The sequence below is a fragment of the Elgaria multicarinata genome, chromosome 12 (genome assembly GCF_023053635.1).
Source record: "Elgaria multicarinata webbii isolate HBS135686 ecotype San Diego chromosome 12, rElgMul1.1.pri, whole genome shotgun sequence".
In the NCBI taxonomy this organism is placed as follows: Eukaryota; Metazoa; Chordata; class Lepidosauria; order Squamata; family Anguidae; genus Elgaria; species Elgaria multicarinata.
The window spans coordinates 17589438-17733616 of record NC_086182.1 but is presented as its reverse complement, the minus strand read 5'-3'; the positions used below and the strand labels follow the sequence as shown (position 1 = coordinate 17733616).

General features: G+C 43.0%; 1 protein-coding gene across 1 annotated transcript; it reads left to right on the top strand.

Annotated features, from left to right (window-relative positions):
* Window positions 1-45155: 45155 nt before the first annotated feature.
* On the top strand, window positions 45156-120646 carry KCNU1 (potassium calcium-activated channel subfamily U member 1). The gene is given in 27 exon segments (XM_063139490.1): window positions 45156-45353; window positions 48394-48495; window positions 49668-49729; window positions 50746-50836; window positions 52441-52552; window positions 53437-53512; window positions 55331-55406; window positions 56672-56842; window positions 57699-57790; window positions 59474-59584; window positions 62171-62276; window positions 63667-63749; window positions 65347-65416; window positions 65949-66100; window positions 69418-69537; window positions 69980-70048; window positions 71822-71908; window positions 73134-73237; window positions 79343-79451; window positions 95957-96056; window positions 99841-100065; window positions 101339-101513; window positions 109189-109266; window positions 112251-112384; window positions 115246-115446; window positions 118595-118704; window positions 120475-120646. Coding segments are annotated over 27 exon segments (3186 nt in total).
* The last annotated feature ends 23533 nt before the right edge of the window (window positions 120647-144179 follow it).

Sequence of the window (144179 nt, the reverse complement as noted above, 5' to 3'; positions counted from 1 at the left end):
CAATAAATTAAAAAAAAAATCCCTCCCCCCCCCCCCTACTCGGCAGATGTGTCATCTCTTTCTCAACCTGCCTGACAAGTGAATTATACAGCAGGGCTCTTTAAAGTTCAAACCATATTGCATGGCAGATGCTCTGATACTATTAATTCAGGAGCTTCAACCAGACTCCCCATTGTCATCTCTTTCCCTTGAGGCAATTTATGTCCAACTCCTGCTTCACAGCATCAGATTATGGCCACATTAATCCTAAAGATGCATTAACCTCGCCTATAGCTTCCTTGGTCTCCCCCTCCACTAGAAATTCTACATTTTTACCTGTCTCCCCTCCAGTTTAGTGTGTTCTGCTATACATTGTCATGCTACCTTTAAAGCGATCATTTTAATATATTCCCAGTTTTTATTCTAATTATTTTTCCCAAACATTTTCAAGTACATCTCATCAGGTGTGATGAGGCCCTGGAACTGCAGGTCTGTGTCCTGTGAGCTGAGCTACTGGGCCATTCCCAAAGTGATCTTTGACTAGCCTCACCTTAGAGGACTATAAAAGCTTTTGGATTAGGCAGGGACTTCGCCTTCGCAACATCAAGTGTGCACTCTTTTATAATATTTTATAATATTTTGTATTTTATGTTGTTCCCCGCCTCGATCCAGAAGGAGAGGCGGGTTTATTTTTATTTATTTTATTTTACTTTATTTATTACATTTTTATACCGCCCAATAGCTGAAGCTCTCTGGGCGGTTCACAAAAATTAAAACCATAATAAAACAACCAACAGGTTAAAAACACAAATACAAAATACAGTATAAAAAGCACAACCAGGATATTGATTGCGTTTAAATCCACAGATTAGCAATTTTATTATCTATATATCCCTCCCTTTTTCACTATGCTAGGCCCCAATAACCCAATTCTGTTCCCTTTTCAGAAACCAACAAATAACAATCTAGTATCTTTAGTGATTTTGTAACACTCCTTCTTTTTTATCCCTACTCTGTATTGTTTTATATAATGGTGTATCTTCTTGTTTTATATTGGTCTGTCGACTTTAAATAAAGAAATACAATACAGGATAAAACCACACAGCAAAATTGATATAAGATTAAAATACAGAGTTATGTAATAAACCTATCCTGGGGGACGTCTACATGGGCGCTTTACCCTGGGGTAGCTTCGGAGTGGTGGCAGGTGAGTTACATTATTATTATTATTATTATTATTATTATTATTATTTCTCTGTGGTCCCTGGCTCTTACTCAACAGCTTCCTATAATCCAGTTCAGACCATTACTGTGCTGCCTCTGGGTCATGGCTACACATTTCCTGGAGAACTACTGAACATGAACTTGGTCTTCATATGTGACAGGATGAACCATATCACTTTAGATTAGAGGTGGGTGGATGCTGTTTTGAATGCTTCTTCATGTGAAGTGTAGATTGCCATTGTCTGTCACAGGGAAATCCAGGCTTTTGGGGGCGTGATGGATCCCCGCAACAGACCCAGCTCACCATGTTCATGCTGATCAGAGTTAGAGAACAGGGAAAACAAGAAGTTCCCCTGTACTTGGCCAGGGCTCACAGGATGGCAAACCCAGGCCAAGTCCTTTCCTGTCCTGGAAACTGTGGCCAAGTCCTTTCCCATTGCACTCATACCCCAAGTTGGAAGGAGGCACCTGACTCATCCAGGATTTTCTGGACACAATCCTGCTATGGTTCTGAAGCCCTCTCAGTGTGCTTTTGTTTGTTTGTCTGTGGAATGTGGTGGTATGGCACAGAAAGAAAGTGGTAACTAAAACCACATCCTAGAATTCATTTACAGGGCAGAGTGGTCTTACCATTTGCTGTCATGTTTCAAGACTCAAAATCGTTTTCATAAGCCTTCATCAAAAGAAGGAACTGTGTGGTGAATCTCAGCTGCTTTCTAGAATTCTTCCTGAGTTGAACTGTAGGTCTTGCAAGAAGAGGAAAATCGAATGTCTTTCAACAAAACCAATTTGGCTTAAAGCCATAAACCAGCAGTAAGGTTATGCCAATATGAGGAAACCTCTGAGAATTTTGGATTCAGGCCTACATGGATTTTGCCCAGAAACTCTTCACTGAATTTGAACATTACTATCCAACCTCATCTGTCTCTAATTGTATAGCTCTGAGTAACAGCCATTGAACCAGGCATGAAACAGGTTGCCCTGGTTGATTTCAGGAATGATGTTATCCCCTCAATTTTCTAAAAAAAATTATTATAGTGCTTTGCAAAAACACATTAAACTATCAGGACTTTCTCATTATAGATTTCTCACAAGACCTTTCATTCCAAATAAGCTTTGAGCCCACCTAAATCTCTGATGAAGCTGCCTCCTTTCTCCTCTGCATGAAATGAGAAGTGCAACTTCCATGCCGTAATAATTTGGAGCTGAGCCACTTGAGTGAAGTTTGGTGATGCAGAGTGCATCTTGGAAATCAGAGAAGAAACGTTTAGCGTTGCAAGGCACTGCATTGGCTAGGAATAATGAGACCTGCAGATACTGTAGAGTTATTGAATGACTCTGAGCTTTATATTCTGGTTCTCACCCACCACCTATGGATATTATACTCATTTCAGCCAGTCAGGATCTGTGGCCAAATGACTTCAGATAACCTAATACAGGCAAGATGTGGATGAAAAGACAAATCCCTTAAATGTACAGGAGCTCTTAAAATGCAAGAAGCCCTAAATGGACAAAGTGGGTTGATGTAGTATCTCTTTTAAATACTGCTCTTGCTAGGGGTGTTAGCTTTATTGCAGAAAAGTGACAACTATTTCTGAATTTGCATTTATGGAGCCATTGTAATTTTGCAAGGAAGAAAAAATGTCTATGCATGGTTCCCACCGGTCCTCACAAATTACAGGATGAACACATGGTGGTATTTTATCTTCTCTGGCAGCTCATGGCATGAGCAGAGTATATTCCTGGGAGCAGTGAAAACAGAAAAAGGGACAAAGAGATAGAGGGTGAATGTTGCATTTACTCTCCAAACGATGTGGGAAGTTGCGACTCTGCTCCTAAGAGAACTGAAGATCAAACTAGCATGAGGATGAGAAGGCACTTAGCACTTGGTACGATATCACAAAGTGTCACTTATAGTAAGACTGGAACTTCTTCTGAGCTGCCATTTTGTTCTATTACCTGGGCCACTGGATAGCACAGCATTCAGCACTTTCTTCTTCAGCTCTTACATGCCTCATGGCAGCCACTGAGTAAGAGCAAACAATCAATCAATAAATACAAGTGTTATGTCATTTTCCCTGAGATTACATAAAGATTCTATCTCTGTGTTTTCTTTTTTTCTGATGTGCACCAGTTTGCGCTGATAAAACATGATATAACATGCATTTGCACTTGTAATCCTATTTTATTATTGCATTTATATCCCACCTTTTTTTCCTCCAAGGAACCCAAGGCGGCCTACATAATCCTCCTTCTCCATTTTATCCTCACAACAACAACCCTGTGAGGTAGGTTGGGGTGAGAGTCTGTGACTGGCCCAAAGTCACCCAGTGGGTTTCCATGGCTGAGTGAGGACTAGAACTTGGATCTCCTGACTCCCAGTCCAACACTTTAGCCACTACACCACGCTGGCTCTCAAGTCTTTAATCCTATCAAGATTATTTTGGAGAAGTGTTTTATCAATGTATGCAGCTGCATCAGTAACATAGAGTGGGTGGAGGGGACTGAAAGCTGTGGCAAATTTGCACACTTTCATAGAGATCTGCACATGGGAACATAAGCTTATATACAGTCAGAACAAGGGCAGGAGAGTGCTGTTTCACCCATGTCATGCTTGTGGGTTTTTATTATTTATTTATTACATTTGTATCCTGCCTTTTTTCCTCCAAGGAACCCAAGGCGGCCTACATAATCCTCCTCTCCATTTTATCCTCACAACAACAATCCTGTGAGGGAGGTTGGGCTGAGAGTCTGTGACTGGCCCAAAGTCACCCAGTGGGTTTCCATGGCCTAGTGGGGACTAGAACCTGGATCTCCCGACTCCCAGTCTGACACTTTAACCACTACACCACACTATATTTTTAAAAAAACAGGTGCAGATTAAAGCGAGCTAATATGAATATAGCTAATGCCATATTCTTTTCACTTTCAGGCTAAGACGATTCAATTTTTATTTTATTTTTTGCATTTTCTGTGTATTTTATTATACCACTGAAGAAGACCTTGCATGGTCGAAACGTGTTTGGTTTTATTGCCTTTATTGATGGTTTTATGTAACACTATATAGTTCAGATTCATTTGAACTATACAGAATAGCTCTCATGCTCAGTATATTAAAGATATCTTAAGCATTGCACTTATCTTTATGTGACTATTGACAGAGATACGGTCACCAGTATTTCCACTCCTTTTCCCATTTCACCGCTTTAAATGCAAGGGGTCAGGACAAGTTTTTTTTTGCTTACCTCCCAACTCCCAGTCCAACACCTCAGCCATATGATCGACAGCTGTTCAGCCACTGTGTGAACAGAATGCTGGACTAGGTGGAACCTTGGTCTGTACTGGCATAACTCTTCTTATGTTCTTAGTAACGTTCTGGGATTTCTGAGAAGCTCCAGCTCTACCTGGAGATGCGGGGATTGGAAATTACATACAAAGCAGAGTTTGTACACCACTGAATTATGGCTCTTCCACAAAAGCTTTTGAGGCAGGGGATTTGTTTATCTCGATACAGTTATGGGAGATCTACAGGAAGTGGTGTATTGTCATGGTGCACCCATGCATATTTACAGGAATCTGCAATGTACACTAGAGTCAAGGTACAGCTTCTAGTTCATGGGTGAGCAAATTTCTAGGGACCAGGAGACAAATCCCTCCATGCAAAGCCACTCTGGTCTGGACCCTAGACATTCCTGCTGTTGACGAAATTGCCACAGATTTTGCTTCTTCAAAACACACCACAATTAACACCATATGCAGGGTGCATGCAACTTGCTTTCTTGCAAATTCATCATGTTTTTTTGCTGCCACAAAAGTAAGTTCAGTAGCAGGGGCATGGAGCTAAATAATAATCATCATCATCATCATCATCATCATCATCATCATCAGTCATGAGGGGCTGATACCTGATGCCCCTGGGCAATGTGCTACCCACCCCTGGTTTTGGTGACAGGCTGAAATCAGAATACTTTAGTCAATGTTTGCACACTAACAATAAAAAAGACACCCTCAACTTCTCCCCAAAAAGCAAAATCAGTATGATGGGTTACCTGGGACAAAGTTCCAGAAACTAGAGATCCTTCCTGGTAAATTGGAACAGATGAAGTCTATATCTTCTGTTTATGGACAGAGTGGATTTTGCAGGGAGGGATGAGCAGGACTCACTGCTCAGACTGGAGTCTTTCAAACCAACAGTACCTTTTATTTATTTATTTTCCCCTTCAAGAAATGTTCACAAATTCCAGAATTTGTGGGGGTTGTTTTGAAAAACGTGCTCTTTGAAATGTATTTTCTAGGGATGTGCTCCGCTTCTAATCAGACTGGCGAATTAGAAGCGGAGCGGGGGGCTTCGCCTGCCCTTAAGGCGGAGGCGAAGAGGATTGGGGGGGCAGTGGAGCGTGGCGAAGAGGATCGAGGTGAAGGCGGATCCTTCGCCTCGATCCGGAGCTCCGCCGGAAAGGTAAGCGGGGTTTACCCCTGCCGCTGTCGCCCATGTGGCGACAGCGGCAGGGCCCGGTAACCCCCTCCCCGCCCTCCTCTCCTGGCCTTACCTGGCGCCACTCCTTTCCACTGCGGAGCTCCGATTCGGAGCCGGAGCTCCGCAGCGAAGAGGAGCGGAGTACGGGCGGAGCGGCGCGGAGCTGGCCAATCCAAAATTTTCGGATCGGCCCGCTGGGCGGAGCGGGGGGTCCGTGCACACCCCTAATATTTTCACACTTTAGTGAACAGGAGAACAGTACACAATTTTGGAAAAATCCACATAGAAATATGCCCTTTTCCCATTCAAAATGCACCTTTCTCCAATTTGAACAAGCTAAACACACACACCACAAATGAAAACCAATTAGCTTTGATGTGAATTTGGGCGAGACCTCAAATTGCTGCTTCTCTCATCCCTAAATTACAGTGCAAAGCTATACCTGTCTACTCAGGAGTAACCCTCACTCAACTCAACGGGTCTTGCTTCTAGGTAAGTGCATATAACAAGGGAGGGCAACTTGAGTTCCTACAGATGTTTTGGCCTACAACTCCCAAAACACCTGGATGACTTGGGTAAAGTATGTTTAGGAAGGTGGGATTATGCATATATGATGGCTATTATGCAAAATCTCCAACAGCTGTTGGAGAATATGCTTATCTCAATGTATTTTCCATTTTACTGTGTGTGGATTTAAAACGCAGCCCTCAGACCACCTTGTAAAATTGCAAGATGTTGATGACTGATTTATAGCATTCCATGCAGATTCCTTTTTTTAAAAAAAAAAAAAAAATCCAAACCAGACAAAATAACTTTCTAGCAGTCACATGCAATGACATGGACCAGATCCTTCCATCCCTAGGATAAAGCATGGACAGAGCAGGAAGTGTTGCTTATAGGCATGATCAAGTCGTGGGCTCAGAAATTGATTCAGAGTAGGGCATGCATGGCGGTGAATCCCACACCGTCCCACTTTTGCTTGAAGAAGCAACAGAGAGGTGCTTTGCCTTTTCTGTGCGGTCCGACTGCCTGCCCAAATCTGCACTCTGCACAACCCAAGAGGCCCAGTCCTTTCTTGGGCATGCGAGATAAGATGTTTCCATAAAGTTAAGACGGGGAAGCAGATAAGGTATCTGCCTGTATGGTAATTAGTGGTCCAATTTAATTATAAAAATAAATAAATAAATAATAGCTGTGTTTGAAATTATCCAAGGTCTCTTTGCTTTCTAAATGCCTCTCCGGGCTGCCTGTTTCCCACCCCCCTTTCTCGGATTTGCATTCATGAGGGAGGCCTGCTTTCAGCATGTCAAGCAGTCCCCACATCAACCTGCAAGTCCGGATTGCACCGTGAAAGGATAATGAGGCAACAGATAGTCTTTGGCAAAGTAGCAAGCCTGCACCTGACAGGAGCTACACATATCCGTTCCTGAGCATACAATCGTGAGAGCGATGCATTTTAAACACACTCCCAACTGGCTAGTCAGTAACAAATTAGACTTGTCACATTCTCCAAACAGATTTAGCGAGAGCATTAACAATGTTAATGATCTGTGATCTCAGCAGGAGAAGAGAGGTTGAAACCCGTTCTGGAGGTACTGCCAAGCAGTTCGCCTTTTTTCTCCCTCGGAGACTGGAAGTCATTCCTCAAACTGCATGTGTGGATTGATAAGCAACAAAAACCACCCAACCATTCCATTTAGCACCAGTGCAAACATGCTCACTGCAGTTGGTGTTTCAGAACACATTTCTGCAGTGTAGGCTGGGCACCACCGTCTGGAAACGCTGGGCAGTTAGTGAGGCCTAAATCCTGGCTGGGGGACAGTGAGAACTATCAGAGCCCGCTGAACCCCTGATCCCTCCATTTTCTTGCTGTTGGCCATCTTCAAGTGACTGCAGCAAGGAGAATGACCAGGAGCTTCCACTTGCCCTGGGTAGGGGTGGGGGAGAAATTAGTGTTATGTCTAACCGTACTGCCCCTGTTTTGGGAGAAGATGTTTCAGGTAATCAATCAGTTTCAGAACTAGAAGACACAGTGCCAGACACCAACCATCCTGTACCAGTGGGGAAGGAAGCTCTCACGGGCGATTCCCCATCTGGGAGCCAGCCCTCTTCAAAGCTTATCTCCTCAAGGCCAAATCCTACCCACACAGTGGGAAGTGAGTTTTCTTCCGGGGGTGAGTGTTCCGAGAACCTTGCTGATGCTACGGTCCACCGGAAGCTGAAACGCACGGTACGAAAGGAAGGCGTGAGAAGGTCCGAGAGATAACGCCAGAACCTGCCACTGCATCAGGCGCTCTGAAGTTACGGGAGTTTGAGAAGTAGCTTCTTATTCTTCTTGAATGGACAATTGTCTTGCTTAGTTTGCATAGTTTTGCCTAGGGGGATGCTTCCAAGAGGCTAGACTCTATTCAGGTAGAAGAGATGTTTATTGCTTAATAAAAGCTTTTTGGATTACTTAGCAAGCCTCGTCATTGCCTCCATCACAGTAAGAGCATTCTGGGAAACACGGCAATTGGCTCCGTTTGCATTTTAATGCAAACATCACTAATTTCACTATGAATCATGATGCAAAAACAAAACTCTTATCCCTCAAAATGTTCACTTCTCTGAATTTGGCAATGGGGTTCTCCAATCAAATAACACATCACATGTGTATATTAGGGAGAATACCATGCATTAGATTAGGAACATTGCATGGACAATAGGCAAAAAAATGCATACAAGCATGTACTTATACAGAGGAATGAATAGGCACCAAAATGCTTAGAATTTTTATTTTGCAAATTTAAAGAACTGCAAATTTAGAAAGATAATGATGTTTTGGTTTGCTTATCAGTTCCAAAGGGCAAAATTAAGTGAACTAATATGCAAAATGAACAAGTTTCTCCTCCATCCATAGCCAGAATGGCTGCTGGTATTATTTATTGATTCATTCATTTATTTATGGCATTTCTATCCCGCCCAATAGCCAAAGCTGTCTGGGCAGTTCACAAAAATTAAAACCATAAAGTACAATTTAAAGTATAAAACTGAAACCACAGTACCTGTGCATGCCAGCCAGAGCAGGTGATTTGGGACATGTTTTGCTAGAGTGATCTCCAGCCTTTCTTTTCTGTCCAATCACTCTCTTTGGTTCCAGTTGCAGGAAATCTTACGTCACTCCAGGCTAGCATAGGCATTGGAGCATATCTGGGGCCTCTTTATGCAACATAAAAGTTTGGGATCCAGTGGACCTATGACCACTTCTGTCTGCACCTGAAATGTCCTGCTGGTTGAAACACCTTCGCTGGTAGGTCTGCACTAAGGAATGGACAGGCTCAGACACCATCACCACCACCACCCCCGTTTTTGGGAGCTTCTCAATGAGCCACCACTGGCACATGCTCCAACTTCTGGCACTGCATGCGCTTCTCACAGCCTTTTTGAGCACCCAGTGAGGCTGCACCTATCTGCCTGTGGCTCCCTTATGAGTTGCCATTTTTGCTCAAAATGGTGGCTCAAGGATATCCAGGAAGATCATGTTGCATAAATGGTAGCCATAAAGCAGTATTACTCTTGTATTAACGTTGTTCCCTGTCTCGATCCAAAGGGAGATGCGGGTAAGTAATAATATCATTTATTATTATTATTATTATTATTTACACAATGGCCTGGTTCAGAAACAAAATGGTTAAGGGAATGTGTTAACCTTAATGCATTCCCTTAACCATTTTGTGGTTAAGCAGCATGGTTTAGCGTGTTGTCTGAACCGGGCCAATGAGCTTCCTGGATATTCCCAATCTGCCATATTGGGCAAAATGGTGGCTCAGAAACAAGGTGGGTGCTCACTGAGCTGTAAGATGCTCAGTGAGCCTGGCTGTGAGTGTGCTGCACCTCAGTGAGCATGGTCTTTGGGGGTCCAGATGCGGGGAGTCTACCTGACTCCCGGACCCTCTCAGATGCTCATAACACCCCTAGTCTGCACCTACAGAGTGTTCCACTGCGACAGTTGTCCTCTGTGCCTGCAGAGTTCTTCTCTATCAGTGGAGTTGCACCTCCTCCACCTCCTCCTAACCACCTACAACCAATGAATCTCGGTGCTAGCATTGCCCTCTCAATATTCTTCTTCAAAGTGGAAATCCCAGCTTTGCAAAAAGGTCCTGTGAACTCCAGAAACCAACCCACCTATACCTTTTAACCATCAATGATTATGGCACCGATCCATACTCGGAGTTCTTAGAAGAGAAGGAAGAAAACGTTAGATTGGAGGGATGAGTCATTCAGGCTGAAGACAGTTGGTAATTCAACAAAACAAACACAGTAATTACTAAAAGTAATAAAACTTTACATTACATTAAAGGATCTAATAGGTTTTCTAAGAGGATTCTATTACACTTAGCGCAATGGAAATGCGCTATTTATAAAAGCGAGCTTTGCAAAATGTCAATAGCTTGGTATTTACCTTAGAAAATTAGACAGCCATAAGAAAAAAAAATAATTATCTTTTTAAAAGCACATTTGGAGGTTCTTTCATTAGTGAAATTAATTGCATGATCTTAATTGCATCGGCAGCATGTTAATGGCTCCTGTTCATGGCACGTTGTACAAAAACCACGATCAAGAAATATAAAGCATTGATATATCCTCATTCCATACAGTAATATATAAATATATTTCATCTGGGAAATAGAAGTCAGTTGAAAGAGTTCACTGAGGAGGCAAGGGCATTTTGTGCAAGCACTTTACCCTACACTATATGCCTTTTTGTAAGCTGGGTGAACTCACCATAGCTTGCCCTCCATGCTGCTCACTGGGCCCACACTGGCCGCCCAACTCTGCTTGTTGCACGTGGCAAACCGTCAGGCAGTCCGCAGGCACCGGTTGAGCAATCACCAGCTGCCCGCTCTTTCACCAAGTGCCATCTTGCGTAAAAGTGATGGCTCAGCATTTATCGTAAAGGGCCATTTATGCAAATAGTGGCCATAAAGGGGCCATTTGCGCAGTATTAAAGGGAAAACTGGTACATTTACAACTGGCATTTGCATAAATGGCCCTTTATGACAAAAGCCGAGCTGCCATTTTTACACAAAATGGCAGCCCAGTGAGGGAACAGGTGGCCACACACTTGCTTGGCTCAGTGTGCACTGAGTCGGGCAACTGTAGGGATCCACAGACTGGCATCCAAGGGTGTGAGCCGGCAAGAAATCACCAAACTTCGAGCTCCAGCCAGACACCTGCACCACCCCTTCATTTTATACACAGTGTTGTTTTTAAATTGGAGACCTGCATCATACAATTCAGAGCCGCAAAAACTGAAGGGTGATTGTGTCCCAGCTCCTGTATTTATTTTGGGAAATGTGAACTAGGTCAGTTTATATTAAAATGCAAGTCAAATACATTTTGCCTCCACCCTTGCTGTAGAGTTGTAGCTCATGGAACAACACCAATTCAGCAGAGAGGGGATTATTTATTTTATTTGTTTGTGATATTTATATGCCACTAAATGTATTAAAATCCCTAAATGGTTTTCATATAAATCTCAGGGATGCTTCTGTCCTCCACCCTAACCTGCACTGGATGTTGAGGTTTTCCTTTACTTGACATATTTACTGGTGAGGAATTAAATTATCGGCATTTGTTATGTACTCAGAAATTCGCAAGTTGGGTGAGAAAGAATCCTTCTACCTTCTGCCTCCCACTCTCCCCCACCCCAGTCAAATTCACATCAAAAGCGCAAAGAAAATACCCTTCCAATTGTGTGTGTGTGTTTAAATCAAAGAAGGTCCATTATTATTATTATTATTATTATTATTATTATTATTATTATTATTATTATCCCTTCCAATTTTCACTAGGAACACATATTGCAGAGGATTTTGCGAAATCTGACATCAGGCCTGTTCAAGGGTTTGCCTGAATATGTGAGATCTTAAAGGGGTAGAAAACCATGCCCTGTGTCCTTGGGGGTGCTGCCTCTCCACCTCCTTCAGTTCAGACTTTGCTATGTCAAATTGGAAAGGGCTGGAAGGTCAGTTCCTGCCATGTTGAGTCCTACTGGCTTTCATTTGAAAATGAGTAAAACTCTCTGCAGTGCTAGTGGTGGGTGAGGATTTCACTTGGCTCATTTTTGTATTAGAACTTAGCAAAATTTGCAGATTTTTCCATCCAGGTGGGAGACATTCAGTGCTCATCTACACCAAGCAGGATATTCCACTATGAAAGTGGTATATAAAACACAGGATCTACACTACTGCTTTATAGTGGTACTGAAGTGCACTAACAACTGTTGGGGCCCATGACACATCTACACCAAGCAGGATGTAACATTCTGAAAGTGGTATGAAAGCTGTATATGGTATATGTCATGGGCCCCAACAGTTGTCAGTGCACTTCAATATCTCTATACAGCAGTAGTGTAGCTCCTGCCTTTCATATACTGCTTTCAAGGTGGAATATCCTGCTTGGTGTAGATGAGCCTTCAATTGTTACCTCTTAAAAACCTGCAGTGGAATCCCCACATATTTACCCATGTTCATGGTGCAGAATTGATATCACCACCCTATCTTTAATAGCTACATGGGAGGCAATTAAAACATTGTCCGCTCCAAGCTCGGAATGACTGGACCTACTGAATTTGGCGGGTGCAGATAGGGATGTCGTGGGTGCTAGGAGTCCAACAGATTCAGTTGGGTCTAGGAGTCCAACAGATTCTCTTTTGTCTACACACACACACACACACCCCTGGACCCAGCTCGCTGGACACAGGATGTTTGCAGACCCACATTTTGAGCGAGTGCACGTGATGTTATTGGATGCTCGATGAGCCACAAAGAAGGTGGCAGGTGGCAGTAGGGCCAGCATCCAACAAGTAGAACACAGGTGAGCCCATCCACCCCTAGGCGCAAGTGAATGAGAATTTTATTCAGTTCATTGATAAGGATTTGTCCACATTTGCAAAGGTCTTCATAAACAAGATCGAAAGAGCTTGAGCTTTATTTGTTTTTGAATAAAATAATGGACATGGGAGAAAGCAAAACTGGTGGATACATCCACCCCTTGTCAGTGCTAGTCAGAGATGCCAGTACTCTGCTACATGTGGCATTGATGGAGGCCTTCCACAAGATGCCATTTTATGTTTCTCACAATGCTCCAGAGCAGCACTATTTAGGACGTTTGGGGGCAGGGTGGGAAAATTACACAGCCATATGCAAGGCAAAGCAAAAGTCACCACCACTGCCAAGCTATCTGAGAGTGTAAGGTACTGAGCATTGGAGACTGGTGCTCTGGTTTTGGTGGGACTCTGAATCCATTCTGGGTTTCAGTAAGAACCAGCCAGAACACTAAAGGAGCTATCTAAGATGCTGAATCTATAGGGCTCAGCTCCTTGGATAGCTCTTTTAGAGTTCTGGCTGCTTCTGACCAAAACCCAGAATGGATTTACAGCCCCACTGGAACTGGAACCACCACCCTCCACTGTGTCTAGGCTACCTTTATGAAGCAATGACCTGTGTCCATCTATGATCTATCTCACTGCAAGGCAACCTCATGTTCACAAAAGTCAGCCTTTCCCAACCTGACATTTTCCAGATGCATTGGACTACAACTCCCATAATTCCCAGCCAGCATGGCCATTAGTAGCTTCTGTGCAAAACTGGACAATACCAAGCTGGGAGAGGCTGATATATAAGTCATATTATCTGATCTGTCTGCTCAATTCCTTATTACAAGACATGTAGTAAAGCTGGTGATGGTGAAACACGTGGCACTCCTTCCCAGAGGACTCTCCTTCCCAGAGGCCTGAGCCTCTTCTTGCAAACAGGTTCCAGCACTAATCTATCATGAACTTCAGCTCAAATTTTGCCATGTCTGTTTTCAAAGGAGGAGGAAATGGCAGCAAAGCAGTATTGGTTGCAGGATTGAGGAGGGGGGGAAACTAACACGTGTTTGTTTTGGAGTGGGTTTGTAAGACGAAGGCAAACCAGGATGATTTATTGATGCTGTTATTAAGCCTGAGGATAATGAAAAAGAGAGTAGAGAATGTTTGCAATATTCAGAAGAAATACAGTGTGAGAAGGCATGGAAAGAGCATAAGAGAAGTTAACTATAACCTCCCAAACACACACACACACACACTTACAGTCCGATCAAACACTTCATCCGAGTGGAATACCTTGTAGCTCTTGCGCACCGACAATAAATGTTACAGGTTTACAGTGAGGAGAAATGAGAGCTGCCATTCCCAAGGGACCCTGAATACATCTTTTCCGATGACAAGCAGTTAACATTATGGATAGCATCTGCCCAGGCTTTTATCATGATTTAAATTTGTTTTCCATTCACCAAGCAGGATTGCAGGAGAATAATATTGAAATGTGTGTGAATCACCAGATAGAATTTTTTTTATTAGCATCTCTGTGGTGATCCTAGTGCAGAGCGAGGAAGTTTATGAGTGAACAGGAGTGCAAGGTACTTCGTCGTCTCCAATATTTCCTGCACCAAATGGAAGGTGTAATTGATTTTCTAATAATAGAGAGAATTCTCCATTGGAAGCATAATGCCGCAGTGTTAGTCCATATCTGGGTTTTGTAATCCACACTATATGGAGCCATTCAAATGCTTTATGGATAATGCCTTGCAGGCTTATTTGTTCTTGGCATCTGGAGGGATACACAACACTAAGGTGTTTCCTAACCACGAAGGCAATTGAATCATCCAAGGCATAGTGCTACCCCCACCCCAGAAATATGAAGTCCAACATGATGTGTTTGTGTTGGTGGGAAGGAAGGAGTTATTATTCCCTTCCAGACTCCTTTTACTTTGTGTCCTTGGAACCTGGAAAGTAAGGGACAGTTGGAGAGCTAGCACCAGAGCTCCAGCTATTGGGCGGTATAGAAATGTAATTAATAAATTAATACATAATATAATATCCCAAGTGCTGGCGAGATGAGTTACAGCCTTCCTCTGGTTGGCTAGTGAATCCATGGGGTGACTGTGATAAAATAGCCCCAACACAGATCCAGTGCTGGAACCTGAGCACTGTCCATTGATGCTAAGGATGTGAAACAGCTGATAACATGTGGTAGACAAGGAAACCAAATCTAATGTGAAACCAACTGTTGAGAAAGCTCTGGATTTCTTGCATCAAGAATGGGGATGAACTTCATATTATTCAAGGACCCTTCCAACTCTATGATGCTATGCTTTTCAAGTATGTATTTTAACCAATCCTCTCCCCCAACACCCTGTACTATTTCAGGCCCTTGTTTCAGAAGAGGCTCTGTGATATAGCCTGGGTTGGTCTGATATTTAGCAGATTAGGTCAGGATCCTCAGTGAAGCAAGACAGAAAGAGATGAGCACCACAGAAAGCTCCAAGTGGGACTGAAAGCCAGATAGGGTTGTCTGCATGTTGCTCCAACAAGGGCTATGCAGATCAAGACTAAGCCTTAAGTAGGATGTGACATGCATTTATGCTGTAAGTTTTGCCTCTATACTGACTGAAGCTTTGTCTCTAAAGGGTCTGTCCTGCTTTAGCATCCTCAAGCTGGAATTATATGGAAGTTGCTGGGGTATGAGAAGGCTGGAATCCTTAGAGTCCAAAGATGGCAAGGAAACCTCCTCTGGGTGCTTTGGAGCTGACTTGTGAAATCCTAAAGTGGTGGGAATCTCATGTGACTGACTCCTCTTCCTGTGCTCTTTACTCTGGTGACACCTTGGAGGACAAGAGGCCAGGATCCTAGAAGGATGAGAGTTCAGTGTCCTGGTCCATGACACACCCACATTTAAAACCAGGGGTTTTTTTTTATGATATTACTGGGTAAACAAAGGCAACATCTATTGATGGCAGAATATGACCTTTTACAGTGGCCTTAGCTAGACCTAAGATTTATCCCAGGATCGTCCCGGGGTCATCCCTGTTCATGTAAATAACGCACAGGGGATCCCGGGAGCAGGCAGGGATGACCCCAGGACGATTCCAGGATAAACCTTAGGTCTAGCTAAGGTCTATGTGTAATATTGGGAATGCAAGGAGTGGCTCAGATCCTGATCCTGGAATCAGCATTGTGGTGTTATAGCATAGCCCTATTTTCAACTGGAGTGTATAAACAGATCCAGTCTCACTGGTTTGGATGCTTTCAAAGCTCTGTGTTCGTAGTCAAAATATTCCTTCTTGGAAACAGACAGGAAGTTGCCAAGGGACTATTTCCCCTTAAGTAAAATGGAAATGGAAATGAGCAACTCTGATATGAGAGCAAGAGCAGAGAGGTATAAACTATTCACATGTGTTAACGCAAATCAATAGCATTGGAGTTAAAGTTTAACATGAGGGGCAGCTGTCACTGAGATAAGGCTAACAAGAGCAGAATATCTTTAGAGGAGATTAACGTACGGTCCACTTTCTGAGTAGGCTGAATGGGAAGGAGGGAGAAAAAGGCACCTTGCAAGATAGATGCCTGATCAATGTGTTGTCATATTCACAAGATTGTCCCCCAATATTCTCTTGGGGGATTGCAGAGAAATCCCATGATATTCTCCCCTCTGGCAATAGCTGAATAGCTGTTCAGAAAAACACACAATGACAACTGGAAATCAATTTCATGGGGTAATTATGAGTTTTAATATTATAGGACTGGAATTCTCTCTTTACATTTTCCCCACACGATGTATAATTTTGTAAACCTCTACTTATGTGGAAATACTAGAGGAATATAGCATTATGTGCAGCATGGAGAATGAAGATAGAGAGCACTTTTCCTGTCCTTCTTCTATAGTCCTGGACCTTATGATCACCCCAGGTTTGGGGAGGCTGGAGTGGACAATACTGGACAAGATGGACATATAGGCCATGACTAGACTAGGCCTGTATCCCAGGATTGTCCCAGGATCATTCCTGTGCATCCAAATGACACACTGGGTTTCCTGGGAGCAGGCAGGGATGACCCCTCCATTTGCCTGGGATAATCCTTAGGTCTAGCTAAGGCCCAAGTCTCACCTGGTATAAGACAATTTCCTGAGATACCCAACTGAGCTAAAATATTATCTATTCTAGTGAAAGGCTGCCTCTGTCAATCTGGGCAAATCTCACACAAATCCATCTTCCTGATGTGTGCAGGGAGTAGGTTAAGGAAGCCTTTCTGGCATGAAGGAAATGTTCACTGATCGATACAGGCAGACCACATAACTAGTATATGGGCCTAATTCTAGAGAGGTTGATGCCAACACAATCACTCATAAGAACATTAGGAGAGCCCTGCTGTATCAAACCAAGGGTCCATCTAGTCCAGCATTCTGTACACAGTGACCAACCAGCAGCCCATGGGAAACTAATGAGCAGGATATGAGTGCAAGAGCATCCTCCAGCCCATGCTCCCCAGCAACTGGTATACTTAGGGATTTTCTCTCTGATAATGGAGATAGCATACAGCCATCAGGGCTAGTAGCCATTGATAGTCTTCTCCTCCAGGAATTTGTCTAACCCACTTTTAAAAACCAGTCATATTGGTGGCCCATCACTACATCTTGTGGTAGCAAATTCCATAGCTCCTGTTAAGCCATAGAATAACTGACTATAGCTTAGTGAGAAGGCCCTGGGCACAGAGAGAGAGAGAGAGAGAGAGAGAGAGAGAGAGAGAGAGAGAGAGAGAGAGAGAGAGTCAACAGAATGAACATCAGCCCTATGGTTCTGGGGTGTGGGTTAGATTTCTGTCTCCTCATCCCAAGCCCACTGGGGTCTACACCATCATCTGACAGCAAGAACAACAATCATAGAACCCATCATGACTAATGAGTCGCACCTCATTCCATCTGCTTCATTCGTTCTTGAAATTGCACTGAGCACCTGCTAAGTTGTGATGGGAATAAAATTCAATGTAATTCAAATTTAAGGAAAATCAAATCATAGCCAACTCATGGCCATATGTGAATTATTTTTCATCCAATCTGAGGTTTTAATTGAAAGAGCAGTTCAGGGCCCAATTAAGAAACATATTTGCAATTATTAAACAATTTGTCATTTGTCATTGAGAAAGAGCACCGGGGAGTGGGGGAGTCAGGAAGACACATGGAGCTTCTAGCCTCAGTACAAAAAGAAAGGAAATGCCTAATGTTACTTTATTCAAGGTCTGATTAAATGGTTTGCTAAGCTCCAGCAATATAGGTCATCAGCCACGAGTCTTGGTAGTGTGCTGACAGACACGTTCACATTACCGATGCATGAGGGGTGGGGACCCACTGGAATTCCATTTCTCAGCATTGTTTTCTAAGTTTGATACTTTAGGAGGTCCGTAGCTCATATGGATTTGTTCGAGATTATCAGCTGCACAAGTCAGGTGAATTAACAAAATGTTTGCATGTAAACATCTTCTTGTTGTCATTATTCTCATGCGAGTGAAGTCAGATACCTTCTCCTGTGCCTGGCTCACCTAGGCGCAGGTAGGGCATTGCATGTGTTGGGTGGAAGATAAGCCTGCTGACTCCTGCATGCATGCATGAGCATGCAGGTGACATCAGCTCGAGGGGCAGGCTTATGAGGCAATATTAGAAACAACAACACCTTCCTTTTAGCCTCTTTCAATTCTGTCTCCCTCCCAGGAATCAGTGCAGACTTTGCTGGTCTCTTTTTGGGGGTCAAGTAGGACTTATTTGAGGCACATTGCCTGGTTGGACATTGGCAACATTTCTGTTTGCCTCCTCTAGACTGCAGACAGGGGGTGGTTCATGATTATGGTTCATAGGTTAATTTGTTACAATCTGTTTATTAGGTTGATTCAGTCGCATTTCATTTGGCAGGTACGTGTGTGAGCACCTTTAGTTTGGGTTAAGGTTGGTGAGCATCCTCAGACACCTTTACAGTGATGGGTGATGCCTGAGGGCTGTGATACCCAGTGGGAAGAAATCAATCAATCAATGTACCTTTATTGGCATAAACCAACCACAAACCATTCAAAAACATCATGACATCCATCCTCCAGACAAACTAGTACTCTTACATTGTGCAATTCAGCCTGCTGGTATAGTAGACAGTACTAATCTCCCTGCTGACTATTCCACCATGCCTCTGGGTGTAGCTCCCAGTCTTTGATAGGTCATTACATAATGGGCAAATAATGCAACATTTTCAAGCATTCCCCCCCCCCCCGCCCTCCACAGATAATAGGGTCCGTAGAGTGTCAGACCCCGCAGATCCTTGACAATTTAATAAGATCTTTTCCAGATATCTCTGCTGTTGGGATACGTGGAGAGGGCAGTGTAAAAATTTATGTTCATGAGTCTCAATGCAACCCCAGTGGGAAGATAACAATTGCCTTTTGGGTTAACTCACCTCACCTGCTCAGAGTTTTGTGATTCGAAGGAAGTGGTAACCCAGGAAGTATTATTATTATTATTATTATTATTATTATTATTATTATTATTATTATTTATTTATTTATTTATTTATTTATTTATATAGCACCAACAATTACATGGAAGTGCTCCCAACACTCTAATGGGGTAGTCCTGAGGGGTGGCAAGCTCACCGTCTCTGCTTGACAGGGCTTGGATGGCACACTCAACACACTGACAGGCTATTGCTTGTATACTGTAGATCACAAGCCCACACAGACCCTCCTTCAGATACTTTCCCCTGCTCCTGATTCCCCTTCATGTGTGTGATTGCTGCTTGCTCTGCGTGAATGGGGAAATTTCTGAATTTGCACAACTTTCCTCCTGAGACTAAAACAGAGCTTTCAGTCTGCAGAAGGGGATACGTGCAAATTCAGAAATGTGAGCAAAATTGAACTGGGAAAGTTGTGCAATTCGAATGCAAGCACCTGTCTGGCAATTTATGAACAGATTCGGTGGATGTGCGCTAGTGCCAGCACTTGGGCCTCAAACTTAGCATGTTCACATGATTTGAGAGGGAAACAAAATTCTCATGCATCCCTGTACTTAACTGCCTGTTCAAAACCAACTATGAAAACAAAAACACAGAGAGAGGACTTGGTGTCTGACTATGGAAGGCAAACCTGTCATTTTCCTTTCCCCCACATTTGAATATTTTTAATCTCAGTATTTTCCCTTTTAAAAAAAATAAAATAAAAATAAAAACATTGCTAACTTCAGTAATTTCTTATTAAAATTTAACTTTAATGAAATTTTCACCCATCTGCAGATCTAAATTCAATCTAACTATTCACAGAATGGAGAAGATCACAATGTTCCTGCCTGCCATATAGCTGTTAAAGATGAAAGGTTCATCTACACCAAGTGGAATATGCTTTCATGTTCCACTATGTTTCATATTCCACTATGAAAGTGGTATGAAAGCAGTATTCAATGAACAAAAAACCTACGGTATATAAAACAACGTTAAGGACGTACACTTTTCCACCAAGAACCAAAAAGTGGGGAAATTGGGAGTTAAGGCTCGCCTGCCTTAACGCCACATCCTCCCTAAGGAGGCAGAAAGTACCAGTGAAATTCTCATTTTGCCAAAGCAGATAAACCCTGAGGACAGGATGGAGAATAGGATATGCAGAGGTGACTGTGGGGTTGTGGAAAACTGATGATGAACAAATTAGAGCCACCTACTTCTTTTTTAGTTTAAAGCAGCCCTTCCCCAACCTGGTGCCCGCAGCTCCCTCACCTGCCGCGCGGTCACTTACCTGCCGCTGCTCATCGCCCACTCCAGGTTTCCAAGCGAGGACACTGGGGTTAGAGGTGGAGGCTTTAGAGTGGCGCGCCAAGAAGTTCCTGGCGCACCGCCCTAAAGCCTCCGCCTTCATCCACACCATCCTGGCTTCGAAGCCAGGAATGGGCGGTGAGCGGCAGCAGGTAAGTACCACGTGGAACCCACCCCCCACCCACCCGGGCCTACCTCTGCTCCCACCGTAGTTGCTACGGCAGCAGCGGGGGGCAGGGAACCCACCCCCCACCCACCAGTGCTGCCCGGTCCCGCACACCCCGGCCTACCGGCAGCGCTGCCATAGTTCCTACAGCGGCGGCGGAGGCCAGGGAATCCCACACACACACCCCAGCGGCACAGTCCGGCCCACCCTGGCCTGCCGCCGCTTCCGCTCAAACTGCGGCGGCAGCAGGGCCAGGGAACCACCACCCCACCCCGCCCAGCATCACTTACCTTCCTCTCCGCCGTCCATCGCGGGATTAAATTTAGTGCCTGGCTTTAACTGGAAGTTAAATGTTCGTTTTACTGACAGTCCTTAACTACACTGCGCACGACTGTGCGCAGTGTAATATAAAAGGCAGAAGCCACACTACTGCTTTATAGCGGTATTGAAGCACACTGACAACTATTGCCCAATTACACCTACCATATACCTCTTTCATAGTGCTATATTCTGCTTGGTGTGGCTCCTGCCTTTTATATACAGCTTTCATACAACTTCAATAATGGAATATCCTGCTTGGTGTGGAAAAGCCCCATGATCCTGTCAGAATGAAAGGAAGAAAGGAGGGAAGGAAGGAAGAATCCCTACTTAAGCATAACATGGTTGAATACACAGGGATTGAAACCCAGACTTTTAAGAGCTAAGCACTGAAAGCCCTGGGCCTGGATGGAGGAATCTATCAGTTTCAGTTTCTCCCACATCCAGGCCATAGCTAGACCTAAGGTTTATCCCTGGATCGTCCAGGGATCGTCAGGTCAAACCTGTTCATCTAGGTGACACACAGGGGATCCAGTGTTCAGGCAGGGGTGAACCCTGGATGATCCCAGGATAAACCTTAGGTCTAGCTGTGTCCCCAGCTTTGATTTGTTTTAAACTCCCAGGTTTTGTTTTTTTTGTCCTGAAGAACTTTGCAATTTTTATTAGATGATTATCAAAATGAAAATGAAACAAATTCCTCTACCCATCTGTGTGTCTGACTAATCCCTAAAAATTGAGCTGTGGATCTGAAAAGAGATATTAGTTGTAGCTATATTTGTGATTAATTGAACTATCCTTCAACAGCAAAACATTTTCAATTCAGTTTCTGACATACCATTTGGCAGATTATGCTATATACCTAGATGCTATTTCCTTGTCCCAGCCCTGTCTTCTGATTTCATCAATATGGATGCAGTAAGAGTTGGTATCAATATGATCCTCTTTGAGCTCCATAAATTCTTGGATTGTGCTGCTGACTGCTTTATGATTGGAATCTCTTCCCACCCCCAAACACACACACACACACACACACACACACACACTTACACACAAATCATACTTACAAGAGTGAATTCTTCTCTGGAGTCAAAAAAGATGGAGCACATGCTATTCCAAGCCAAATTTATGGATACCTTGGAAACACGTAACACCAACTATTGGGTCTGGGAAGAGTAAGATGTTACTCCAAATGTTCTATTAATGCATCTGTGTATATTCTGCATGTCTTTGTTTCTTATATACAACTTACATTGAACTAACACTAGCAATATATAAGACGAAGACACAAAATAAATCAAATCTCAGGGGAAGTATATCCACACTAGTCTATATTCATTGGTAGAGACGTCATGGGAGTCCAGTTGGGGCTCGAGGCTCAGTGATTTCTTGCCCACTTGGCCTCCCAGATTCTAGACTGTGGATCGCCATGCTCAGCATGAGCTGAGTAGGGCAAGCATGGGGAACCTTGCTTGTCTGCGACCCACCATTTATGCCTGCAATTTTGCATAAACAGTGCTATTTCTGGCTGCTATTTTACACAAATTATGATTTTACGTAAATAGCTGAGCCAATATTACTATGCAAAATGGTGGCTCGTGGGATGGGAGGGACGCTGTGTGGTACTCACCAGACACCCGTGGACCATCCGGCAACTTGCCCAGCATGCCAAACATGGATGGGTAAGTGGCAGGGGTCCGGTGAGCAGCACACAGGGTGGGTGCAAGGTGGTTTGCCCATCTCGTTCTGCCTAGTTTGCCGTTTTGAAACCCAATACTCACATGATGTTGTGCCTGTCCTGCAATCACTTCGCCTCTTCCCCTCCATCTTTTTCTAGGGCAGGGAAAGTGTGATATATTTTCTCTGTGCAAAATAAAAGCACCCTTCCATCCCTGTGTATTGCTGTCCTCACTCTATGTTGCTTTTGTTGATGAAAAAGGAGGGCAGAGCAGTTCTCCTCCAGCTTGCTGAGTCCGTCAGTCAAACGAACAGACTTGTGCTGAGCCGGTCGAATGGACTTTTGCTGCTCCAACCCCACCCTCATTGCCCACAGAAATGGTGCCCAGCCAAGTAAATTGTGAATCGGTAAAATGCTAGACAACAAAACCAGAGCAAGTGGGGGGGGGGAAAGGTGCCCATGTCCACCACCCAAAAAGAACCAATGAACTGGAGGGGGAAGGAGAAGGGGGTGGGGTGAGGTGTGTGCAATAGCAGGAAAGCAAACAAGTGAAAAGAGAGTTCAACAGTACAGTGGCAATCGTGAAAGGGACCAGCGCTTACCGTGCTAATGAAATGGAGGTCAAAATTGCAGGTGCATACGAGGAAAAAAAGCAGGCGTGATGGAGCTCTGTATCAGTTTCACATGTAGTTCATTCATAAACCTCTGTTCCGCCTGTTTCCACATTACACTGCTAATCTTCTTCCTCTTGCATCTAGCAAAAGTGGCTGTGGCTTGTCAAACAGTGTAAGTGCAAGAGTGAGAGACCGTGTCTGGGGTGTGGGATGTTTGTCAGGCATAGGAGGAGAGAAGTCTGCAATTCTTCTCTGACTCAGATTGTAATCCAAGCTTTTCAGGGCTTGGGAAGCTGGCAAGTCGTTTGAGACAGGCTTTCCAAATCCTAAGAAGTCGTCCTTGTGTTCAGAGGTGTTCACTGCCCCACCCCCCAGTGTAAATGCCTCAACACAACTCACCTACTTGCCATGGGCAATGATTTTCAAGTTTGTATCATCTGCCTGATTTCTTCTGAAAGCACAATTGAGTTTTCCCTTCAAGAATTGTTGGTTGTTATTTTTTTAATGGCATATAAAATATTCCGCTTGGTTTCCGTGAAAAATCAATGGTAAGAATAATCCCCCTTCTGGTGGAATATTATTATTATTATTATTATTATTATTATTATTATTATTATTATTATTATTGGCAGCCTTTAAGGCTCTGTCCCCAAAACACACATTATTTGGCACACTGTATTTAACCAGTGGAGTCATTTTCACTACTGTTGCTGTCTGTAGCATTTGGCAGTGAGGTGGGGGGGGGGATGAGGCAAATGAATAAATTAAGCTCAACAAAGCAGAAAGAGAAAAGTTTCTCTCCCTCCACCCTCACAGAACACTGTTAATCAGAAAAGGCTGAAATATAGAATATCATTTCTCTTGAATAAAAGTGACAGAATATAAATCACTCTTAATACCTCCAGCCCTTCACAAGAATACAGAAGGAATCAGGGCTGTCGCTGTTCTGCACACACTTTGTATGCTTTGGAGGCTTCCGCTTTGTCTGGAAATTCTGAATAATAGAGGATCCTGAGCCATGTATATGAAAGTTGGATTAATGTGCAAGATTTAATCTATCGTTTGCAAGGGCCAGGCAAATTCCAGGGGAAATCAAGAGTTGAAGAAGTCTCTCGCCCAAACAGGAAACAGGTCTCCAGTCCAACTTGTAACATATTGCTTATGACACATTTCTTGTACCAGGCCAATTCTGCCTTCCCCTCCCCAACTGAATTTAGGGTAAAGTGAAAAGGGCCTGAGTGATAACATAAGAATCCTGAGCAGTCATTTGCGCTCTCTCTCTCTCTCTCTCTCTCTCTGGCCTTAGCTAGACCTAAGTTTTATCCCAGGATTGTCCCTGCCTGCTCCCGGGATCCCCTGTGTGTCATTTACATAAACAGGGATGACCCTGGGATGTTCCCAGGATAAACCTTAGGTGTAGCTAAGCCGCCCCCCCCCTCTCTCTCTCTCTCTCTCTGTGTGTGTGTGTGTAATTGAGGCTCCAGATTTAGCTGAGGCTGCAGGGGATGGATGCAGTCATAGGACAGTCTCCCCCAATGTGGTGCTTGTGACGTCCGCAATGGCACTGGACCCTTCTGGATCCCACCTGCTGCCACTACCTGTGACATCCACCCTCCACTGGGTTTACTTCCAGATCAATTTACTTCTTTATTGACTTCAAAGGACCCAGCTCAAGTGCACATGTCAGGGCTAGAGATGCCAACTCTGTCCCTGTGGCATGCCTACTTCTGCTTAGGCCCCACAGCAGCACCTTTTGACCCAACCTTCTCCCTTCCACTGCCATCATATGATCACCTGTACCCTTCCCCAGGTACTCTAATGTCCACAGCAGGATAAAGTAAACATTATTTATTTAACAAGATGATTATGCAGGTTCAAAGTTTATTGGTTTCTCTTAGGCCATAGCTAGACCTAAGTTTTATCACTGGATCATCCAGAGGTCAAACCTGTTCATCTAGGTGACACACAGGGGATCCAGTGCTCAGGCAGGGGCGAACCCTGGATGATCCCAGGATAAACCTTAGGTCTAGCTGTGGCCTTAGTTACAAGTGTATGGTTTAATAGGTAAATTCACTTTAATGTTACACAATATTTAACTTCTAGTACTCCTGCCTACTCTACCCCACTCTAAACTACTCTGTTCTCATTCCCTCCCTCTAATCCACCAAAGCAACAAACACGCAGACCCTTCCTATCTCTAACCCAAACCACTCAGTACCTTTTCTCCTCAGAGGCAGACTATTTATTCTCTACAGCCTTCCAACTCCTCCCCTTCTCACCCAGCCAATCCAGGCACTCTACACAAACATCCAATCAGTACTCTCCTTCATCAAGCACTCCTCAACTCTTTTATGACCCATACTTGCCAATCTGCAACAAACACACAGTGAGTACTTCTTTTAAACTCTGCAAATCTTAATACTTTATACTTAACAACTTAACAACACAGGCATAATCAGTAAAACATCACAGTGCTCTCCTGATATCTCCTCAAGACGGCACGGCCAATGAGAAGGAAGGTTGCAAATTGTGATCCAAAAGAACAAGAGGCAGGTCCGGCCCTACCATAAGGGAAATGAGGTGGTTGCCTCAGGTGGAAGATGTTGGGAAGTGGCAGAAAGGTGTTAGAGGAGAGCTGTGTACCACTTGAACTGCCCTGTGCCCCATGGTTTATTGTGTTGTCTTCTGGTGTGGTGGAGAATGCTGTTACATCATCAGTGTTGGAGAAAGATTCAACTGCCAGTCCAGTTGGATTTTGTACATGGAATGGGAAGGGGTGTTGTTATATTACTTTTTCACCTCAGACTTGAGGTTGGGGGAGGTTGTCATAGGACATAAGAAATCTGCCTCCTACGAGGTCAGTCTATTCCTATGCCTAAACCAGTATTGTCTACTCCAAGATTGGGAGAAAGAAGATTTCCAGAAGTTCTGAACTTTGCCTCCCAGCATTCCTGACCATTGCCTGTGTTAGGAGGGGCTTCTGAGAGCTGAAGTCCAAATCATTTTGGAGATCTACTTTCTGCACAGCCCTGGTCTACTCTAACAGGAACATACTAAAGTCTCAGACAGAGATCTTCCCATCACCTACTAACTAAACCTTTAATGGAGATCCCAGGGACTAGTTCTGGGACCTTCTGCAAGATGTGTCCTTTACAACTAAACTATGTCCCTTCCCTTCATTTTAAACCATTTTGTCCAAAGAACCAGGCATATTTGGACTGTATACACAGAAATTGCCCGTTTTCAGAGATGGTTGGGTATTTCGTTACAGTACATCTCCCTGGTACATCCATACATGGTTACTAGGGATGTCAGAGGAATCCAACTGAGAGGAGGATGGAACTCACCTTTCATTGGCTCCCCCCACACCAAACTTTGTCTTGCTTTCTCATGAGCTGGCCTAGTTCATCTGCATTTAGTTGGGCTAGTTTGGAGATTGTGATGATGTTTTGTTTTGTTTTGCTTGATCTCACTAAAAAGCAATTTGTGCAACTTATGCTAATTAGAGCTTCAAATCTGGCAAGCCCTGAAAGCATTGGATTTTCCAGAGATGGACATCCCTAGTGGTGGTCCATATGCTAAGATCATTTTCATAGGCCTTGCTGCATGTCAGGGAAGGTCTCAGCAAGCCAATTGTTGCTGCAACTATTTGCCTGCTTCCCTTGTATTCTCTGTCCTCCCCTCCCAAGTGCTTCATGTATCCCCAATGCCCTCTGCTATCCCCATCCATGTAAATGTAGGAACACCAGAATCTGAGTCAGACTGCAGGTCCATCTAAGCCAACATTGCCACACTGTCTAGCAGCAACCCCATGTTTTGGGGCAGGAATTCTTCCAACCCTACCCCGAGATGCCAGGCCTTGAACCTGGAACCTTCTGCATACAAAGCAAGTACTCTACTGAAGGATCTATGAGAATTCTGTTTTTGCTAACAAAACGTTCTGGCATGCCCCAACCAAAGTGCCAAACACGAGCGTGTGACCACCCCAAAATATTCATAAATTGTCGCACTTCCGATTCCCAGTTTCCTAATTTGCAAAAACTTTCTCTGTATACTGAATCAGCCCCGCTTCAGGAAAGTTGTGCAAATTCGAAAATGTTTGCGAATTTGTGCCACCTCGCTCAAATCTCCCATTTGATCGCAGCTCAAATTTGGGCAAATTTGCTGTTCATGCAGAATGAGCAACGATCTGAAATGCGAACTGGAATCAGTTATGAGACAAGAGCCGAGATGATGTTTGGAGAATTCTTGTAGTCCCAAACATCACTCCTTTGCACAGGCCAACCTCTACCACTAAACTACAGTCCCGCAGTGGTAGAGGAGATCCTGGTGCTTTCTTTGCTGTTGCCATTCACATCTGCCATAAGGTGACCTCAACGCTGTACACTGTAGATTGGTAGAGGGAGCAGCGATGCTGTGAAATTCCATCAGATCCACACTTAACCAAGTTCTTCCTCAAGGTCCTAGCCTCCATTTTGAGAAACTCTGATCTATATACTGTTCGAGGAACATGACACACAATGTTTTTGGGAACCAAAATAGTTGCCAGGAGCTGGACCGCATGCTGGCTTAGCTTCCCCTCTCCAATTTTCTGGCCAGTTTGATGAAATCAATTGAATTGCAGGATAAATTGTTTGATGCAAGCAGCCACAGATGAAAGGCATTCCACAGAGAGATATTTTTTTTGAGGGGGGGGGGAACACAAAACCCCTTACATGGCCCAAAAGTAATTATTCTTCAAAGTTCCTTGAAAGAAAGAGTTTAAGGTATTTAATGATTAAAAACTTGATGTCCTTGAGTATAAGTCAGATAAAGGAATTACCATGGACCTTAAGGCTGCTGAAGTGACAAACATAAAGGCAGCAATAATGAGTCTGCCTGAGGTGATTACATTTTCTAATTAGAAGAACACATGTCTCATTTAGGCGTGGTAATCTCTGTCTGATTTGGACGTCAGTTGCCTCCCCACCCCAATCTCCCAGCTTCAGCTCTTCTGATTCGAAAACACAGCACACATATAGGCGGAACCCCATCCATCCCACTTCTTTAAGAACAGCACCACTGCACCACTTTTCCACTGGCTGGTTGAGCATGTCGACGAAAGGTCCGCCTACTGAACCACATGCAGCGGTTAATGACACAGAAATCCTGCCAGCAAAATGGCTTGTGACTCTAGTGGAAAAGAGGGAAGCACAGAGCTTGGGAGGGCCACCAGACCTGCTAGGTGACAGCTACCCCCATCCCAAAATTAGGGGCAAGTTTCCCTTGGAATCCCAATTCCTTCCCTTTGCTAGCAAAAGGAAAGGAAAGGAAAAGGAACTTAGCTATCCAAAGGGGGAGAAGGTAACTGGCCATATATACCTGACGGAACCACAATACCTGATGGAACGCCTCTCCCGACGTGAATATACCCGGTCACTACGTTCAACATCTAAGGTCCTCCTCCGGGTGCCTACTCTGAGAGAGGCTCGGAGTGTGGCAACAAGGGATAGGGCCTTTTTGGTGGTGGCCCCCAGACTGTGGAATGATCTCCCTGATGAGGCTCGCCTGGCGCCAACGCTGCTATCTTTCCGGCACCAGGTTAAGACTTTCCTCTTTGCCCAGGCATATGGCGGCACATCCTAATTACCCACATGTTTAGTTTTTAATCAGTTTTTAATGCTTTATGTGTGTATGTTCTGTGTTTTAGAGTTTTGAATTTTGTATACTTGTTTTTACCTCAATTTTAGAATTTCTGTAAACCTCCTAGAGAGCCCTGGCTATGGGAGAGGTATATAAGTTTAATAAATAAATAAATAAATAAATAAATAAATAAATAAATAAATAAATATAGACCTCACTGGGCACACCTATCCAACTCTATTATGCTGTCATCATAACTAGTGAAAGTATGATCATGTGCTTGAGCATTATGAACATAAGAACATTAAGAAGGGCCCTGCTGGATCAGACCAAGGGTCCATCTAGTCCAGCACTCTGTTAACACCAAGGCCAACCAGCTGTTGACCAGGGACCCATAAGGACGACACAGTGCAACCACTATCTATCTATCTATCTATCTATCTATCTATCTATCTATCTATCTATCCATCTATCCATCTATCCATCTATCAAATCATCTCATTATTCTGAAGGCGCTCCTCCACTGCTCTTCCTTGACATTGTTAATTACTCAGGTGAAGCTAATTTCTGTATGGCAGGTTATACTTAAAAGCACCAGAGCAGGGCCACCAACAAATTTGACAGCCTTACTGATCAGTGAAGGCAGAGTTACATGGCAGCCATTGTCCTCAGCTCATTCCCATAGGAACTGTTGCAACTTGAATTCCTGGTACAACAATCCAGATACACTTTGAACACTTTAAATAATTGATCTGGAAGTGTGATCGCGGTTAGCATGAGGGGTTTAATATTGCAGCCACAGGTGTGTAAAAACTTGACCTCTCCTACCTGACCCCCAATTCCCAGTGCAGGCAAATGCAGACAATATAGGATTAGGTAATGCATTAGTCATGCCTTGTACTAAATCATCTCATCAGAAGCCCAAAGTTTTGATTGTCCTCACAATGCACACTGCAGGAAAGCTGTATTCCCTAGCAAACCACTTGCTTGGTGGCCCTGGTGAGATCAGAGACTGTGGGGAAGTAGTGGAGATCCCACTAGCAACATTCATCTCACATCAAGGGCTTCATGATGCTCATGTAGATGCCAGGGAAGGGTGCCGCTGAGCAGCACTGCCTCAATATTGCTCACTTTCTCACTTGCCCTCTTCAGCTTTGCTCGTTTCCTTTTCATTTTGAATATATTTAAGTGGGCTTGGATTCAATCACCTGTTCAAACTCTCAAGCATTCAGAATGGCATTAATTTGCCATGATGTCTGAATGCCTTCTATTCTCTGATGATTTTGCAGGGATGTCCATCGCTGTGGATACCAGCCCTTTTGGGGATTGTAGGACACCTGGAGAACACCTGACTTGGCAAGCGTTTGCGGGCTGAGTCACATGGCTTTTTGCAAAATCCAGGAACTTTTCTTGAATCATCATCATCATCATCATCGTTTCTTTACTTACAGAAATAGAAATGTATGCAAATTGCAGGATGCAGTTTACACAAATATCAGCAACGTATTGCATACTTTATGCAAATTGGAGCCACAATTTGCACAAATTATTAGGGATGTGCTCCGCTTCTAATCGGACCGGAGAAGCAGTAGCGGAGCAGGGGGCTTCGCCTGCCCTTAAGGCGGAGGCGAAGAGGATTGGGGGGCCGGCGGAGCGTGGCGAAGAGGATCGAGGTGAAGGCAGATCCTTCGCCTCGATCCGGAGCTCCGCCGGAAAGGTAAGTGGGGTTTACCGGGCCCTGCCGCTGTCGCTGTCACCCATGCGGCGACAGCAGCAGGGCCTGGTAACGCCCCCCGCCCTCCTCTCCCTTACCTGCCTCCGTCTGCGGTCCGTCAGCGTCTCCAATTGAGCCCGTGGTTCCAGCAGGAAGTCTGGGCTGCACTTGCGGCCCAGACTTCCTGGTGGAACCACGGGCTCAATTGAAGACAGTGACGGACCGCGGACGGAGGCAGGTAAGGCCCCCCTCCCCCTTGGTCCCTTACCGGGCTCTGCCGCCATCGCCGCATGGGCGGCGATGGCGGCAGGGCCCGGTAACCCCCCCCTATGGGGGGGGACCGGAGCTCCGATCCGGATCTGGAGCTCCGAGCGGAGCGGAGTGGGCACAGGCGGAGTGGGGGCGGGGTGGAGCGGGCCGATCCGAAAATGGCAGATCTTAAAGTGAAGCGGAGTGGGGGGTCCGTGCACACCCCTACAAATTATGCCCTAAAATGTGCATGAATCATGAAAATTATGCCCTGCAATTCATGCACATTTCTATTTATGTAGATTTAAAAACAAACAAAACACAGCACAATCCATGAGCCCAACTCAAGGCAGGCTTAGGCTTAGTTTCTGACAGCCAGAACTTTAAGCTAAAATGTGCAGGTATTCCCTCCCTCCCCCCCTCCCCCGGTGCCTTCATCCCCATGCAACACTGGAATATGGTCTCCAAAGACTTCTCTGGAACTGAATTCAACATGAGCTAAAAGAGATTCCACACCCCTGAAATGAATGTGTGCTTCCCCCATCCACCAGCTCAGGCCTTGAGACCATGGACTGATGCCCTTCTTCAATTGGACATGAACCAAGTGGCGATGAGTGGAAATAGGACATTTTCATTTGTGGTACTTTAGCTGTAGAACTCTTGCCTTACACCTTTGCTGCTACCTTGTTTTGTCTCCGATGAAAACCCGCGCCATTTTCTCCACCCCGACGTTGTTAATTGCATGTTTTGAGATCTTTATTCTAAAGGGACAATATAAATGTGAGATTTTCTGGGGATAGAAACACTAATGATAATAAATGGATCCATCCCACTAATTATTATTTCTTCCTTGTAACTCCTGGCCTTGTGTGTGTACTGGACCCCAATGGAGACTTGAAAAGATGGCAACAAGGAATAGACAAGCAATGAGAGTGAAAGGAGGAGAGAACACATTTCCTGGGGTGAGAAGAAGGCTCACAGGGCGTAATTTGTGGGCTTCAACATCTCAGAAATTAGTCTCTAAGGGCTTTGCTAGACCTGCCGGGATAAGCTGGCAGGGAGGCGGGGCGACGGCGCGTTGATGTTAGCGTGCGCCGCCCCAGCTTCCAGACGCGGGACGCGCAGGGACTTCGGGATCCCTGCAGTGTCCACCATTTTTTTTTTAAGTTTAAATGGGCCACGTGCGGCCCGAAGACTCCGGAACAGGTAAGTCCATTTTTTTAAAAAAAACACCGAAGCCCCCCCTCCCTGTCCCCGGCCTTGCCCTGGCAGCGCCGCTCGCCTGCCTGTTTGGGCGGCAGCGCCTGGCGCTTGCCCGGCCGATGCCACCCCCCCCCCCATGCCAGGCCTTGCCCTGGCAGCGATGCTCGCCTGCCTGCTTGGGCGGCGGTGCCCGGCGCGCTCTCTCTCACCCGCCCTCCCCCCCTTGCCATCCCCGATGCCTGCTCTCCCCCCCCGTCCTGCTGGGTCCAGCCTTCCCCCTACCCCTCTCTTTCCCCCCCCCCCCGGGCTGATGGGCACAGCGCTCGTATGAGCGCTGTGCCGGGTCCGTGGCTTTTCGCGGCTACTCGTTCTTGAACCCATTGCACCTAACACATGCAAATTCCTGTGCATTTTTGCCTAATATTCAAGCAATTTCCCTAATACAATGCATGTTTGAACATTATTTCCCCTTATATATGTATTTTTGTGTGCATGTTTTGATTGGAGAACTATATTGAAACGTTTGAGAAGTATACATTTCAACAAATAACTGAGTTTCTCAAAGTACTAATTCAGAAGTGTGAAATTAGGTACATTTGCAATAAGATGCAAACCAAACATATTTTCCTCGTCGTCTGGATTGTGGCATATCAAGCAGATTTTTTTTGTATTTGCATGATCTTACCCCTGCTGTCCAACTAGGAAATTCTATAAACAAATGCCTCCAAGAGAATTCTGGAAGGAGATTCCAGTGGCTAATGCAACACAGGCCAAATCTACACCTTTAAAAACGGTTTGAAAATGTTATATGGAATGTGTGCTGTTGACCATACTGTTATAAACCATTATAAAGTAGTAGCATAGATCCTGACCTAGCTTGGCCTAGTGACCCGTGGGTAATAAAGGACTGGCCGACGAGACCACATTACGCCAGTCCTTTTCCAGCTTCATTGGCTGTCAGTCCAGGTCTGGGCCCAATTCAAAGTGCAGCTATTAAAGCCCTAAACGGCTTGGGGCCAGGCTATCTGAAGGAACGCCTCCTCCTGTATGTATCTGCCCGGACCCTAAGGTCATCCTCAGGGGTCCTTCTCCATGAGCCGCTGCCAAAGGAAGTGAGGCAGGTGGCTACCAGGAGGAGGGCCTTCTCTGCTGTGGCACCCCGGCTGTGGATTGAGCTCCCTAAGGAGGTTCGCTTGGCACCTACATTATATGCTTTTAGACGCCAGGTGAAGACCTTTTTATTCTCCCAGCATTTTAACAGTCTATCAATAAATTTTAACTTGGTGTTTTAAATTTGTAATTTTGCATTGTTGCTTTTTTTAATCTGGTTGAGCTTTTATATTGTATTTTATATTATGGTTTTATACTGCTGTTTTATACTTTGAATGGTCTTAATTTTTGTGAACTGCCCAGAGAGCTCCGGCTATTGGGTGGTATAGAAATAAAATAAATAAATAAATAAATAAATAAATTCTCGTCTCTGAGATTTGCCAGATGAGAATCAGCAATGCCAGGTCATCAGAGATTGATCATTAGCACCCTTTGCAGATAAGAATCCAGAGCAGTTTAAATGTTAAATTTACAGTTATGTCTTCCACTTAGCATGTTAAATGATGTACTATAAAACAATTAGCTACATGACAAAGCCAGGGCCATCAGATAAGTAACAAGAAAGCTTATTCCAAGCATTTAAATATGACAGATATAAAATAAGAAAGCAAGCTCACAAGACAGGATGATATCAAGGAAATATTTGGTGTGTGTCACAAGCATTCTTGTAACATGTCAACAAAGGTGAAAATGTGTGTATAAGTATGTTGTCATTTATCTTGACAAGAAGTTTAGTAATTCCATAATCCCAATGGTATAGGGCAGGATATAAATGTTTTAATAAATGATAATAAATAAATAATTTTATTTAGACATATGAAAGCTTAAGGTAAAAGTGCATCTTCAGAATTCTTAGATAAATGGCATAAATAATTATTAAAAAATAGTTTGAACTTATTTTATAGTATCCAAAAGAGACTCACTACACCCAACAGTGAGAACTGTCTTCATGGTTTAGCTTTCCTGATGTGCTGCCTGGTGAATCAACCTGGTAAAGATGATAATGATTATCATTGTGAACTGGCAATTGTACTTGACTCTGCTTAGAAGCCTTGTGTAGAATAGTGTTGAGTGTTTCATATGTTTGAATATATGCATGCATAATCTTTTGTATTTAGTACTGCTATACGGATACTGTAGTAGTAAAGAGGATAAAAAGACAAAGCTTGTCTGAGAGATGTTTCTTAAGAAATAGCACTCTGTGTCGTCTATATCAAGGGTAGAGTCTTAAGCTTGCTATACATTGGTTTGGGAGGCCATTGAATATGTGTAGCCCAGGGTTGCCAATACAGTGAGAACTGGGGCTGTGTGCAGCCTCTGAAACAGCCCCAATTCAACTCTGGGCACTTTGGGTGTGTGTGTGTCCACCTTGTAGTCTTCGGCCATAGATATATTAAAAACAAAGAGCCCTTGTGATCGCTTTAAATCACAGCTCTGCTCTCAGGACAAAGATGCACTTTAAAGGTAAGTCCTGGTGATGTGATGTGACTGGGGAGGGAAGTGAGTCTGGGTGAGTCCAGTGGACTCACCTGGACTGACAGCTGGCCTTGCGATGGGTGGGGAGAGTGTATCAGTACCACCCTCAATAAGCGAAAGGTGCCCTGAGACTTTGGTGCTGATCTGCTTCAGCCTCCGGGCACCTCAGACTAACCCGATACCACCTCAGAATTGGGGATTTGGCCTGAGGTGCTGCACAGCCCTAGTGGGAACCTTTTTTGAGAGGTCAGATCAGTTTGTCTATTCACAAACAAATCAAGTTCCTCAAGCTTCTATTAGGGATATACAGATTTTGTTTACTCAACTCCATCTGTTTTCATGGATTAGCAGCCATCTTTCTTTCCATCGTCTGCTCATTGGCATAAAATCTTCCTCCTCCTCCTCCTCCTTCCTGAAAGTATACCAAAAGGTCCACTACCATTTACATAACTTTCAATGACCCGTAACGTATTGCATATTTTTTCTTAGCTCAGTGCACAATCAACAAGCAGACTGCACAAAGAAAGGGTGCTATGCAATAGAAGCTGAAGGGAGATCAGAGATATATAAAACATTGTATGTGTCTCTGTGTTCGAGATGGCATATGTGTTAGCATATTTTCCAGTACATTTTGTACTTTGTTAGGACTAAACTTGCATGCAATTCCAGTTTTTGCTTTTGTTTTAAATGGTCCTCAAGTCCACAGAATCCAGCTTGGAATGGGCCAGTGCACTATGGGAGCTGCAGGACAAATTCATAGAAATCGAAAGTCATTTGAATGCATTTCTGTTTCTCTAACATGACTAGCCTCTATAGCCATGGGATTAAAAACATATCCTCTTCCTGCACTGTACAGTGATGTCTCTAGAAAAAATAAGTTGAAAAAAGATGCACCCCCCCTTGTTCACACTACAGAGAGAGAGAGAGAGACAGAGAGAGAGAGAGAGAGAGAGGCTGAATATAGCTATAAAATGCTCCTGTTTCAGATTGCCTGGAGCCCTGTATACTCTTCTTCAGGAGTGTGTATGTTTGCATTTCTTTTTTGCTGGTCCCTCCCATGGGATTGTCTCCATCTCTCATCACTGGCAACACTGCAAGAGCAGTGGCTTAACCTAATCACAGATTGTCAATTTGGCCATTTGTTCATCCAATGCTGGTTTCTATTGTCCAAAGCATCTGGTGTCAATCAAATTTAGAAATGCATGCAGATGGGAGAGAAATTTGTTCAACTCACCTTTAATGAAAACTTGCCTAATTTTGCACTTTTGAACCACTACGTGAACTTGCAACTCCGCTATCCTTTCAAATTCACTTCTCCAAATTTTGCAATGTAGTCCTCCAATTAAAAGAAAACCAAACCAAACTGTGTTCATTAGGGAAACTATTATTAAAAATGCACTATATTAGCAAATTTGCTTGCAAAAACCCCCATTTTATTTATTTATTTATTTATTTATACATTTATATCCTGCTCTGTATCACTGGGATCTCAGGGTGGCATACAGATAAAATCATAACAATGTAAATATAAATAATATACACAGCTATATTATTTCTGATTTATTGGACTCCTCGATGCCTTTTCAAAAAAGCTCTGTCTAACTTAGGTAACTGTTGGAGATGTAATGCACCTAATGCTTCTTTATTTCATATGTTCTGGCAATGCCCAGTAGTTGCCCCCATTTGGGAGGAGGTTATTATAAGGATAAACTTTGTACTGAAACAATCTTTAATATGGAAACATGTGAATGTCCTCCTAAACTACCTACCGGCTTCTTGCAAGTTAACTCACTGTCAGCACAAATTGATTTTCAGAGCTCTTCTGACAGCTAAAAGACTTATACTATCATGTTGGAAGGTCAAATGCTTACCACCCATAATGTACTGGATTGAGAACATAACAACGTGATCAACATTGAACGAGTGTTATATAGGTATGATCTGTGAGTGAATAAACACATGGATACATGGTTTGCGTTTCTTGAAACCTATGCATAACTCTCTCCCACACCTTTTTTTAAAAAATGAATGCTATACTTGGTGAGGAAAACTGATGATATTCATATATATATATATATATATATATATATATATATATATATATTCACAGTTTATTTCTTTGTTCTGTTTTGTTAATATTCACAATAAAAAAGAGGAATAATAAATAAATAAATAAATAATATACACAGCAAAAAACATATTAAATTGTTAACAAATTAAAACCAGTAGATTTTTTTTTTTAAAAAAAGCAATAAAAACAACTTAAACTATGTGTAACCATGGACAAGCTAGCTCTCAAAGGCTTTGATAAAGAGCCATGTTTTATGGTGACCCTATGAAAAGGAGCACAGGGGTCCTGCAAAGTTAACAGTTGTATTGAAAAGGGAATTTCAGCGGGTGTCATTTTTATGCATACAGCCCCTGGTGAAATTCTTTCGACATCACAACAGTTAAAGCTGCAGGCGCCCTGCCCTCTTTTGTACCTGGTCACACTAGGCAGGGCTCCTTCAGCTTTAACTGTTGTGATGAAGAGGGAATTTCACCAGGTGCTGCATGCATACAAATGACACCTGCTGAGATTCCCTTTTCAATACAACTGTTAAAGATACAGAAGCCCTGTCCTCCTTTTCGTAGGGTCACCCTACCATGTTTTAACTTGTCGCCAAACTGAAGCCAGTGTCGGCACCAGCCGGGCCTCCAAGTGGAGGGTATTCCATACCTGGGGTACTACAACAGAGAAAGCATTTCCCAAAATGCATATGGGAAAGGGAGGGCAACTGAGAAGTGGTTTGACTTGACAGTGTGGTGGACAAGACTCTCATATGAGTTGCCTGTGGGCTCTGTTCTCTGCTTCCCAAACTGGTGGACACTTGGGTTTGAAGCACCACTTCTGACAACCACCGCCTTCTCTCTGGTGCCTGCAAGACACTGCTTAATCATGTGCAGTGGCTGGGTCTCTCCCTTTGGCATTTGGTCTCTTATTATTCCTGGCATTTCCCCCCCCCCCCCCGTACCTTCATTAGGCTTAAGAGGCCCCATCAGATAAAAACACTTTTTCCAAATCAGGCTGATTGAGGCAATCAAGCTGCTTGCATAAGGCCTTTTAAACATCTTTCATTAGCCTCAAGGATCCCGTTTTTGTAATGAACATTGCAGCCAAGGAAACTCCTTGACCAATTCTAAGGAGATCATTCCTAAAGAGTCAAGCTGATGGGCCCAAAGGGTACAGAGACTGCTGCCTAGACTGAAAAGCATGCAGCCATTTGAAGAAATGATGAGGATTGTGTTGTGGTTTGATGCACTGGGAGTCAGGAGATCAGGGTTCTAGTCCCCATTTCACCATGGAAACTCTCCAAGTGACTTTGGGTCAGTCACAGACTATCAGCCAAACCTGATAGTCTGTGTTCTGTTGTGTGGATATAATGGAGAAGAGGAGGATTATGGACACCTCCATGGGTTCCAGTAGGGTGGGGGGAAGGTGGGATAAAAATGCAATAGATAAATAGAGGTGTACTGAGTAGGGGTGGTATCATTCCTTCACTAAAGGAATTCTCTTCAGAGGATGAACTAGAGTCTCCAGAAACCAGGGGCACACTAGATCTGTCATTGGCAGCAGACTAGGAGGAGCATGGGCCTTTGGTGGAGACTGTCAGGTAGGGTGACCATATGGAAAGGAGGACAGGACTCCTGTAACTTTAACAGTTTTATTGAAAAAGGAATTTCAGCGGGTGTCATTTTTATGCATACAGCCCCTGGTGAAATTCCTTCTACATCACAATAGTTAAAGCTGCAAGAGCTCTGCCCCCTTTTGTACCTGGTCATGCCAGGCAGGGCTCCTTCAGCTTTAACTGCTGTGATGAAGAGGGAGTTTCACCAGGGGCTGCATGCATACAAATGACCCCTGCTGAAATTCCCTTTTCAATACAACTGTTAACGATAGAGAAGCCCTGTCCTCCTTTCCATATGGTCACCCTATACAGTCAGGGGGAGGGGACAATGGAGAAGTTGCTGAGCATCCCCCTGACCCCCAGAAGTGCCACCACCTCCAACAGCAAGCCAGTTGGCCTCCTGCTTGCTAACAAAGATGGTTTCCTTAAGAAAAAGTGACTCCTCTTGAGTAGGGCTCTGGCCAGAGAGCTCTAATGGACACAGCTGAGCCTGGGTGGGGACTCAGCAGCCTTTGTCATTAGAAGCCTTCAGTCAGAGTTTGCTAATTGCTGGAAGCAACATCTCACCGGCTTCTCTTGCCTTGTGTCCTGATCTTGCCTTGTCTGTGCCTCTGTGCCACAAACTTTGGACTCCTGCTTGACTCTGCTGCTGTTCTGTGTATGTGTTGGATTCTCTGTCTCTGCTTTGACCCTTTGCCTGTTTGACCACTCCTGCTCTGCCTGACTACATGTATTGGGCAGATTGCCTGTGCTTTGACTCTTTGTCTGTTACCTGGATAACTTCTGCCTTTGCTGAACTCCCTTGAACTGTCTGCTGGAACATTGGCATGGTTTATTACTGAGCCTTGTGGTCAGCCCTATCACTGAGACTGTTACAGCCAATGCAAGACAGATGGGCAGAAATTCATTTGGTTCTTATTTTAATGCCAATGCCACTAATTTAGCACTGTTGGAACAATGCAAGAACTGAAACTCAGAAATACTTTGAAATACACATCTTTCCCTACTCTGTAATGGAGTTCTTCAATATAATAATACTAATACTAATACTAATAATCCATATGTATTAGCAAAACAGGCACACAAAAATGCACGTCTTGGTGAAAATAACATTATAAAATGTTGCAAAATAAGAGGAAAGCTTTTTAAAATATTATAAGTTGGCAAATCTATATACAAAAAACACATATACTAGGCAAAATGTATACAAAAGCACATAACATTTCCCTCCTGTAAATGTGAAAGAATCCAAAAATTCAGGATAAACTAAACTTAAGAATGGGGGGAAATGGTTATAGTTTTCATCGAACCAAACTTAAAATTGGAAAAATGAGAAAATGAGAGAAATGAAAATTGACATTCCTCATGCTAAGTACTTTCCTATTATCCCTGAGTGGCCATATTTCTGGGAACGAATAGACAAATCTATGTGTTTGCATTTCTTCAAACACAAGTTTGTCCTGTCCCATTTCTCCACTCTTTTGTGAATGTTTTTCCCCCCTATCTTTAAAATCTGCACACTAATCCATATGCATTGTCAAGGACACTTCTGAATGCACAAAAAAACCATATGCTTTTTTATACACAGTTTCCCCATATGAATAAAAAGAACAGATCATAATTGACATGGGGGTGCAGCAGATCAAGCTTTGAGGTAGAACTTGGAGAACCTCAGTGGACTCAAGCCTCACTGATTCTCCCATCCATCATCATCAGAAACACAACTTCATTCTCGTTCTCTCTCTCTCTCTCTCTCTCTCTCTCTCTCTCTCTCTCTCTTTAGACGACATGCTAAACCATGCTGCTTAACCACAAAGTGGTTAAGGGAATACTTAGCCATGGTTTAGTGTGTCGTCTGACAAACGTTTCCTTTAACATTTTGCTCTTTTAACCACATTGTAGTTAGGCTGCCAAACCACACTCTGAAGCGTAGTTAGCGGCACTAACCATGGCTAAAAGTGTCATCTGACAGATGTATGTGGTTAACGGGCAGAAATCATAGAGCCCAAAGTATAGAGTGGCTGAAACTGCTGTGGCTGCTCTATACTGCGGGCTCCATACCCATTGGAGGTGTGGTGGGGAAGGGGGAGGGGTGTCCCTCTTAAATGCCCATCGGGGTGGGGGGAGGGGGAGGTTTTTTAAAAAAACTACTCACAGTTGTGCTGCACTCTGTTTCATTGAAAATCAAAACAAAATGGCGGCCGCGAAGTGCTCTGTCCTCTAGGCATTTCACGCTACACGTACAGAATGAGGGGTTGGGCACTGGATCCACTTGATGGGCATTTTAAAAGGAACAAAAACTCTCCCCTCCCCCATCACTCCCCCGATGGGCACAGAGCCCACAGTATAGAGCAGCCACGGCAATTTCTATGATTTCTGCCCGATGGAGGACTCAGGTGCTGCATTAACCGCTTTGTGGTTAAGGAAAAATTAACCACAAAAGGTTTAATGGTGTCGTCTGCACCCATTTTGCATGGGGTTAGCGTAACCACAGCTGGCCATGGTTACGTTAACCACAAAAGCCAAAGTGTTATTTGAACTGCCCCCCTTCTCTATCTCACTCTCTCACACACACTTGATGCTGTGTCCTATTGGAAAGCCTTGCCAGTAATAGTCTCTTGGAAGAGATATTAGCAGGAAATGTTCCTTTTGGAACAGGTGGCATTAAAATGAGATGCCCTGGCTATTATGCTGTCAATTTGTTTAATGGTTATTAGAGAAGTAGGTGATTTCTATTAAAGAGAACTGACAGACTGCCCATTAGATATAGATGCATGTTTATTAAACTGGAAACGGGGAAAGAATAGAACTGACTGGATCATTTGCTTCCAAACATCTGGCTAACCTCTGCCCACCCCCGCTCTCGTTCTCTCTCAAGTTCAGGTGTCATTTTTTAAAAACAAATTAGGTATGAAAGCAGAGTGCATTTTATGACTATATAAAAAGGTTATGTGGCCAGGTATTTTCCTTTTTTATTTGTTCTTCCTGGGCTTGATCAAAGCACCTTGGGATCTTTTGCTGTGCCCTTTTCTGGAGTTCCACAGATGTTGGAGAATAGGAGGGTGTGGAGAAAGGGGTTTAAATGGAGAAGGATTTCAATATATAAAATAAAACACTGAGAGTTATATGTGCTGAGGTAAATTATTGTCAGAGTGGGTGATTAAATGTGTAAACTTCAGATGATAAATGCCAAACAGACATGTGGGATTTTTGTGGTAGTTAAAAAAATAATAATTAAAATTTATTTTTAAAAGTTCACAAGCTTTGTTTCAAATAAAACATTTAAAAACCTTTTTGAAACCTTTCATCCAATCCTTTCACTCATTCACATACGCGCTTTCCTTTTTCTCACACAATCAATCTTGAACTTTCTTTATTATCAGTATTGATTAATATACATCAACTACGTGCACACCACACTCCAAAGACACCACTCTCTACACTGAACCTCAAATTTCCCAGAACTTAAGTACTCTAAACACAGAGAGCACTAAAGACTCTAAGAGTACTTAACAAGTCCCCCTCATTCCCCTCAGTCATTCCCTTATATATCACTCCTCCACCTCCCAAGACATTCTAACTCCGCCCACTCAGGCCAACATTCTAAAACCCACAGACTTACAAACTGCAGAGATACATTTGGGAACTGACTTGTGGGGTGTAACGCCACAGAGGGCTCCAGTAGAAAATGAGATGGACCATCTGGAGATATCTCTGGCTAGGTTTTTGAAAACCCTTGTCCATATGAATGCAGAGTAAGCAAGCCAGTCATTTATGACAGATGATAACTCATACAACGTTGTCCCCTTCTCTTGCAATGCTTTGATACTGAAGACTTCCCCCTGTGGATGGAACATCGTCTGACTGTGAAACTGCACCACTTAGTTGCAGAGGTTTGTTATTACTCTATGGTTACTGTAGGGAAATGACAAGGGCCTCTGCACAAATTCAGAGAAGCACTGTTCATTATGGAGCAGGAGCCAAAGCCTCATCAGTTTTACCAGGTAGGGGAAGAAAGTCCTCCTTTCAGCCACCCCACTTCCCAGCTGCCATCACACATTCTTGACCCTGCCACACACTCACTCTGCTGCAGGGACAATGACAAGCTCACAATCAGGGACAGGAATGAGGGGAAATAAGCTTGGAGATGGAACTTGAAGAAACTTGATGAGGCCATGTTGAATTTGTAACCCTATTTGATTATTTTTTTCTTATTAAAAAAATGCACTTTGAAATGTGCATTTAAAAAAAGGATCTCCACGCTTTAGTCCATGGAAGTGCATACCTTTTGAAAAATATGCACACTTCTCCCATTCAAACTGGCTGAAAGGCCAACTGAAAACAAAGCTGGAGGAAGCAAAAATGAGCTTTGAAATGAATTTAGGTGAATTTAGGCAAGTTCAAACATCACCCACGTTTAACCTTGCAGAGTAAATTCAGAGTAGGAGGAGGCACCGCTAAATCATGGTGCCTAAATTTCTCCTTACATCCTTCCTTCTTGTGCTTTTGCTGTGTGGCTGTGATTTGTGACCAGCTTGTTTTCATTGAGAAATGAAGAGTAGTGACACACTTAGTAGTATAGGTGAGCATTTGCTGCTATCTGGTGGTGAGCCCTATACATGACACCATTCTATATCCTCCAAACAGGCATCAAGATGATAGTTGTGACTAGAAGTGAAAAGAATATCCATATATTGTTATTAAAAGTAGTGCTGTGCTGAAAAATCCTTTCACGTTTTTGTTCTCATTCCATTTGATGGATGTTGTGGTGGGGGGAGTTGCTTCCAAAAAGAAATTGAAAGGGGAAATTATGAAGGGATGAGTTTGGGGTTCCTGTGTTTTCCTTTCTTAGGAGGTGGCTGAGGAATGTGTGAAAATATTCTGCCCCCATATCACTGCCCCCCACTAACACCTAATAGAGGACTTTTAGGGAAATGGTGGCATTATAAGCATCTGAATTAGAGACAACTGGAATCGACAAACATCCATTTAAATTTAAGAATGTGAACTAGAATCAAGCCTAAATTTCTCAGACACTTTCTCCCCCCAGAAAAGTTTAAGGTTTTTCTTTTCTTACTCAGCTCCCTCAGAAGCAAAAGGCCATGATGATGAATTCTTCCGCAAAATTCACACTTTTCCATGTGTGCGGTGGCTGCCTTCCCTGAAACGATGCTAGGCGTGGGGCACTGTGAAGAATGCAAAATGCGGGCCAGTTGGCTCATGGAGTGCCCATTAAAGGAGCGTTCACGCCTTTAAGCATGCAAAAATGGGGCCTTTATGGCTGCCATTTATGCAAGGTAGGAAACATGTAATTTCTGGACTCTCCCTTGGGCCTAACAATTGTCGGTTCAGATGAGGGCAGACAGGCTCGTGGTTTTGTCCGGCACTTGGCAAGCTGCAAAGGAGCTTGTGTGCCATCATGAGTGGGGGTGGGCAGCCAAGGAGGCTTGATGGGCATCCCATGGAGGTGGATGCAGCTGAGACCACCTGCCCCTAATCTCTAGTGATTTTGGTAGCTATACCACCCCTTCTCCCTCTTCCAACTCTGAATCTGTTCCCATCCCTTCATGGAGAGCTTCTGCTGCAATGTTGAGCCCAGTTCCCTCCCCCCTCCCTCTCCCCTTCTCTGTAACTGAATCCTTTGGAGGAATGCATAAACAACAGAATCATAGAGAAGTAAACTGCAAAAACAAGTAGGAAGAATCACTTTGCCCAAGTTACAAAATGGCGGCCATTGGCCCAGAGTTTTATTGACATTCATGTTACAACCCAGATGCGCTGACTGCAATTGGACCCCTTTGGCTTTCAGAGGGGGAAAGCATGGACATTTGGTAATTACTGCATTGAAAGGACAGAATACTGCCTCCTCTGCTCACCAGCCCATGTGCCAGTGAGCTGTTGTTTTGCTACTTAGTTTTCCTGGCCATGTGTTCCCTTTTCAGACAAAATCACCACTCAGCTGTTCTGATTGCATGAAGAGGAACTTGATTGTGTTATTATTCATCCATCAGCTTCATAAAAGATGTTTTTTTTTAAATGAAAGAAAAACTCTTGAGGAGCCCTAGAGATTTTGATGAAATTATATTGCAGTGGGGAGTGAACTGTTGAGATAACTAGCTACATCTGATCACAGCAGCTGCAGAAATGGGTTGCTTGGCCTGAATGGCGTAAAATGGGCTGTTGTGTTTTAGCGAGCAATTTGCGGAATATAGGGCATTGTTCTTTTTGTTGGTTGCCGTTTCCCTCTGTCCAGAGCCTAGACTCTGAGAGCCAAACTATATGTCGCATAGGTTGTTTGAGAGCTCTTCCTTTACTTCTAAGGGATATGGTTTGTGGGATTGTGTGTGGACATAACAAAATTCCAGTATTGAGATTTCATAGGGCCACATTTATTGATAGAGCTGCACAAGGGTCACCTAAGTGGGCATCTTTCTCTAAACATGCCATTCAGATGTATATCGATAGGGCGAGCCATTCCCAACCAGAGAGTGGCACCATTACGTTCACCACCCCCTGTCTTCCCCTTTTGTGGTAGGGAGGCCTTCTGGTGTCACCCCCCTCATGCCGCAAGACTGCAAGTCGATGAGAAAGGTTGGCCTCAAAGGGGTAACCCTTATCTCACCAGCTAGGGAAAGGACATGTAGCCAACTAGGAAACAGCAGAAAGCTGGACTTGCCCTCCAAGCCTGAAATTTTGCACTCTTTACGTAGCAGCGTGCTTTTTAAAAATGAGAGAGCTAACCATTCAAGGGAAGGATATGGAATATCCTTAAGGGAGTTATGTCCAAAATCCAACCTCCATCTTGTTGACAGTCCTGTTTTCTGGTCCTCATGCGGAGGAGGAAAGTGTTCCTCTCCATCTCCTGTGGTTTCCATGTGAGGTCTGCAGCTTCCAATCAGGACTTACACAAAGAATGACATCATAGCCTACATGCTGGCAGTGACATCACAAAGATTCCACAAAGGCATGTTATCTCTTAGAATGTCCCAAGTGAACAGTAGGAGAACAGAAGACGCAGACATGAAGGAAAGTGGTTTTCCTATTCACCTCGATGACTGGAATGAGGAGATTGGAAGCCACTGTACGGATTATGTCCAGTTGGCCTTTATCATCTCCTGTCTGTCTATTTTTGTGGGAGGCATCCTCATAATTTTGATGATCAGGGTTTTGGAGTATGTCCTGCGGTGCTGCTTCCTTCAATATGCTGATCAATGTAAGGTGAGCCCACAAAGAAAGACTTGGAAGGGAGGGGCTGTGAACCTTGAACATAAAGTCCCATCTGTTGGACTCCAACCCCACATTGGATGCTTGCAACATCCTTAATTCCAAAGAGTAGTTTGAAGGCTACCTTGGGATCTAGTGCAAGATGGACACAGAGGGAAAGGGATTCATTACCTCCAATTGTGTTCTCTTCCCTCTCATTGTTTTATTATGATTTTATTAGACTGTAAGCCTATGTGGCAGGGTGTTGCTGTTTTATTCTTTTACTATGTACAGCACCATGTACATTTATGGTGCTATATAATTAAATAAATAAATAAATAAATAAATAAATAACAACTAGTACTAAGCCAAAAATTTATCCCGATAAAATTTTGACTATGCTCATTCAATTTGTTAGAAAAGAAATTGCTTTTGGGAAGAAATTTGGTGGAGAAGAAATTTCGGAGAAATTCTCATGGGTTTGGTTCAGGGCTCTTTTGCTCACTTTACTTATGAGATGACTGATGAGTGTGTGTGAATGTTCTGTAGAACTCCTTGGCTTCTTACACGTCCCACCTAAGGGAAGACATCATGAATTTATTCCTCCCATAGATAAGGAAGTGCAGGTAGACTGGGAGACTGTAGAGTAATGCTGAGATGTGTAATAAAAAGAAGAAAATATAGGCAGTACACTCAGCTACCTGACAGTGAGTAGTTAAGGTTAAAAACACCATCAACACACATTCAAAATAAATTATAAAATGAACTGAGAATGAAGCAGAAAAATGGAAGCCCCTTTCATGAGGAAAGGAAACTTTCAGGAAATTCCTGAGAATGTTTCTTTTCTAACCCTCTAGAAATAAAAGGACACTTTTCAGAGTTTTCTCCATATTTTCTTCGCCATTTTGTGTGTGTGTGTGTGTGTGTGTGTGTGGTGGCGGCTGCATTCCCTCCTTTCAATACCCTGGAGTGATGCTAGGATGCCAACACAGGTGATGCTAGTGCCTCTCCTTATATATGCCTGCCCGAGACCTGAGATCTGTTGGAGGAACCCTTCTCCGCGTCCCACCAAAGCAACATATATGCTATGATGGGACAAGGGAAAGGGCTTTCTCTGATAAAAGAGCACCTTTTATCAGCTTAGGCTGATATACCAACTGCGCCCTTATCTGGACAGAGATAGCCTAGCTACAGTTATCCATGCTCTGATAACCTCTCGCTTGGATTACTGCAATGCGTTATACGTGGGGCTGCCTTTGAAAACGGTCCGGAAGCTTCAGCTGGTACAAAATAGGGCAGCAAGGTTATTAACAGGGACTGGCTGGTGAGATCACATCACGCCAGTCCTTTTCCAGCTTCATTGGCTGCCAGTCCAGGTCCGGGCCCAATTCAAAGTGCTGGTATTGACATTTAAAGCCCTAAACGGTTTGGGGCCAGGTTATCTGAAGGAACGCCTCCTCCCATATGTACCTACCCGGACCTTAAGATCATCTACAGGGGCCCTTCTCCGTGAGCCCCTGCCAAAGGAAGTGAGGCAGGTGGCTACTAGGAGGAGGGCTTTCTCCGCTGTGGCACCCCGGTTGTGGAACGAGCTCCCCAGAGAGGTCCGCCTGGCGCCTACACTGTACTGCTTTTGTCGCCAGCTGAAGACCTTTTTATTCACTCAGTATTTTAACACTTAATTTTAACTTAAATTTAAATTTTACTGTTTTAACTCTGTATCTTAATCTTATATCAACTTTGCTATGTGGTTTTGTCCTGGTTGCGCTTTTTATACTGTATTTCATAATTGTGTTTTTAACCTGTTGGGTGTTTTATTGTGGTTTTAATTTTTGTGAACCGCCCAGAGAGCTTCGGCTATTGGGCGGTATAAAAATGTAATAAATAAATAAATTGTGGCACCCCGACTGTGGAATGCCCTCCCCTTGGAGGCCTGATTGGCAGCAACACTGATTTCATTTTGACGCCAAGTAAAAACATGGCTTTTTGTGAAGTCTTTTAAAATAACCTTTTTAACAAGAAAAACAAAAAAAAAAAGAATCTTCTCATCAGCACCAGAGCCAGCGTCTCTCCCATTTTGCACACACTTTTGGTGCTTCTTCCTCCCACCCATTTTTAACAAAGCCTTTGATGGTTAAACTAACTGGAACATTGTTTTAACTGCTTTTACTGCTTTGAAATTATGTAGTGTTTTAACTTGGTTCATGGTTTAATTTGTTTTTAACTTTTGCATATTTATTGTTTTATACTGTATGCTTTTATCTGTACAGCGCTCTGAGATCTTAATGATATAGGGCGAGATATAAATGTTTTAAATAAATAAATAAATAGGTAGATGGGGCATCGTGGAGGATGCAAAATGGGGGCCAAGCTGCCAACACAGGTGATGCTGTTACCACTTGCAATGGCGGTGCACCCCCCAAAAAAAAAACCTTAGGGAAGAAAAAGAAAGAAGCTATTTTACAACATTTATTTATTTATTTATTGCACTTATATACCGCCCCTATAGCCAGAGCTCTCTGGGTGGTTTACAGAAATTCTAAAACTGAGATAAAAGCAAGTATACAGAATTTAAAATTTTAAAACACAGAACATACACACATAAAGCATTAAAAACCGTTAAAAAACTAAACATGTGGGTGATTAAGATGTGCTGCCATATGCCTGGGCAAAGAGGAAAGTCTTAATCTGGTGCCGGAAAGATAGCAGCATTGGCACCAGGCGAGCCTCGTCAGGGAGATCGTTTCAAAGTCTGGGGGCCACCACCGAAAAGGCCCTGTCCCTCGTTGCCACACTCCAAGCCTCTCTCGGAGTAGGCACCCGGAGGAGGACCTTAGCTGTTAACCTTTGCCAATGGCGATGCCTACCTGTGGGAAATTGTGGGAGAATTTGGCCTCCCCCTGGAGAAATCTGGTGAAATGCCCCCCCCCATTTATCTATCTGCAAATAGGGTAGAGAAGTTTGAGAGACCATTTGTGCACACCTCTACCTCCAACAATGTAGAGTAGCAATGTAGACTGCAGGAATTTCCATTTCTTTCTTTTGCCTTTCTTAGCTGTTTACTCCACACCTCCCCAAGTTGAGACGCTGGAAGGGACACTTCCAGGACTGGGTGGTCATGATGATCTCAGCTCAGACTTCTGTAGGACGTATACTGGTGAGTGGTTTGATGAGTTGATATTGCACTGTGGGGGTGGGAGAGCACAAGCAATCCATACGTGCAACCCAGTGGGGAGGGAGCAGAGCAGAGATAATTGAATCACTCCCTCTATTTCTGAAGTTCAGTCCTGAGTGTCAGTGCGTACGTAGCCAAAGTGACACTATCCATCCATGACGGGTATATCAGCTGCCCCAACAGAGCCCTGAGCCATCTAGTGTGTTCACAGCCTCCATAATAGAAAGCAAAACATGCAAAACATGTGCCTCCATCAGCCATACTGAGAGAAGTGTTCAGGATATAGCATTGCCTTTTTAGTATTGTATATGAATGATTTAGTAGAATAATAGAATAGTAGAGTTGGAAGGGGCCTATAAGTCCATTGAGTCCAACCCCCTATTCAATGCCTTAAAGCATCCCTGACAGATGGTTGTCCAGCTGCCTCTTGAATGTCTCTAGTGAGGGAGAGCCCACAACCTCCCTAGGTAACTGGTTCCATTGTTGTACGGCTCAAACAGAACATTTTTCCTGATGTCCAGCCGGAATCTGACTTCCTGTAACTTTAGCCCATTATTCCGTGTCCTACACTCTGGGAGGATCGAGAAGAGATCCTGGCCCTCCTCTGTGTGACAACCTTTTAAGTATTTGAAGAGTGCTCTCATGTCTCCCCTCAATCTTCTCCAGGCTAAACATGCTCAGTTGTTTCAGTCTCTCCTCATAGGGCTTTGTTTCCAGACCCCTGATCATCCTCATTGCCCACCTCTGAACATGCTCCAGCTTGTCTGCGTCCTTCTTGAATTGTGGAGCCCAGAACTGGATGTAATACTCAAGATGTTGCCGAACCAGGGCCAAATAGAGGGGGACCAGTACCTCAAGCAATTTTGGAGGCTATACTTCTATTAATGCAGCCCAAAATAGCATTTGCTTTATTTGCAGGCACATTTATTTATGTATTTATTTATTTATTGCATTTTTAAACCACCCACTAGCTGAAGCTCTCTGGGCAGTTCACAAAAAATAAAACCATAATAAAACAACAGCCACATCACACTGTTGGCTCATATTCAGCTTGTGATCTACAACAATTCCAAGATCCTTGGAACTGAGGTGTCAGTTTGATTCTCTGTTATTCATATATGTCATCACTGATGCAGCATGCATTTCCATTTTAGGTAATCCTGGTGTTCCTGTTTAGTATTGCATCGCTCATCATATACTTTATCAACTGTTACAGGTAATTGAAACCCAGTTGTTCCTCCTAAAGCTTCTTTTCCCCCCTTGTTGCTTTCTAAAATCATGTGTTCCTGTATTTCAAAAATATGAGAATCTCACCTTTCTATTGAAATAACTACGGTGGCAAGTTATACAATCAGATAATATAAAACACAAAATTACAACTCAAAATCATATTCGCTGCACAGTTCTTTAAATCACTCAGCAATTCATTAGCCTCATTTCATCACAAACACTCAAAATGTTTTTTTGGGAAGCAGCACCCCAGAAATGTCTGCTGGAAATGGGACATCTTAGCTAGGGATGTTGGAGGAATCTATTTTGGAGGTGGAGCTCAGAAAGTTTTGCCAGTGCGGCCCTGTAGCTAAGAGCTTGAGGATCCCCAAGCTAACTGGATTTGGGATATTTTCCACTCTTCCCCCCCCCCCCCCCCGTGCAAATGTGGACTTGCACGAATCATGATTTTCACAAATTTGTGGCTGGGAACATTTGTGGCAATCACAATTTGCACAACATCATGGCCATAACTGCATGCATAAATAGTCCTTTATGCCTGCATACCAGATGTCTCTGGGTAACCCATAAGCAGGACTTGAAGCCAATAACCTCCAACCGTTGTTGCTTCCAGCAACTGATATTCAGTGGCACGCTGACTGTTTAAACATGTTCCATTGTAGCCATCATGACTAGTAGCCATTGCCTGACCTATCACGTTGCATCAACCACCTCTTTTGTCAGTGAATCTCACAAATTAATTACATGCTGTGTCGAGAATTATTTTCCTTCCTTCTTGAATATCTCTCCAACCAGTTTCACTGGATGACCACAAGTTCTAGAATAAAACACCCCCCTCTGCTTTTTGAATTCAAATGTGACTGATCATCATTGTTCTCTGTGTGTGTTTTTTTAAAAAATGCAAATTGTTTTCTTTTAATGAATTGTCACATGCTGATTTCAATAATTGTGTCAGAAGTAACATCTCACTATAAATGATGAATCATTTCCCATCCTCTCCAGTGTTAGACAGTTCTGCCTCTCCTTCGAAGACCAGACAATTATGGTTGACCTATTCTTCAATATGTTCTTCCTCCTTTACTTTGGACTGCGGGTAAGAGATCTGCGCAATAATTAAAAAACAGACATGGAAGGGAGTGACCAACAAGAAATGAGCATGTAGCCAGTGGTGTGGTACAGGGAAGAATAGAGGAGACCTATTTCCCCCACAACGTTAAGGCATAGAATGCCTTTTGAATTGTAGTACTAGGAGACGTCCATTTAGAAACGTCCAAGCCATTCTTAGAATCATAGAATCATAGAATAGTAGAGTTGGAAGGGGCCTATAAGGCCATCGAGTCCAACCCCCTGCTCAATGCAGGAATCCAGCTTAAAGCATACCTGACATATGGTTGTCCAGCTGCCTATTGAATGCCTCTAGTGTGGGAGAGCCCACAACCTCCCTAGGTAACTGGTTCCATTGTCGTACTGCTCTAACAGTCAGAAATTGTTTCCTGATGTCCAACCGGAATCTGGCTTCCTTTAACTTGAGCCTGTTATTCCATGTCCTGCACTCTGGGATGATTGAGAAGAGATCCTGGCCCTCCTCTGTGTGACAACCTTTTAAGTATTTCAAGAGTGCTTAAAAGGTTGTCACACAAAAGAGGGCCAGGATCTCTTCTCGGTCATCCCAGGGTGGAGGACATGGAATAATGGGCTCAAGTTACAGGAAGCATAGTTCACATAAAGCGCATGAGAACTGATAAACCAACATGTGCTTGGCTGTATCACTTCAAACTGCAAGGCTCACTGTTAACCCCTTCGCTTCTCTTTCTGAAGCCAATTTACACATACAGCCATATGTGTTGGTGAAGGTCCAGTTAAAGGCAATTTCTTTCCCCTCCCACTAGTGCGATAATTCAATGGCCATATCTCCTATTTTACTGAGGACAACACACTAAGCCATGGTTAGGCCGCTAACCCCTTTGCAGCAAATGGTTGGTGAGCAAGTTTAAACCATGGTTATGTAGCCACCATGGTTAGGAATGGTTCACACGACATGCTAAGTCATGGTTCTCATGACACACTAAGCCATAATGATTAGCTCAACATGCTTAACCACTGTGGCTTAGTGTCTCATCTGAACAGAGTCATTAATAAAGGTCTGAAAGTGGGGGAGGAGGTCACTTCTACTCACATAAGCTTCTCCATATGAGTTGCCTGGTGGAGCCTAAACAAATATTTTCCTTCAGACTGTGTGTATGTGGGTGTCAGTGGACTGGGGTGGGGGGTATGGCTATGTGGCAAAGTGGTTAGAGTGTTAGACTAAGGCTCAGGAGACCTTGACACTAGTCCCCACTCAGCCATGAAAGTTACTGAGTGACATTGAACCAATTCCTTACTCTCAGCCTAGCCTACTTCACAGTGTGGTTGTGAGGGTGAAATGGAGAGGATGAGGATGAGGATCATGTATGCCACCATAGGCTCCTTGAAGGAAATTCAGGATATAAATGCAACAAATAAATATACATAAAGAGCTGGGCTGGCATGCAACGTAGTGATGCAGCCTGAAGACAGGCCCCCACCAAACTAATGACAAGATAGGGGTACTGTCTTAAGGGGAAGTGGTGTGTAAGTAACCAGTTTGGAAGAGAGGGAGGGGAGGGAAGTTAGACAGATATGTGTCTTGTGTCATCTGATTTTGTGTAGTTTTCCTAGTTCTTGGCAGCAAGTGACAAGCTGACCTTTTGGCTGGAACTTAATTCCATCGTGGACTTCTTCACCATCACTCCAGTCTTTGTATCCTTCTATTTAGGAAGAAATTGGCTTGGTGAGTGCACACAGGATTCATACTGCTGCTCAGGATGGGGGAGAAACTCTTTTCGTTCACATTTGAAGGTGGACACACCTATTTCCAAACTGCTATGCACAACAAAACACTGTTGTCCTTTGAAACTTAACTTCTCTTCCTGTTCCTTCATTAATAAACAAAATGTCCTCCAGTTAACCCCACCCTCTTTGGTATATAATTATATGTGTAATGAAGGCAAGTACATAGTAAAAAATGAGGAATATTTGGTTATCATCACCTAAAGAACAGGGACATCTTGACACAGCCTCAGTCAGTTCTTTTCTCAAGGACTTTGAACTTCTTCATACAGCGACTTTACATAGACTGCATAGCTGAAACAGAATTTTACCTGTATTCTGTAATTATTGGAGTCATGGTTTTCTATTGTGCATTTTGGCATTGGTTGCTATTGTGTACACCTATATATTGATGTACTCTGATACAGTATCATGTATAATTTCACTTTCGTATTGATACGTGTTTCTATGTATTCAGTAGAGAAAGTGAACGCATTGTGTATGCATATTGGTTGGATTAAAAGTAGTGTCATGGGGGAAAGGGAGGGCAGAACCCACTGACAAATTTCAGGGAAAAGGGTAGAACCTTCCACCCCATCACCAGATCTCTTCTCCCATTGGCTGCCAGGACATACTTTTATATGTGTCTACTCAGTAGTAAATGCCACTGGACAGCAATGAGTTCCACCCACCAATTCTCCCAAACAATTAACTGCCCAGAGAGCTTCAGCTATGGGGCAGTATATAAATGTAAATAATAATAATAATAAGCACTACCCCATTTCTTTCTCTGTCTGTCTCACCTCATTCTCACCTTTCTGTCTCACCTTCTCTCACCTGTCATAGGTTTACGGTTTTTGAGAGCACTCCGACTGATGGAGCTTCCTAAAATATTACAGTTCCTCCACATCACCAAAAGTGGGTAAGCTTCAACCCTTCCCCCTTTTATCACCCCCCATTGGGTTTTCATTTGGGGAGCAGGTAATTCACTTGATGTGTTATTCTGCACATTTGATGGGGTGATTGAGTTTGCATTTCATAGAATCATAGAATCATAGAATCATAGAAAAGCAGAGTTGGAAGGGGCCTACAAGGCCATCAAGTCCAACCCCCTGCTCAATGCAGGAATCCACCCTAAAGCATACCTGACAAATGGTTGTCCAGCTGCCTCTTGAATGTCTCTAGTGTGGGAGAGCCCACAACCTCCCTAGGTAACTGATTCCATTGTCGCACTGCTCTAACAGTCAGGATTTTTTTCCTGATGTCCAGCTGGAATCTGGCTTCCTTTAACTTGAGCCTGTTATTCCGTGTCCTGCACTCTGGGAGGATCGAGAAGAGATCCTGGCCCTCCTCTGTGTGACAACCTTTTAAGTATTTGAAGAGTGCTCTCATGTCTCCCCTCAGTCTTCTCTTCTCCAGGCTAAACATGCCCAGTTGTTTCAGTCTCTCATAGGGCTTTGTTTCCAGACCCCTGATCATCCTGGTTGCCCTCCTCTGAACACGCTCCAGCTTGTCTGCGTCCTTCTTGAATTGTGGAGCCCAGAACTGGACGCAATACTCTAGATGAGGCCTAACCAGGGCCGAATAGAGAGGAACCAGTACCTCACGCGATTTGGAAGCTATACTTCCATTAATGCAGCCCAAAATAGCATTTGCCTTTCTTGCAGCCATATCGCACTGTTGGCTCATATTCAGCTTGTGATCTACAACAATTCCAAGATCCTTCTCATTTGTAGTATTGCTGAGCCAAGTATCTCCCATCTTGTAACTCTGCATTTGGTTTCTATTTCCTAAATGTAGAACTTGGCATTTATCCCTATTAAATTTCATTCTGTTGTTTTCAGCCCAGCACTCCAGCCTATCAAGATCACTTTGAAGTTTGTTTCTGTCTTCCAGGGTATTAGCTATCTCACCCAATTCTGTGTCATCTGCAAATTTAATAAGCGTTCCCTGCACCTCCTCATCCAAATCATTAATAAAAATGTTGAAGAGCACTGGGCCCAGGACTGAGCCCTGCGGTACCCCACTCGTTGCCTCTCCCCAGTTTGAGAAGGTTCCATTGATAAGTACTCTTTGAGTCCCTTTCAATTAGTGCTGTGCTGAATTTTTTGTCTATTTTTGTTTACAACCATTCTAGGTAGGGATTTGAAAAGAGACGGCATGGGGAAATTGTGTGAAAATGCATGGGGCATTGCGTATTGTAGTTGCACGCAATGGAGGCTCCAGAAATTTTGTATCTCCTGCGTTGCATAAATGGGTCCATTCACATCTTTAATCTTGCATAAATGGGGCCTTTGAAGCTGCCATTTATGCAACAGAGGAAATATGCCTTTTCCAGAGCCTCCATTGTGTGCAACTGGGGTGGACCACTGTTGAATGCTTGTTGGGTCCATAAATGTGTCATGGCCTGACTCGCTGGGCCTGGAGAATTGATGTGGGGAGTCCATTTGACTTCTGGACCCAGTTAGGGGTCTGCGGCATCCCCAATGGTGTGCATTGTTGTTGTTGTTGTTGTTGTTAATCATCATCACTTTGGGGAGCTATAAAATGAGATGGGAAATATAACCAAAAAAATGAATCCACATCTATTTCCAATAGGACAAAGAATAACAACTAATTAGCAATGCACCACTCAACTGGAAGCCATGTAGTTGAGAGATGTTGGAAATAATATGTGGAGGTGATTTTGGCATATGTCACTGTCTCATTACTCATACCATGTCTTTCCTTACCTGCTCAGTACTGCAATCAAGCTGTCCAAACTACTAGCTGTATTTGTCAGTACCTGGCTCACTGCTGCAGGATTTCTTCATTGGGTATGTACAGTGATGCTTTAGGCAAATGTCAATGAGAGATAGTGGCTTGTGGTGTTGTGGCCAAGATAGATTACTGGTTAACAGCTATTTGGGCCCAATTTATACTGCTGTTTTTCACTTTGAAGGCCCTTCATGGTCAATAAAAGGAAAGCTTTTTTAAAAATTCTATGTGTCTATAATATAAGAGCAAAAATATAAATATCATACAATAGTCAAAGGAAAATGCTAATATAATTAGTAATTACTGAATCAACTACAAAGGCCCTCCTCTGGTGCCCACAGATATGGTCAATTTGACTGATAGTCACAAGAAAAAGGGGCTTCTCTGTGGTGGTCCTGTGGTGGTGGAACTCCCTCCCACTGGAACTATGAAAGGCTTCTTCAGTGTTCCCCATTTGTTCCAGGCTGCTTTTCTTTAACAATGCTTTTGTGTTGTTAATTCCTGAGACTTGTTGCTTCCTTATGATACCAGCTTCCAACACTTTTGACCATTTAAATGTATCTAAAGTGGATCTCCTTTTATTGTATGCTGACACATCATATAAATAGTTCAAATGAATACTAAATACATATCCTGCTTTTCATTAATTGTTTTAAGGCAATTTTATACCATCTTGAAAACTTTAGAGGAAAGGTGAGATATAAATGGCAGTTAGCCTATATACATCAGTCGCTGGGGAACATGGGTGGGATGGTGCTGTTGCACCTGTGTCCTGCTTGTGGGTTCCTGGTTAACAACTAGTTGGCCATTGTGTGGACAGAGTGCTAGACTAGATGGGCCCTAGGTCTGATCCAGCATGGTTCTTCTTAAGTTCTTAAATGTGATAAATAAATTCAGTGCATGTGTGGACACAGGTGGGAGTGGTCTCCCTTAAGAGCTGTGCCATTTAGTCCTTAGCATTTCTGTTATTCCACTGCAGCAAGTATTACATGTAATTCATTGGTAAAGACAGCCTGATTTTCCCGTTTTCTAGTGGGAAATAATGTACAGTATATATTTGATTTTACCATGGATTCTTTTCAGCAGTTCCAGTTTTAAATCTTACATTTTTGTTTGACTTCTTCTTCTTCTTCTTCTTCTTCTTCTTCTTCTTCTTCTTCTTCTTCTTCTTCTTCTTCTCCTTCTCCTTCTCCTTCTCCTTCTCCTTCTCCTTCTCCTTCTCCTTCTCCTTCTCCTTCTCCTTCTCCTTCTCCTTCTCCTTCTCCTTCTCCTCCTCCTCCTCCTCCTCCTCCTCCTCCTTCATTTTTAATTGCTTTATGTGCAGATGGAGAATTCTGGAGATCCCTGGGCACGACAGAAAAATTCCCAGACCTTAACTTACTTTGAGTGCTTATATCTTATCATGGTGACCATGTCTACAGTTGGGTATGGAGATGTGGTGGTCAAGACCACCTTAGGACGTGCATTCATCCTTTTCTTCATCGTCGGTGGCTTGGTAAGAAACTCTATTAGGATTTGAATGAAAATCTTCAAAATCTGCTTTACTGGTCATATTCCTCTCCAGAATCCTGTATCTGAGATTCTTACTCCCCTTTAGTATAGAGGGTGGGGAGTGAAATTGAGGGACAGCAAGCTGCTTAGGGCATTCCAGTTTTCAGGGCTGACAAAGCCAAGCATTCACAGTGCAATATATTGACTAGTTCCATCAAGAGTAGTGTGTGTGCTGTGCAGAAAGCACAATATTCTCATGAGTTTTCTTTCTATTCAGTATTGATCATATTTTAAGTGCTCTTCTAGGCACTAAAGACATGTGGATGTTTTGAAGACAGGCTTCCTTGGTTATATCTAGGGATTTCACTTTTAAGAATTTAGGAAATTTGTGCAAATTTGTTTCATTGTTGCTTGATTTGCGCAATCTTCCAATTCATGCGGTGTGAGCAGCAATCTCAAGCATGGACTGGTATCAGAGATAAGATGAGTGGCAAAAGAATATTTGAAGAATCCCAGCCATCTAGAACATTGCTCGTGCACCATCCCCTAGTTGAGATTTTACAACAAACCAAGTTTTGTTATTTTTACATGAATGAGCTGGCATATAAACATCAGGCCTGCATGTTCCTTCTTTCCTTGATGTGCAAAAAGAAGAGATGTAGACCTTCCATATTTTTTGCCACTCAGGAGACCTATATTTTGCCATTTTTACTTCCTCTTCAGTTGGACTTGCTCTTACCTTTGTGCAATAAACAGTTCACCAAAATAAATAAATAATGTAAAATTAAATGATTTAAAAAAAAAAAAAAAAAAAAAAAACCTCTAGGAAAATAATTGACGTTGTATTTCTGTTGTCCTAGGTCCTCTTTGCCAATTTTGTGCCTGAAATAGCAGACATTGTTGGAAGCACTAAGATCTATAAGGGTTCCTATATGGCTGTGAAAGGCAGAAAGTGAGTGGTTTTGATTCCATTTCTCATTGCAGTTTTGTTTTGTTTGTTTTTAAAAACAACAACATTGATGTGAAAAAAATCAACTTTGATGTGAAAATTTGCCATTTTTGGCAACACTTGATCATTTCACTGTCACACACACACACACAAAGGGGCGGGGAGAGACTTTACAAATCTAATTTTCTGGGTCAAATGTATCCCAAGAAAGCCAGATAATTAAAATACTGGGTGGAAGTTATTAAGACTCGCACCATTTGCAAGTAGAATGAATGAATGAAAAGGTTTTATTGAGGCATTTCCTTTGCGAGTGGAGTAAGAAGCAAGAAATAAGACACAGACACAGGAGGTGGGTTAAACTAGGGCCTCTTTATTAATAATTTGGTAGCATCATCCCTCCCTGGATCTGCATGTGAAAGTGCGGGAATTAATGTTCTAACACTCAGGCTGCTTGGCTGTTAATAAGGACAAGCCTCCCTCAAAAGGAAGGAGTCGTGCAAGCCGGCTCCTTCCTTATGCAACACTTTATAAGTGTGGGGAGACCAACCTATTCCACCCCCGCTTACTGCCAATAAAGACAGCAAGTAGATGAAGCAAGAGGGTCTCCAAAGGCATACCATATCCTGACACGGGGGCCACTCAGCCCCCTAGGCGCAGGTCCTCTGGTTATGCCAATCATCCAAAAGGTGCCAGAGTGCTCACCATCCTTACCTAACATAGCCAATTCCCGCACATCCTTGGCACTCAACTTACCAATTAACCTAATTAAACACACACTCCCACCGCATAAAACCTCCAGTATGGAGTACGCAAAAACCAGTGGCAAAATTCCTACTCAGCCCCTTCTACAAAGAAGACGACTGGCTAATCCCATACTAGAAGAGGGCGGGTTAGCGCGACGAAAGAGGCTGGCTTGGGCGAGGCTGCCTTTATAGGCTCGGCCCCGCCCTGCAGTTACATGGCTCGCATGCAGAGCCATGAGCAACATGGCTCACATAGAGCCTCAAGGAGCATGTCCTTCGGCTCCTCCCCACCCACAATGGCCGGCTTCCCGCCCAAGCCGTTGGCTGGGCGAGTGCCAGTTTTTCCAATAGAACAGTAGAGTCTATTGTTTTGTGAACCGCCCAGAGAGCTTCGGCTATTGGGCGGTATAAAAATGTAATAAATAAATAAATAAATAGAGTCACATGCATGTTATTGGCTGCCATGAATCTTGACCCTTAGACCTTTCAGTGTGCAGCAAAGGACTCAGATGATGATGAGGGTCAGCCTACTTCCTAAGAAGAAGACCGCTTGCACCTTAATCTGGGCCCTTCTAGTCTGAGGACACCGCATTGCCGCTATCTCCTGGCTCTAAACAGGAGTGGCCAGCCTTGTAAAAGCCTCAGACTGCAAAATCAAGTGAGGTTCCTTTAATGTCCCAGTCAGGACCACTGGGGAGTTGGAGGTGGGGAACTAACCACACTATGCAGTACTGGGCTTTCCGCTGAGACAACATCCACAGCTCCTAGGTAATTATCTCAGTAAATGACTTCCAAACTTACAGTACGGACTTCAAACATGACACTGGCTGTGATTACCACCAGTTTTGTAATGGGGTGGGGTGAGGTGACTGTGCTATATTCTTATTTTCTTATTTTCCAAACAAAGAAAACAAGCTGTGGACATTTTTTTCCCTTCCTCTAGGTTTATTGTTGTTTGTGGTGATATCAATCTGAACAGTGTAACTGCTTTCCTAAGGGACTTTCTAGCTCAGTCTAAAGGAGTATCTGCCACTGATATCCTCTTTCTGGGGGAGTAAGTCTTATCTCTTGTTTGTGAAATATATTGATATTCATTGATAAATATTACATGCTGCACAAATTTTGCATACTGACCAAATTTCAGGAGCGGAGACTAGGGACTGATGGGTCATTCTATTTCTAGAATTATCCTGTTTCTAGACTGATCTATCTAGTATGGGGGGCAGGTGTGCGTGGGGGGCGTAAGGGAGTGCTTCTGTGGGTGGTGGGTGAGGATCCACAGTGAGAGGGAAAAGAAATGCAGGAAATAAGTTGGCTGGAACAGTGGAGGGTGGCATGGGTGCCTGCTGTGGAATAGGTTTCTGTTGGTGCTTCAAAGGATTGGATAGTGTGTTCTTGCTCGGCCTCTGCCTCTGCTTTGTACACAGTATTTTGGACATCTTACTTGTGCTTTATGGCTGCCTATACCTCTCACAGCCATTTTGTGGTGGTGCTGATGACATTTTCCATTGCCAAATGTGCCCACGGGCCAAAAAGGTTGACTATTCCTGGTCTACAAGGTAGCAGAAAATTGTTTCTTTCCTTCTCCTCCCTCCTTGCATCAGACTGTTAGGAACTCCACAACCGTCATTCACATGACCATTCTAACCCACCCTTCAGCCAGGAAGTGTGCTATTGCCATGAGGTGCCATATCACTATGTAGATTTCCACTTTAAAATGTCTCATGGCCACTTGTAACAACAGTAAGGTTCCTGACTGTGCTTCCTGGTGAGGGGCCAAAATGCACACAGGAACAATATTATATGATGTAGCATAGTTTCCATGGGGATTCTGTCTAATTTTTTCCTCCCAGGAAATGTAGCTAGGAAGCCTGTGGAGAGCCTCACTTCATATACTAAAGTATGACAGACCAAAGAACAAGATCCCATAACCACAAATCTGTGATTTTTACCCTAAAAAACAACAACTGGTACCTTAAGACTGACTGCATCCTCGGTGGATCCAGAGCCTTCTCACTGCAGTTTACCTAGGGCTGTGCATGCCCCCCCCATCTGCTTTGGAGACAGATCCAGAGTTTCCGAATCAGGTCGGATCTGCCTCGAACCGATCTGGACCACCCCCCCAACCTGCCTTGGACCCAGATCCGAAGTGAGATTCGGACCTCTGAATCAATCGGATGATTTTCCCTATAGCCTTTCATTAGGAGAAATACACACCTATAACTTTTTTATTTTTCAAGATAGAAACATTAAACTTGGTGTCCTTACAGAAGCCTACTCATATGTGTAAATTTTCAGAAAGAAATGCCCAGCATTTTGGTCGCTATACATTTTTTAAAATATGTTCTTTCGCCATAGGCTGGCATTGGGAGAGATAATAAATGGCTAAACTGTTTATTTTTTCAAACTATAAACATGAAACATATTGAGGTTAAAGATGGCGTTATGATTGTCATGTGTGTAAATTTTCAGAAAGATCTGTCCAGCACGTTGGTCATAATAAATTTTTAAAAATGTGATTTTTCAAGGGAACAGGAGCCACTCGCAAAAAGCAATTTCAGGAGGGGTCTTATCTAATCAACGATCAGCACACACTGTTCCTGAAGTGCTAATTGCCCCTACTTGAGTCTTTTGAAGTTCACTCATGCGTGTGCCATAAAGATAAGAACCAATTGTGTATTGACTACAATACACATTACCAGGCTGGAGCAATATAGGGAGAGTAATATTGAGGGGGAAATCTTTTTTTAAAAAAAACTCCTAAAAATCAGGAGATGAACCTATATGCTTCAAACTTGGGATGCCTAAAGTCCTATTTAGAAGATATCACGGTGCCAAGTTACATGTCTTTACCTTTAAAAATGACAGCGTATTTACAAATAATAATTTTCAAACTTTTTTGAAAAATCCTAAAACGTCAGGGGATGAACTGATATGCTTCAACATTGCCATGTCTAAAGTCCTATTTAGAAGCTATCATGTTGCCCAGTTACATGTGTGTATCTTGAAAAATGATGAAGACGAATGCATTTTTGTAAATGGGGGGATGGTTTGAGAGTAAAATCTTAAAACGAATTCCTAAAAATCAGCAGATGAACATATCTGATTCAACGTTGGCATGCCTAAAGCCCTACTTAGGTTCTATCATCATGCAAAGTTACATGTGTGTATCTTAAAAAATGACGTTACTGCACTTTGAAATGACTGAAAATCACATATTAAAAAAATAATTGCAAGAAAACTGATGTACAGATTTGTCTAAAATGAGGTACACATAAGCATCTCCAAGGTATCTGTAAGCTCACAAACTTTTATGTTTCTAGCTTTAAAAATAAAAACATTAGAGGTGTTTATTTAGGCCAATGCAAGTCAATGAAAAAACAACAACACGGTTTGACCCCAAATGGCGTCCGGAGCTCCATATCGATCTGATCTGAACCAATCCGGACCTCCCCCAACTCAATTTGGAACCAAATTTGGGGGGTCCGGATCGGCCCGATCCGGGGATCCAGATCGGAGCAGAGCACAGCCCTAGTTTTTACCTATATATAAATTTATGAGGAGGAGGAGGAAGACGAGGGGGGGGAGGAAGTAGAGGAGAAGGAAAAAACCATGCCTTACCTTGTTTTTTCTTATCTAGAAATCCCCCCAGACTGGAGATGGAAACCATATTCAAATGTTACGCTGCCTATACCAGTTTCTTTCAAGGTACTGTAATGAATACTGAAGATCTGAACAGAGTTAAGGTAAGATACCCATGTCATTTCCATGAACAGGATTTAATGTAACTAGTCTCACCCTTGAATTCACTTCTGTGAAAGAAAACAATGATAGCTGGAAGATGCCTTATACCAAGTTAAACCATTAGTCCATCTAACTCATTTTTGTCTTCCCTGACACATTTGAGAGGACATTGAAATGTGAACTTCCCTAGTCTCTATTTCAAGTTGAACACAAACCCTTTGAGCAGAGCCAGCATCAAGGGTAGGCATAATTGAGCCCGTCAACAGTTAGGACCTGGATTAATGGATGAACAGACAGGCACATGGGTCAGCTAGTTGCATCTTCCAAAGTATGGTGAGATGTACCACATTTCTTTTTATGTTATGGCCATTCTTTCTGAATTTGCATCCATCTATACAAATTAGCATGTGTGCATTTTATACAAATATGTATCCTTTGTCCTCTTATTTTGATGAGGCATGGTTGGGTAGCCATGGTTGGGCCACTTTCAAGGACATGGACAAGAGCCCCATGGATATGTTATTTTCTTTCATCATTGCAATCTGCTTGTTTACCCACTTCTTGCTCCAGCTCAGACAATAGTGGTGGTGAGAAGATAGATGCTACTACCTATTTGCCACTACCTAGATGCTACTACCTATTTCTGCCTGTCAAGCAAACACGTGGTAGCAATGATAAAGTGGATGAGGAGCAATAGGAGTTGGTGACAATTAGGATGATGCAGGTGACTGACTCTCAGTCTGGGAGTCCGGTGGACTCCCCTTTGCTTGGACCCAGCTCGCTAAGCTGTGATGCATTTGCCCACCCACTCTTTGAGCACTTCGTAGCTTGGTGACCACCTGGCAGCCAGCCGCCTTCATCCAGAGTCACTATTGTGTGCCATAATAGTGGCTCCGGCAATGGCATATTTCCAAAGTGGTGGAAATGGCACCCATAAAGGATCCATTGATACAACATTGAAGATGTGAATGGAGCATTAGTGAGGGATGGGTGTTCATCCTATCACAATTTGGATGCACTGCAAAGGGGTCTGGACATGAATTGAAAATGGCCTAAACATTTTGAAAGGGATGGTGAAGTGTTTTATTTTATTTTTTGTTTCTGGGTGTGTGTGTTTTAATTTTTATTCCCTCCTTCAAAGTCCTGTGTTATGATTATTAATAAAGACTCACTTGCTTTGAAAGTTAATGCGCCAGAGATGGAAATTACAGTAATACATATGCAACTCAGAGGATGCAATCCTGTTCAAACTTCTTTGGCCAGTACACCCAATTGAACAGTGTTAGTCTTATTGATGAGTAAATATGCATAAGATTGGACTACCAACTTACTTCCAATATCTCCTCTCTTCTCTCTGTCTCTCACTTTCCTCCCACTCACCTTGGGGAAAAGATGGGTATGGCTGAAGGATGTCTCATCTTAGCTGACACATGTTCTGATCATCCTTACATTGAGGATACTGCAAACATCATGAGGTAAGACAGGATTTGACAAGTAGTTTTTTCAGCCCTGGATTTGTCTCCTCAGTCAATAAGGGCACTTGATACCCAGCCAAGAAATAAAATGGCTTAGTCCTGGGACCCTCTTACAAATTTCTCTGTTGGTGGAACTGGCAGGTAAGGTCATCTAACTCTAGATGCTTTCATGGAGATGAAGGGTAGCAATGGTAGGGTGACCGTATGAAAAGGAGGACAGGCCTCCTATATCTTTGTTGCATAGAAAAAGAAATTTCAGCAGGTGTCATTTGTATATATGGAGAACCTGGTGAAATTCCCTCTTCATCGACGATATGACGATATGCTTTGTGGTAGGAGTATGTGCCAAATGAATGGGAACATTACAAAGAATGGGCAGATATGGAAAATGCACACAGTATTGCTCCTCTACCTCATGGGGGGAAATGCAGACATTTAAGAAATGTGTATGCCTATGGCTGGCCCTATCATGAGGCAGAATGAGGTGGTTGCTTCAGGAGACAGATGCTGGGAGGCAGCATAAGGCTGTGTGCTGAGCAACCTACCCTGTACTCCCTAAATTAGCCTGCTGCTTTCAGGTGTCCTGGAGGAAGCTAGCCAATCACCAATGTTGAACTGCCAGTCCAGTCACTTTTAGAAAATGAATTGGAATGGGAGCATCTTGTCATTATGTTGTTTTCATCAGGCAGCAAAATGTCTTGGGCAGGCCCTTTGTACAAATAATGCATGCTTTGTGCGTGGGGGTGGATATGCAGGGAAATGTATATCAATGTCTATGTAGGTAAAAGAAAGGACTGTGTGCCAAGTGATGTCAACACAAGTCAGAAGAAGCTTGGCAGTGAGGGGAGAGAGAGAGAGAGAGAGAGAGAGAGAGAGAGAGAGAGAGAGAGAGAGAGAGAGAGAGAGAAAACCTTGATGTGAGATCAAGCTTGACAGATTCATCCAGCCCTCTAGGGACAATGTCCATCTGCACCGCAGATGCCCCCTATAGTGTACTGTAACTTCTACTATAGCTTGGTGCAAGCTCTACTTAAGAACATAAGTGCCCTGCTGGATCAGACCAAGGGTCCATCTAGTACAGCATTCTGTTCACACAGTGGCCAACCAGCTGTCGACCAGGGACCAACAAAGAAGAACATGGGACAACAACACCCTCCCACCTATGTTCCCCAGCAACTGTTGCACACAGGCTCACTGCCTCAAATACTGGAGGTAGTACACAACCATCAGGGCTATGCTTATTGCTTTCAAAATGGATCTCAGAACCTCTCTCTCTCTCTCTCTCTCTCTCTCTCTCTCTCTCTCTCTCTCTCTCTCTCTCTCTGTGTGTGTGTGTGTGTGTGTGTGTGTGTGTGTGTAGAACTTTGTTATTTCCATTTGGACCATCTTTACATGCTAGAGTAAAACAAATGCAAGTTTTTCTATTGCCCTTTCACCTCCCCTGGAAAAATAAAGAAGTGGCTGTTTTCAGCTTTACTGAGTGCATGGTTATTTAAAGCAAATATTATGTGTCACTCTGGGTAGCTAATGTTGTTAATGTCTTCTAATTGTATGGCCATAAAATGCATACGGCTCAACAGGTCTATATTTTATGCAGGGTCCTCTCCATCAAGAACCACTTTCCACACACCAGAGTCATAATACAGATCATCCAGTCTTCTAATAAGGTTGGAATTCCTTTCTTTGTTTGTTTCTTTGGGGATACATTATAGTGAAACTGGGGTTTTAGAACTTGGATCTAAAGGCATCACAAATGTTAGAAACATTGTAAGTCTGAAATGTCTAAGGGCATGTCTGCAGTAGCCATTTATCCCGGGATCATCCCTGCATATCCAAATGCCACACAAGGGATCCCGGGAGCAGGCAGGGACGATCCCTCCATTTTCCTGGGATAACTCTTAGGTGAAGAAAGGGCCTAAGTCTTCCTCAGGTTTTAAAACAGTTGAATTTCCTTCTCTTTCACTGTGCAAGATCAAGTAGCTTAGGAATCATGATGTGGAGTGATCTAGAAGTTCCCCCCCACTCCCATAACATAAAAACTTCGGAATCATGAAATAATGGGAAAATATCTTCCCCCAGTATACCAGACATTTGGGGAGTCAAGTTTTCTCTGCAGGATGGGTTGTTGTTTTAATTGGAAACCTATTATTCTGCAATCTCTTGTCCTTTTGTATTTCTCCCTGTTTTCCCCCTAAACAGGTCTATTTACCAAAGCTCCCCAATTGGGACTGGAGGAGAGGCGATAGTATCATCTGCTTTGGTGAACTCAAGCTTGGGTTAATAGCTCAGAGTTGTGTGGTGCCGGGTTTGACCACACTCTTGACCAGCCTGTTTGTTAGGGAGGATGCTCAGGTAATTCCAGATTTCCCCTCTTTGATGGGCTGTTGCTTTAACCAGAGTCTTCCTTGCTGCAGAGTTATCATCTGCTTACAGTGGAAGAAACAACCACGCACTGGGCTAGATCCAGAGTTGGATTCAGAAGGATCTGGTAGTAGAGAACTGAGGAAGTGTCCTTGATTTCTAGTATTTTATGGGCTGTGCCTTTGACCCGAGTGTGCCCTAGCCATAGCTAGAGACTAGTTTCCATGGTTCCTAGACAGCATAGGATTGTCCAGACAGTCCTACAACCTCAAAGGTTGTTGTGGTTTTCCTGATGTTGGGGCCCTCTTCTTGTTTCCACCCAGCCTCTGCTGTGGCTTCCTCTACGGGATTGGAACTCTAACCTCATGAAGGGGAGAAACTGGATATTTGGGGGCATTCTGATGTGCAAGGAGGTGGTGGCCAAAGGTCCAGGGGATCCTAATCCTCCCAGCCACCAACCATGTCTCTGACACAGAAAAACACACACACACACCACCATTTAGATATGCTCAAGAGCATGTCTAAATGCTTCTCTTCCATTGCCAGGTGTAGGATGGATGGATTTCTTCTGTCAATGGATGGAAGAAAAATACAAGAAGCCCTGCCTCACTCCTGCCTTTCTGGCAAGAGCCAAGGGGATGTCAGAAGGAGAGGAGCCTCTCCAAAGCAAAAGCATAGAATTACTTTCTAAGGTGCAGTCCTATCACTTATGCCTTTAATGCTTATAGGCATCCAGTGCACAGTGAGATTGGTACAGCCAATCATCACCTGTGCTGCTCCTCTAACTCTGCATTTTCACTAGACAGTCTTTTTTGCCCATCTAGCCAGGGCATTCCAAAGGGGGCGGGGAGAGCTGGGGAGAGCTCATATCCCAGTTCCTTCAGTTGCCTCCACTCCCAACCAACAGGAATCCCCCCTTTACGTCCTCTCCAAGGTTGAGTCCCCAACCTCAGAGAGGCAACCAGCTTGCTTATTTTCATGCCTGCTGCCAGGGGGGTGGGGGAACAGAGCAGAGATTCCCAGTTCTGATGCCAGAGGCTGATCAGATGCTGTTTAGGGGCCATAGGATGGCTCCTTTGGTGAAGCAACCTCAATAGTGAAGGAAATAACCACACATTATATATCAGTGAAACTGAGAGGCTATTTTTTTAATTTAATGAGTCTCAACTGCATCCACTGTCGAGTTAAGCATACATGATGTTAATGACTTTAAGGAACTTGTAATTATTAGCTGCTGTACAGACATTATATTGCTGCTCATTTCCATTGCATTTCCCAGTATACCACATACGTCACATTTCTTTCGTCATTTATCCTGACTATGAACCTAGAAAAAATGGGGGGGGGGAGAGAGAGAGAGAGAGAGAGAGTGAGAGAGAGAGAGCATATTACCCTCTTGAATGTTTATGACCAGATTGGGCTTCAATTCTGAATCTTGCATATTCAGTTCCAACACATCTTGCATATTTATTTATTTATTTATTACATTTCTGTACCGCCCAATAGCCAGAGCTCTCTGGGCAGTTCACAAAAATTAAAACCATTCAAAGTGTAAAACAATAGTATAAAACCATAATATAAAATACAATATAAAAGCTCAACCAGATAAAAACAGCAGCAATGCAAAATTACAAATTTAAAATATCAACTTAAAATGTATTTATAGACTGTTAAAATGCTGGGAGAATAAGAAGGTCTTCACCTGGCGTCTAAAAGTGTATAATGTAGGTGCCAAGCAAACCTCCTTAGGGAGCTCATTCCACAGCCCGGGTGCCACAGCAGAGAAGGCCCTCCTCCTGGTAGCCACCTGCCTCACTTCCTTTGGCAGGGGCTCGCGGAGAAGGACCCCTGAGGATGACCTTAGGGTCCAGGCAGGTACATAAGGGAGGAGGCGTTCCTTCAGATAGCCTGGCCCCAAGCCGTTTAGGGCTTTAAATGTTAATACCTAAATATTCAGTTTCAAAATACATTGGGGGGGGGGCTCCTGTCAAATATATACATTTTCTCCATAGGCTAAAGCATTTGAGGGGTATTTATGCAATTTGGGAATTTGCAAAAAAAAAAAAAAAAAAGTGATTCCATCAAAGAGTGGAAGAAGGCACAAAAGGCACACAATGATCTGTGAAATGGAGATGGCTTTTAATAAATCCTGACATCTCTACATGCAGCTGATCCATGCATGAGCATGATGGAGAAGGAGAGGAGACAAAAATGCCCCTTCTCCTGCCATATCTGCCATTGCTGGTCCTGCCACTGTCTGGTCAAGGAAGGGAATAAGGAAACGTATTTGACATTGGGAGTGGTGGGGAATGACAGTAACAGGGTTTGTTGGGATGGGGAAGAGAAGCTGGCAATTCTTCTCCAACTCCAAGCCAGAGAAGAATTTGGGGGGGGGGAGAGATAAAACAAACTTCTCCTCTGAGGAGAGCTTCCTGAGCCCCCAACATTCTTCTCCTGGTTACCAAGCTTGGAGAAACACACCAAGATCCCTCAGTGAAAGCATCCCTCAAGAGAAATCCATCACAACTGGGAGGTCATCCCACATTTAAGTGGGTCTTAACAGCCTTTACAAAAATCATATTAGCTTTTGTCTGCTGGATACGTCAGTCAGAGTTGCAATTCCTGCTTTCCACTTCTGCTTGAAATTATTTGATTGCCTTTGCTATTCATTTGTCTTGTTTATTGATTTTATGGTGGTTGCTTGAATGATTATGCTCTTGCTTCCTGCTTTGAGGGGATTTTCTTGAAAGGCAGGTTCAACATGTTCAGTACAATCCTGGACATGACTATTCAGAAGTAGGGCAAATCCTGACAAAAAAGCAATCTGAAATGGATTTCTCATAGATCCTTAGTCAAAACTGATGTGACAGACAGATTGGCTCTGAGTGTCAAACCTGATGTGTATAAGCATGTAGAAAAACATAGAGGGATGTACAGTTTTAATAGTACAAAGGGTGAGTCTGTGAGGATATCAGAGCCTTCCTCTGGCCTGCAGCTTAACACCCCAGAGTTTTTACCCCACAAGTGCTTTGCTCCTGAACTCAGGCATTAGAGAAAAGCACTCACTTTGGGGATACAGGTTGCAAGGAGGTAAATAGTGGTTGTATTCTGCATTCCTTACCCTTATTAATTGAAGACCCCACCTCTTGCTGTATATGTGATAGGGACAGGTCTGTCCTTAAGCACCAGATCTGCTGCCATAACTTCTAGTTTGGCTCTGATCCCACCATGAACGTCCAGGATTCCCAACTCAAGCAGAAGCTACAGCCTGAAGCCTCCAAAGGGGACTGAACTTATGATTATATTTGTTACAGAAAGTGGACACTTTGAATAAGCACCAAGAAGAACTAAAAGGCCAGGAGTACAAAGTGATGACTCAGCTTCTCTCCAATACTTTTGTTGACACGACCTTCAAAGATGTGTGCCGGTAGGTCATCCCCTTGTCCCCAGTCTATCAGATGACATGGGTTGGCTTTTCAACCCTTGAGGCAATTGCTGGTCAAGACCTGTTAGTTAGGAAACAAGTCCACCTAGTGATTTCAGAAAAACCTGAAATGGAGTCAAATGATTTCAGATATCTAGGAATTCAACCTGCAAATTCCCAGTGGATTGGCTTCTTCTGAGTTGCATGGATTCTGCAGCCTGGGTTGTTGTTGTTAAGTTTCTGGAACTCTATGCAAATTTAGTCATACAAAAGCCTCCAGGCAGCTTGCTCATGATGTGATTAAACTGTTGGGCACAGAGATTCCAGCAGGGTTAATGGGACTGTTTAGCTTTCAACAACAGGTGGTGCCCTGAATTCCCTCGGTTTCCCTTCTCGTTTGTTTGTGTGTCCCTTACGTTTAACTGGCACTCCTCTCTTTCCTTAGATTGTGCTTTGTGAAGCTGAACCTCATACTGCTTGCTATTGAGTTTCGATCTGGCATTCATGGAAACAGGTGAACACCTACATTGTTGAATCAGTATTAACAAAGATAAGAACGCACACACACACACACACACACACACACACACACACACACACACCCTTAAATCCCCTTTAGTTGAAATTGGGGAAGTGCACAGAACCCCCACGTTGACTTGGATCCTGCTTCAGAGAATGGTCCATTTCTGCCTGGACAAATTCAGAGTAGGTCCTCTTCACCCAGGTATTGAAATCTGACTGATGTGTTGTGCTTCCTATTGACTATCATGGGAAATCCATAAAAGCTTATATGTTGTTGTTCTCTTGGTCAGAACTGGATGTTATTTGCAAACATAGCAGCCTCTGAAGGAGGGAATTATACTTGTCAAATGTCAGAGAAATGGGTTTAGGGTTTTTGTGTGTGTGTGTGCCACATTTCAATGTTTTGGGGGCACGGCCTTTAACCACCTCCTCCTCCTGAAACAAATAGACCTCCAGGCCAGAATCATGTCATGGCTGTCCTCAGTGGTCTCACCATTCTTACCACCACTTATCAGAAAATCTCAAGCTCTCTTCCTCTTTGGTTATTTTCCTTCCCTTCTTGAACCCTAAACCAGAGGTGGACAGAAGGTAGATTGTAGTCTACCAATAGATCTCTGGGTGATTTGCAGTAGATTGTCAAGGGTTCCAGACTCCAAGTTGTCTAACAATAGCAACCACTAAAAAAGTCCCCCCCACACACACAAACACACTAAATTAGACTGCTGAAAGATGTGGGGATTTTGTGTAAAATGACTTGTGAGCTTGATTCTAACACTGGACACACATTCTTGGGCTGATCATGTACTCAGAAGTACTCCTGGCCTCATACATTCATTCCTTTGGCTCTAAAGATCAGTCCAGCCCAACATTGCCTATTTTCTACATGAGATAGATTTCTGGGTGGCTATGTTTAGTAGGGCTGTGCACAGACCCCCCCCCCCGATCTGCTTTATGGCCTGATCCAGAACTTCCAGATCGGGCCCAATCCTCTTCGGGCCGATCTGCCCATCTCCCGCTCTGCTTCATGGAGCGAGATCCGGCTCTGCTGCCTTTGCCACATGGATGGCGGCGCCAGGTAGGCCAACCCCCCACCCCCTTACCTGCATCCATCGTGGGCTTCAATTGAGGCCCCAGCTTGAAGCCAGAAGAGGCCTCGGCCTTCACTTCTGGCTTCAACCGGGGCCTCAATTGAAGCCCGCGACAGACCACGACGGATGCAGGTAAGCATCCCTCCTCCCTGCCCCCTTACCTGGCTCCGCTGCAATCGCTGCATGGACAGCGGCACCAGCAGCACCAGGTAGGCCAACCCCCCCACCCCCTTACCTGCGTCCATCGCGGTCTTCAATTGAGGCCCCAGCTTGAAGCTGGAAGAGGCCTCGGACTTCACTTCCGGCTTCAACCGGGGCCTCAATTGAAGCCCACAACGGACCACGATGGACACAGGTAAGCCTCCCTCCTCCCTGCCCCCTTACCTGGCTCCATCACCATCACCGTAGGGACTGTTGCGGGGGCAGCAGCGCCAGATGAGTCCCCCTCCATCCCCCACTTACCTGCATCCGGAGGTCTGGATTGAGGCAATCCTCTTCGCCTCGATCTGCGCCCCCCCCTACTCTCTTCGCCTCTGCCTTTTCCAGAGGTGAACCAGGCCGCCTTGCTATTGCTTCTCCGACCTGAAGAGAAGCGGATCACAGCCCTAATGTTTAGGCAGTGAACTAAGGGAGTCTAAAAAGACATTTATTGTTATTTTCAAACTATTTAACAATAGCATCCTGATCAACCCAACTTCCAGAATAAGACTCCATCACAACACAATGGGCTTTTTCATTGCCAAATCTACGAAAGAACTGAGAAGGTAATTCCTTTATTATTTGTATTCAAGATTGAATATTTGAATTGCATTCCAAATGATTAATTTTGGGGGTGGGTTTCAGCTTTTTAGAGTGTCACATCAGCTTGTGTATGTGTGTGTGTGTATGTGTGTGTGTACGGGGTGATGCGTGCAAGTTTCACACACAGGAAGAAGAGACCCTTGAAATATTAGTGATGAGTCCAAACAGATTATTATGGTAAGGGAAGAGGGTGAAGTAGAGGAAGAAAGACTACCCACCACCAAATGCAGGGGCAGGCAATGTGGGTGCCATTGGCATCAGCGTACCATTGGAAATGTGGGTGCCATTGGCATCAGCGTACCATTGGAAAGTTTTCTTGGTGCTGGCTTTCACAATAAGAAAATAAAACATTTTCTTTCTGGCAGCTGTGAATAGGATTCTGTTGCTGTTACTGTTTATTGTGTTGTTTAGTATGTTGGGGCTCAGATACCACGTATTCAGTCTTTGGGCAGGTTACTTGTTCTTTGCTGTGCCTCTTATGGCAGTCATTGTGGGGTGGTGACTAGGAGAACTTCTTACATTATACACACAGAGAGAGAGAGAGAGAGAGAGAAAGAGAGGCCATAGCTAGACGGGGCGAAATTCCAGGGCGATCCCCCGGATCATCCCTGTATGTTCACATGACGCACAGGGGATCCCAGGATCAGGGAGGGATGATATCTCCCTTGCCCTGAAATCTCACCCTCCCCTTTAGGCCCGGTTTTTCCATGGTCTTGGGCTGAGCCTGAGACCGCAGAACATGTGGCCGGGCACCGCGGTTTGTCCTGGCTCCTCGCGTTTCCTTGCGAAGAGATGGGACCCACGCATGGGGCGCAGAGCTCCTCAGGAGCACTGCACCCATCGGGGGTGGGGTGAGTGGGGAAAGTATTTTTTTTTTAAAAAAAACAACCTACCTTTTGCGCACAAGCGTTCATGCGCTGCTGTCCCTTTAAAATTTTTAAAAATGGCAGGTGCAATACCTCTCCCTCTGAGGTTGTCATGCACCATGTGTAAACAGAGGGGGGATCTTGCGATAAAACCATCGCGAGAACTTCACTCCTCCACTGCACACTAACAGGTAGGTCTAGCTAAGGCCAGAGAGAGAGAGAGAAAGAGAGAGCCCTAGTGTCTGTTTTGTGTGTGTCATTTTCCAATTTACAGCTAAGTTGAATTCAATCATTTTCCCTCTATTTATTTATTTTTGTCCAGGGCCCGTTATTATTGTAAACAGTGCCACAGTGACATCCAGAATCCAGACCAAATTGGAAAGTGCCGTTGCAAAGCGAATGTGAAAAAAACGTTTTCATTTTCTGGTAATTTTACCCTTTGTTTTAGAGTGGCCTAACCATATATAGTCAGAGATGGACTACAGTGCTAGCACTTTTGCCCCTGCTCATTACTGAGGGACAGGTTATGGGGATGGCTGAAGCCAAGCATAGGAAAGAGGACTCAGCATTTTCATGTCCTTAGATACTAGTGTTAAGAACATAAGAAGAACTGCCATGTTGGCCCTGTGGGGAAGAAGAAAGACCGAGGGGACAGGAGCAGGCTGAGGAAACATCGGGGCCTGCTCCTGTTGGACTCTTCCCCCACCCCCACAGGGCAAACTGCCATCTTGGCCCTGTGGGGAAGAAGAAAGACTGAGGGGACAGGAGCAGGCCGAGGAAACATCGGGGCCTGCTCCTGTTGGACTCTTCCCCCACCCCCACAGGGCAAACTGCCATCTTGGCTCTGTGGGGAAGAAGAAAGACCGAGGGGACAGGAGCAGGCCGAGGAAACATTGGGGCCTGCTCCTGTTGGACTCTTCCCCCACCCCCACAGGGCAAACTGCCATCTTGGCCCTGTGGGGAAGAAGAAGGACCGAGGGGACAGGAGCAGGCCGAGGAAACATCGGGGCCTGCTCCAGTTGGACTCCCCTCCTTCGGGAGCAGGACAATCCCATCAGCCCTTTTCCCAGTCCACTTAATTTCTCTCTCTCTTTACCTCTTCCCTCCTGAACTCCTTTTCCTTGTGTGTCATGTCTTTATTAGACTGTAAGCCTGAGGGCAGGGACTGTCTTTTTTGCTAAGTGTAAGCCGCTCCGAGAGCCTTTTTTGGCTGAGGAGCGGGGTATAAATATGATAAATAAATAAATAAATAAATAAAAGAAGAGCCCTGATGCTGGATCAGACCAAGGGTCCATCTAATCCAGCACTCTGTTCACACAGTGGCCAACTGTCCATTGGCCAGGGATGAACAAGCAGGACATGGTGCAACAGCACCCTCCCACCCATGTTCCCCAGCAACTGGTGTACACAGGCTTACTGCCTCAGATACTAGAAGTAGCACATAGCCATCATGGCTAGTAACCATTGATAGCCTTCTCCTCCAGAAATTTATCCAACCCCCTTTTAAAGCCATCCAAATTGGTGGCCATTACTACATCCTGTGGTAGCAAGTTCCATAATTTAACTATGTGCTGTGTGAAGTACTTCCTTTTATCTGTCCTGAATCTCCCACCAATCAGCTTCATGGGATGACCCCGGGTTCTAATATTTTGAGAGAGGGAGAAAAAATGCCTCCCTATCCACCTTCTCCATACCATGCATAATTTTGTACACCTCTATCATGCCTCCCCTTAGCCTCTTTTTTCCCCAAGCTAAACAAACCCAGTTGATATAACCTTCCCTCACGGGGGATATGCTCCAGCCATTTTAGTTGCCCTTTTCTGCACTTTTTCCAGCTCTATCATATCCTTTTTCAGATGTGGTGACCAGAACAGTACACAGTATTCAAAGTGTGGTTGCACCATAGATTTGTTTAAAGGCAGTATGATACTGGCCATGTTCTTATGGGTGCAAGCTTTAGCAATGTCAGCATGCATGGCAAAAGGCTGTCATACAGGGAGTATTAACACTCGTCGCTCTGAGTGATATTCATGTGAATTGTAGTTCTAGAGGGTAAGTCATGATTCTATCTTGCAGCAAAAACAAGTGTCTTGTGGAACGTTAAAGATTAGATTAATATTTATTGTGGCATAAGCTTTCATAGATACATACATACATGTATCTGGGTATTGAGTTAAAAATAATAATACAAAATACATGTTTGCCTTCCAACTTTCCTGTTTCAGCCCAGATAGCTGCATATTTCGATCTTGATTGAGCAAGTTAGACTTTTGATTGAGGACTCGTTTGATAAATTCAGTTATGTTTGTGAAGGGGTTTGCACATCTTCCTCTCTCCTCTCCCAGCTGGCTTGAGAAATTTGGCTATTCTAAATGAAGCCATTTTGCTTCCCATGAATAATTTGGCCAAGTCAAAGCCCTCTACGTTTGGCTCAAAAACCGACCTGGGGAAAATCTTGGAGGCAAGTCTAATATGATGTGCGAAAGTCATCAATGGTAACATGGTTGTGGGAAACCAAGATGCATGAGCTACTTCAAGAATGCATGATGTTTGACTCGATCAGGGTCAATTTGCAGCCTGGGCATGACCAGTGACTGCTGAGTTTGGTAGTGGGAAACTCAGGCTGCCATTGCAGGGTGAAGTGGCTGGAGGCAAAATTCCTGCCTTTACTGGTAACCATCAGATGATAGAATTGGAGGCAGGGGCTTCTCAGTCAGCACCAACTGAGCATACAGATCATGGTGATTGCCTAGCCTCATTGGAGCAGGCTGGTGATGTCAGTAAGGGTGGCTAGCCAATCAACAACCACATGCCTGAATGGAATTAACCCAAACTACCACTGTGCTGGAAACTTCTCCCACATTTTCCCCCTGACCATTCTCATTCAACTTGATAGGGGGAAAAAAATCAAAAAGAAATTCAATGGAGAGGAAAATGTTGGAGACTTTCTCATAGGTTGGGCTCAGTTTTCTTGTGTTCACCTTAGTTAGGAGGTGGCCAAGAAATGTGAGTGAGTGTCCTGCCTTTCGTTGTCCAATCATCTCCCTGACAGCCTGAAGCTTCCTGCACTTTAATTAAAGCCCAGGAGAAAGACATCATGAGGTAATTCCTCCCAGAGAGATTTTTCAGATCAGCAAATGTAGGCAGCTTGGGAGACTGCAAACAAAGCAATGGAGGGATGTATAATAGAAAGAAGGCATATACACTGTGCCCTTGACAGCCTCACAGTGATTAGGTAAGCTCAGAAACGCTAAAATAAATAAATTAAATGACACCCTGAGAGTGAGGGAAAGCAATGCTTTCTTAGGGGAAAGAAACTTTCAGGAAATTGGAGGACAGATTTTCGCACAGCACTAGGTCCACCTGTTTGCTGGAGCTTAACTCAACACTGCCCCCTCATGCCTGCATTGTGGTAGATGCAAAATGGGTGGGGGGTGGGGTTATTACTCAATATCCCAAAACCCTTACCCCTCAGAAAAAAAGGGGGAAGAAGACAAAGCTGGGCTACAGCCCCTACCTGTGAAGAATTGGTGTGAAATGCTTCTCCCCCAGTAGAAATTTGATGAAATTCTCCCCCATTCCCACTCCATTTCTCTGCTCACAAATAGGGTGGAGAATATTATTATTATTATTATTATTATTATTATTATTATTCTCATTCATGGTGGTTTATCTAGATGGACATGATGGACATTGCCAAGTCATGCTGTCTTTTACAGATTCAGGAATTTCCTGACAATTGAGCATGTTTTCAGTATGACTGCTTTCTAGATGTTGGTGTGGATGTATCTTGGTATATTATTATTATTATTATTATTATTATTATTATTATTATTATTATTATTATTATTATCATCCCACTTTCCCCCCAAAACTGGGACTCAAGGTAGCTTTACAAAATTAAAATATATACAGCTAAAACATATAATTAGAAATGTACAAAAGTTACAAAATATATTTCAACCATCTGTAATGTTAAAACATTTTTTAAAAAATTAAAAGACAAATGGCAATAATTTCACACAGTTTAACCCAAGTACCCTTTGCCTCCACTGCTGCTTCCTGGCAGTGAGGAATGTCCTTCTGATAGTTACTGGGAAAGGGGTTGGAATCCTCCTTTCCCCTTGAATCAGCCCTAAGCAGCTGTTGATAAATCTCATTACTTGAACCATTTCACCATCAACTGGGCTGGGCATGTACCCTCCTTGTGTCTTCCCACTGCTAGTAAGCCCCTGGTTCAGGCCGAGCTTCTATATCAACATAGACCCCACCAAATGGGAACTTAAATCTCTGACGCCATTTGAAGTTATAGCTCTCACTGTGTGGAGAACTGTTACTCACCCTGCAGTACTGGCAATAATCTCTCAGCCATACTCTTTTCAAGAGTTTATTCTGAAATGTGTCTGTATCTCTCATCTGAACAGCAGATGGCAGGCAAACCCCACTGCTAACTTAGCTGCTAGTATCTCCTTTGCAAATTGCTCAGGGCCAGAATGACAGAAGCACACATCCCCTGGTGGGATCTTCGAACCACACATCTGTGGGCGTGTTCACACATCACATTTCTGTTAGATAGCACAGTGGTCTTCTGAAGAACATGGCTATGGTTCTTTCTCTCTAGTGTTCCCACAATATGTTTGTTTACATCAGTTTAGGGTTAAGGAACATAACACAAACATCCTACATGCAATTACACAGAATGCAACTAAAAGCCAGAAGAAGAGATGTGCTGAGATGTGCTGAAAGAGATAAAGGGACAATCCAGTCCAGCATTTTGCTCACACTGTGGCCAATAAGCCCCCCCCACACACACACACACAGCATGAATGCTATAGCACCCTCCTATTCACATCCCCCAGCAACCAATCTACATGTACATTGATGGTGCTATATAAATAAATAATAATAAATAATAATAGGCATACTGCTTCTGATACTGGATGTTGTATATAGCCTTCATGACTATTGGTCATCAATAGTAATCTCCACCATGAATTTGTCTAATCCCATCATGTAGGGATGGTGGCCATCACTACATCTTGTAGTAGCAAATTCCATGGTTATATATGAATATGTCAGATATTACGTGGTGAATACCATATTCACAGGCTACCTAGAGGGATGTTACCACAAAACCTCTTAATCAAAGACTGTGGACTCCATCACTTGAAAATATTCATCATTTTGCTTGCTACCATATCACGTAAAATGACCCAAGGTATCTTGGAGATTGTTTTAGTTAATTTGGTTAATAGCAATGATAGATATTAAGATTACTTAATTATTGTTCAACTATGGCAAGTTGACTACTTGCACGGTTGCAAGATTTGTTGTGTGCATGCCCTGTTCCAAGCCTTGAATGCGAGCACATGAACATGTCTACTGAAAATATTTGCAAAATGCCAGATATGTGTTTGCATTCATCGCATTCCGGATTCCAAGTTCAATTTGCACAAATTTCCTCATTACCCTGAATTATATGGAGCAAATGTGCATAAATTAAGGAATTTGTGCAAATTTGGGGACGTTTTGCAAATCTCCCATTCCGTTGTGATTTGTGCAAGTTTCCCAATTGCACAGAGCGGGTGGTAATGACAAATGGCACATGGGCATGAGCCTTGTGATGAGAACAACTTCAGGGACTCCTAGTGATCTCAAACATCACTTGTTCACCCACTCCTAGACGTTACCATTACAGGCAATATACAACTGTAATTCTGCAGTGTTCTTTTCTAATATTTGAATGGAGTTTTGTGATGGTGACCTCAACCATAGGAACCTAAGAATCTGTCGTATACAGAGTCAGACCATTGGTCCATCTAGCTTGGAATTTTCTACATCCGGGGTGGGGAATGAAGTTGTTGGACTGCAACCCCTGCTATCCCCCACCATAGGCCATGCTGGCTGGGACTGATGGGAGTTGCAGTCCACCAATATCTATAGAGTCACACACCACCTGTTTTGTGACTTGCAGTGATTGTCCAGGCTCTCATACAGGAATCTTATGCAGCTCTAGCTGGAGATGCCAGGGTCTGAACCTAGGACCTTTTGCATGTGAGACATGTCCTCAACCATTGAAATATGGATGTTCCCAGCTGCTGACGCTGTTCCTTTTCCTCCTGCCTGCTTGTTGGCCACTGAGCAACATGGCAGGGATACCTATTGCTTCTCCTTCTCACTAGTGCTATTATTTGTTTCTCAATCCCTTTGTTGCAGAACAGAGTAGGTGAGAAAGCAAATGCTAGCAACCATGGTGGTGATAAGCAGGAAGCTGAAGTCTAAAGCACTCTTGTCATGGGGTCCATTGATGGAGCCTGGGCCTCAGTAGATGCCTGACCATGCCAGCCCTTGATGCCAACCTAAGCAGTTGAACAATAATATTTTGCTTGACTTGGCTGTCACCATGAGCTGTTCCATGGAATTGTTTGCTGGAATGGGGAGGTGACCTTTAATTCATACTAGGCTATTGAACCTGGGCAACTGAGCAAGAGAGTGAGAAAAAATGCCTTCATATTTTTATTATTATTTCAGATAAGATGAGAGCCTTGCAAGAATATTTGAGCCTTCAGGATCAGTATCCAAAAGGTTCACGGTCCCTTGGGATTCTCCCTTTCTCAAGTCTGCCTGCAGATGGTGAAAGGTAAGACAGATGGAGCTCTGTGAATGCTGCAATTTGGGTGGGAGGAGAATAAAAGAAGGGTGGTTCTTCTTCTTTTAAGGTTGTGATTTAAAAGCCCCTTTGTGCCTTGTTCCTTAAGTCCAAAGGTGGTAGCATTGAATGGAAGAGCTTTCCTTCATTAGTGAAGGAAAGATGAACATGTGGGAATTACAAGCTCAGTTCAGACAACACATTAGTCAACACAGTGTGAAAACTCTGCTCAATGGTTGAGTTTTTATGAGGTACTCCCCACACAACATGTTCTAACTCCACCATTGTGTGACTGTGGGCTACCTTGGAGTTCAGTAAAATCCATCATGACATTTGATTGACAGTTCCTCTGCCCTCTCTCCTCCCCCAGTCCGCCTGAAGGTATCCCCATTGCTGGGGAGAAATCCAATCTTGACATCTTTCCTAGAGCAGTCTGGACACTCTTGAGCATGTTCAGAAGCATCATTTCCTGCAGGGTACATGGGAATTAGTTTTCTGTGCCTCCTGGTCCATTCCAATGTATTTTGATCCTGGTTCAACCTTGGAGCACATCAAGGAGCAATGAAAAGAAGCATAATTCATTACAGGGTGGGTAGGTGTGCACACACAAACACATTTATTTATTTATTTATTTATTTATTTATTTATTTATTAAATTTATATACTGCAACATAGTCGAAGCTCTCTGGGCAGTTTACAAAAGTTAAAAACAGTGAACATTAAAAAGTATACAAAATGTATATTTAAAACCATCAAAAATATAAAAACAACAGTATTAAACAACAGTATCCATTTAAACAACAACTGTTCTGGGGTCCATTAAAAAACAAACAAACTTAGCATATGTTGTTAAATGCTGTTAAATACCTGGAAGAAGAGAAAACTCTTGACCTGGCACCGAAAAGATAACAATGTTGGCGATCTTCATTGGGGAGATCATTCCATAATTGGGGAGCCACCACTGAAAAGGCCCTCTCCCTTGTTGCCATCCTCCGAGCTTCCCTCGGAGTAGGCACTCGGAGGAGGAACTTAGATGTTGAGCACAGTGTATGGGTAGGTTCATGTCAGGAGAGGTGTTCAATCAGGCATTGTGGTCCCAAGCTGTATAAGGCTTTATAGGTTAAAACCAGCACCTTGAATTGGGCTCAGAAACATATAGGCAGCCCATGCAAGTGGGCCAGAATCGGTGTTATATGTTCAAACCATCTGGTTCCAGTTATCAATCTGGCCGCTGCAAGCATAGGGTATCATGCGGGTCCAACTCCAGCCATGTTGATCCAGGAGTAGGGTTTCAGGGAGAGAAGGGGCTGAGCATTCTCAATTCCCAATCAGTAACTTGAACAAATTTAGAGCCCTTAGGTCTCAGGCCCAATGATGATCACATCTTCATGAGCACATGGTACCCCGTTTTCTTCCTCACAACGTATGATTTTAATACATTTTTGGGAGTGGAGTGGGATGAACCTCCCCCCGCAAGATTTAGGGTGGCCTTAGAGGGGACAGCCCTCTAAAGTGCTGACAGAGGATCACCCTCAGTAAGAAGGTGCCCTCTATTTTAAGGGCTGCCCTGTCCAATTCCAGGCAAAACATAAGGAACCTAAGAACTGTTGCCCATCACCAGGCAAGTTTAGAAATAATTACTATAATTTAAATTTCTATTTAAATTATAGTAATTATTTCTAAATTTGCATGTACACTGATGGTGCTATGTAAATAAATAATAATAATAATGCATTGATACACATAAATTAGTATATGCAAATGTCATGCAAATCACTGTTTGCTGATGTCCTCATTTTTGGTGGTGCATTTCCTCTCTTTTTGGGGTGAGTCATATTATCCAAGGAGAAAAGTACACCATACTATAACTTATTATACAAAGGGAAATTGAAGGGAAAAGATCAGTGGGAAGAACTTGAGGGAATGGCATAACTGTACCTCTAGACAAATATTTAGAGCATCAACAACAAAAATAGCTGTACTGTTAACTAACCTCCAGTAGCAGAAGGCACCTTAAGGAGAAGAAAATGTCCACGCTATAAAAGCTGGATTATAAGAATTTGGGGTGGGGGGTAGAGAAGGGGATCTTACCTTAAAGTTGATGTGTGTGAAGGGCTTCCTTCCTTTCTTCTCCTTACTTTCCTTATTCCATTTCTGTTTGAAAAAAAGTTGTGCTACAGCTTCATTCAAACAGTCCTGCAAAATTGTGTGTGTTGTACAGCTCAGCTATGCTCGAAACAATCCTGTAAAGTAAGTTAGGCTGAGAAAGAGTAGCTGAGACATGGTCACCAAGTTATGAATGGGCAAACATACAATTTTCAAGGTCTTTGAGGTTCTCCAGATTCATCTCGGAAGCTTTTTTGGGGAATGGGGGACCTTGTTTGCATTACTGAATGTATCTTTTTTTCTCTCTCCTCTGATCAGGAAAAATTATCATTTTCAGTAAGGAAAATGCACATTTTTAAAGTATGAATCCAAAATGTGTATTCCCCCCACACACACACACACGCACAAAACATGGGAATGTAGATTGCACAAGTGTGCACTTTTGAACACAAGAACAACTTTGCAAAGTGTGGAAATTTCCTGATAACTGCACTCCTGCTTGCTTTCATGTTGGGGGATTCTGAATGGGACCCATTACAATGATTTGCAAACGATGATGAAAATCCCACTCTGTGATCTTTTATGGTGATGTGGGAATTGGATCTTGGATCTCTGTTATACTAGTCCAGCACTCCAAGCCCTGTGACATATTGTGTTGTTGTTGGTATGAGCATTGGTGTGTGTTGTGTGTGTTTAAGAGCACATTCATACTCTCACAGATCTCTTCGCAAAATATATCCCAACAAAAACTGTGGACCCTTCCTCTAAGGAGGAGATGGCATCAATAGCTGCAATCCTGAACAGAAACAGAGTCTGAACAGTGTAACTGTGTAAAGGGTTGCAGCTGGAGGATGTAACCCTATACACGTTTACTTGGGAGAGCATCACATTGGATTCAATAGAGACTGCTCTGGAGGCAAACCTTCATAATCTGTAACACTTGTAGGTGCTGAAGAGTTAAAGGAAATAAAGTTTACAAGTCTGTGTAATATTACTGCACCCCAGGAGTCAAGACAACTGCTGACCTCAGCTAGGAACTCAGGACGGTGTAGGTTGTTTTTCAGATTTCTGTAACATGTGTGTGAAATTAGGGGCATGGTCCACAGGGAGGTTGATCTGCACAAGCCTCCATAGCCAATAAACAAAGGGCCAGACACAACAAGATGGCAAAAGATCAGTGAAGAGATTTCCTGTGGGCTGCCTTCCTCCTCCTCCTCCTCCTCCTCCTCCTCCTCCTCTTCCTCCTCCTCCTCCTCTTCTTCTTCTTCACTAAATGAAGCCATAGGGGTATTATATGAGAATCTTTCTACTATTATTAGATCAGTGGTTAACAATGGAGTGGTCATGTGAATGCACCCTCAGTGGTAAATACTGGGGTAGCCATGTAAATATCCCTCAGTAGAAAATGTCAAATTGGCCACATAAATACTCCCTCAGTGGTAAATACTAGGGGTGTTGGAGGAATCCCCTTTGGGGTGGGTGGAACTCCCCTCCAGACTCTGACTTGACAACCACCAGTTTGCCTGACTCAGCCCTGGCAGATATTTGAGCTCTCTACGGTGGCAGTAGTAGTAGAGGGAAGAATGGGAGCACTACGGCCCATGGTGCTGCCCTCTCACCCTCCTTCCATTGGTGCTGTCGCCAAGAAACCATCATCCCCCTCTCTATCTGCCAGAGTTGGCAGCCACTGGCAGGGATGAAGGGAACGTTGTTGTGGTAGCTTAGGGTCCACCCAACCTGGAATGAGTGCACATTCTGTGATGTAGAGAACATCCAGGGAAGGTCCCAGATTTTGGGGACACACCCCTGGCTCAGCTCAAGGGCAAGGTGAGCTGAGGACAGCATGGGAATCCAGTGAGCCCTTAAAGGGTCATTCTTCCACATGACGGCCATCCCTAGTAAATACCGGGGAAGCTATGTGAATACTAGGGTTGTGCACGGACGTCATGATTCACTTCGGATCCCAATTCGGACCTTCTGAATCAAGCCCTATTCACTTCAGGTTGATTTGGACCTCCCCCAATTTGCTTCAGATCTGTTTTAGGGCGGTCCGAATCACCCCAATTCGCTTCAGATTCGGGATTCAGATCTGAAGTGGTGCACAGCCCTAGTGAATACACCCTGAATGGTAGATACAGGGGTGAATACATGAACACACTCTCAGTGATAAATGTTTGGGTGGCCATGTAAATGCACCCTTTTGGGGTGGCCACGTAAATACACTCTCACACATGCACACCATTGCACTGTGCCAATTCATTCAGAAGGGAAATCATCATTAAGTTTATGACAGTGTCTTTCCCCTCCTCCCTTTCCCCATAACATAATTTGAAGAAGAACAAAAAATAAAAAAGTCCTCTCTCAACCTGCTGAAATATCATTATTAAAATGTGCATGAAAAGTCAATTATGCCAGAGGGAGGTATTTAAGAGAAGCGAGTTTCCATACTGTGGGATTACACCTTGGGGATTACAGATACTGCTGAAATCTTTGCAGCTGTTTAACTTAAAAGAGGAGAGGATTTTCACTGTCAGATGTTCTATAGCCCTCACAAGAGGAGGGCAAACACGGAGGGAAGTCATTCTTCCTTTGGCCCTTGAAGCTAAGTCCCACCATCAAATGGCGGAGAAGGAGATTACCCCACTGAGGGTTACCCCTGTATTACCTACTAGGGATGTGTATGTTTTTCTTTGTGAGCAACTTCACAGGACTTTTGGGTATGACACAGAACTGGCAACACTCAGACAGTCTAAAGAATCCAGAGTGGTGTTGTTTGTTTGTTTAAAATGAGGGTTGCAGTCCTTATGATATTAGTGAGCAGAAACTATTGGAAATATATACGGGCAGCATTAGAATAAAAAAATACAGAGCGTCTAGGTATAAATGGTGATATTTCTGCAAAACGTGTTTACAGTGCATGCAATTTATTTCACTTAGGCTGCAGTCCTATGCACACATACCGGGGAGTAGGCCCACTCAGTACAGCACAACTTACTTCTGAGTAAACATGCACTATTATAGCCTGCTTTTGTTCCAAGGAATTCAAGGCAGAGCACATGATGTCTCTCTTTCCAGAGTAGGAACATTCCGAAGAACCATGCTGGATCAGACCAAGGGTTCATCTGGTCCAGCATTCTGCTCACACACTGGCCAACCAGCTGTCCATGAGAAACCCACAAGCAGGGCATAAGTGCAACATGACCTTCCTGCCCATGTTCCCAAGAACTGGTGTATATTGGCATGCTGCCTGTGATAATGGTGGTAGCTTATAGACATCAGGAATAGTAGCTATTGATCGCATTATTCTCCATCCCTTTGTCCAATCCCTTTTAGAGACACCAAAACTGGTCACCAGCACTATTCCTTGTAGAAGTGAATCCCATAGTTTAACTAGGTAGTGTGTGAAGAGGTTCTTGCTTTTATCTGTCCTGAATCTCTCACCAGTCAGCTTCCTGGGTTGACCCCCAGGTTCTAGTATTTTGAGAGAAGGAGAGAAGAAAATGTCTTGTGATCCACTTTCTCTTCATACATCATTCTGTACACCTTCATCACATCTCCCCTTACTCATTTCCCCCCTAAGCTAAATTGTCCCAGCTGTTATAAACTTTCCTCATAGTTGCCCTTTTCTGCATTTTTCCAGCTCTATAATATCTGTTTTTAGTTGCAGTTGTACACAGTATTTTAAGCGTGGTCACACCATTGATTTGAATAAGGGCATATGACCTTGTTCCTTTCCTTATTATATACCTAACATGAAATTTGCCCTTTTCACAGCAGCCACACACTGGATTAACATTTTCATTCAGCTTTCCACCACAACCCCAAGATCTCTTTCTTGGTCATTCACTGCTAGCTCTGATCCCATCACCTTATATTGATGGGTTCTAAAATGATGTCATCTGCCCAGAGTTCTAGGGTAACTTATGGATCCTCCTTGCTCTGGCAAGTGAATGAGGTGATAATAAAGCATTCAAATTCTACTATTGTTTGTGACAGATTACCATAAAGGAAGTCAGAGAATGAGGACAATGGACAATGTGAGGCTGGATACTTCTTTCCTTTCATTTGATGGAGCTCCTACATCACACTATGACCATGATGGTTGGAACAACAAATAAACAAACACACACTAGCAGTTTATAATGGTAATAGTTCTTTACAAGAACATTGCATTTTGAATTAACAGAAGCTTCCCTCCACCATTTTAGAAGCTTTCTTTTGCCCTGTGTCACACTTGTTCTGCATTTAGTTGACCTTTATTGCTGAAGCCATCAAGTCTTGGATTTCATTTGTGTTGTGCCTTCAACTTCAGCAGCAGAAGTGTTGTTTGATACATAAGAGTAGACACAGACATCATCAGTTGAGTGTTTTATCGCACTTAAGGGTCTTCGCACATCCACCTTTCACACACCTCCCACTCATTTTTCCATCACAAAATAGACCCCTTTTAACCCATCTTTTTGTGCCACCATTTCCTGCTGTGTGCAGGAAAAGCGGCTGTGTATAAATGGCCCCTGAATGAGCCATGTGGTGATTGTTGCTTCCTTTTTCTTTCCTTCTGTAAAGAGAACACTGCTATTGTGAGGCCACAGCGATAGAGAGCCAGTGTGGTGTAGTGGCTAAAGTGTTGTACTGGGAGCTGGGAGATCCGGGTTCTAGTCCCCACTCAGCCATGGAAACCCACTGGGTGACTTTGGGCCAGTCACACACTCTCAGCACAACCCACCTCACAGGGTTGTTGTTGTGAGGATAAAATGGAGAGGAGTATTATGTACACTGCCTTGGGTTCCTTGGAGGAAAAAAGGCAGGATATAAATGCAATAATAAAAATAAATAAACAGCGATGGTAGGGAAACATAAAAATCCACCCGTCCGATGATGCTCACAAACTGGGTTCAGCAACACATGTTAGTTTCTATCCTATGAGTTACAAACAAGACAAAACTGAATTGTTTAACCAAGCCAAACGTTCATTGAAAGACCAAAGACACCTGAGTTAGATGAAAGAGAAATCTTGATCTAGAGAAAAGAAAAGAAAATGCACGCACCAATTTGTGTTCCTTCTTAATTGAAAATTATCTAACATCTGGATAATTGCTCGTAAGTACCTGTTGAGTTGCTGAGATGCAGTTATGGCACGTCAGCCTCTTTCATAAATCTCCAGAATTTAAAATTTTACTCTTTGATGCTTCCCATCACATCCTGGTCCAAAGGCAAGTTGGGTTGTGTGTGTGGTGGGGGAGAGAAATGCAATAATATGAAACACTTCTGCATTCACTTAATCTGGCAGAATGCATTACACTCTTTATGAATGTGTAGGAGACGGTGTGCAGGAGTCTGCCAAAAGGTCACCGATATTTTTGGAGCGATAAATCATGAAAGGGGAAAAAAAAAAAGATTTGCATGTTGGCTGTATAACATTCAGGGACGGATTAGAGAGAGAGAGAGAGAGAGAGAGGAGAATTCTTTGAAGTAATATTTCTCCGCTGACTTGTTTTATTAGCTCCCTTTTAACATGTTACATTATTGCTTATAGAATTTCATTTACTTGGATTGGCAGCTTGATAAATATGTCTATTGGCGATGATTTGGATTGCTCTGGGCATTAATATTATTAAAACCTGTCACAAGGAAATGTCTGAAAGATGACTTACTGTAAAGATTACAGCACAAAATAAATCACACAGTGGTATTTGTTACCGTTTATGGCCTCTTGGAGCCAAGTCAATCCCTTTTTATGTTGCATTATTTTTCAAGTTTTTATAGCTTTACATTATATATCGCTGTCAGAAATGAACAGATGGGGTGTCAAACATGAGCTTTCTGAATAATTCCCACCCTCGGGTTATTTGTGTGAAGGACAAGTGTAAAACTCTGTTTCCAGAAAAAAAAAGGAGACAGGCAGGGGTGGGTGAATGTGTTGTTACATTAAATCTCTCTCTCTCTCTCTCTCTCTCTCTCTCTCTCTCTCTCTCTCTCTCTCTCTCTCTCTTTCTTTTTTGTCAGCTTGGACAGGGTGGTTTTAACTTCTGACCTCACCTGGCTTCTACCCCATACTGGGGCTTTCAGAGAAATTCTAGCTGCCTGTCTTTTTTATGATTTTTCTGGAGGAAAATCCTTCTCGCAAACACAAACAAACCAGAAGGCAGCACCTGGCCCAACAGAAATGTTACTCGCCACTTACTTACTTTCTAGATGAATGGGGAAAACAATCCACCAAATCCCAGATGCCTTTTCACTGTATAGTTCATGCACTGTATAGTACATTTCTCTGATGCATTCTGGAATGGTGCTACATGCACCTTTTCCCTAAGCATACTTTTTTGTGTGTGGTATACTTGTTAGCTGAAAAATGCTATTTGCATTCTGGCTCCTGTATTTTGTAACTGTTTCTGTTGGCATTTACGTGTTCATTTCAGTGGCTGATTTCGCTACAACGTAGCACCAACTTCTCATGGGCGGGCTTTATTTGATATTCAGTCTTTGCTAACTCTTGTTGGTGAACGTTAACAGAAGGAAAGGGAATGGGAGAATCCTCTATCTCTTTTGGCTCCATCTAGAAGAGGGGCGAGGCAGGTGTTCCATTGGAAAAGTCCATTGGCATGTGAGACCACTGGTGGGTGGAACCATATCTGATGGTGGGTGGTGTTTGCAGGAGTATGGCATTGCCTAGTGCTATCTATCTTTCATCCCATAGGAAATTAGGCTGAAGGTTGCATGTGGTCTGAAGACTGCAGCTTTCCAATCATGAACCACCAATGAACTCCTCCTTCCTCAACCTCACTCTTTCTGAGCCATTTCCTGTTTTCTTTTCTCGCCCATGAGCATTCATTTACTCACCAGGAGACTATTCCCCATGAGGACACTTCTCCCAGATCAAGAGAACTTGGCATGACTCACGTCACTCTCAGGAAGTGAGAGTGGCATTTGAAGTCATATTCTAGCTGAATTGGCTTATAGGATACGCCAAAGGACTCTGAAATCCATCATGGATTCAGGAAGCTTGGTTGTTATTTGTTTTCCAATAGGACCCACATTGCACTTTGAATCCCTTCAGGCACTGAGTCCATTTCCATGAGTCTTCGACTATATGTACTTCAGAGATCCTTATACCCCAACACCACCCCAGCCAGGTCATGCCTTAGCACATCATGACCTATAAATGAGGTGCACTGGAAGAGGGGGCAAATATGATGTGCTACTATGTGACGTAGTAGACATGGGGTTCTTGCACACCAGCATCAGTATAGTTTTCACAACCCATATATAGCCTGCAATTCCCCACACCTGTTGTGTGGAAAGATTGAGGATCTGTGCACCTGAGAGGCCTAATTAAATCCCTGGATGGAATCCTCCCACCAATGACCATGCACTGGGGGCGGGGGGGAGTTGGTTATCCGAATCCACCCTGCCTAATCCAAGTGCAGAAGGATGAGTTGGCTAATTAATGTTGCCTGTGAACTTGTGTAAACCATTCTATTTATAATCTGGCCATCTCTTGATTTTGTGTGGAGGATGTAGAGGATGACTGAAGCCCCTAGCAGTACTCATGTTGTATTTTAATTACCACAGTAATTCTAACCATTACACATACATCATAAATCGCATCATAATGGCCCTAATTTAATTGTCGGATGGGGACTTGAGTTAAATGAATGAAGGGGATTAATATGGTGGTCTAGGCTCTAAGGAGTGCAGATTTGCAACATACTGGATTTAAACTGTGAAAAGAGAAATTGCGTCTCTTTGGGAAGACCAAGTCCTGAATACTTCAGTGTGAATATGACATGCCCCATGCAGTAAGCCAGCATTAGACCTGTTAATCTCCATTTCGTTCCCTCAATAAGGGAGAGAGCCTTATTCCCCCTATGGCTTAGATCCAAAGCACAATCTACAACATACACAGGGGGACTCTTGCATTTGAGCATACATAGAATTTTCTAACATGGAAAATGAAGAAGATGCCATTGCCCTTAACAGTTGCCAACCAGCCTGTAGACATGCAATACTTATAAATAAATTAACCAACTAACTAGCTGATAATCAGTGGCCAAATACAATAAGGTTCTGTCAGCAATGCCTCATAAATGACAACATTGTCGGGGAGATTATTTGTTGTCACTGTCAATTAATGCCTTTCTGCTTGTCAAGGTCATGGTTTTGCTCTGGTCCTCTCCACCCCACTTGTCTGGAATAGAGATAGGTGAGAAATGTGTTCCTTTTTTAAAAAATGTAAATTTACCAAATGTGGACATCCCAAATCAGTAAGTGGACCAGAACACTATTGCTCAGCGAAATCCACACATCTCTGAATTTTGTGGCACACTTCTTCACTTTTTTTTTTTTTAAAGCACACATTAGGGGAAGTCTCACATAAAAAAAAATAGTATACTGGGGGGAAAGTGCACAGAAAAAATGTACACAATTATGAAAATTACTGAAATGCATCATAACAGGGAATATAGCTTGGAGAAATGTATAAATTTGCAAACAACAACAACAACAACCAATCACAAAAATCCATATATTAGGTTAAAGTGCGCATAAAAATAAAAATATTAGGAGTGCACATAAATCTACAAATACTAGGAGAAGTCCACATACAACAATGTATATGCATTTTATTGCAAATCAAGCAGTGGTTGGAAAAAATAATGGAACTAAAACTGTGTGTTGCCATTGGCATACTATGCAGTTTCACCATCTCTAGTCTTCAGCCTTCAACTTATGTTCCAGCTGTACCTATTTTCCTCTCTATGGTGCATTTTCTACAGAGTTTCCTATAGCTCCAGTTTGGCACATTAATACACAAACGACAATGCAGAGGAAACAAACCCTGGGAAGGAAGTCTGCACATTAGGCTGAGTTTTTAAACAAGGAACAGAGAAATATCTCAGATGATCCCAATGCATGGACATGTTCAATCATACAGGAGAAGGTGGCCCAGTTGAATGGGTGTCACTTACTGAAAAGGAAGAGTAAAAATCTATCTGCAACAGCAATTTTCTCAGATGATAAACTGTGCAAAAAGTGTGTAGAAATATGGAAAATAGGTTGGTCTTGCTACTAACTCCTCTTGGCCATTGCATGGATGGATAATATGATATATCCCCTCCATTTACTTTCACAGCTATAGATGGTTCATATGGTTCATCTCTCATTCTCTCCTACTGTCAATGATGTTACGCTTACTCCGGTCAAGGAAGCTCGTAGCCTTGGCTTTATCTTCGACTCCTCGCTCTCCTTTATTCCTCATATTCAGGCAGTAGCTAAATCTTGTCGATTTTTCCTGTATAATATTGCCAGGATTCGATCATTTTTGTCTGTCTCTTCTGCCAAGACGCTTGTTCATGCACTGGTTATTTCACGGTTGGACTACTGCAACCTTCTTCTCTCTGGCCTTCCTTCTTCTCACATCAGTCCGTTGGTTTCTGTTCACCACTCTGCCGCAAAGATCATCTTCTTAGCTCGCCGCTCCGACCATGTTACTCCGCTTCTGAAATCTCTTCATTGGCTTCCAATTCACTTCAGAATCCAATATAAACTTCTCCTGTTAACCTTCAAAGCTTTTCATGGTCTAGCTCCTTCCTATCTCTCCTCTCTCATCTCACACTATTGCCCCGCTCGTGCTCTTCGCTCCTCTGATGCCATGTTTCTCGCCTGCCCTAGGGCCTCTACTTCCCTTGCTCGGCTTCGTCCATTTTCTTCTGCTGCCCCTTACGCCTGGAACGCTCTTCCAGAACATTTGAGAACTACAAGTTCAACCACAGCTTTTAAAGCTCAACTAAAAACTTTTCTTTTTCCTAAAGCTTTTAAAACTTGATGTTGTGCAGACTTCTACTGTTACTTTCTACTGTTAGTTTTACCCTACCCTGTGCCTGCTTACCCTACCCTGTACCTGTTTGCATTCTCTTCCCCTCCTTATTGTTTTACTATGATTTTATTAGATTGTAAGCCTATGCAGCAGGGTCTTGCTATTTACTGTTTTACTCTGTACAGCACCATGTACATTGATGGTGCTATATAAATAAATAAATAATAATAATAATAATAATAATAATAATAATAATAATAATATGGGCAATGCCACCATCAAAGCTCCTCTACAGGATGGGATGGACCTCACATGCATCCTCACTCACATGGAGGAAATACACCATCAACCGGGGTTAGCCTATGTACTAATAGCACATTTTTTAAGCCTATGTACTAATAGCAAACTCATTCACTGAGGTTATGTAGCCAAAATGGCAAAATCAATAGCGGGGAAACCCCAAGTTTTCAGAAGTTTTCCCTCTTAAACACATTTTGCATGTGTGGTTCCCCCCCCCCCCATTTGTGAACTGTATTGCAAAATTCTAAAAACTGAGACTGTTGGCTTATAGCATCATTTCAGTTCATAAGCCGGTTTGGAAAATGTGAATTTGGTATATTTTCATTAAAATGAGAACTCAAAGAGTTTCTCACTCATCCCTAGTCTGGGCATGCCTTTATAAAAATAGAAGATCAAAATTAAACATTAGTCTGAACAAAGGATGTACATTGATGGTGCTATATAAATAAATAAAAAAATAAAAAATAAAAATAATTTATTTATTCTTATTTACAATAATTATATACTGCTCCCCATTCAAAATTTCAGAGTGGTGTACAAGATAAAATAAAATAAAAATAGAATAAAAACACATTAAATTATTATTATTATTATTAGTAGTAGTAGTAGTAGTAGTAGTAGTTTTAAGCAAAATGTGAAGCGAACTGTTGCTGGTCATCAAGGGAAGGCTTCCTGGAACAATGATGTTTTCAGGAGGCACTGAAAGGAATACAAAGCTGACGCCTGCCTGACCTCTAGAGACAGGGAATTCCACAGGAGGGGGGCTACCACACTGAAGGCTCTTCCCCTAGTGGACTCCAATCAGAGAGTAGGTCTATATGGAACCACCAGGAACATGCCCTCGAATGACCTCAGTGAACCACCAGGAGCATGCCCTCGGATGACCTTAGTAGCAAGATAGACTCTTACTACTATATCTGTACCATAAGTTACTACACAACACAGATAGAATCATATGTAATTTAATAGGATTCTATCTGGCTACTAAGGGAAAGGGTTGATTTGGTGGATAAAATTATGATTGAAATGATAAATTTTGTTTGGTGATTGGTTTTGCCTGTCTACAGTGATTTTTGCTGATTAGTGGTTGGGGTGGTATAACTAAGTATCCCCTTTCAATTACAAGCAATGCCTCTAAGTATGTGTTAATTTATTAAGTTTCACTTTATGGTAAGCAATACACTTATTATTAATCAAGTGGTGTTAATTTGCGGTAATGAAGTATGGGGGTGGGAAAGGAGGCATGGGGTTCCCAAAAGAATAGCATTAAAGGAACAAAGGAATTTTCTGTAGCCATTGTTAAGGAGGAATTCATATATTCCTACTGGTTTTTTTTAATGTGAAAACTCCCACCATTCCTCATTATTGGCTCCACTAGTTAGGGGTGATGTGAACCAAAGTCCAAAACATCTGGAGGGCCACAAGTGAAAGGAAATGATCCTTTGTGAGATCTAGCTTTGGAAGTAGGAACAAAAGAAACTCTCTTCTATTGGTCAGTATTGGATTCAGGGGTGTTGGATTTTGGCAGGTGGGGGTTTAAGAAACATGCCTTCCCTACTTCCACATCTTCACTGTTGTCACTACTTCCTGTTCACTTGTTCCAGTGTTGGCTCCAGGTTTTGGAGGACCCCTTGGGCAACACCCTCTCAGTCCTTCCCCTGAGTGAGTCTACTCACCATTACGGTCACCAGCAGCTTCTGCTCTTCATCCTCTTTCTCATCCTTGCTTGCCTGACAGGCAGAGAGCCAGTGAGCAAGTTGGTGGTGGCATCTACTGCTTTTCCTTCCCATGGACTGGAGGCAGATGGACAACCAGGTTACAATGGTGAAGAGGAGAAGCTTTTTGGATGTGGGGCCTCAATAGATGCCCAACCTTGATGCTGGCCCTGAATTACTGCTGTTTGGGGGCACAATCCACACAACTGTCTAGAGGAGAAGGGCATGGCATGTGACCCACCATCCACTGTTGTCATTGCTCATGAACAAATGAAAACAGAGAGAAAGCTAGGAGAAGCAGCAAGACAGGAAGTTACAAAAGTTGGTGACGGACCCTCTATTTGAGTGTCGGCATCAGCAGGTGTGCAGCAATGCCTCCCTGAGACCACCTCTGCTCCCAAATTAAACAATGTGTTCTTCTTGTCCAGCGTTGTCTGCTCTCATTGCAGCAGCTCTTTATGGTTTCAGCATGAGAATGAGATCACAAATTTGGAATGGCCATTTGAGACTGCTGGAGGACCACAAGCTGCCCACGGCTTTTCTAACTTGCTTAGACAAGCAGGGCTGAGCAGAATGATGACCAGGGTTGTGAAATCCCCTTGGAACTCTGGTCCATGCATTCATCCCAGACCCCATATGTCTGTGGTTATTTTCCTGGAGATCCCCAGCATAGACACTGCTTTCACTAGAATGATTCACTGGTCTTCCAAGAAAAGTAGATTCCTGAACGGCTCACATCATTTGCAGAGAATATGGCAGATGGGGAACATTAGTTAAGGCACCAAGAGATAGATGAGCATCCCCCCCATTTTTCTTCTTCTTTCACAACGATATCTAGAGAAGGATGCCTTTGTGATGAAGTGTGTTTCAAGCAGCCTTGCCTTTTTATTTCTCTACCCAGGGCTCTGACAGGTGTTCCCTCTGGGGCATAGATGCTTCCTCTACCGTTTGAGTGAAGGGAGATATCATCTGTGACAGCTTGTGTACATAGATCATGGTTTTATGATGATGGAAAAGTGTGCGCTGATTGATTTGCTGAGCTGGGCTGAGTTAAAAGAGCTTGCAACAAGATAGCTTCCCTCTTGCCAAAACACAATTTAATCAGCAGCTGACCGATCCATCATCCGGGCAGGAGGGAGGAGGTTTCAAATGCTGGGGAGGTGCCATATGACTAATGGACAGAAATGTCTATTCTTGGCGTAGGCGTACTGAGATACACTGGCTAATTTATCCTCCCATATTATCCACTAATATTAGCAATCCCTTTTAAAGAAGCCTGCACGACATGGCAAAGAACAGGACCCAGTGCTGTGTTTTGCTTCCTGCTGCGTAAACCCGAACCCAAACATAAATTCTAACACCAGCTAGTCATCGAAGGTTGGAAGGGTATTTGGCAAGGAAGTCACTGCAATTAATTTCTGGCTTCGCTAAGAGATCAACCCCCCTCTCTGTGGAGTGTGTAACTTATGCTGATTTCATGATGAAAGTCTATTTGTAAATCCTGGGAATTGTTTAAGACAGGGGTGGCCATCTATTTAGTTTCTTACTGGAACCCTGAGGTCCATCAAGCAGAGCCAGGTGTAAAATAGTGGCTGGATGGGTGAGTGTACACGAAGATTGAAGTAGTAGGACAATTTTAACCATATGCTCATCCCAGGAAATTATGGTCCATTCCAGAATCAACCTCACAAGTCCTTTCACACAAAAATCCACCCCAGGTTTTAAGCGTTCTTTTTCAGCATCCTCATCCTCTGCAGGAAAGAGCTTTTTAGTTGTTGCTACTGTTAAACAATTGGGAATCAGAAACGTTTGCTGATCTAATGCTAATCACCCAGACATCTACCAGTAGATCCCAATTGACTTTCTGCCCACCTGTGACTTAAGGCAACAAGGCAATGTGTGCTTTTCCATGCACTTTCCTAGAAACTGAAGTTTGGGAGTCCTTGTTGATGAGATAAGTTGATGTTAGCCAGGCCCCATTTGTCTGTCTATCACCAAATTGTGTTACTTCTCCCTTTACACACAGAGCCGGCCTTGGGATGGGTGAGCTAGGCAGTCACTTGGGGTGCCGAGCTGTTTTTTTTTTTAATTTATTTGTTTAGAATTAAGCCTTCTGTGTAGCTGCACTTCCTAGAATATCCATAAAAGGACTTGAGTTCCTTTCATGGGTATTCCAATAAGTTTGCTGGCTATAAGATTGCCTATCTTTCAAAGATTGGGGAGGGGGATACTCTTTTCTTGAAGATGTAAGCATGTATGGCTTCATTCTTAAACAACAGCTACTACAACAACATCCCCATAATGCTCCCTAAGTTACCAGTAAGCAGAAAACTCACCCCACACACACACACACATACTAAAAAATTTTGGAAATTGGAAATTGGGGATGTTGTCTTGATAGATCTACACCAAGCAGGATATAACACTTTGAGAATAGTTTGAAAATGGTATATGGAATCTGTCCTGGGCCTGAACAGTTATCAATCCCGTTAATAAACCATTATTACACAGTAGTGTTATCCTCATCATTTTCATCCTCCTCCATTAATTTGTCCATGTAGGTTTCCTGAACTCATGGAAGAATTGAAGGGTGATACTTCACTAGACTCTTCAGGAATGTTCCACTGGTGTGAAGCGGTGCCTTTTGAACAGGCTCTCTTGGTAGGATCTATCTATCTATCTATCTATCTATCTATCTATCTATCATCTATCTATCTATCTATCTATCTATCTCTAGTATAGAGGTTAACTTATCAACATAGCTGCTGTTTTTTTCAGGACCTGCATGGATGGATCAGTCTATTTTGAGTCTGTTTCACTTGTGCATGTGAAGTCCATTTTGTTCCTTCCCCACTTCTGTCTGTCTGTCTGTCTAGCAATACCAAATGACAAAATGTTGTTGAAAAGGAAGAGGAAAAGAGAGAAAAGTATACACCACTGGCCATGGAAGTCAAAGCACTATGGCAACAGGAAAAGGTCACTATTATTCCATTAGTCACATCAGTCACTGGCAGCACATCAAAAAACTATACAGAAAACCTTCAGAAACTGGGCCTACAAAAATACATCCACACCAACATGCAGAAAGCAGTCATAATTAAAACATGATCAATTGTCAGGAAATTCTTGAATCTGTAAAAGACAGTATGACTTGGCAATGCCCATCATGTCCGCCTGGAAAAACCACCATGAGCGAGAAAGATGACGACAACAACAACAACAACAACAACAACAACAACAACAACAGAGAATTCCTAAAGCATTGGTCTCAGTATGGGTGGGGGGAAGGAAAAACTAGTCAATTTGGAACTGCAATATCTCAAGAGAAATGAGCATTTTTAGAAAATTTCCTAGTTCAGGACAGTACATGTGATTTCAAAACAATCTCATGACACTTAACATTTGCATTGTTCTTGACCTTCAATATATGAAGTACATCTATCCCCCCCCCTCATATTTTAGTCCCCACCCCTTAATAGTTCCTATTAAAAGGTTACAGAATGGATCTTTTCCATTGTTTAGCACCACTTGACAGACTAATAATTGGATTTATGGCACGTTCCACTAAATACAGCTTGAGGTTTCATTATTCAATTTAGACTAATCCAATTAGTTAGAGATGATCATTTAATTTGGCTATGATTCTAATCACTCATCAGCAAAGTTCCCCTGACATGAATCTTTTATTTCTCTCCAAAGGAAAAAAAAAAACATTGTAGAGAGAGTGTTTTATGAATGTACTGGCTCGAAAGTCCTTGATCGGGAATGTGGACATATACCATGTACCAATCATGTAAAGATTTCTTCAGTCACACCTAATTAATTGTCACCTTGTCATACCATTTGCATGGTAATCATTCAGAAGTGAGTGCTGTGCAATATGATACAACATGACATTGTCAGGTGCCCAGAAATCCAGAACTAAGGGATACAAGAGATCCAAAATCAGGAAAATAAATTCTTCCTACTGAATCTATAGATGGTTTTAATTTTAGAGTGAATTGTGTTGAACGTTGTGTTTTCCAAAGGGCATGAGTGACTAACTTCTAGTTGAGTGGTCACTACGTTCAACATCTAAGGTTCTCCTCCGGGTGTCTACTCCGAGAGAGGCTCAGAGTGTGGCAGTGAGGGACAGGGCCCTTTCAGTGGTGGCCCCCAGACTCTGGAAGGATCTCCCTGACGAGGCTCGCCTGGCGCCAATGCTGCTGTCTTTCCGGCGCCAGGTTAAGACTTTCCTCTTTACCCAGGCCTTTAGCGGCACATCTTAATTACCCACATGTTTAGTTTTTTAATGGTTTTAATGCTTTATGTGTGTATGTTCTGTGTTTTAGATTTTAAATTTTGTATACTCATTTTTATCTTAATTTTAGAATTTTTGTAAACCACCCAGAGAGCCCTGGCTATGGGGGCGGTATATAAGTGTAATAAAATAAATGTTAAATAAACAGCTGATTCATACAAGTTGATGGATCTCTTTTCAATGAGTTACTGGAGGGATCCTTTCAACAGTAAATTCATGGATCTTAGCCTTACTTTACAACAAGGATGAGCAACAAGTTTGGGACCACTGTTCATCCCCAGATACCACCAGGGGCTGCACACTCAACCTGCCACCATGCCACCAAACTGCCAATGAATTTTGGCAGTGTGATGGAAGTGGCAGCAAAAACGCCTCATTCCCACTTCATAAACAAGGAATGTGGTGAGTGTGATCCTTGCTTTAAAGACAACCCAGGGGGGATCTGCACGTCGCTCCCAGAGCGCTTCTATGTGACCCCAGAGCACCCCGAAAATGATAGTCTGACTTCCCTGTAAAAGAAACGAGGAAGAGCCGTCCATGCCGCCGCCGCCGCCGCCGCCGACGACGAGGAGAGCTCTCCGCCGGAGAGGAGAGCTCGGCAAAAGAAGGCGGGTTAGAGAGCTTCTTCCGCTCTTCACCCCGCATGGACGGCTCTTCCTCGTTTCTTTTACAGGGAAGTCAGACTATCGTTTTCGGGGTGCTCTGGGGTCGCATAGAAGCGCTCTGGGAGCGACGTGCGGATTCCCCCCCCATGCTCCCAGATGTTCCAGAAGAGCATAATTTGCCATTTAAAAAGGTGCATGAACTCACCACACACCTTATTTTGAAGGGAAACATGTTTCTTTTTTCTCTGCTATCACACTGCAGCAGCACTTTGGGAGTTGGCAGGGGCTGCAAAGCAGTTCAGGGATTGCAATGTAGTTCAGAGGTTGCATGCAGCATATGGGCCATGTTTAGCACAGCAGAGATTAAGGAACTCTAAAGACACCTACAGAAGCAAAACCTGAGCTCATCAAAGCTCTCCAAGTTCCACCATGAAGCTCATTCCATGTAGTGTCCATTTGAGATTGTGATTTCAGGGGGGTGGGGTTCTTCTCATATGGACACTGAAGGCATTCAAGAGGTAGCTGGACAACCATCTGTCAGGTATGCTTTGAGGTGGATTCCTTCATTGAACAGGGGGTTGGATTTGATGGTCTTATAGGCCTCTTCCAACTCTGCTATTCTATAATTCTATGATTTGTAGTTATTTTGTGTGTATTTTCCCAAAATATATGCATTAATTGTACACATCTTTGAAATATATGCATTCTTCTCCCATTGATTAATGCATGTTTGTGAGCATTCCCCCACCAGAAGAATGCATTTTTCTATGCACATTTTACAAATGTGCACATTTTTTTCAAATATGCACATTTTTTTCAAATATGCACATTTTTTTCAAATGTACTCATTCTGTTGTAAGAGGCGGGGGAAGGGGTCCATGACTCACACTGTAAGTGCAGAAATGCACAGTCTTCAACTGCAAATCATATGCTCAGTTTGGGAGATGTGAACTGAGTAAATCCAGATTAAAAATGAACTGAAATAAATGTCTCATACATCCCTAAGTAACGTTCAAAAACTTGGATAATGTCTAGGCTGAGTACTCATTCCCCCTGGGACCTTAGCACCTCACTTAAGCTGTTGGACTTGGAAGTGGCATTTGGGAAACTGTTGCACATGCATGGGTCAAATATTAGAACCAACAGGGTGGGTGGGGGCATAAATAAGCTTCCATAAGATACCATGACTCATATAGTTGTCCTTAGTGAAAATAACTGAGACCTGGTGCGCTGCAGTACTGTAGAAAGGACAGAAAGCAGGAACGCTTGAGGAATTCAGTCTTTGAGCATTCCAATCCAAATTGACCTGATCCACACCTACTGGACTAATGTGTACTTAGTGATGTAGTTCTTGGTTCAAAAATGTACCTAAATGCATACAAAAATGTATTTTCTGTCAGGTATCTGTTTTCCAGCCTAAGAATGGTTCACGTTTTTTGGAATTATTATTATTATTATTATTATTAATAATAATAATAATAATAATAATAATAATAATAATAATAATGTTCTATACATAATTCTGTTTTGTCCTATTCAGAAGCGCAACAAGAAGCAACTCACTAGTCTGCATGATCACATTGTAGTCTGTGTGTTTGGAGATGCTACCTCAACACTGATTGGGCTACGGAACTTTGTGATGCCTCTACGAGCCAGTAACTTCACATTCAATGAACTGAAGGACATTGTCTTTGTTGGATCTCTTGAATATCTCCAGAGAGAATGGGAATTCATCCAGAATTTCCCAAAACTAGCCTTACTGAAGGTATTCATGTTTTTTATGTATAATACTTCTCCCCAAACTTCTTCCCTGGCAAATTAATTTATATAGAAGCATGGAAACGTGGAACTCAGCACTCCTCAAAGTAAGTATAACGTGACTTTATGTTCAATATCCAACCCCTGCAAATGATTACCTCATGTTAATGTTATAATTCAATATAGCTGTGGTCCATTGAGGTAAATAGGTTTTCCTCATATGAACATTATTTTTTCTATTTATTTTGGGGGCATCTGGGATTTCCACAAGTAGTTGAAACATGATACTGAGTTGAGTTGTTCAAGAGGAAGAGTTACAGTATGCTCAGGGCATAATTTAAGGAGGTTATGCAAAGTACCTTGGGAGCTAAATCTTTGCAAAATATAGAGGAACAGACTCACCCCTGCACCATGATCATGAACATAGGTAGCTCCTCTATTGTCTTCATGGTCTGGTCAAAATAAGCTATATGTTATATAGAGAAAAAGACATTCCTCCCATGGCATTTGTTTGCATTATGGTAGCCACTTGGATTTGAATCTAATGAAGATATTCAGCCAGCTTTGTGCAGGACCTCTTTCACATTGGGCTGGCAGGGATTTTTTTTTACATAGGAAAGGTCTACAAGCTGTATGTGCACCTCAAGGTACAGCCTGCACTGCTTTCTTGTCAAAAATGTTACTAACCATGTGCCACTACTCCAGTACAAAACTGAGAACACATTGGCCTGACTATGCTTGTTGGTCATGCCCGAAAAAAATAAAGTAAATCCTGGATTCCCCTCCCCCCCCCCAAATCATCATGTACAACCATTATTGAGTTCCTCTTTGAAATTAGGTTTTTTCATTCCAAAGCTGTTGCATGAAACTCCAAGAGGAACTTCACAGATCCTTTGACTTCCACTTGAACCTAGCAATGCAACACACCCCAAACTCAAAGAAATCCTCCTTTTTGCTATTTGTTTCTCCATATGGGGAGGTTTTCCACTTCCTGGGTTTTTCTGTTTGCAGTCCTGAGACCCTCTTGCTAGGCTAGGGTCATCAGCCTTTCCTTAAACTGAAATCTGTCCCTTGTTCTAAAGCATTATCATTTTCATATTTCCAATAGAAAATAAGGGACGGTGGGTATTTTTGTCAAGTGTTCCTGGTTATGTGCTGAGCCATGTTGATGTGGCTCAAGAATCTTGGGGAAAGCTTCAAAGTTTCTGCATGAAGTCAGACTTTTTTCAGTGCTCCTATTCCTTTATTCTCCGCCCCTCCCTACTTTTTTTTCTTGCTAGGGCAGTGCACTTTCTTGTGAAGATCTGAAGGCAGCCAACATCAAGTACTGTACTATGTGTGCCATTGTCTCAGCCCATGCCAGAGGTTCTGGCAATCAAACCCTAGTGGATACAAAATCTATCCTGGCTACTCTGAACATACGTTCCTTGCAGTTCAAGCTAACTCCATCAACAAGTAAGTGGAGGAAACAAGTGAAAGCACCCCAGTGAAATGAACAAGGCAGACCTGATTTCTCACCTAGTAGAACTGGACCCATGTCAACATGCCTCTCCTCAACTTTTCCACCCCATACTGGGGTGAAGAATAGGAACAAGGGTTAAGTCTTTGCCCCATGTCTAAACATGCCTAGAATGGTGTCCTCAAAAACTGAAAGTCCATTCTGAGCTCATGTGTTCAATTTACAAATAGGAGAAGTTCAAGTACCATTCTTGCAGTCTTCTCTGCAAACATATTATACTGAAAACTATATGATGATGATGATGATGATGACTTTCCATACAAAAATGTACAAATTAGCAGAAGGTGCATACAAAAATGCATATGTTAGTGAAAAGTTTTTTTTGGTTTTTTTTTAAAGAATTATATTAGGAAAGAAGCAAATTAGTAACTGCAACTAAAATAAATAAAACAAAGATTTTAACCCAAAATGTATTATATTAGGAAATACGCTTGCAAAAATGTGTATATTAGGCAAAGTTTGTTATGAAATGTATGTATTTGGAGAAATGTACACAAAAATGCATATTCATATATGCATATTCATGTTCAGGGTGAAACAAATTTAATATCGGAAAAACAAAACATAACAAAAAACTAAGAGAAACCAGAATTGACAGATTTATCCATCCCTAGATTGGGATTCCTGTAGACAGGCTGGGATTATAATTATTAGGGGTGTGCACGGACCCCCCGCTCTGCCCCGCGGGCTGATCCGAAAATTTTGGATCGGCCCGCTCTGCGCCGCTCTGCCCATACTCCGCTCCTCTTCACCGCGGAGCTCCGGCTCCGAATTGGAGCTCCGCAGTGGAGGGGAGTGGTGCCAGGTAAGGCCGGGAGAGGATGGCGGGGGGGTTACCAGCAGAGCCCGGTAAGGGACCAAGGGGGAGGGGGGCCTTACCTGCCTCCGTCCACAGTCCCTCGGCTTCTTCAATTGAGCTCGCAGTTCAACCAGGAAGTCTGGGCCGCGGCAAGTGCGGCCTAGACTTCCTGGTTGAACCACGGGCTCAATTGAAGAAGCCGAGGGACCGCGAACGGAGGCAGGTAAGGGAGAGGAGGGGGGTTTACCGGGCCCTGCCGCTGTCGCCGCATGGGGCGACATCAACAGGGCCCGGTAAACCCCACTTACCTTTCCAGCGGAGCTCCGGATCGAGGCGAAAGATCCGTCTTCACCTCGATCCTCTTCGCCACGCTCCGCCAGCCCCCAATACTCTTTGCCTCCACCTTAAGGGCAGGCGAAGCACCCCGCTCCGCTTCTAATTCGCCCATCCAATTAGAAGCGGAGCACATCCCTAATAATTATGACCTTCCTTTAAAATAATCTCCAGCATGACAAGATTCTTTTAATTCGAGCCTCTCATCCTCCACCTTTCATTTTGGAATAGAGTCAAGATTTGTCCTCCTCTTGGGAAAGATTAATATTAATTAATTTGAAATGAGTTGGGAATGGACCTCTCTCCTAAGTGGTCTGGCCATTTCTTCATTATAGTTCAGGAGATATTAGAGCACACCAGTTGAGCCAAAACAGAGATTAGAGGGAGAAAGGGAAACTGAAAAGAATCTGACTGATCATTATGCAGATAGCTGCACAGTTAATCCTGGGGATTGAGTGAAGACACCCCCTCCAAAAAAAAAAGGCCATCTATACTATACTATGATGTGAATCAGTTCGTTGGGACAAAAAAAAATCTGAAAGTGCCTCCGTTTCCCCAGGGCCAGACCAATCACTAAGGCGAAAGAAGTAGCCACATCAGAGTGCAGATGCTGGAGAGCAGGGAGCTGGCCAGGAAGCATGGATCAGTAGCAACATATTGGAGGAGAGAACTGTGTGTGCTAAATGGCCTTTCCTGCACCCCCAATGCTAGTCTGTTTCCCTCAGGAGTGGTGGAGGATGCTGTCCTGTCAGCAGTGTTGAAGTGAGATTGAGCTCCCCAACCCATCACCTCTGTGTGGAATGGAGGGCACCATCTTGTCCTTCACCTCAGCCACCCCATATCTTCCTGAACATTCCATACAGTGCTCAGCCAAGAAATCTTGCTGTCTGAAGTGGAGCCCAAACCAGGCCCCACCCATTTTTATGAAGGCCATTTTTAAAAAAAACAAAACAAAACAAAACATCAATCTTGCTCCACCATTGAGTCACCAATCCTCACCTTCAATGATCCCCTGTTCATGGTGCCATCTGAAACAGAATGCTTCACCCTACCAGAGCTGGACCTGGCTCCATCTCTAAGTGTTTCCTCTAAATGAGGAGACTGATTTTAATTTTAAAAAATGATACTTGGGGCAGAAATTTAATTATTTCCCCCTGGTGGAGGAATGTTATGAAAGAGGAAGAGGAAGAACAAGTACTTATTTTTCTAGGTAGAAGGAAGAAGCTTGCTTCTGATGGTGCCATCACATGGTTCCATGGATAATTTACCACATTTTCCAAGTAGCTGTGGTGAACGATAAATCTGACAATGTGGAAGGGGGCACCTTCCTGAGAAAGCTTTGGCCATAAACGAATGGCACAGAACAATCCACATGAGGTGATACCTTCCTGTCAAAAATAATTCTATAAAGTCACCCACAGAGAAAGTTAAACTGTGATATGAAAGGGAACAAATTCAGTGAACTCAGTTTTTTCAGTCTTGAATGCGGCATAATAGTTCCATGAGCTAGAAACAGATTTAGACTGCCATTGTAGGCACACTTTCCTGGGAGTAAGCCCCACTGAACACAGTTGAGCTTCCTTCAAAGTAAACATTAATAGGCTTGCACTGTTAATATGCCTTTTTAGTTAGACTTTGTGTCTATTCTTTTTAAAAATAAAGACAATAAAAAACCTGCCTTTTAAACGCAATGCTTCTCAGTTGCTGACAGACCAGTTTTTGAGTTGTTTTGACATACTGCCACCCTGCTGTTCCTATTCAGTTGTTATTTTAAACTCTGCAACAGTAGATAAAGTCTCTTTGTTTCACATCAAACAACTTTGCCAAAACTTCTTTTTTTATTTTGTCAAGGAAATGATGTAAACTCGGAATGCAACTTCCTTTAATAATTCAGGGTGGGACAGGATCAGGAAATGTTTGGTTTACATATTGGCAATGATAATAAAGCAGGACTAATGTTTTACATGGGACCAGATTGCATTAGGGACTATGAAGGGACACCGCCCCCCCCCCCCCCAATCTGCTTTAGAGGCTGATTCAGAGCTTCTGAATCAGCCCCAATCCCTGGGCCAATTCGAGCTAGTTTGACGTGCTTCAGATCCAGAACTGAAGAGAGAGTCAGAATCCAAAGTGGGATGGATATTGTGGGTTCCTGGGCATAAGACCAACCAGGCATCCATTTGATTCCGCACTCACCCCCTTGCTCCCTGCTCCCCCCTCAACCCAGTGAGCCACTCCCCCACCTGCCCATGGAACTTTCCTGACCCATCCAGCATTCACTTGTCCTCAATGAGAGTCGCCATTTTTGAGGACGTTGGCAACTCTGCCATTTCCTACATCTAATCTTAAACTATGATGGCAGTAAACAGAAATGGCCATTTATGTCTGTCGTAGTTTGAACATGAGATCTAGAAACTGGCAGAACCACCATCCTCCTTAAAACGGGCACCTCTCATCATGGACCTTCGCCTTCGTTGTTCTTTAACATGAAGCCTCAATCACTCTGCTGTGGTCAATGGAACATCATCCTCTGAATACAACAGATGGGTTAGGGTTAAGGTTACTTATCAGGTAGTGAGGACTCTCAAGCTGCATCTGTGCTAGTCCCTTCACTCAGGTCTGCAACCTGCCATTCTCCATCGTCCTTGGAAGAATCCAAGGGAGGCATAACAAAGAAGTTCAATTCACCATGGTTTACAGTATCAGAGGGCAGTGATGAACCTTTGCTCTTACCCTCCAAAGACCTTCTATTCACCTGCCAGACACAAATTCATGAGGTGAGGCCAGCTGGGACAATTGTTCCAAGGAGAAGGGTGACAGAGGGAAAGGTGGTGATTGGAGAAAAAGTTCAGGCCAAAGATCTATTCTGTCTCCAGAATTGGTTGGACAGATGCTGCATCTAAGTAGGTTGAGATATTTATATTCATCATGTCCATTGCTAGTCATTGAACATTCCTTGATGGATTTATTCTGAAAATTCTGTTTTCTAGAGATCAGTGGAAGCTCAATACCCGCCCCTCTCACTTCTACTTCAAAATGCAAGACATTTTAAACATAAACGGAATCTTGATATGGTAACAGAAACTTACACACACACACACATACACACACCATTTTCTAGGGTCAAGGTAACTGTTTGAAGCTACAAGTTTTTTCATGGAAAAAGTCTGATTTCTTAGTATTGCTCTAATTAGTAGCCTGTCATGTTACATCCCAAGCAGGTTGGCAAACCTAGGTACTGAACTAAATAATCTATGGCATAATCTAAACATACAACAGTAATTAAGCCTGACAACTTAATATGCTACTGCAATTCAAATATACAGTAGAAATGTGCAATTAAGTAATCTTTTGTAATAGCACCCTGCCATGATGAGATATTTCAGGTATAGGGCTGTGTACTGTTTGAGAGCCAAAATATTGACATAGGGAAAATGTCACTAGGCTATGAGTGGGTGCATATTCAAATTAAACAGAGTCATATCTGAACAGGGGTAATGCTGAAATTCTCCTCGTCTGATTTTCTCCAGGGATTTCAGCATTAGACATAAACGAACAACCACACATCAATCAGTTGCACTCTCCTGAAAACTATTTATTTGTTTGTTTGTTTATTTAAATCTCTTATTCTTTCCTTCCTGAATATGAAGAAAGATGCACATTTTGGTAGCTTTGAAATGCCTGAGCCCCAATCCACAAGTCTACCCCAAAGGGGTATAGGACCTTCCAGTACAATATAGCAGGTCATTCAGGGACAAGGAAGAATCTACAAAAGTCAACTCTTCTCTTCTGTTGTTAGAGCCTCCCACTAGATCAAAGGCTTTCCTGAAAGTAGAAGTGCTTCCATTTAGGGATGTCACAGGAATCCAAGAGGTTGGTGGAGTCTGCTGGTCTCCACTTGCCCCACTTGGTCTCCCAGACCCCAGTTGCATGTAATGTTGCATAAATGGTCCCTTTACAGCCACCGGTTTAGGAAAACCCCACAAAATGGCACCCGGCAAGTATGGAAAGAATCTCATCCCTACTTCCATTCATGGAAATGATGCATTGGCTAGAACTAGAGATGTGGAGATTTTTTAAAAATATGTTCCATCTGTGTTTCACAGATTGTCAGGTACCTTCTATTCTATTTTCCATTCATTGATGGAGTTGTTTTTCAAATTTCCTCAATTTGTGCAAATGTATGCTTGCAAAAATGCACAAATCCTTCCACCCCAGCCCCCAAATGTGCATTTTAATGTTTTAGCCTATGGAGGACTTTTACATTTTCAGCCAGTGGATTATTATTATTACTATTATTATTATTATTATTATTATTATTATTATTATTATTATTATTATTATTTAGTTAAATATCTTTCTATGACAAAATTTGCATGTCTAGAAAGTTGTTGTTTTTAAATGGTCCACAAGTCTGTGGAACCCATGTGACTCGGGAAAAGATGGCCCACCGCAGAATCCCTGGGTCAGATTCATCAAATTCCAACTAATTTCATTCTTTTGTATGTTTCTCTGACATCCCTAGATACAAACCTCAAGTTCTCTTTCTTATTTCATCCAACTGGACTGTGATGGTTGGTCAGTTATCTGGACATTCCGACATAACTAAAATAAAGCCAATAAAATAGCTAAAAATTAGTTCTATGATACTTAATTCATAATTTTATACATTTGAGCAATGTAGATCTCCTCTCTAAGACACTGAGAATTTCACTGTCTTAGGTGGGATCATCTTATAGCATGTCTAAAACAATTTTGTTGCCTCAGTCTGTTTTCACAATTTGCTGAGTGACTATAGGCTTCATTGACATATAAATTGGATTAACTGCTGCACAGAAGTTCCCCCGTATCCTATAGGATTGTATTTGTCTCCGTGTGCTCCAAATCTGCTTTTTAATTCCTTTATCTTGTGACATAAATATCCCACCAACATGTTTAATACCACCCAAATTCCTGCTTACACAGCCAATTCAGGTTTTAATCCAATTTATTACCACCTTGGTAGTGTGACCTTGTTTTCTTCATTAACATATTGGATGGAGAAAGAAATGCAGCAAATGCTTTCCTGGATTTGAAACACAAAGTGAGGAACTCAATGCCTGGTTTGTTTTGCTTATTTACAGGTAGCGAGTATTTTCTGACACCATTGATGATCAGAAGAGATTGTGCTGATCAATTAAATTTGCACTGTTCCCTCTTCCCCATTTCATAGCCTATTCTCAAGATCCATCTTGTAAAAGGATTTTCTTTTGCACTGGGGTGAAAAGATGGCTAAGTTGTCAGTAACTTATATTTAACAGGGCATTTTGAGTGGAACTTGGAGGTTCCTACATGCAGAAATATCAGAAAACTTTCAAGAGAGTGGGGGCATTTGATGTGACTACCAAAATGTCCCAGAGGGGTAGCTGCACATCCTTATTTGTGATGAACAGAAAGCATTAACATTTAAGCTCTAATGCTATGGACTCTGAGATGGCATCACAGGGGCCATAGAATGCTATGTTTTCCCACCTCCAAGAGCAGTGAGAGAGAAGGGTCCAACCTTGAAGGGGAAGATCCAACCTCAAATAAGCTCAACAAGCTAGGTCTTGCATGGACCAAAGGCAATAAGAAGACAGTTGAGTTAATGGCTATTACTTTCCAGGTGCCTTAGGGTGCTCACCAGGACAACATCTCTCACTTCCTACCAGTTGTGACCAATAAAATGTTGTGCCAGTTTGCCAAAACAAAGCCTTACCTTCAGCTGTGGACAGTGTGGAATGTGTTGAAAAGGTGTGTCCTCAGCCAAAGTAGGCACACAAAGAAAATCCCATTTAGTCCTCATGAAGTCTAGCGGTATAATGCCATGCCATCATACAGGGAGGGTAGCCAGGGGAATACCTTGAGGGGAAAGTGGTACTATATAAGGTATAGCCTTCCCTCTGCATCTGCCCCAACATCCCACATAGTGTGAGGATGCTGCAGCCCAGGTCATCACTCCTTTGCAAAGGAGCAGCATTTCCCCTCTAATATACGTTTGTGTACACATTTTCCCCTAAATCATGTTGTTCTATGTTTGTCCCCATAAAATACACATATTTTTGTACATTTTGAGTCATGAAATGGACCACAACCCTTGGAGCAATTCACAGTATGAAAGGTAATGGCACTGAAATCCACACATTAGTCTGGGAAGTGTGAATTAGGTCAATGCAGACTGAACAAATTTCTCCAACATCACTACAGCTGATGTGTAGGGATGTCAGTTGAATTGTGGTGTCAATAAACAGGTTTAGGGAGAGCTTTTCATTTGTAATACCTCAAACCTCTCAACATAATGAAGCTTGGAAAAACAGTATTTTTGCTTTTTTTGCATAACAATAATATCCAGTAAGTGTTTTTTGACAGTCTCGACTCCTGTTTTTTGTGTTTTGTTTTTCATTCCCGTCTTTGTCTTTCTTTCTTTCTCTTCCCCACTTTGTCACCAAAAGTGTCTCAAGATGGAACCAGTGCAGACACACTGAGGAATCAATCGGTGCGGGTTTTTTCCAAAAGGATCCCCATCATCACTGAGCTGAGTAAGTTCTTCTTTGGGGACAAATTTCACCAAAGGAATACGCCTGCTGCATTATTTATTTACTCCCGGCCCTCTTTAAAATTCAAAGGGAGAAAGTGACAGCGTGCCGTGTCCAAAGCACATTAAAAGGTTTGACTTAAATGTTAATTCAGTGGCTTTGAAGCAGTCTGGATGGCTTATCGGGAGAATAAATATAACAAAGTGTTACAAAGACCCAGCATGGAACTAAAACAAAACTTTAACGTCTCGGGAAGGCTTTCTTCCCCCTCCCTCACCCAAGGGTACGAAACGTTTTTTGTTTTTTGTTTTAAGTTTCAATGCACTTTCTGAGTTCGTGTTCTTGGATCTTTCGTACACCTTCAGTGTATTTATTTATTTATTATTTTTATTTATCATATTTATACCCCGCTCCTCAGCCAAAAAAGGCTCTCGGAGCGGCTTACACTTAGCAAAAAAGACAGTCCCTGCCCTCAGGCTTACAGTCTAATAAAGACATGACACACAAGGAAAAGGAGTTCAGGAGGGAAGAGGTAAAGAGAGAGAGAAATTAAGTGGACTGGGAAAAGGGCTGATGAGATTGTCCTGCTCCCGAAGGAGGGGAGTCCAACTGGAGCAGGCCCTGATGTTTCCTCGGCCTGCTCCTGTCCCCTCGGTCCTTCTTCTTCCCCACAGGGCCAAGATGGCAGTTTGCCCTGTGGGGGTGGGGGAAGAGTCCAACAGGAGCAGGCCCCGATGTTTCCTCGGCCTGCTCCTGTCCCCTCGGTCCTTCTTCTTCCCCACAGGGCCAAGATGGCAGTTTGCCCTGTGGGGGTGGGGGAAGAGTCCAACAGGAGCAGGCCCCGATGTTTCCTCGGCCTGCTCCTGTCCCCTCGGTCTTTCTTCTTCCCCACAGGGCCAAGATGGCAGTTTGCCCTGTGGGGGTGGGGGAAGAGTCCAACAGGAGCAGGCCCCCATGTTTCCTCGGCCTGCTCCTGTCCCCTCGGTCTTTCTTCTTCCCCACAGGGCCAAGATGGCAGTTTGCCCTGTGGGGGTGGGGGAAGAGTCCAACAGGAGCAGGCCCCGATGAGAATGCTGGATCTAAACATTTGGGGAGGTTAGAAGCAATGGGAAAGATCCAATGGTACCCTTGGTTGGGCAGGCAGATCTGCCTGGCTTGGTGCATGCGCCTCTGACCTTGCCCGCCCTGGCATGCGCATGGCCCCTACCACTGGTAGCTACGATGTAAGCATCTGGGGACAAACTCTGAAATGACTGGAACCACTCATTTCTGGAAAGGGAGTGAACAGTCCCTTCTAGAAAAGAGTGTTTCTGGTCATTTTGGGACTTGTCTCTGGAAGAGCTGCATCACGGTCAACAGTGGTATAGTGGGGGACATGTGCACTGAAGCCAGCAGGGCCAGCTGCATGCACTCTGGGGCAGGTGGATCTGGCCTCCTGTGCAAGGGCACCATTGGACCCTGACCACTACCCCCCTATTTGGAAATAAAGAACTGTTTAATGATATGAACTAAAATTGCTCTGCATTTTGGCTTGGGGCATCATGTGCCCCTTTCCCCATACTGTATCTTCCATCAATTAAAGCCCTGGAAAACTACCGTTTGCAGGCAAGTTTCTGCCGGTAGGACATTTGGTTCCCCACGCTGCTACTGAAAGATATGCTTTTGGGGAAAGAAAATGTTGGAAGAGGAGGAAAATTGGTTGCAGGGGAGGCGGGGGGCAGTAGAAGGCTGGCAGGGAGAATTTTGGAATGGGTGAAGCCTTTGGAGATAGCACAGAATTCTAGGGAAAAGTTCACACCAATAAACAGTTCAAGTATGAGTGGAAGGTCTGTATGCATTGTGGGGGGGGGGGAGCATTGCAAATATGGGAAGGATGATGGCTCAGCCTTAGTTCGTAGTTCCTCTGATTCCAATATCGCTACTGTTCAGTGGTAGCAGAACCCTCATATTTCACCACAAATTCTAGCTTCGTTGGTATTTGGCAGCCACCCCAGTTGCAACTTGGTTCATGGTTTAATTTGTTTTTAGCTGTGTATATTTATTGTTTTATACTGTATGCTGCCCTGAGATCTTAATGATATAGGGCAGGATACAAATGTTTTTAATAAAATAAATAAATAAATGCTTGAAGGCACCAGTTTCATGATGCCCAAATGACATCTTGAGCTCTCACCTATTATACAACCATCTGTCAGGTATGCTCTAGGGTGGATTCCTGCATTGAGCAGGGGGTTGGACTCGATGGCCTTATAGGCCCCTTCCAACTCTACTATTCTATGATTCCATGATATAGTTAACCATTGGAACCAATTAAGACTGGGTATAGATACTCTTCTTCTTCTTCTTCTTCTTCTTCTTCTTCTTCTTCTTCTTCTTCTTCTTCTTCTTCTTCTTCTTTTGAAATAAAAGCTCATTTCTTCCACCCATACTTGAACTGTTTATTGGTGTGAACTTTTCCCTAGATTTCTGTGCTATCTCCAAAGGCTTCACCCATTCCAAAATTCTCCCTGCCAGCCTTCTACTGCCCCCAGCCTCCCCTGCAACCAATTTTCCTCCTCTTCCAAACTTTTCTTTCCCCAAAAACATATCTTTCAGTAGCAGTGTGCGGAACCAAATATTCTACCGGCATAAACTTCCCTGCTAACAGTAGTGTTATCTATTGAAACAAACAGCTCATTTCTTGATTGATCTCCTGGGCTCAGTAAAGACATTAGGCCAAATAAGACAAGTAAACCCTCCACACACATATGCATGCATGCATGCAGACACGCACACACACACAGATTCCATTATTTTATGGCAGCTTTCCCCCATGCTGGCAGGGGATGATGGGAGTTGTAGTATAGCACATCTGGAGAGCACCAGGTTGGGGAGCATTCTTTTACAGCAGTGTTGAGTGTCCATACTGATCATTTCCAGGTTTCTGGGCAACCCTGGTGTTTGCAAGTAGCTACATTTCTGCTTGTTTGTGTTTTGTCCTCTTGCAGAGATGGCTTCGAATGCACAATTCTTTGAACAGAGTGGTGCAGCTGAAGCTGAGTATTTGATCCAGAATGACTCACAACATTTTTCTAGAGGGACAATATTTTCTGACAGCTTTTTGGATTCTCTGTTGTGCACTGTAAGTCTTGGTTCTTTTACTACATTGAAATGCAAATTGACCATCAATTTTCAGGTGTGTTTTATTTGACTTATTTATATAGCATGTAAGTTGCACCTCAAACCTCAACAGTTGTGCAGGAACTCTCCTCTGCACAGTGTGGATATTCGGGGTGGAGTGTGTTTGAAAAAAACCTCTACTGTGGGGTGGAGTTTTCCCTCCAGACAACACTTTTCTCAATGGCCTTATAGGCCCCTTCTAACTCTACTATTCTATGATTCTATAATGTGCATAGTAACTTCCTGAGCATTGGTAAAACACTTTACAAAAATAATCTTGATGCAATAATAATATCAGGGGCTTTTTTTTGTTTAGGTGTTGTTGTTGGGTAGTTTTTCATCAACATGCACACAATACATGTACACCTATCAGTTCAAGGTGAACAGTTTTTCTCTAACCCAACACACAGTATTAGCATTGCTGCAATAATGTGATTCCTTTCCAATAAGCCTGGAGCCTCTCTAATGAATGCACTAAAGTCCCATATACATTGCAGGGGACATTCTTACACAAACATATCTCTTTTTGGTTGTTGTTCTTTTTCACTCTGCAAACTCCCAACAGTGTATAAGTCTGCAAAATAAAGTACAGAATTGAGGTGACACGCAAATCCTATTATTTCGCTCAAGTATGTAAATGTAATCCTTTTGATGTTGAAAATAAATAAATAAATAAAAAGTAGCGGTGATATGTTAAAGAGCTCAGCACCACGCAGCTCAGTATGTAAGATGCTGATTCCTTCTGAACAAGATAAGCTTGACCAGGAGCACAGGAAAACTCTGGAAATCTCCCTCCTCAAAAACGCTGAAGGGGCTTCAAGCAATATTGGAGCACAATTCAGCAATATGGATTATATGTTCATGGACAAAGGCAAAAATGGTTGATTTGTGTGTGAGGCCTGCTTAATTTCAATAGGAAGTAATAAGTCTACTTTTTTAAGAAATAGATTTTACCAGTAGCCGTGGTTTTCTAAATAGCTGGGGTAGACACTGGCCTGCTTGTGGTCATGGGACAACAAAGCAAATAATGTGTAATGGCTTTAACTTCTTTATGGACACAAAGTCAGAGACATAATTTAGAGGCTATTTTCTGATATGTCCCATCCATTCTAGAACTGTAAAGGGAATTTGTTGGAGAGTTTGGAAGGGCATGTTGCTCAGGCTACAGAGCTCTGAAACAGCCTACTTTGGGTGACATTGTCATAAAAGTACCATGTAAACACTGTCATGCTAATCCATACATGGGCCTTTATAGTCAGGTTTGTGACACCTAAACAGGTTGTACAAAAGAAAAAAAAAGATTATGGCTCAGTTCAGACAACATATTTCTCAAACACAGTGGAGTTTTCATACTATCATTGAGAAATGTGTTGTCTGGTGGGAAAACTCCACATAGTGGTGGATTATTATTATTATTATTTAAACATTCCATGCAGAATATCCACACTGTGCAGAGGAGAGTTCCTGCACAACCATTGTGTTGCATGTTGTGTGGTGAGCTCCATGGAGTTTTCCGTTGTGTTGCATTGACTTTTCCCCCTGGCTACAGAGTACTCTGGAAAGAGCAGTGAAAGGAGCAAGTGCCACTCAAGAAGAGCCACTGGGATTGGGTATTTGCAGCAATGGCTGATGGGATACCATTAGGAGGGGCAGAGGAACTGTCAATCAAACATCATGATGGATTTTACTTAACTCGACAGTAGCCCAAAGTCACATAACGGTGGAGTTAGAACATGTTGTGTGGGGACTACCCCCTAAAAACTCAACCATTGAGTGGAGTTTTCACACTGCATTGATTAATGTGTTGTCTTAACTGAGCCTCTGACATTCATTTTCTGGAATAATCACTAATGTAATTGTCTGCATCCCAAACCTGGTCACCGTTTTGGTTTAGTTTTCTTTTTCATAATCTAGGGATGGGAGAACCAGGGATGCAGAAATCCCCCAAAATTGGGATGATGGGGAAATCCTGAGGAGTCTGCAATGGACTGTCTGCGTATTCTCCAGGTTTCACACAGGGTGGTTTCTGTACAGCTGGAATTATGTAGAAGTAAGCACTTTGCAGCCACAATTCTCATAGAAGCAAGTGCTTTATAGTTGCAAATGGCATAAAATACACAAATTAGGCCTGTGATTTTTGCAAGGGATGCTAATGGCAGTCACCATTGGTGCACTGTGCCAGAAAACCACCCCATGAAATCCAGAGGATTCACCAGAGCTCCAGAGAAACATTGCCCCTGAGAATTCCACCTTCAAAGCAGTCAGGATTTGGGCTGATGGTATGCACTGTTGGTAGAAAACGCTTCATTTCCTCCACAGTGAAAATCACAGAGATATTTTCTAGAGCAGTGGACAAACTGTACTTGAACGAATTCTGCTGTTCTCCAAAATTTATCTCAGGCTCCTCATTCCACAGCGCTGGAGAAGCTACCTGGCAGACAGGTGGTCCATCATCACCCTACTATGCATAGCTGTGAAAATGTCACTATGCATAGTGATATTCTACAATTTATTGTCAATTTCTGTTGGGTGTCAAGAACCAAGGATCCCCAACTATGTCAATTTCCAATAATACACATCACATTTCTTTAAAATGCAATTGTAATCCACAGAAAATGCACAGCTTCTCTGGTAGACAGATCAAAGGGAAAAGGATTACCTGATGGTTGGAAATTTGAAACCCATTGTTGTAGAATATTTGCCTAACTGTCACAAGCACTTAATTCTGATATAATATCAGAACAGCATTACCCAAAGGGTTTGCTACCCTTCTTCTCATCTGATAAAAAAATAAGTATTTGTCTCTATACCTTTCCATTGCAGACCTACCATAACCACCATGTATTGGCTTTGCTCCAGACGCTTGTGACTGGAGGGACCAGCCCAGAACTGGAGGAATATTTGGCAGAGGAGACTTCACTGGCTGGTAGTACTAGCAACATAATGCGCATTGGACCCAGGAACAGATGTAAGCTGGCACTATTAGCACTGACAGACGATCCAGATACAGTAGAAGGACTACTGGTAAGTTCTGTTAGATGCCAGCTGATTTTATTCAAGTGTTTCCTTCGGTTCTCATTGATGGTGGCTGAAAGTGATGTGAGCAAAAGTGTTAGGAAGCTAATTTGCTACTCAATTAACTAACTACATATAAATTCTGAATCGCATGCATGAGCTTTACTGAGCTGTTTTTAAAAGCAGTATTCACATTGAGTCCCTCATTTAGAAAGGTTCACTGGAACCAACACACAATGCTTATGTCAATGAAGTATATGGGATATGAGAAGAGATGGGGGAGAAATTAATTTAGTTTTCATTTTACGTGAACTTACCTAATTGTATGCTTTCAAACCAACATGCTAAACTGATGCTCTGTTATCTTTCAAAATTTCCAGTACTCTGAATTTTGCAATGTCCTCTAATAATAATAATAATAATAATAATAATAATAATAATAATAAAAATAATAATAATAATGTTATATGACATTGTGCATATTAAGGGAAATAGCATTAAAATGCACAGTATTAGGGAAATTGCTTGCAGAAAATGTGCATATTAGGCAGAAATGCTTGCAAAAATGCATATATTAGAGAAATGTGCATGAATGTTCATACACTTTCAAACAAAGTCTCAAGTTTGGGATGAAGTTAATGTAAGATTGAAGAAATCCTCAAAGTTCAAGAAAAACTGAATTTAAGACAGGAAAACTGAGAAATGGAAATTGAAAGATGTATCCTTCCCCCTACTTGTGAGCAGCTGATCACAGTTAAGCATGTGGAAGGGGAATTGGTTTTGCATTAGTTGAACCATGAATTCATAGTGTGTGTGGGGGGTATTAAAACCCAGTGAGTAAGCCATTATCATGAGACTGAGGCCTTAGCTAGACCAGGCTTTATCCTGGCGCGAACCCCGGGATCATCCCTGTGCATCCACATGACGCACAGGGGATCCCGGGATCAGGCAGGGATCATCCCTCCCTTGCCCCAGGATACAGCCCTCCCCATTGGGCTTGCTTCTTCCACAGTCTCGGGTGGCCCATTTCCACAGGTTTACCCGGCTCCGCTCACAGGGCACAGCGCTCCTCAGGAGTGCTGCACCCATCAAGGGTAGGGTGGGGGGAGTGGGGCAAGTAGTTTTTTTATTTATTTTTTAAAAAAACTTACCTTTGCACATGACTGTTTGTGCACTCCTTTTCCTTTAAAAAAAAAATGGCGGGCGCGACACCTCTCTTCCTGAGGTCATCATGCCTTACATGTAAGCGGGGGTGAGATCTCGCATTAATCCCAACCCGAGGTCTCCCTTCCTCTCCCCCAGAACAAAAGGTAGGTCAAGCTAAGGCCTAAGTGCAGTGAAATATAGGATTGTATCCAATTGGTGTCAATTCACTGATGAAATGCACATTGATCCATCATCCAATGGAAGTTCTCATCAGTGTTTCTCCCTGTTCTGCTGACGGAAGCTTCCTCTGGATCAAAGTGGAGGGACACCAAGGGGATACAGCCCATTAACTTTAAATATGTATATTCTATGGAGGGGCAGACATTTTGTGTTCCATTCATTATGATTCCATGGATTCACTTTGTCCTGCATTTCACTCCTCCTAAATTCTGGCTTTCTAGATTAGAATTTATAAAGTGAATTCTGAAATTGAAGCACACAGTTTGCCACAGCTCTCCACATAACCATGAACAATCCCAAAAAGAAACAACAACAACAACAACAACAACAACAACAACAACAAACCTTGGTGTGGTTGGAAGCACTGATTGCATTGAGATTGTGTTTATACAATGCTTTGATGCATACAACTAGTTTTTCAAGGTGGTCAGTAATAGTCTCTCTCTCTCATTCTGTTTGTGTGTGTGTGTGTGTGTGTGTGCGTGTGTGTGTGTGCGTGCAGTGTTTTATTAACATGAACAACTATATACATGCATCAGCAGAACACTGCACAAAAAGAAGCTTTATGCAACCGTAGATGTGATGGCTAGGAGTGCCTGCTATCAGCTTCAGCTGATACGCCAGCTGCACCTCTTCCTAGAGTTGGAAGACCTAAAGATGGTAGTGCACATGCTGGTAACTTCAAGGCTTGATACACTCTACATAGGGCTACTTTTGTGCCTAGTCTGAAAACTTCAATTAGTTCAAAATATGGCAGCCAGGTTGGTCACCAGTACACCTAGGGGTGACCACATTACACCAGTTTTAAAATCTCTTCACTGGCTGCCAATTAGTTTCCGGGCGAAGTATAAAGTGTTGGTTATCACCTTTAAAGCCCTACATGGTTTGGGTGCAGGCTACCTGCAGGATCGCCTTCTCCCATACAATCCACCCCGCACACTTAGGTCCTCTGGGAAGAATTTACTCCAGCCAACAAAAACAAGGCTGACAACTATTACCCAGAAGACCTTTTCTTCAGCTGCTCCCAGTTTGTGGAATGTCTTGCCAGGAGAGATTCACCAACTTAATAGTGTTCCGGAATTTAAGAAAGCCATAAAGACTGATTTCTTCCGGCAGGCCTACCCAGTTGAATTTTAAGATGCCTTTTTAATAATGTGCTGCTTTTAATGAGCTGCGGCTATTGGGTGGTATAGAAATGTAATAAATAAATAAATAAATAAATAAATAAATAAATAAAGTATTAGTTTTAAACATTTTAATTAGTTATATGCATTTCATGGTTTGCATTTGTGTTGTATTTGTGTTGTACTCCACCTCGATCCAGAGAGAGAGGAGGGTAACAAATCAATAAATGTATTATTATTATTATTATTATTATTATTATTATTATTTTGAACATCCCATCAAGAGTGCTTTTCAACTTTGGTTTATCAGTTGAACGCACACATGAGCGTTGTTAATGTAGGGGTAAAATGCAAATGAACAAAAGGATTTCGAAACTGTAGCAAAATGTGCACATAAAAAAAAAAAGAACAATTAAGAAACCCTAATGCATCCATTCTACTTTAGAAAGAACTCTGGAGTCTGGAAAGAAATATCGATGGGAAGAGTTTCAGAAGCAACACTAGCTTCCTACTTTCTGAAGGAGGAGAAAAAGTTAAAAGAAAACTCTGTTTTAAACCATGGTTGCCAAACAGTAGTTGATGGGACATTCTGTTTATCCAGGAATGTTGACACAGAGTCAATGTCATATTTTTGTTTTTCTTTGCAGCTCTACTTTGCGGATGTATTCACTAGAGCACTAGACATGTTCGGTATCCTTTGCTTTGGCCTCTACCGCCTGAAAGACGATCCCAATCCCTATGAAAATAGGAAAGTATAGTGCAATTGAAGCTTCCTCATATATGCAAAGCCTTTGACTAGATCAATTAAAAGCCACAACTAGCATTGGCTATCAATATTGATATTGATCAATACTGATCCAAATAATGTAGCTTGCATTTTTGTAAAGAGGGATAGCATGCATGTCCGGCATATTTCAAGGAGATCATTAAACGGTAGGAGCAACAAAATATATGCATAGGAATAGGTTTTTCCTCTACCATTCATTCAGTTCAATTTTGACCAAATTTCAACCAGTTTGCACCTTGTAGACTGAAACACAGACCCAAACACAATATGTGGTTGAAATCCATACATTTCTGAGCCTGCAAAGCAGTTCATGAAACAGAAAGAAAAATCCATGTGTTAAAAAATGGGCACATTTGAAGGTGGATTCCTGCATTGAACAGGGGGTTGGTGGTTTGTTGATGGGGAGCAATGGAAGAAGAAGGCTACTTGACATTCGACATGGCTTCCTAGAGGCAATCTAGTTGGGTACTCTGGGAAAGAGGCTGTGTGATAACCTAGCAATATAGGAACCTCCCTTTTACCAAATCTGACCATTAATCCATATGGCTCAATCCTGACTATCAGAAACTCTTCCAGATTTCAGACAAGGTTGTTTCCCAACTCTTCCTGGAGATGCTCAGGTTTGAACCTGTGGCCTCCTTATACAAAGAACATGCTCTACCATGCTACTAATTTTAATCTGGTTCAGCAGTGATGTTCTTAACTTCCTTTGCATCATTATAAGAGTCACATAGTTCTGAAATGATGCAATTTTGTCTTGCAGCTCTGCAAAATACTACTACTTCAGGGGTAGGTTATATCCAGATGTTCCCATCTGGGCTAAACAAATACATTTGTGAAATATTTATTTTCCTCCACCAGTATCACTGACTGACATGCATGACCCCAAATCTCTCTCATTCATAAACCATGACATATGACACACACCCCCAAAGCTTTTACTTCTCATATATCTCATAAGAGTAACAGTCTAGTTTAGTAAGTGTGCAATCCTATCTAGATGCCCACCAGCCTCCGAACATGGAGACTGCCAGGCAGCCTATGTAGAGCGGAGAGAGAAAGGAGGCAATAACCACCTCTTCATTTCTCCCCCTCCGCATTTTTGCTAGACGGGTGTTTTTGCTTGTCTAGCTAGGGCTCTGTGGAGGGAAAGGGCAAGAGACTGGGGAAGGCTGAAGATAGCTTGTATCCCTGATTCCCTGTTTCCCTCCCCTCCCTGCCCACAGAACTGTCCCCTTTCCAGCCTCTGTGTGGTCACTTTTGTAAGCTTTAGAGACAGCTGCTGTGGTTTTATTATTATTATTTATTTATTTATATAGCACCATCAATGTACATGGTGCTGTACAGAGTGGTTCTATCTGTGCCAGCTGTGAGTGGGAGGTGGAATGGGTGGGGAACTTGGGCTCCTGGGTTCAACTTCATAGCACTGTCCCTGATCTGGGATCCAGGAATCCAAATGATCCTATGGCTCCACAAGCACTATCTAGAAGCCATAGGATTGCTCTCTGAGTTATTTCGCTTATGATGTTGATGACTATAGCCAGCATAAGATCCAATGCATAAACAAATTAATAAGTAAAATCATTCCTTGTTAGCACTTTTTTCTTTTCTTTTCTCTTTCATTTTTCCCCACTTTTTATTTGCATAAGTGTTCAGATCTTTGACACACATAGAACCCTGTATTGTATTGTATTTTTACATGTGTTTTTTTCTGATGTTGTCAATGTTTCCCTAAAACAGGTATGTGATTGCACGGCCACCCACCAATTTTGAGATCTTGAATTCTGATCAGCTCTTTTGCCTTGTTCCATTCAACATTTTATCACATGACCTGTCGGCTGTGGTAAAGTCTATTCCACCAATCAAAAGAAAGGATGCCTTGCAGAGAGAGGATACAATAGTTCTGCAATAAAACAAACAAACATTTCCCTGAAATAAAGACTTTATTCTTAATGGCGTTTGTGGAACCATTTCTACTTTGCTTCCCCTCCCTTTTTATCCCAGGAATATGATGATGATGATAATAATAATTTATATAGTGCTTTGTTTCAAAGCACTAAACATGAAATAAGCAGTTTGCAAAAAAATACAATGAATACAATAGTTCTAATAAATAGTTCTAACAAATAGTATACTGTTATTTGCCCAGAAAGGTGTTTAAACTTTTCTGAGCATTTCAAGATCTAAATCTACTGTTCGATCCTATTTCCCCCCCTCACTAACTGTAGTTCAAAAATAAAAAATAAAAAGACAGTTCCCTGAGTTTACATGTCACAGGGAACCATGGTTAGTTTAAAATCAAAATCTTCCAGTCTCTTCAAAAGAGGGAGATTAAAAGTATGCAATCCCATGGTTTGCTGTTGCTCATTCTTACGGCTGTAAACCATAGCACACTGAGCCAATGCATCAATTGCTAGAGATCAGGGAATGGGGCTAAAACCTGAAGAATAATTCTTGTAATTCAAATTAATAATATGTTGCATAAAAACATGCCCACCCTGGCCAGGCAAAAATAGGGACAAAATACAAACAGGGATTTAGCCAGGACAAGTAGCAGAAAATAGGGACAGTTCCTGGCAAATAAGGACAGTTGGAGTTTATGCTATTCTATGGCTGCATTCAGACAGTCATATTCCCTTTATTAACCTGAGATATGCACAAGCCCAGTGCCCACACACACAGTCCTTTCGCAGCCCATCACTCTTCCCTTGAAGAGGAGCCACGATCAAACCAGGAAGCCTGTACCTAACCAGATTTCTCCATTTCATCTAAAGTGTCATTGGCTTAATACCCTGGCTTATTACCAAGCTGCTAACCCCAGTTTCCCAGTCCAGATGCAACAGGAAATTGAGGTTCATTAGAAGCTTCCTAGTTCCATCATGGCTTGTGGGGAATAGAGAAGCAACTGGTCTGCATGTGCGAGTAAAAGGGCCTGAGATCTGAGATAGGATCGTCTGAACCAGGTCTCTGCGTTTTCTGGCCCTGGGGTGCTCGTCTTGAGGTTTAAAGACTCAAATGTCCAAGCACAGCCAAAGGTCTTTACGGAAGATCAAAAACCCCTACAGATATGTGACGTACCTTGAATAGAGCCCTGGCCTTGTTTTACAAAACCGATCAGGGATAAAGAAAAAAGAAAAGGGAGGAAGGTTTGCTTTGTTTTTTGTTTTCTCCTTCCCCTAACACTAATTAGGTTTGAAAGACTGCAGCTTGAGTCCAGCCACCTCATACTGAGAAGAAAGGAGCCCAAGCAGCTGACGCAGAGTTCAGACTAAACTAACTGCAAACTCCCTGGAGATGTCCCAAGGTAAATCTGATAGTCTCTGTCATTTATAATCATTATCAGGCAAGCGAGCTCACTGCATTTTTACTGGGGAGCCAATTAAGTGATCCCTGAGGCTGGAGACAAAGGTCTTTACTTCCTTCTCCGCTTTAAAGGGAAAGTGTCACGCTTTGCTTCGCATAAAGAGTGCAGATCTAAGGATGGAACACCATTCAGAAATTGGATATGGCAGGGGCTAAGTTGGGATGTAGGAGAGTAAAAGACGACAGCCGCCCAATTGGTTAAACTTCTAATGGGATGGGAAAGTGTTAGGTCACCATCTCATATTTCAAGGGTTTCAGGCAGAGATCTCTCTCTGGCCTGCAACAAGATCTCCTTTAACAGAAAATACTTGGACGAAATCTTAAGGGTAGGGGAACTGCCCTTCTGGTAAATGCCCTCCTTTCAGTTATTAGTTACAAATTTCTACTGTTAAGGTTCTTAAGTCATCATGCATGGTTCTTCTTTCCCCATCACTTTTTAATGGGTATTTTGTTATCACAAAATGAAGATCGAGAACATAAATAAACACCTATCCCTATAATGTAATATGGAAAAGAATGCATATGTTTATAAACTCACTTGAACATTATTAATCCGATGTGTATGACATTTTTCAGCAAACTTGGTTTGAGGTGTACAAAATTACGCATGGTGTGGAAAACATGGATAGGGAGACATTTTTCTCCCTCTCTCAAAATACTAGAACGCGGGGTCATCCCATGAACTTGATTGGTGGTAGATACAGGACAAGTAAAATGGAGTACTTCTTCACACAGTGCATAGTTAAATTGTGGAATTCACTACTACAACATGTAGTGATGGCTGCCAATTTGAATTTAAAAAGGGGTTGGATAAATTCCTGGAGGAGGCGGAGGCAGCTATCAGTAGCTACTAGCCCTGATGGTTATGTGCTATCTACAATATCCGGGGCAGTAAGCCAGTGTGCACCAGTTGCTGGGGAACATGGGTGCACCATGTCCTGCTTTGTTGGTTCCTGGCCAACAGCTGGTTGGCCACTGTGTGAACAGAGTGCTGGACTAGATGGACCCTTGGTCTGATCCAGCATGGCACTTCTTATATTATTAAGTTTTTATGATTCCTAAAAATAACTTCTTGAAAAAGAAGTCAGTTATGTAGATTAAAAAAGCAATGCCCAAAATGTGCTTGAAACATGTCAAGATTGACAGTGCTCGTGATTTTTCTTTCTTTCTTTCTTTCCAATAAGCTGTTATACAGATTCAACTAAACATTTCAGTATCAAATCTGAATCATCTGCCTTGGTGTCTTCCTTTAGATAACTCCCTTAATGTTTTTCTAAGGGTCCAGAGGGATATGAAGTCCCCCCTTTCTCCCCATAAATCTTTCCCAGAATTGGAAAGATGCAACTTTGGGATAAATAGCCACCCAACACCTTTTTTTCTCACAACAACCTGATCAGAATGCACATTCCAGAAGGCCAGTTTCATTGGTCTATTGCAGCAAAAGACAGATGAGATTCATTGTAGCATCTCAAGGACTAACAAATGTAGATTTCAAGGACTAGAGAATGGAACTGCAATGTGAAATGGGTTTGGTTGTGAGAGATAGTGACTAGTCCAAGAGGTAACCCAGTATGCATTATAGCTACATGGAAATTTGATTTTGTCTCTCCCCATTCTAACCCACCATCCAACCGTTACATAATCCAAGATTATTCCACTCCACATCGAAATAGATTCCAGACAGGTGAACATCATCATCATCATCGTCATCATCATCATCATCATCATGTCCAGACTTTTCCCAATACTGGGACTCAAGGCAGCTCTACAAAATTAAAACATACATATCAATAGAAATATACAAAAGTTAAATTAGAATTAAACCAACCGTAATATTATTTTTTAAAAAAATAAAATAAAAATAAAAGGCAAATAAATAATAATCCAATGCATTAACACAGCTCCAGAGTATTCCCAAAGACCTGCTGGAACAAAAACTGTTTTGCCTGTCTCTGAAAACACAGCAAGAAGGGAGCCAGTCTAGCTTCCTGGGGAAGGAAGTTTGAGAACTTTGGAGCAATTACTGAGAAGGCCCTCTTCTGCGTTCCCACCAGGTGTGCCTGCGATGATGGTGGGACTGATAGCAAAGCCTCTCCTGAAGATCTTAGAGCTCAAGTAGGCTCATAAGGGAGAATACGGTCTTTCAGATAACCTGGACCTGAGCCACATAGGGCTTCATAGGTCATAACCAGCTCTTTGAATTGTGCCTGAAAGCAGACCGGAAGCCAATGGAACTGTTGTAACAGGGGAATTGTTTGCTCCCTGTAACCAGCTCCATTCAACAATAAAAGGTAAAAAGAAGAGAACATCTTTTTTAAAAAAAGTTTTTAAAATAGTGTAAGATCATAGCTGGTTGACAAAGAAGGCTTCTTGAAATAAAGATGTTTTTAGGAGGCACTGATAACAACACTGTGTAACTGCCCGCCTAACTTCCAGGGGCAGGGAGTTCCATATAAAGGGGGGCAACAACACTGAAGGCTCTGCCCCAGGGGGACTCCAGTCAGGCCATGAGTCTATATGGAGCCCCCAGGAGTATGCCATCTCATGAGCTCAGTGAGTGGGAAGCTTGATCCTTGATCATTAGCTACAAAACATAGATTTGTATCAATCTTTTTGTCCCCAGAATGATTATTTGTTGTATAAAATATTTTACAGTATGTGTGTTCTCATTCATGTTTATTATGGCCATTTTCAGGTTTCTCCAAGCAGCAGTGGGCTTTTTCTCTACTCCAACCATTTTCTCAATAAAGGCCATATAAACATCTTTGACTAAATATAAGTTTAGTATTATATTGAAACTCATGTGATTCCTGTTAATAGTAACTGGATTTCCTATGTAATCTATGTGTTTTGTTGGTCGAAAAAGTTAGTTGCATTGAAGACATGTGATTAAAACGCAATATAAATGATTTAAACAAACAAACTATTTATTTATTTATTTATTTATTTATTTATTTCATTTTTATACCGCCCAATAGCCGAAGCTCTCTGGGCGGTTCACAAAAGGCCATATAAATCTTCCACTTCAGTTAATAAACTGGGAGAATATTTTGGATGTTCCCAACATAGTGAGTAGGCCCTCATTAAACGTGATGAAATTGCTGGCACTAAAAAACAAGACTTATTGTTGTATTTATTTTGATTCAAAGAGGGATGTGGAACTGATAAAAACAGGGTGGGAAGCTCAAAGAAAAAGCTGATTTCACTTTCCCCACAAGCAGGTGGATTGTCTGATGTTGAAAGCACCTTCCAGCACCTCTGAAAGATTCTTATCATTGATGTGTCGGCACTTATGGCATTTCCAAAGAGAGACTTCCGTGTGAACAGCAAAACATGGCCCCTCCCTAATTGCATAGTAGTTGTGCAAAATGCAAACGTCCCAGGTGGAGTCTTGCTTGAAACAGGTGAGAAGAGAGTGATGACAGACATGAGATGTAAAACTATTTTTTGAAGAAGTGTCCAAGTGTAACAGATCTAATCTGTACTCTGGGTGGGTGGGGGGAAGGAACCTGAGATCAACTGTCACTCAGAGATTAGAAGTTGTTTTGTGGGAATTTCCAATCCTTCATTCTGACAAGCTGGGTGGCCTGACTGTTTGCTTATCAAGGTCTTCTTCTTCTTCTTCTTCTTCTTCTTCTTCTTCTTCTTCTTCTTCTTCTTCTTCTTCTTCTTCTTCTTCTTCTCCTTCTCCTTCTCCTTCTCCTTCTCCTCCTTCTCCTTCTCCTTCTCCTTCTCCTTCTCCTTCTCCTTCTCCTCCTCCTCCTCCTCCTCCTCTTTTCTGGTATGTGCTTGACTTGATTTATCCAGAGATTCAAAGGCCTGAGGAGTCATCACTTTCTAGGATTTTCATTTCCAGTCACTCTTCAGTGGGTTGTTGCTGATCAAGGAAACATATTGTTTGTAGCTTTAAGTAGGGTGACCATATTTGGGAAACCAAAAAAGAGGACACCTAGTGTGTGTGTGGGGGGGGAAGCAGCTTTCTGAGTCCTGCAGAAAGTACGTTATTCCCCCGCCACCTTAAAGAATCCAATTGGAGTGGAGGAGGGGAAAGGATTTCATTCTGCACCACCACCATCCACTCCAATTGGGGCCTTTTCTATAATGTCCACGAATGACCCACTTTCCCCTTTAAGACCTCAATTGGAGCTCGGGGTGGGGGAATGATGTGCCTCAAGAAAGCATGTCATTCCCTCCTGCCATGCTAATGGCAGCCTTAAAGAGGAAGGTGTGTCATTCCAGGACATTATGGAAAATTATAGAAAATCCCCCCTGACACCATGGAAAGAACAAAAACCAGGACAAATCCGGGGAAATCCTGACAGTTGGTCACCCTAGCTTTAAGGCACAGACCTATACAGAAAATAGGCCTATAACTCCCAGCATCCTTTGAACCGGCTATGCTGGCTGGGGTATGTTTATTTATTTAGCATTTATTGTTGGCAATTGTAGGACTTTTATCTCTCTAAACGTGTATAGGATTGCACCTTTACTGTGTTTAATGTGCACTGCAAACCTAATAGACGCTGGGCCTGTTCAGAAGCCATGGTTAGGCTGCTAACACTTTTGCAGCAAATGGTTAGTGAGCATGTCTAAACTGTGGTTAAGTAACCACCATGGTGAGGAATGTTTCACACAGCATGTTAAGCCATGGTTTTTCATGTTATGTGTAACATTTCCGTTCGCCCAGTGGATATAATTGTTCCTTTCCTTCCCTGGCCTACTTCTAGCTCGTCTAGGTGCTGTCTTCAATTCTCTTCCTATCTTTTGTAAAGGATGAGACATATTAACATTGCACATAGTCCGTCGTCTTGTCTGCATGTCCTTTATTTGCAAATGTGTTTCTGTTTTGCGAAAGATAGAAACTGGGGAACACTCCTTAGGAAAGGTAAAAGCATTACTAGGTTAAGGCCATTTTTGCATAATACTATTATCACCCAGAGGACTTGAAATAATCATGTTATATGTGTGCTGTGGAGCATCAAAGTGAATTGTCTTACTTTACCTTTTTGATGTTGGAGGGGTTTAAGTTCTTTACAGGGGCAAGGTACTCAGACATAATGTGCTTGATGGAGCAAAGCATGGCAGGGAATAATCGGAATACAAAGACAAGCCTGCAAAAGGGGTTGTGCAATTGGTGATCAATGGCTAGGATATTTAAAGATACCTACTCAGCAGTGGCACATTTCTAGTGCTAGAAGTCTTTGGTGAGGCGCTGCGTCTACCTTGTTGTGGTTTTCAAATGCTTGTGGCTGTGCCCATGCCATAAAAATGAAGCTGCAGCTCACCAGGCTAATCCATCAATCATAATCCCTGAGCTGCCAGAATTCATGTAACTGCTTAAAGAACTCAGCAGCCCTCTGGCACTTATAGGGGGAGAAAACCCCCCATCTAATTAATCACAGGTGAAACAGCTTGGCCTTTCTCCAAAAAGGCTTGGAATACCTGCCAAGCTTTGATGCTAATCTTCTTCCTAAATAAACCCCTACAGAAATTTACGATTAAGTAATTAAAGAGATGAATAAAGAGATACTTAGGAAATGGAGGAAAGATGGGTGGGAGGGCTAAGAGAAAAAGCCCCAACCTACATTATGACCTTCTAGAATAAAGCACAGGCCTCCAATATACATATATGTTACCTGTAGGAGACATATACTGATTTTTATACACAGACCCCCTCCAACAGTCACTTTCTACCATGGAGAATTCAGGGTTAGGCTTAGGGTTATGTTGTCCCTTCCCCCCCCCCCCGAATATTGGGGCTGCCAGAATGGTTTGAACATGCATTATTGGCATCAAAAACAAATGCCTTGGGATACAATGCAAATATAGCTCTCTTTCTGTGTGCCTCCATGCATACCCTAAATGTCTGGAAGTGGCAGAATCATGCCCTGCCGGCACCACCCTCAATGTCGCCATGCCAGCTCAGTGAACCAAACCCACAGGTAGAGCAGGATGTGTGGAAAGAAAGGGCCTATGAATGTAGAGTTGCATGCACAGAGCCTTCACTCATGGTTGGAAACCCTGTGGATGTACATATCCTAGTCCACACGCCACTGACTGGCGTTTTGCTGGCCGGTCGGACCTGCTTGCAGCAAGCAGCAAGGCACCAGGCAGTCCTCAGCCACCTGGCATGCAGCTACCCAATCTCTCAGTGAGCTGCCATTTTGTGTAGAAATGGTGGCTCATTCTTTAACATAAAGCAGCCATTTCTACAAGATTACAGGCATAAATGGTCCATTTAAAAATGGTGGTTTGGTGGAACAGGGTGGGCTGCTGTGCTTGCCTGGCTCACTCAGTGCACACTGAGTTGAGCAAACACAGCAGTGGTTCATGAACTGGTGTCCAGGAGACTGAGTTTGGGGTGGGGGGCTGTTCCACCAGACTCCACTGCCCCCATGGACTCCTACAGCATCCCTAACCCCCATACTACCTAAAGCAGATCCCTGACATCAAGATAATTTTGAGGCTGGTTTGATGTTAGCAGAGAGAGAGAGAGAGAGAGAGAGAGAGAGAGAGATTTCCGTCTGGTGACACAGTGAAAAAGACCACAGAATGGGAAAGCCAAACAGGAGTGTGCAGCCACTATTCCCCCTCTTTCTGCCCTTTTACTCACACACCAGGGCATTGCCAGTTTGTGACAAGGATGAACTCTGTAAAAGTGTGTAATTTGTGAAGAGAGAGAGAGATCAAGAGATCATACATTGATCTGAAATGGGATATGACAGACTTATGCATTAATACACATGAAATGGATATGGGCCAGAAATTTTGTGTTCCATCCACCCCAGACCTTGACACTAAATAGAATGGTATAATCAGACAATTTAGAACATTTTGGTAGGACCCTGGCAAGCATCAGTCTTGGTCTGACCTTTGTTGGAGCAACATGTCTGGCTTCGAGGCCCAGCTCCGCTCAGAGCTCTCCATGATGCTGATTATTTTCTGATTACTTGTTTCCTGTGGAACCTGCCTCCCAACCTGTCCACTGCTCCCGATCCGATCCATAGCCGAGCCCTGCAACCCAAAAGAACGTCTTCAAAACTTACAGCCTGAAACGGTAGAGGTACCACCCAGTTCTAAAAACAAAAGTGTAGACGATTACTGATTTGTGTGGAAATAGGACAAGTGGAGATGATTGGACTCCCCATGCTGAAAAATAGCAGCATGTCCTGGAGGTCATATAGGATGATGTGGAAATGGTTATACCCTATGACCACCCTAAGACAGTTGTATTTTCTGCTAGCTAGCCTGAAGTGCAACTCCCTCCTCCAACCATCTGGTGCAGTGAGCAAGGAGGGGAGAATTGAGGAAAGATTCCTAGAGTTACTATTCTACTGAGGTTTAAGTAGAGAAAATAACAAAATACATTTGTTGTTGTTGTTGTTGTTGTTAAACTTGTTAGAGCTATGAGAAATCTTAAAACTTGGTGGTATGAAAAATTTATGCACACGCTTATTACTTGCAAATAATCTCCTTTGAACGCAGTCAGAATTTCATCTGAGTAAGCATACATAAGATTGCCCTGTGAGAACCATCATTTTGAATGGATGTAAAACCAATTAAACCAAAACAAAAAAACAACAACACAAATGTCAACACTTCCAGCTGAAAGAAATAACTTCCCATTTGTGCCTAAATATTGAGTTTAGCTGCATGGTACTAATTACAGGAGATTGTGTGGGGCTCTCCGAAAACCCCAAACAAAACCCGCACCTCAGGTAAGACTTATAAAACCAGACAGCTGAAAAGCAATTATGTGAATGTGTCACACCCCTCTTGCATCCTTATAGGAGAATCACAGTGCATGCAACAGTATTCCCACAGAGAAGCAGTCAAATCGTTGAGAGGAATAAACAACACCAAGGAAGAAAGAACCATCCAAATAGTTGCAACAATCTCCCAGCTGTTTCCGGAGCACAATATTTTACTATCGACTATTTAAAAAATAATTGAAATGGAGGAGAATAAAGGGAACTGAAGCTGGCTGTTCAGTGAATAATTTGGAGCCCCCAAAAAGTCTGCTTTACGTTATTTATTTATTTATTTATTTATTTATTTATTTATTTAAAATATTTATATACCGTTCCCCATTCAAAATTTCGGAGTGGTGTACAAGGTAAATTACAATAAAAACCAGAATAAAACACCTTAAAATAGATTTTTAAAAGCAAAATGAAAGGTGAACTGTGAACTGTGGCTGGTCATTAAGGCAAGGCTTCCTGGAACAATGATGTTTTCAGGAGGTACTGAAAAGAATACAAAGTTGGTGTACATGGCCACGGACAACAGTATGGCCATGATTTTTTATATGTTCTCCAGCACATATTGGCAACCTACAGTCTGTGAGCTGCATGCACAACTCAGAGTCCTTCTCTCCCATCTCTTGTGGGTGCCCAACGTGCCTCCTCCACTTCTGCCACCTTATTCCAGCCCTGGAGAAGATGGTCCATGAGGAGATGTATCCCAGCGCACCTCTTTCCCAGCACAATCTTGCTCCCACTCGTCTGCCAAGCAGATCTTTGGTGCTCAGGGGGAACATGACTGAAATAGGGAAGATGGCACGTGGGGAACACTCTGCTTAGCATCATCTCACTGTTGGTTGAAGCTGGTGAGAACATGATTTAAGTGGGGGGGGAAAGGTGCATTGGAGAGTCATCCATCTTTATATGGGATGCCTTTCCCCACCTCCAGCCAGTTGTTTGGTGCTGAGGAAGAAAGCAAAAAGTGAACTCAACTAGGGTTCCATGAGAAATTACTTCCATTTCATTCCAGACCAGAATTTACCCACTTCCCACCTCCTGAACATGCACACAGGCTCCAATGCAATCTGCAGGCTGAAGTCTGCACTTTTCTGAGGTCTACCTCCCCCTGTTCAATAGTTAAACAACTAGTCTGCTAGTTAGATGTTGGTACTCACCATCTACTCAGTAATCATACAGTTGCCAGCAGTCTTATTTGTATTTTTTTGCATTGTTTCTCTGCAACGACCTCAAGATTTCATCCATGCCCTTTTACTCATATCACCTAGGGAGTTCCAGAGCCGAGCAGGGCCCTCTGTCTCTCTACCACACCATGCTGGCTCTCCAGAGAAGCTGCTACCAAATAGATTAGCCTTTATTAAAAACAGAATGCCATCCATTAGTTGGAAAGCATTACGATCAAAAACAATAACTTTAAACATTTTTTGCTGAACTTTACTGTTCCTGAGAATGCTGGTCTCCCCAGACTTAAAAAATGTAGTATTTGCTGAGGTTACATCTATAATTCAAAATGCAGGGAAACAGTTTACTGGTTGGTTGGTTTTACTAGCAATTCTACAGCTAGCCAAATGCTCTTGTGTAGATCAGATGCTGACCTTCAGCAGATGTTTGGCTAACAGCCTAATTTGTCCAGAGATGGGCAACTGCAATGTAGGTGAGGATCCTTATGTTGTATCTTGTAGCTGGGTCCTTAAATGGGAATGACATATGTCTGGCTGAAAAATTCACTCCTCCTCCTCCTCCTCCTCCTCCTCCTCCTGACTTGCCCAAGTTTCACCTCACAAGCCTTTTGCTGAGAAAGAGTAGAGTTTAGTACCTAAATCAACATTTTGCATCCTTTTCTGGTGCAGCTCATCTCAGGAAAATATTCACATGAAAATGCCATATATTTGAGAAATGTGCACACAAAACTGCCCTTCAGTGGTGTAAAGTACATGGGGTTAGATGTGCAAGTTTAAAAACACAGAGACAAAATGCATACATTAGGGGAAATGGACACATTAAAAAAAAAACCAATCGCAAGCTCAACAACAACAACAATTTATTGCAGTCAATAGACCATTCCAACAAAAGTTACATACAAAAAGACTGAGTGTACATTTAGCTATTTAAAAGACAAGTAATCATAGAGGATCTAATAGAAATAGCCAAGTTCAAAAACTTGGCCACTTGCTCAGTGATTGATTTGTCTGAGTTCCGAAGTAATAGGGACATTAAGAATTCAGCTTGGTGACCAGGAAAAGGTTGTTAAATGGGGTTCAGAAGATCATTCCTAGCCCCTTGATAAAATCTACAGGACAGTAACATGTGATACGATTTCCACCTCAGTATTGTTACAGGGACAGCATCTGTTGAGCAACGGGATTTTGTTGTAAGCTCATGTAGAAATAGGACAGAATGAAACTGACCTTAAAAAATAGTGCTGTGTTGAAAATTTCTCCCAGAAACCTTTTGACCACCCTCATTCAATTTGATATAAAAGAAATTGTTTTAAAGGTAACTTCCACAGAACTTGCAGACCCCAATCTTTTTTTGTAAGAAACACAAATGTGTAAATAAAATAAATAAATGTTGGCTTCTGAACATATTCTTGAATATGTTCAAGATGCCTGCCATAATTCCTCCAATTAGCACTTGGTCTTCCATAACATATGCCATTTTCTGGTTTGTGTCTTTATGGATTGTGGAATGGTTGGACCAAGAGATGTTGACATGTCTAATTGAATGGACTAGGCTTGGGGTACTTTATGTATTTATGCATTTATTTATTACATTACTATGCTGCCCAATAAACGAAGCTCTCTGGGTGGTTCATAACAATTATTGCATCAACTTTTAGAAACACAGTAAATTAATAGCTTTTCAGTCATTATGTCATTATAGCCAGTGTGGTGTAGTGGCTAAGGTGTTGGACTGGGAGTCAGGAGATTCGGGTTCTAGTCCCCATTTGGCCCAAAGTCACCACTGGGTGCCTTTTGGGCCAGTCACAGACTCTCAGCCCAACCTACCTCACAGGGCTGTTGTTGTGAGGATAAAAGTGGAGAGGAGGAGGATTATGTATGCCACCTAGGGTTCCTTGGAGGAAAAAAGGTGGGATATAAATGTAATAAAGAAATAATAATAAATAAATATTTGTATCCCACATTTCTGCCACACAGCTCATGAAAGTGTGCATTCCTGCACCCACTATCTTCACAAACCCTTCCCCTGTGAAATTGATTAGCTTGAAAGAGTTACTGACCATATCACACCAGTCCTTTTACAACTTCATTGGCTGCCTGTCCAGGTCCGGGCCCGATTCAAAGTACTGGTACTAATATTCAAACTCCTAAACCGCTTGGGGCCAGGTTATTTGAAGGAACACCTCCTCCCATATGTGCCTGCCTGGACCTTAAGATCATCTACAGGGGTCCTTCTCCATGAGCCCCTACCAAAAGAAGTGAGGCAGGTGGCTACTAGGAGGAGGGCCTTCTCTGCTGTGGCACCCCGGCTGTGGAATGAGGTCCCCAGAGAGGTTCGCTTGGCACCTACAGTGTACTCCTTTTATCACTAGCTGAAGGCCTTTTTATTTTCTCAGCATTTTAACACTTAATTTAACTTAAATTTAAACTTTGCTGTTTTAATTCTATATTTTAACATATCAATTTTTGCTGTGTGGTTTTAATCCTGGTTGTGCTTTTTATATTGTATTTTGTATTCATGTTTTTTAAATTGTTGGTTGTTTTTATGCTTTTCATGGTTTTATTTTTTGTGAACCGCCCAGAGAGCTTCGGCTATTGGGCAGTATAAAAATGTAATAAATAAATAAAATAAATAAATAAATATTGCTGTCCAGTGAATGCCATGGCGAATTGGGGATTTACATTAAGTTCAACACTCTAATTCAGGCAGAAGTGATTCTGGTGCCCCCCAGATGTTTGGAACTATAACTCCCATTATCCCTGACCATTGCTCATACTGGCTGGGGCTAATGGAAGATGTAGTCCAAAACATCTGGAGGGCACCATGTTGCCTACTTTTGCTTTAAGCACTATACCATACTGCTCCTTGTGACACAAAGGGTAATTGGAAAAAGCATTGCCATATCACATTAAATGTCAATATAGCTATTGTTAGGCATGAAACATACAGTACCTGTACAGGGAATTCAAGAGGTGAGAGATGGTTGTCCAGTTTATCAGCTTGTCTGCCACTGGTGAGAATGATTTTTTCAGACTGGCTTACTTTGGGAGTAGGAATAGGAGATCTGAAATAATGATGGGGCTATTAGAAGTGCAAAGGGTTATCCAGTCTCCTTCTACAACTTCTCTCACTCTGGATTTTTAATGGCCTTGTAGTTTATAGTTTTAATAACAGCAATTATAATTTGAGTCAGTCACTTCTGGGGCCTTAACTGTAGCTCAAGATAAAGAGGAACCTAAGGCAGTCTCTTGCCTGCTAATGAAGCGGTACCCCCCTGCCAGTGGAACACAGCAGGCTACATGTTCCTCGTGCAGGGTCAATTAGATGTTGGTAGTGTCCTATCACCTAGGGAAAGGCTTTAGAAAATGCAGGGATTTTAATTTTCTTTCTGCTGCTGCCCAATTTTTCTGTCCTTGCCTTATTATTATTATTATTATTATTATTATTATTATTATTATTATTATTATTTTCAACAACTCTGTACTGATTAGTTTGAACCTCTGTGCCCTGGCCCATGAAGTGGGTGGAGGGAGGGAGGAAAATATGCATCAAAATATGTATATGTGTTCATATGGACTTAAAAATAAAAAGCAAGGTGTTGTGGAAATGGGATGCAACAAACATAATGAAGGGTGGGGGAAACTGAGTGGAAGTGAACTGGATAGATTTATCTATCCGCATCCACACACCCACAGAATGCATTGTAAAAATGCAACAGAACTACCCTGCAACAATTCTGTATACAAAGTACAACTAGTGCTCAACAAATCCAGTAGCTGAGTTGATGAAAGCTTCATCTAACAGAGCAAACAGCAGCATCGATGAAATCAGTGAAGGGAGAGGGAAAAGGGGAAATCCATATTACAGACACCACAGTGACAGAGCTGCAGTGTGAACTCATCCTTTTCCTTTGAGAACCACTCCAAAGTCCCACAAACTATTTTGATGTGCAGCTCTGAGGATGACAGATGCTCCCCAGAGTGTTTGCAGGCAGCAAACAAATGCACCGTTCACACCGTCAACTCACCATTGAAAGGCGATGTCAGAAACCAACAACTGGGCTCATTTGTTACTGTCAATCAGTGACTGTGTTCTTCAGATGGGTTATCAAAAGGAAGGCGGGCTTGAGTTTGGGACATCAGAGATGAAAAACTGAGATCCTGTCTTTGAGTGAATTTTGTCCGTCTGGAGATGAACAAACTATGAGTTGATCTTCCTGCAATGAAGGATCAACCTTAGGCATTCTAAATGAAATATGGAAAAAACAAAATGCTATGTTGAATGTGTGATTGTATCTAAGGTGGCTTGTTGTTGTTGTTTAAATATAGCTGCCATGGGTTGGGGACTGAGATTGGCACTATGACACATGGTGATGGGAGATGTTAGCAGTTTCCCATGTGTTGTAGTTCTGATAAAATTGCTGAAAACTAGTATTTTTCTTGGGAGGGAAGCTATTGGCTTAGTTCTAATAAGGGTGTGGAACAGCTTTTGACAAGGCCTGAATACCTTACCAAAATGAGCTACTTTGGAGGTGCTCAGACCTCCTTCAAAGTGAATTGCGTTTTGCTCATCCTAATCAAGGTAGTCTAATTCCAAAACTTCAGAAGGTTATGTTCACAACGAAGCAGGTGACACAAGGAAGCAGATTCTGAAACTTTTTTTTCCCCCTGTGCACACCCCTAGTTTCCCTGCATCACTCAAAGTGCTGGTCCTTGTCCTGCATGTCCCTAATCAGCTTGGAACCTGGGTACTTTAAGACAGGGGCGCTTGAAGAATTCAGCCTTGATAAATTCCTGTACAAAATCACCTGATCCTGACTTCTTGCATCGATTGGAACTTAGCTGTGCAGCAGATTTCTTCAACATTTCTCAATGAGGCAATGCCAGACTCGTTAATTTAACCATATCAAAATAAGCATGTTTTGAGAGCAAAGAATGGATATTTAAACAGGTATGTTGAGAGGATTGAAAATATTTGCAGATTTTTGAGGAAATATAATTATTAGTAACAATAAATAAATAAATAAATAAATAAATTCCAGACCAGAAATATTTGGCTTTCACTACCTTAAGAGCCACCAGGAACAATTCTAAGTATTGAGATCATCCTCAAATGCTCCTCTTTGTGTCCCTCTGATATATAAAGTGAAGTATATGATGGAGACAGGGACTTTTCAGTTGTGGCACCCTCATTTTGAAATGCCCTCTCCAGGAAGGCCTGTCTGGGACCAAATCTGATATCTTCCCAGCAGCTACGTTAAGGATGAGGAACCTCTTTCAGGGCCAAATTCGATTTTGGAGGAGGTTTCAGTGACCGCATTCCAGTGATGGGTGTGGTGAAGGCAACGGGGGTGCGGTCAAAGGCAAAAGTGGGCTGGGTCAAAAACAAAAGCCAGCATTGTTTAGTTGAAAGCTCTTATTGCCAATAACTAAGCCTTAGGGGAGGGATTTCAACCTGTTAGAATGGGGCAAAAACCACACAGAAGCCAGGAAGCCACCAAGTGATTGATGGCTGGTGGGAAAGGGCGTAGAGTCTGAGGAAGAAGATGAGGCCTTATGGGGAACCTTAGAAGGGCCAGATAGAGGGTGACCATGTGGAAAGGAGGACAGGGCTCCTGTGTCTTTAACAGTTGTATTGAAAAGGGAATTTCAGCAGGGGTCATTTGTATATATGGGGAACCTGGTGAACTGTATATTAAGTGTGTCCTGGGCCCCAACAGTTGTCACTACATTTATAAATTATTTTAAAGCAGTTGTGTAGATCCTGCCCCACACTCCCATGCAGCTGGAGGAGGAGGAGGAGGAGAAGGAGAAGGAGAAGGAGAAGAAGGAGAAGGAGAAGGATCAGGAGAAGAACTCCTCCTCCTCTGTACTTGCATATCCCTTCTGTCTTGCTTTATATTGTAATGTTGGTTTTCCATGAAGTTAATTGTGATTTTTGGCTAAAACCTACCTTAGGTTGCCTCAACAATAAGATGTGCATTATTCTAGTGCATGAGTGGACACACTGATAGAATATCACAAAATTAGAACTGAGGACACAGCTCCCTAAATATGAAAAATGACAATGTCAACAGCAACGATGCTGTAGAAAAAAACAAGTGAAAAAGGACCCTATTAACAATCTTAGAAAGACATTCTGTTGATAAGAAGTTTTTTGCAGACATCTTCCTACAACCCACTGAAGAAGGCCTTGAAAAGATACAGGCCAAAACGTGTTGGGCTCTTCAATCTACAAATAAAAAGATCAGCATCCTGAGAATTTGCTTCTCCCTTTTTCCCCACCTGATTTGGGTGCTTTTCTCCCTCTGTTTTTGATTTTGTAGAAAAAACAACGCAACCTTATTTCTTTTGCGTGCAGAGGAGGAAGCGTGAAATGAGACACAGACACAAAGCTTGGGTTTAAACGAGGGCCTCTTTATTTAACAATTTGGATAGTATCATCCCTCCCTGGATCTGCATGTGAAAGTGCGGGAATTAATATTCTAAACTCAGGCCGCTGGTCTGTGGATAAGGGCAAGCCACCCTCAAAAGGAAGGGGTCGGATAACCCGGCCTCTTCCTCATGCGACACTTTACGGGTGGGGAGACTGCCCTATTCCACTCCCACTCGCTGCCATAACAACAGCAAGTAGATGAAGCAGGGGGTTCTCCAAAGGCATACCATATCCTGACATGGGAGCCGTGCAGCTCCCTAGGAGCAGGTCCTCCAGCTATGCCAATCACCTGAAAGGTGCCAGAATGCTCACCATCCCTAGCTAAAATAGCCAATTCCCGCACATCCTTGGCACTATCCCACCAATTAACCTAATTAAACACCTTTCCGCATAAAACTCCCAGTATGAAGTAGGCAAAAACCAGTGGAAAAAATTCCTACTTAGCCCCTTTTCCAAAAAAGGCGACTGGCTAATCCCATACTAGAAGAGGGCAGGCGGGTGGGTCAGCGACGGAAGCAAGAAGAGGCCGGAGCCTGGGCGCGGGCTGTCTTTATAGGCACAGCCTTGCTCACGTGCAGGGCCAGAGGAGCGTCCTTTCGCTCCTTCTCTGCACGCAACTGCTGGCTTCCCACCCAAGCCACCGGCTGGGCGGTGCCAGTTTTTTGAAGGGTAACAACATTATTTGTAGGCTCAGTTCCCAGAGCTCAGAAGCAATGGAGGAGGTTGAGGACACCAAGTACCTCTGAATATATTTTTAAAAAACTACATTAGCCATCCAATCATCTCACCCTGAGACATTGCTACTGCTCCACATTCCTTTCAGCTATCCAGAGCATCTATTGTAACTGAACAGTGTCATTTACAAAGTGGAACTCCCTTAATCCCTTGAGCATGTTGCTCCACTCTGACATTTCAAAGACATCTGCTCTGGAAGAGTTATGCAGAAGTCATGGATTAGAGTTTAAAATAGAAGCATTTCATCCCTGAGATTGTGATTGTTCTGGAGAAATAACAGTTCCCCAGGATGCTGTAACCATACCTTTTCCTTTTTGGAAAACATGATGGGTGTGGCATATTCATGCCACCAACCACATCTTAGAATCATAGAATAGCAGAGTTGGAAGGGGCCTACAAGGCCATCTAGTCCAACCCCCTGCTCAATGCAGGAATCCACCCTAAAGCATCCCTGACAGATGCTTGTCCAGCTGCCTCTTGAAGGCCTCTAGTGTGGGAGAGCCCACAACCTCCCTAGGTAACTGATTCCATTGTCGCACTGCTCTAACAGTCAGGAAGTTTTTCCTGATGTCCAGCTGGAATCTGGCTTCCTTTAACTTGAGCCCGTTATTCCGTGTCCTGCACTCTGGGAGGATCGAGAAGAGATCCTGGCCCTCCTCTGTGTGACAACCTTTTAAGTATTTGAAGAGTGCGATCATGTCTCCCCTCAATCTTCTCTTCTCCAGGCTAAACATGCCCAGTAATTTCAGTCTCTCTTCCTAGGGCTTTGTTTCCAGACCCCTGATCATCCTGGTTGCCCTCCTCTGAACACGCTCCAGCTTGTCTGCGTCCTTCTTGAATTGTGGAGCCCAAAACTGGACGCAATACTCTAGATGAGGCCTAACCAGTAGGGGTGTGCACGGATCCCCCGCTCCACTTCTCTTCCAGATCTGCGATTTGTGGATTGGGCCGCTTCACTCCGCCCCCGCTCTGCCTATGTCCGCTCCGCTCCTCTGCGGAGCTCCGGATCCGGATCAGAGCTCCGTTTCCCCCCCCCCATAGGCTTGCATTAAGCTAAAAAAGTATACAACTTTTTTTCTGTTAAAGTTAGAAACCTCAAGTTTGGCACCATGACACCTCATGGAGGTATACACATGCACGCCAAGACTCAAGGCAATCCCATTATCCCCTAATTTTGGGGGAATTTATGAAAATCGGGCACCCCATTCACACCCCTTTCGATAGCTCCGTCAATTTGCACGTTAGAAACCTCAAACTCGCCACCATGACAGCTTATCCAGGGATACACATGCACGCCAAGACTCAAGGCAGTCCCATCATCCCCTGATTTTTGGGGAATTTATGAAAATCGGGCACCCATTCACACCCCTTTCGATAGCTCCATCAATGTGCACGTTAAAAACCTCAAACTCGCCACCATGATAGCTTATCCAGGGATACACATGCATGCCCAGACTGAAGGCAGTCTCATCATCCCCTGATTTTGGGGGAATTTATGAAAATCGGGCACCCCATTCACACCCCTTTCGATAGCTCCGTCAATGTGCACGTTAAAAACCTCAAACTCACCACCATGATAGCTTATCCAGGGATACACATGCACGCCCAGACTCAAGGCAGTCCCATCATCCCCTGATTTTTGGGGAATTTATGAAAATCGGGCACCCATTTGCAGATGTGGACTGTTCTCTGACATTTGGACAGATAAAAAAAGGGAAGTGGGCACACTCACAGATGCCATCTAGACCCACAATCATGCCAAGGTACAAGGCAATCCCATCATCCCCTGATTTTTGGCGGGGCTTAAACCTGCAGACAGCTCAGTGGGGCCATTTCAAAGGAAATCCCAACATGCCATGAATTGGGGAGTAGAGATCAACCTAAATGAATCTTCTTCCACACTTGAAAAATGGATTTGGAACTTCAAAAGAGCAGGAAGGACTTCTCCCCTGAGTCAAAGCCAGACACAAACCATCCCTGCGAGGCTGGCAGGGGAGGAGGGAAGGAAGGCAGGCAGCAGACATTTCTGGAGGCATAAGGAAGTGAGCCAAGGATAAGCCAGTAATGCATATAAAATGGAATAAATAAATAAATAAATAAATAAACAAACAAAGGAGGGGTAGAATTAAAAGCAGCAGTGTTGCTGAATAAACAACAAGAAGAACTTTTTTAAAAAGGCTATATCTGTCTTTTACCAGTAATAAGTGGGGGGGTGGACGTGCCCAGATGGGGAATCATCGGCCAATTTAACTGGTCCTGTCTAAGAACCAGTCTTTTAAGAAGCAAAGCTCTCACTTCAACTCATGATAGGCGTTGCTCCACCGGGTTACTCTCTTTGGAGGGCTGTGATAGCCCCCCAAGTACAGGAGAGAGTGGGGGCACGTCCACATGGCATGCCCTAGGGGAGCTCATCCCCTTGCACCACATCTTTTCAGTTGTTCCCCAAAGTTAGGGTGGGTAGCAGTGCTGTGTTTCTATCTCTTATTATTGGCTTAGTATACGATTTCAGGTTGTGTTTGTGCATTTGGTGGGGCTACTGTTTTAAAAAACAATGGGAAAAGTCCGTTCAGACTAAGAAAGAGAAGTTCCCAGAATCCCAAGTTACCCGTTTTGCCTATCCCCTCCAGCTTTGGGATCATGTGATCATGACCGGGAGTTGACTCTGCCCCTCAGCAATCGAAAAGGTAATCTTTTTTCTGCCTTTACCCTACTTTTTAAAAAATTCTAGCAAGCGAACCACACCACGCAGAGAGCTGAGAGTAGGCTCAAAATTACCCCCAGCCATGACTCTCTAAGCACAAGAAGTTTCAGAAAGATAGCTTTAAAAACAACACAGTTATCCTCTTTTCTTTTCCGCAATGCAATCCTATGGGCAAAATGTTTCAAAATGGCGATCGGATCAGTCACTTCTCTTTGCCTTGCTTCTAGGGGTCCCCGGTCCGCTTCTACTCCGCCTCTGGGCAAGGCGGAGCAGGCCAATCACTTCTGCTTCTACGCTTCTAATCGGAGCGGAGCACATCCCTACTAACCAGGGCCGAATAGAGAGGAACCAGTACCTCACGTGAATTGGAAGCTATACTTCTATTAATGCAGCCCAAAATAGCATTTGCCTTTCTTGCAGCCATATCGTACTGTTGGCTCATATTCAGCTTGCGATCTACAACAATTCCAAGATCCTTCTCATTTGTAGTGTTCCTGAGCCAAGTATCCCCCATCTTGTAACTGTGTCTTTGGTTTCTATTTCCCAAATGTAGAACTTGGCATTTATCCCTATTAAATTTCATCCTGCTGTTTTCAGCCCAGCACTCCAGCCTATTAAGATCACTTCGAAGTTTGTTTCTTAAATAAAGGTCAGTATGGATTTGGGCATGAATTCGACAACCTGCTTTAAAACTATTTAGAAATTGCATTTGTGCAAAGCTAATTCCAGGGGCTGCTGGCCATGTTGCTCACTACAACTTCTATACTACTATTACCACTACTGCTTCCACTGCCATTGGTAAAGGCTTGTACTAAATTACAATGCTATTCAAAATGTTTGCTCTGCCTTTTTTTCTTTCATGAGCACCACAGCCGGCTGGTAGTAAGGTTGCCATTTACACCATTGTGCCTTCTCAGGGCTCCATCACACGTAATTTTTCCCCTGCTTTGCCTCTGCATTTTTTACCTCCGATGCATAAGTGCATCAAACTTACTGTCCCTTCCACCTGAATACATTGCTCTTTTGCTTGTTTGCTCTTCTGCTCCACTCCACCCCTTCTCTTTCTCCCTCCAGTTCATTGGCTGCTCCTTCCCCCCCACCACCACCACCTTTAACAAGACATATACAAGCAGGTCCTGACAGATGAGTTCTTCAACCAGACCACCTTTCTGCCTGGTGAAAATGGAATGACCGTTTTGTCTGGCTTTTGGGGGGCATCGAAGGAGTACAATCCTGTCTCTGCAGAGATTTGGGCATTGTACAATAATAATAAAAAAAACACTTTCGAGCCTGGGATGCAAGGTTTGGGTTTTATATCGAGGCTTGGAGCTGGGAGTGATCGCTTTTCCATGCCAGGACCTGATGCAATCATTTCAAGCCAACAGTCAGACTCCTATCTCAACACACACACCCCAACAAAGGAAAATACACAGAGGCTTAAGGGTACATTAAACATGCTTAGGGAAAATAATCCATACTTCAGGTGTTCTAGGAAAAGATGGGAAAGGCTGGGAAAGAGGTGGCGTGTCAGCAGGACAAGCACAGCATCATGTGAGTACCCTGCTGCAAATCTGCACACCACCCATGACGAGAGTGCACTAAATTGCTGGTGTGATGGAGCCCTCCGTCTGTTCTCCAGTTGTGAACTGCGGATGGGCAACTTCAAGGCCCCTGTTTTCCTTTTTTATGATCCTTTATCTTTAAACTGGACTTCAACTGGATGAGCCTACAAACCCCGTTAAGAGTTAATGAGACCTTTGGGTGCACATTACTGATATGAAGATGTTCAATCTTTCAACTCCCCAGTTCAAGGGACAATGTGGTGGCATCTCCCTCTAGTCAGCAGGAAGCAACCAACAGATTTACAGCAATAAAGATTTCAGCAACTGCATCTGGCATCCTCTGCCATCCTGGACACACACACACACACACACACACACTCCTCTCTCCATTTGCTTTGTTCTGCTTACGCATAATGTCAACTCATAAACCTTTCATCAAGTCAACCAGGTGGAAAAATCCCATTACTGAAAGAAGTATTCATTCAGGTTCTGGGGCAGAGAGGAATGGGGCCAAAGGCTCAGAATGCTCTCTCCAATGTATGTCTGTGTGTGTGCGCGCGCTTGTGCTCTGATCTGAAAAGCCAGCTTTGCCCTGCCCCTCAGGTGCTGCCGGGCCTCTGAGAAGCTTGACACATCAGTCATCCTGGTGACAGGGCCTGGAATGTGCTGTGTACATAACCAAAGAGGCAGCACTTTCAGCTTAATACAGGGTGATGAAAGGAAGGCTTCATCACAAGAAGGCCCTGCCAATTCAAGCGCAAACACTTGTACATTTATGGGGAAGCGGCAATATTGGGAGGGTAGCCCTTCCCGGCAAAAGCGGTGTGTTCACGTTCCTTTGGCACAAGCTCACCTGTTGACAGATAATGTGAGTTACCTGAACTGGCCTATTTCAGCAGGTTCTGATAAATGGGCCAGGGGTAGGGTGACTGTATGGAAAGGAGGACAGGGCTCCTGTATCTTTAACAGCTGTATAGAAAGGAGAATTCCGGCAAGTGCCATTTTGTAGGCATGCAGCACTCGGTGAAATGCCCTCTTCATCACAACAGTTAAAGCTGCAGGAGCCGTGCTCTCTTTTGTATCTGGTCATCATAGGCACTTACTTTTTAAAAAGTAATAATCTGTGTCTGGATAAAGATGTGATTATATATTATAGTGTGTGCGTGTGTGTGTGTGTTAAGAATAATTGTTTAAAGCTCCTTTGATTCATCAAATTAAATTGCTGCAATCAGGCTGAAGCCTTGGGGGGGAAAAAACAGAGTTTATAAACCCCACAGACTCCTAAATATGCATTGGAGTGCGAGGATGCGAGAAAACTGATATTTTGCCACTCCATATCATAGGGTGACCATATGAAAAGGAGGGCAGGGCTCCTGTATCTTTAACAGTTATATTGAAAAGGGGATTTCAGCAGATATCATTTGTTTATATGGGGAAGCTGGTGAAATTTCCTTTTCATCACAACAGTTAAAGCTGCAGGTGCCCTGCCCTCTTTTAAATATGGTCACTCGAGTGTAGCTCCTGCAGCTTTAACTGTTGTGATGAAGAGAAAATTTCAGCAGGTTCTCCATATATACAAATGACACCTGCAGAAATTCCCTTTTATATGCAATTGTTAAAGATACAGGAGCCCTGTCCTCCTTTTCATATGGTCACCCTACCATATCATGAGTACACCACTGGAGTTAAAATGTACCAGACCAAGAA